This window comes from Triticum aestivum, chromosome 1A, assembly GCF_018294505.1.
Source record: "Triticum aestivum cultivar Chinese Spring chromosome 1A, IWGSC CS RefSeq v2.1, whole genome shotgun sequence".
Taxonomy (NCBI): domain Eukaryota; kingdom Viridiplantae; phylum Streptophyta; class Magnoliopsida; order Poales; family Poaceae; genus Triticum; species Triticum aestivum.
In genome coordinates, this window is record NC_057794.1 from 244,146,920 (window position 1) to 244,291,098 (window position 144,179).

Consider the following 144,179-nt stretch of genomic DNA (forward strand, 5'->3'; position numbering starts at 1 on the left):
CGAAGAGCTTGTATCATCAGGGCATCTAAGGTGTGGTAGCACATGATATTCTTACATACAGGAGAATATGATGTCCTCCTTCATCTTAGATGCTTCAGTGATACGAGCTTCGAGGTCGTTGGATATGGGATCCAAGGGCATCTGAGTAGTTTTTGTACAAATTGTGTGCAATTCTCAAACTCATCAAGGTTTCCTGTAAAAATATTAAGACATCATGTGAGCTGCTATATCTCAGATCTACAAGCTCCAAGCAACTCGCATCGGCATATAGCATCTAAGGTATGGGGGCACATGATATTCTCCCGGGGAGGAGGGGTGGGGGGTGCACAACCAATCAGTGGTTGGGAGGGTGGGGACAAATATAATCTAAATAACCCTAAACAGAGCTTCACAATTTTATCTAAGGTCGAGGGGATGACCCCCAACGATCATAGCTCCGCCTAATTAAACACAACATTTGCATGTACTGTAGTACTAGACTTAATATTCATGTTTCAGTTTCATGTTTGTTTTAAATATTATATTGAGGACCATGCATGTCTTACATTTTACTCCCTTCGTTCCTAAATATTAGTCTTTTTAGAGATTTCAAGTGGAGTAGCACATACGGATGTATATAGACATATTTTAGAGTGTAGATTCACTCATTTTGCTCCGTATATAGTCGCTTGTCGAAATCTCTAAAAGACTAATATTTAGGAACAGAAGGAGTATTTTTGAATTCGTGTCATACGTGCATGGTTTGGAAAAATAGATGCAGTATACTTATTGGATTGTTGTTGTGTTCGTGTGTGGGTGTCTCTGTGTGTGTGTATGTGTGTGGTCATATGCTTGATACATACAAAGATTTATCACCTCCATATTGTTCATCTTTTAAATTTTAATTTGCATTGAAAAACTTACCAGGGATACCATGAAATGTGAAATCCACGTTGAGATCACTATATCACAAACTCACTCTAATTCAACAACTCATCATAAATCAATTACCACGTAGAGATTAGTATTTGCAAGGAAAATATGGGCATTGTAATACACATAGATTTGTTCGGCAATTTAAAAGGTTCCTTTCGTATTCTCGAATGGTAGGACCCAACGGTGTACCAGCCAGACCTTGGCTTGTGTTGATCCTAAAAAAACTGTGCTCGTGTCCTTCTAGTGGCGTGCGTGGTACGCACATTAGGCAACCCCAACCAGTCGAGCCTCCGCGTTTTGAGTCGAAATATCTGGCGGCCAGAATTCCAGCCCTAGGAAATTCCCCTCATGTCCCCGGTCCATAATGACTACCGATGAACAAGGGAGGGATGCTTTAGTAACTAGACAACATTACCTACCGTGCCGAGCACGATTCAATTCCCTCGGTCGCCGCTTGCCAAGGTCACCCGTCAACTCCATTTCCTAGTACTACTACTACTACACGAGGATGAGCACATAATTGAGCCCGTTTGTTCGTGCCTAGTACTTGAGTTAATATATCAGGCAATGCACTGGTATGGAGGGATTATCCTTTTGCTCTGCATATATAACTTATCTGAAGTCTAACTAAGCAAAATGTTTGACCAAATCCTTTCTTAAGAAATACAACAGGACAACTGTATGGCTTGAAAATTATTGCATGATGGAGGTTATGATATTGTTTTGAATCCTGGATCTTAAATTTCAGAAAATCCAAAAGTGACCATAAATTCTTGAAATTGTGCATGGTCACGTGATATGGCACCAATATTACTTCGTAATTGTTTTCTTCAATTTGAGACAAGCTGCTTTTGACAAGTTGCACAAATGAAGAGCCAAGGTATTTTGGAACAAAGACCTGTCACGTTAAGGCGAACGCTTTCACTATTGAAACCGTGGGCGTTTACATGCCGCCACGAGTCCCGCTTGTCATCGGCAGGTGCCGTCCGAGCAAGCGTGTGAGTCGACGGGAGGCGTGTGAGCAGAACGTTGCGCCGGCTGACTGGGAGGCATGCGAGCAGACCACTGTGCAGGCTCACCGGGAGGTGAGCCCTTTGACCAGGCTCCGCCGCCCACCTTCGTCCCAACTGCTCCCACTTTTAATGTCGCCGGCGCCGTAGTTTAAAATAAACCCCGCACTACCCGGTATCGCTACAATCTTCTCTCTTCCTATCCGATTCTCCTGTCGCCTACCTCCAACCAGCCTGACCTAAACGTACGCCATGCCGCATCATGATGGTCTGCCCTTAGTCTTCGAGTTTCCTGAGGAAGATGACCAGACGGAGTCTCAAGAACATAAGGCGCTTTGGGACGAGCTTGAACTGGCCTTGCCGGAAGACGCCGCGCCTGTCCCCGCTCCCATTCCGGCTCCCGTCGCCCCGACTGCGCCAGCGCCCATCCTCGTGGCATTGATGGGATGGGAGCCGCACATTGTTGCCGAGCTTGATGCCACGGGGTTCCACGAGGTCCCTGCCGACTTTCACGCGCCCGTGCACCTGCCAGCGCATGCGCCTGCGTGTGCACTGACGTGCACACCCGTGCCAGTGCCCGTGCACCTGCCAGCGCATGCGCGTGCACTGACGTGCGCACCCGTGCCGGTGCCCGTGCACATGAATGTCTCCATCGCGCCGTTGACAGCGCCTGTCCCCGCGCGGGTGCCAGTGCCCCCCTCAGCGGCATGGATGCCCGCCGTCGACCGCTTCCTTGCACCAACACCAGTCGCCTCCTCCCGTCAGTTGACTCGCTCCGAAGTCCAGAATATTTTGGCCTTCCTTGCAGCTAGGTCAACGTCCAGGAGTACGCCAACAACGGCACAAGGTGCCACCGTCGCCGTCGGTCAGTGGCCCGACGACACGCAAAGCACGGCAGAGGAGCCCCTTCCCACCGCAAGACGCCCCCGCCGCCGCCGCGTAATCTAAATTTGCCATGAAAAACGTTGAGATTGCCATGCTTAAAATCCGAACATTTATCATTTCTATTTATTTTAGATCGATCACCGTATAATTTAAAGTCGGAGTCAGACTGAACGAAATCTATGGTTTGATCGATTGAATGTTCTGCTAGAGCCGTATCAAATTAAATATAAAACGTCATCAAGCCACATGTATTCCTTGTCATCCAATGACCTAGACTGCTTCAATGTCGAGTGCTCAACACGTTTAGCGTGCAGTTAATTTCATGCCAAAAATAATGCTAATCACATAATAACACGCAAATAATATCCTACTTAATATCTGCATGCACTTAATATACTTCCAAATTAACATGCATTGCACGTACACACTGACTAGTTCTGCTAGCACGTGAAACTGGTGTCGTAACTTGTGAACGTGTCCAGATATGGTCAACGGCAACATCGCCCGCGAGTTCTTCGTGTTTGCCCGTGTGTCTAAATGCAGAAGGGGAGGAGAGAGAGAGAGCACACATGGAACCCACCAGTAAGTGAAGGCGAATAGTACTAAAAATAATATTACGTGTTATCAATTAAATAGGTTGTGGTAATATAAAAACATTATGTTAACAAAGGGAGGTACAACAAACATTGGTGTTCTACGTATGTCGCCTATTGACGTGCGGCTTGAAGGCCCTGGTCGCATGTTCGATCCTCGTCCTTCATTTTTTAATTTGTATATGGGTCCAAAAAAAATTCATGACATGTGGGCCCCTCGGTGTGTAGCTTGTAGCACTTTAATTTGTGGGTCTAAATTTGTTCCATTCCAAGTGGACTATCGGTGTGTAGTTTTGTATCTTATTTATAATAATTAAATTGAACAATAGAATTTTTTTCAATAATACCATGGTGCGACATTGAAGGCGAGAAAGGACGTGGGAGAGAGCGATGACCGAGCCAGAGGGAAATCAACTAGGGGAGTTGCGGGGGTTGCAATGGTGTTTCGAGTAGTTATGGGCCAAATGCTATGAAAATATAATCTAAACCGACCGGGATAAATGCCTACACAGATTAATCCAAGATTGTAGTGCCCCTCGCAATGTAAATAGCTCCGGTTTTGCGAGGTATGGAGAGGTAGCTTCAATGTGTGGAAGATACGGCGTGAGAAAGCGAGGTCAATCGAGAGACATATAGATAGAGAGACAAAGTGAGTGTGGTCCGACATTCATGGAACAAATATATATGCTTTGGAGAGATATTGTTCGATTGAGCATTTGGCAAGGGTGAGGGCTGTAGGATAGAGCTTGAGAGATGATCCAGTCATAGACGTGTAGATATATTTTGTGCATGGGAGCAAGCAAGGGCAATCGATCACATAGGGTCGTTGTGCGATCGAAAGAGTGAGACGGGTTGGAGAGAGTGACCTAGATAGACAATGTGCGTGCGAGAGTATACAATGTGAATAAGTCGAATTGGGCTCAAACATGGTGATATATCATTTTTGTCTGAGAAAGAGCGAGGTCAATCGAGACATACAAAGAGAGAGAGAGAGAGAGCGAGGGGGGAGAGAGGGAGAGAGAGAGAGAGAGCGTGGCCCGCCATGAGGTCGAAAGAGTGGGGCGGCTTCGATGGACTGACCTAGATAGACAATCTACGTGAGAGAGAGTATATAGTGTGTCGATCGAGGCCCGAACAGGGAGATATATCATTTTGTGTCTGAAAGAAAATGAGGTTAAACGAGACTCAGAAAAAGAGAGCGAGATTGAGCGAGTGTGGCCCGCCGTGCGGAAGAAAGAGTGAGACAGTCTCGAGGGAGTGACCTAGATAGACAACGTGCGTGCGTGTGCACGAGAGGTTGGGGGGCTAGATAGGCAATGCATGTATTTAGCGCGAGAGGGTGAGAGGGAGAGGGGGAGAGAGAGAGTTCGGCATGGGGTGCAATGGCGGGTGTGTGAGGTAAATACATTTCATAACAGTGTGGAAAAGGGGGGTTGTGTAGTTGAGATAGTTAGAGATCAAAACATGGAGAGAAAGAATGGATGTGTGTTGGAAACCGATAGCTTCCTAAGATGGTTAGGAGAGAAAGATTGACCGATACAGGAAGTATGTAGCGTGTGTGCGCGGGGGCGGGGCTAAAAAACATTTGAATGTAGGTAGTACGAGACTTAATATCGATGTTTCAATTCGGTGTACATTGTACGATTTGAACTGAGGACCATGCATATGGGTAATTATTTCGAATTCGTGCCATACTAGGTTTCGAAAAGTTGACATTGACTCGATTTGTTGTGCTATTTTGTAGGTCATATGTTTGGATCCATCCAAAAGTTTTCTCACTACCGTGGTTTTCATCATATACATATGAATTTGTATTAAAAAAGTAGCGTGGATACAGTGAAATGCGAAATCCACATTAGAATTGGAGATCGCTATGTTACACACACTCTAATTCAAATAACTAATTATGTGACACACACTCTAATCCACGTTAGCGTGGATACCATTTCAATTTTTTTCGAATAACTCATTAATTAATTTATATTATCTTGTTTCAAATGACTAATTATTGCAAGGAAAACACGGGCATGGTAATACATATAGATTCGTTTGCAAATGAAAGAAGATTCGTTTGCATTCTCAAATGTAGGCGCACCAGGCAGACCAGGGTCGTGTCGTGGTGGCCGCGTGTGTCGGACGAATGCTTAGCACCCAGCCACCCACCCCCCTCCCTCCATCCCCCTCCCCCCCAAAAGGATGACGACAAAATAAGTTCGCGCTTCCATGTTTTGGATTGAAATATCTGGCGGCCCCAATTCCAGCCCTGCAAAATCTCCCTTCTTCACCATCCCCTTCCGTGCCCAGATTGCTCAAATCCCTAATTTGCCGCCAACCCAAGCAAAGTTCGAATCACCCGTCGTCTCGTCTCTTTCCCCACCTATGTGCCGGACGACGATGACGAAGACGACGGTCGCCCTTCACCACTACACCGGAGCTACCTCGTCTACGCCCTCATCCACCGCACCTGGTGGTCCACTGACAACGTCGGCCGCCACAACCGACGTGCCTCACAGACACTGACTTCCACCGCATCAGGTGTGCTTCACCGACGCCGTCTCCCAGCTCACCGGGGCTACTTCACCGAGCACATCGTCGCGCCTGCGCCCCCCGAGGCCGCTGGGGCTTCACCAACGGTCTCGTCCACCGCATCGTAGCGCTCCGCTGCCACTCAAGATCTGCATCCGTGCACGGCCAGCCAACGCCAGTGCATCACCCTCAATGGATCTGAAGTGACCCGCACTCTTGCTAGGCGAGCATGCCCAAACGCCGGCCTGAACTAGGTATCCACACATCACTCCCTTGTGCACTGTTTCGATGATGTTTGGATATCCTTTCACTGCTCTCTTAGCTTACATGCCTATCCAACTCTGACTTTAACTCTTATTTCTTCTGGAGATATCATCTGAAACAAGCAAATCCATTTTTTAGCGAAGCATGACGGCGCTATAGGATCTTGTACACATCCTGCTCGCCCGTATAACCTTGTAAGTATCTGTCCTCCGATACAATAGCAAGGTCGATTCCTCTTATTTGATCAGCCATTCGCCATGTCAAAAATGCAGAGGGGGATGCAAGGAGCACAAGGCCTGCACATCCAAGCAAGTGGTAACATGGACTTGTACATGGAACATCCCAAGCGCAAGCAGAGCTGCAGTGAGCCTGTACAACGAGCTAGCGTAAGTCCCTGCATTTCATTTAATTCGTACTGGCATTCGTGTATGATTTGTGTGCAGTGGCGGATCCACGAATTCAAGTTACCAGGGGCGAACATTTAACTTAAAAAATACGAAGGCACTTGCACTCCGGAAATCAACATAACTTGAGAAATGTGAAGCTACATGCACTTTGAAAACCAGCTAATGATCCAAAGTAGTTCAGATTATAAACACTAAATGATGCAAGCACCAAAAAACACAAAATGCAACATGGTGTACAAGGACTACAAACATGGTCTGTACCTGCTTGAATTATTCGTTCTCTGGCTGAAAATATCGAAGTGTAATTGCACCTATAACCAGTGCGCAAACTGCATATCAATATATCTATCCTGCACAAGTATGCCAATAGTTTCAAACAACAGATTAGAAAAGTATTTATGCTACGTTGTCATGATACGGGGACTTTCTGGTAGATGGCCTCGACGTTTCCTCAAGCCATGAAAATGCACTATAATTTGCTTGTCATCAATGCCTGCAAATCTCTATGTCTCTCTCAACATAGCAGATCATCATTAGACACTAAATCCTTCAATGGGAGCTTGCAAAATGCTTGCATTAGATGCCTCATTAGACACTATATGTTCATCACCAGGAGCATGTAAAATGTTTGCATCAAATCCTTCATTAGCAGTCTGTTCATTAGACACTTCAGGCTCAAGAACAACATGAGCTTGGATGTTTGCACCGGAAACTTGATTAGATTCATCAGATTCAGTCAGTTCAGTATTGATTGGGGGAGTTATAAAATAAGTAGAAATTGGTTTCATTTTCTCATAGATTCCCTACATACAAGCAGTTTTACAACACCGTCAGGTTTAACTATTGGCCAGAAATTGAAGAGTTGAATTAGATATAATCAGGGATGTGATGTACCTGCTCGTTGCGCATGCTACTCTTGCAAGCTGCGACTGTCCGTTTGCGCAAGCTCGATGCCATGCCCGTGCTGCCGCCGCTGCCTCCCACGCAGGCTACACCCAGGGTTGGATCTTCATCTTCTTGTCCTTCCGTTCGCTTGAAGCCCGGCGACCGCCCTCCAACGAGGGCGCGAGGAAGTGCTGTGTCGGTCTGTCCAGCGGCGGCTAGGTTAGGAGCGAACCAGACTGGAGGCTGGAGCGGATGAATTGGGATTTTTCCTGCTGTCGATCGATATGGGAGGCGCTCGTTTGGGCCGCGAGCCTGCTATAGGGCCTGCCTTGCACTTATGTTATTGGCCTATCCAAATTGAAACATTTTTCTTCATTTTTTACATTGCCTGCTCGTGCGTTGGGACGAACAAAACTAGCCTGGGCCAACCTGGACGACTCAAACTAGGTGCACACTTTCGAGCCACCCGAGGCGGCCGCCCATACCAGCCCCTATGGTGGTGTCGCCCCTTTTTGCGTGTATGATAGGGGTAGTGAAAAATATTCCAGTGGCGCTTTTGATTTACCCACAGAATGGTTGAATTGCTTGTTTCTATGAACTGAGTTCGCCAATAATGTGAAGGATGCCAGTCTTTTCATCCTATTGTAGATTGCTTAGATCTCGATATGCCAAAAGTAATCGCATGAAATATACAGTAAAAGCCAGTGTGATGTGTGTGGCTACAACTAGTCTGACTACACGTCCTCATATAACATATCAAGGACGCACCATCTTACCAGATTAACCATTCGACTTACCAATGCAGTGTGGGAAGAAAGAAGTATTGGGACTGCGTATCCAAGCAATTGATGCCATGGACTCCTTCGTACAACCTTGTAAGCGAAAAAGAAGTTGCAGTGTGCCTGTACAAAGAACTAGCGTAAGTTCAGTTACCTGCTTCTCGGAATTTTAGTTAGCCACTTATTGCAAAATTGTTCAATTACGTTGCTTGGCTTAATTTAGTTTGCTACTGATTACATAATGCCACAGCCTGTTAATCCTATTATAGACTGCGCCTATCTATGTGTTTGATACTTACTGTTAAGAATTACCTGTTTGCCTGAACTTAAATAGCTACTTGTTTGTTTAACTGCTTTGCTGCTGCAACAACGGGTTACAATGATGTTAATAACTACTTTTCAGCATCGAATTGAAACTCTTTAATTCCTTGTTTGTTTAACTGGTTTGCTGTTATAACTCCCAGTTGAGATGTTTTGCTAACTTCAACTTTTCTGAATCCAATCGGAACTTTAATGGCAAAACAGGTTAGCCCAAGATCAAAGAGCGAGGTCCCCATGGACGTTGTATCATCCCACAGCAGTGGCACCGGCCCAATCGTGCATTATGAATTGCCAACTGCTGATGCTCTAGAGGCTAAACTAGTGGTAGAAAGAGATTCTGCTTCTGCACTTAGATATGAAGTTGACATGTTGAGGAAGCAAACAGCACAATCAGTAGCAGTACTCAAGACAACCATTAAATATTTGGTGGATTTCAAAACGAAGCAAGCTGAGACTGACCACATTGTTAAGGTCCTGAAGGAAAAAAGGAAATTAAATTCCCACTTGGTAAATCATAGGTGAAATGTTCTTTCCATCGTTGAATAACCTTTGTGTTGTTTGTTCATGTAATCAATCAAACCATTTGTTTTAGAGATCATGTAATAATTGTTTTTTGTTTTTGTTTTTTGGTTTGTAATTTTATTTGAGCACAAGTCTGTATTAATTGATAAGACTCGGAGACATTTCATTTTGATTGCTGTGCCAGACCTACAAATATGCCAATCGGGCTGAATGTGCATTCAGCAATAATAGTAGTATAGATGGACCATAAGTGGCACGCATCGGAAAGGGCCAAGATGCTGTAGTAGCTTGGCTAAAAAAAGGATGCTGTTGTAGCAAAGAAAAGTACAGCGGCCTGGCTTATGTATGTTAGTTGATATTATTGATCCATATACTCTATAAGTGTTTATATGTCTGTTAGTTCTGTACATTCTTGGTTGATTGACTCGGTATTTGAATCTTGATACATCGCTTGTGTACATATCTAAATGGGAGTACACATTATGCTGCGTGTGACATTTGAGTTGGACATGAAGTGTTCCAAATATTCGAATTCACCTTAAACTGGATTCTAGCTTCTGAATTTGAGTATCGGCATTTGTAAACCATATTCATATATGACAGTGGAATACATCTTTGTCGTCCTTTTGAAGATATATAAAAACACATTGATTGATTTATAAAGATTAGTATAGGAATAAAAAATGGATTCGAATTTAGTTGCCAGGGTAAACATGGATGTTTATTGTCCCAAAATTCTAAAGAAGCGGCAAAATGTCCACTCCACCGTCGGCAGCCCGAAGCCAAGTGTTTGGGAGATGGAAATTACTGTCTACCCATTACACGGACAATCCATTGGCCCGATTTCCACTGCTCTAAATAGGGGTAGGATAGTAACTTCAATTAGATGTGACACGACCGTCTCTGAGCTCATTCCGACACGGTGGGCGCCAAACATGGTCGGCAAAACACATTTGATTCAAGCTTGTCCGAAAGACCTCTGTTTCTCCCTCCATTTCCCCATTCATACACGGTGAGCGGCAAAACAAACTCGACTCGGCCGAAATCGATGTAGGTAAATATTTTCAATAGGGGCAGGTTTGTAACTTCACACAAATGTGACACGACCGCCCTACCTGTCAGCCCCGTTCGTACACCGTGGGCGCCAACCATGGGCGCCAACCACCCTCTCCTCGCCCGGAATCGCTTTGGGCAAATATTGGCGAGATGCGAGATTATTGTCGTATCCCCAACCAACAAGACGTCCAAATTTTAAATGGGGGCTAAGTTCGTAACTTCCCCATATTTCAGACATGAGCGTCCCAAAAACATTGTTCCCCATACCTCTCCCTCCATTTTCCCATTCATACACCGTCCACGCTAGAACACCATCCCCACACCAGCCTCCGTCCGCCACCCCATCCGTCGCCACCGTCCTCCACCACATCCATAGCTGCCGTCCTCCACCACATCCATCACCACCGTCCTCCACCATGCTGGAGCGCCTACCAAGACCACGTCGTCCACTGCTAGAGATGGACGTTTCCCATCCACGGCGATGGACCAAGAGCCTTTCATCATGTCCTCTCGCTTCATCGGCGCCATCGTCCTCTTTGTCGGGTCCGCTCACACGACCTTCTCTTCCACCACAACGGGACTTATCCCCCAATGCCCCCGTCTACCGTCGCATATCTGCTTCAACGCCACCGATAGCCATCGCACCCCCGATGCCTACACGGTGCCGCAAGAGAGGTGGTACTACATATCTCCTCAACTTTTTGATCTCAACCAGAAAATAGATCTTAACTTGGTTACTCTACTTTCTTTTCAGCTCTTAGAATTTAGTTCTCAGTTCGAAGCAAACAATGGCTACTAAATACGATCAGAATACGTGCTTCGTGTCATAATAGCACTGCTCGACCCATCAAGCTAAACAAGCTTAGTTGTTCAAATATGAATCTGATATTATTAAAACAGATTCGTTTAACTGGTCAGCTAAATGTTCCTAAATTAGTTTCGAAAATGCATGTTCACCGCTCGGGTGTGTATCTCTACAGGGTGCCTACGGTGGGCCGGCCCACCCTGGGATTTTGGGTCGTCCCAGCCCCCGATTGCCCTCTGTTCTGCTGCGCGCTTCCGAACTCTACTTGCCCCCAGCCGCCTGCCTCACCGGCAACTTGCCGTCCCCGGACGACATGACTCTAGGAGGAGACGCCGGACTAACAGGAGGTCAGGAGCCGCTCGCCCAACAACATCACCGCTGCCCGGGCGCGCCGCCGTGCCTACCTTCCGAGTCCGTTTAGGGCTCAGGTGTGCAGCACCCACTAAGCCAACCCGATTTATCCTGAGATAACTCCTCAACACTCAGCAGCCACTCCTCATCACCCATTTTTAATTTACTCATTAATAATTAGGCAGGACTGTCATTAGGGTTTGTTGTGTGCTTAGTGCTATCTACACTTAATGGTTCAGGTGTATTTCGGTAATATTTAGTACCTGTAAAGTTCACATGGTTTTCAAAATTCCGACCATAGGAACAGACACTAGTCATTTTGGATTGTTAGTCGTAGTGACATTGACCCAGATTACTACTGCAAGCCAGGTTTGTTGACAATTTTACTTGTCTTTCTTACTCATTCGATATAATATCCAATTATTCACGTCGATTAGTTGCAAACAATAAGTGCTATACAAACTTCTTGATTCAGATTTTGGACAGTCTCTTACTGCAGTTACAATTATGCATACTTGTCCTAGTAAGCTCACAAGTAAATGATTGATTCACTACATCTATGCTTGCCTTGTCATATTTGTTGTCAATATTCTTTTAGGGTGGACCACCCTATTTCTAAATACTTCAACCGTAGACATGAGTGAATAGTATTTCTCTATGTGATCTCTTCCATCATGTGTGGGCAACAAACACTACATTGTATAGAAAGAAAGTGTCATTTCCAACTTTTACATAGGCTTCGATCTTTTACATGGAATACAATCTGCCTACTTGCTTTGTGTCGCACTACCAACACTCCACCCTTGAAGCTAAACATTATGCCACTCATAATTCGTTTGTTTATTTGTTCAAATACGAATTTCATATGATTCTAATATTCCTACTTCAGTTTTGAAATGTGTGTCTACCTGTTATAGACACATAAGGGGTTTGTATTTCGGACGTGACGACCTCCTCCTCCTCGGGGGGCTCGCCGGCGGCCTTCGCCGTCAATCCCGAGCCGCATGACATGGCGGGGGAGTCCCCGCTAGGGCGCCGCACCCGCAGCAGCGCCCTGACCATCCCCGAGGAAGGCAGCGGCGGTCGCATGCGCCTCGTCCGGCCGAAAACCGAGTCGTAGCCTCCCCTACTCCCGGTAAAGCTGGATCACCTCACGATGGCCACCGACGACGAGACGGCCATGAGGTTGGCGAGGGAGGACTACGTCCGCGAGCTGGTGGCTCGCCAACGCCGCTCCCTTGAGGAACTCAAGGCACGCCACCGCCGCCCCTTCCGTGAGGTGGACGGCGTCCTCTACCTCGACAGCGATGAGGAGGAGGCCGGGCTATCCTGCATCGGCGACCCTGGACAGGGCTGCAGTAGGGACGGCGGCGGGTGGCAGGGCGAGGACGAGGACGACGACGACGACGACGGTGGAGACTACACTGACTTCTACAAGCGCCTAGGCATGTAGAAGTCGGACGGCGGCAAGGCGCGACGAGGACGGTGTAGCTAGGCCGTGTTTGTTTTTTATTTCTTTTTTGTACAAATTTGAATGAATCTCGCCGAGTTTGGATGAAGTTCGACGAGTTTGTGCCAACAAACGCCGAATTCGTTTTGCCCTAGGGCCAACCTGGGGGCGACGACTGGGAACGCAGTCGCCCCCATGCCGAAAATCTCGCCGGCTCGCCCCCAGGACGCGTTTTTTCGGCGTCCTAGGGGCCGAATAGCTGGAGATGCTCTTACCAGGCCGAAACATATCTCGGGCCTTAGTTGGCCCACTGATATTATGGGCCTTTAAAAGGGCCGAAAGCTTAGTATAGACATCAACGGGCCGAATTATGCGACAGGCCTTTAACAGGCCCAAAGTCACGTTGGGATTAACTGTTGCCACATTTATCATGGGCCGTTAGTGGGACCAATGTCCTGTTGAACCATATATCGCCCATTGACAACACGGGCCGTTCCCAGGCCAAAAGTTACACCGGGCTGAAATGGGCCCATGTCTACATCGGTCCACTAACAGGCTGAAAGTCACTGGGCTGTAATTGGGCCCAAATATTTGGCGAACAATTAACGGGCCAGATCTGGATTCGGGCCGTAAATGGGCCCAAATATTCGGCGAATAATAAACGGGCCAGATCTGGCTTCGGGCCGTAAATGGGCCTTTATTAAGCAGGCCGTTATTGGGCTGGCCCACTAGTACCTAAGTAAGTACTACGAGCCTTTGACTGGGCTGGCCTTTTAACCTATATGGGCCTCTGTTGGGCCATGCCACGTGTCGACGTATCATAGGCGCTTTGGGTCCAATGAGTGGATGACATCTGTCCCAACGGTGAGCCGACACGTGTTTCCTCCAGCCAATGATGATTTTACACGTGGAAAATCCCCATTGGTCGGGGCTGTTAACGGGTTATTGGATCCAAAACCGGACCCGATAACTTAACGGCGTTCCGTTACGGTGGATGCCATGTGTCGGTTGTAACGCCCTCGATGCGGCTATATTTCCCACGTGTCGAAGCACGACTTAGAGGCATAACCGCACTGAAAGCAATGTCGCAAGTGAGGTAATCTTCACACAACCCATGTAATACATAAGGGAAAGAGATACATAGTTGGCTTACAATCATCACTTCACACAATTACATGAATAAAGCATTACATCATCCAAATACAAACAAGGTCCGACTACAGAACCAAAATAAAAGAAGACTACCCCAAATGCTACACAGATCCCCGATCGACCCCAACTGGGCTCCACTACTGACCAACTAGCACGAAACAACACAAAGGACAAGATCTTCATCGAGCTCCTCCTTGAGCTTGGTTGCGTCACCTACACAGTTTCATCGACACCTACAAACTGGTTTTGGAAGTATCTGTGAGTCACGGGGACTCAGCAATCTCACACCCTCGCGATCAAGACTATTTAAGCTTATAGGAAGGGTAAAGGTATGATGTGGAGCTGCAACAAGCGACTAGCATATATGGTGGCTAACCTATTCGCAAAAGAGAGCGAGAAGAGAAGGCAAAAGTATGGTCGAACAACTATGATCAAGAAGTGATCCTAGAACAACCTACGTCAAGCATAACTCCAATGCCGTGTTCACTTCCCGGACTCCGCCGAGAAGAGACCATCACGGTTACACACGCGGTTGATGCGTTTTAATTAAGGTCAACTTCAGGTTTTCTACAACCGGACATTAACAAATTCCCATCTGCCCATAACTGCGGGCACGGCTTTCGAAAGTTCAAATCCCTGCAGGGGTGTCCCAACTTAGCCCATCACAAGCTCTCACGGTCAACGAAGGATATTCCTTCTAGCGGGAAGACATTTCGACAATGGTAAAACAAGACCAGCAACACCGCCCGAATGTGCCAACAAATCCCGATACGAGCTGCACATATCTCCTTCTCAGGGCACACTCAGATGAGCGCTCCATACAACTAAAACCAAACCTCGAGTTTCCCCAAGGGGGCGCTGCACAGGGCTCTAGTTTGGACCAACACTCAGAGGAGCACTGGCCCGGGGGTTAAAATAATGATGACCCTCGGGAGCGCGACTCCTAAGGGAAAAGAAAAGGCTAGGTGGCTAATGGTAAAACCAATGTTGGGCATTGCTGGAGGAGTTTTATTCAAGGCGAACTGTCAAGGGGTTCCCATTATAACCCAACCGCGTAAGGAACGCAAAATCGGGGAACATAACACCGATATGACGGAAACTAGGGCGGCAAGAGTGGAACAAAACACCAGGCATAAGGCCGAGCCTTCCACCCTTTACCAAGTATATAGATGCATTAATTAAATAAGAGATATTGTGATATCCCAACAAGTAAACATGTCCCAACAAGGAACAACATCTCCTTGTTCCAACAAGGAACAAACTTCAATCTTCACCTGCAACTAACAACGCTATAAGAGGGGGCTGAGCAAAGCAGTAACATAGCCAAACAACGGTTTGCTAGGACAAGGTGGGTTAGAGGCTTGGTTTAACAATATGGGAGGAATGATAAGCAAGTGGAAGGTATCGCAGCATAGGCATAGCAAAAGAGCGAGCAACTAGCAAGCAAAGATAGAAGTGATTTCGAGGGTATGGTCATCTTGCCTGAAATCCCGCAAGGAAGAAGAACGAGTCCATGAAGAAGACAAACAGACGTAGTTGAACGGTTCCTCACAAACGCGACGTTATCGGAACCAACCCGAAGAAGCAAACACCGGAAAGAAGCACACAACATAGTAAACAATCCAACACATGAACATGGTATGATATGTGGGATGCGGTATGCGATGCATATGCATGATTTGCAAAGGAATGATTGAACCTGGCCTCAACTTGGAAATCCAAGAGTGCCAATGGAAATAGGAGATGATTTCGGTTGAAATCAATATAAAGATCGCCGAGATCGGATGCACGGTTTGGAAATGGCAAGCAAAACAAATATGGCACCGGTCTGCGATAATCAGCAAGTAGCCATCTAAATGCATCAAGATAAATATGCTAAAGCACTCAAACATGACAACAAAATACATGGAAGGGATCCATTCAAGATGCTTGACAAAAGATGAACACTGAGCTACAGATAATTCATCCACTAACAGGTTCAAACAAGCATGGCAAAAGGGCAAACGATAACAGATTTCAGACTTAGTGAAATTAACACAAGTCTGGAATTTAACATCAGGAAGCACACTTTAGAGCTTGAAAACTACATGCTACAGGAACATAACATGGCAAAGAAAGGCATGGCATGAAGCTACTCAAAGAACTTAACAAAAGTCCCTTAGTGACCTTGAGCCCAAAGGGATCAAAGAATACAATTGCAAGCATGTGAACATGGCAAAAACATAAACAGACTCAACACTTAGTGAAAAACTGGAACATGCAAAATAGTTAACGAGTAGGCATGTTTACGAGCTCGATGCACTCACTACAAAGCATGGCATGACAAACTAAGCATACACCCATCAAGAAGACATGGCATAGAAGTTAGACATGGCAAGAACAACATCATAGCATGCACGGATCAATAGCAACATCCTCGGCACAATCGCTAACAAGTCAACAATCTGCCAGGATTCATGATATATCAAAAGTAGAGCTCGATTGGATTGGCTCAAGCTAGGGTGCTCCATAAATGCAAAAAAAGACACGGATGGATAGAGCACCACAATGTTAACAAAACATCCTTACTGATCATCCTCAAAAGAGGCACGGATCACTAGGAAACAACAAGAACATATGGCATAACGACAAAAATAGAGTAACGACTTGGTGGAATTCTAAGTCCCTAAAATCAGCATAACTGAATACGCTACTTTGCAAGCTTGTGCTAGTCACCACAAATATCACAAAAATACATGGCAAGCATCTCTGTAAAGATGGCATGGCATATAACAAAACACATGTAGAGTTCAGGGTCATAGCATGCACACAATAATCATGGCAAAAATGACAAAATGCCATTTGCAGAAACAGATCTAACAAAATACTCACATAGCCCTCTTCCAACAACATTTCGGGCATCAAGATGAGCTCAAATGAAAATGGTGCAATGAGATGAAGTGATGTACTCGTCGAGGCGAACATTTTGATATGCTACACGCTCAAAACGGAGCCATGGATGATGAGTTATAACATGATGAAGATAGCAAAATAATTAGCACGATCTGGGACTTAGTGAAAAAAGAACATGGGCGCGGGATAGCTACAGGACGCACTGAGCGGAGGATAGGGGAGTCTCGCTCACCCTAAGTCGTGGGCCAGATCTAGAGAGGAAGCAGGCGGGCCGGGTGGATCTAGGCTGGATCTGGCCTGCGCGGCCCACGCAGAGGGTCAACGAGACCATCGTCTCCCTCGATCCCGATCGGATCGGGGAGGCAGGGGCGGCGACGACGGTTCCCGCCGGCGAGGCGAGGCGGCGAAGGAGGGTGCCGGGCGGGGATGGCATGGCGCGAGGTGGCGCACTCCGGTGAGCTTCGGACGGCAGCCTCGTCATCGCAGCGGAAGGTCCGGCGAGCAAAACCGGCGGAGGGCGGGCGTCGAGGCTGCGGTGTGGCACCGGAGACGAGGGGCGCGCGGTCGGCGTCGGGATCGAGCGACGTGGGCCGCGGGGAGGGCCGGAGCTCCTTGGGCGGTGGCGGAGCGAGGTCGGCGGCGAGCGCGGTGGCCGGCGCCGGTGCACGGTGGCAGAGACGAGGCGCGCTGCAGGCGGCGGGGGCTCGGGCCGCAGCGGGCGAGCGGCGGCGGCGCGCGGGCCTGCGCGGGCCCGCGATGGGCTCCGCGGGCCGCGGCGAAGTGGGGCGGTGTGGGCGCTGAGGTGGCGGGCGCCGATTGGCTGCGGTGGCGGGGAAGGGTGACGTGTCGCGACAGGATTGGTGGAGGTGAGGTGGAAGGGGTGGTGGACACGTCCGGCAGCGGGAAGAAATGTCCGGCGGCGATGAGGGAGTTGGATCTAGGGTTTGTATGCGCGAGAATTTCGGAGGGAGACACATATTTATAGGTAGAGGGAGCTAGGAGAGTCCAAATGAGGTGCGGTTTTCGGCCACGCGATCGTGATCGAACGACCGAGATGCTGGAGATGTCTTAGGTGGGTTTTGGGCCACTTTGGAGGGGTGTTAGGCTGCAACACACATGAGGCCTTTTCGGTCCCTCGGTTAACCGTTAGAGTATCAAACGAAGTCCAAATGGCAAGAAACTTGACAGGTGGTCTACCGGTAGTAAACCAAGGCCGCATGACAAGTCTCGGTCCAATCCGAAAACATTTCGAAAAGAGGTAGAAAGGGACACCGGATGACATAGGAGCGCCGGATTGCAAAACGGACAACGGGGAAAATGCTCGGATGCATGAGACAAACATGTATGCAAATGAAATGCACATGATGACATGATATGCAATGCATGACACGCGAGCAATGACACGGCAACAACATTGAATAACTGGAGGACACCTGGCACATCGGTCACGGGGCGTTACATCGGTCACCCTTGATGAAAGCACTTCTATGACGCCTGATTTATCGTCATGGAAGTGGACACTTTCATGATGATAATTTTGGTAATGTCATGGAACACTTCTACGACAGCACAGGTATGACTATCTTGATTATGTCATAAATTTGTCATGGATGTACATGCATGACAAAAAACGTGTCCTACTGTGACAAACACATATCATCACGAAAGTGTATTTTTTTGTAGTGTTGTTACCTCCCCTGCTACTGCCCGATCCACAAAGGTTGCAGATCTGCAACGGTAGATTGATGAGGCGGATGATGACATCATGCTTATCAATAGGCGGCTTGATGAGGCGCAAGATATGTTTTTGGGGTAGTCAGTATATGTATGTATGATAACATGAGCACGAAGCTAGAATTGTGTACTAAGACACGCATAACTGCAGATGGTGCTGCTGCGGTGGACGCCCTTCGGGCTGAACTTGTCCTCGCAAAGGAGAAAGCCCGGATGAGTAATTCGGCTACCAGTAAGGCAGCTGATGAGTTAAAAACCGAACAGGATGCTCGGCGCCAGTGTGAGGAGAGAATTTCTATCATGACGCGCGAGCTAGAGGAAACCACTGTCCGGTGCGAATTCCTCGAGAGGGATAACAAAGCCAAAGCGGCCGATCTCGACAAGGCCTTACAAGAGGCGAAAGAAGCACGATCTGAGTCTAGAGCGGCTCGGGAAGAGATCTGACAAGCTGGGGAGATAGCGGCTGGTAATCCTTTATTATTACAAATGAAGTTCGGCAATCTGAAGTATTCCCTACTTAATCAAACGTGGAGCTCTCCAGACGCATTCTTGGACCTGCCGAAGAGCGCCTCTGATGCGGCGCAATTTTACCAAGCGCGGGAACGGTGTGCGATGGAGAAGCTTTTTTGGTCACAATTCAGCGCGCCAAAGTGTCCGATGTTGCTGAACGAACAGATGGCCCAGTGGGCCGAGCTCCACAGGATATCCGGTTCTGCTATGAAGGACATCATAGTCCGGCTGTGGCCTACTGAGCCAATTCCGGATAGTTATTTCAGTTTGGTGCAGCGACTTGTTGATGCGGTGACGCGTATCGATGCCGTCAAGCGTTCAACGTGCATTGAAGGTGCACGAATGGCCTTTGCCCGCATGAAGACATACTGGGCGAAGATGAAGGCCACCGACGTTGCAGCAAAGAGTCCCCCCAAGGGCAAGGACCATCACACACCAGAGCATTATTTCAAGGACGTCTTAGAGGGTGCCCGCTTGATAGAGGGTCAGTGCTCGAAGCACATAATATTCGAATAAAATGTGCAGAAATTGTAAAAGACAATATTACGATAATATTATTATAGTTGCTGAAAAGCTTTGGCTCCTCCTGTGCGGCCGGTTTTGTATAATCTGAAAGTTTTCCAGTCGTCGGCTTCAGCCCCCTCGTAGAAAATACGGGGGTGTTCCGAAAAGCACATGATCACTCTTAACCGAACGTCTTGTCCATGAAGGAGGTGTCAATGCGGCGAACTAGGCAATCGGACTATAGGGCGTTAACACTTTCACTTTGCCATAGGAGTTTTATGGTGGGTCTACGATATAAACCCTGGTATGTACACGGTTATCCCAATATGGTGTGTTACATGTATGACTTGAAGAAAGGTCCTTCGTGTAATACGAAGGGAATCACGAAAGATTCCGATAAGTCATCGAGTGGTTGACCAGCTCTCGCCGTATCATGACAGTTAGTTTCCGGCTTTCTCTACTGAGGTGTTTGACCAGATGAACCGGAAAAACAATCGCAGTTGTTCTCCCTTTACTACCTTATCCCATAGAGCAGAATGTAAGGTAGCAAGCACAGGAACCGGGCAACCTAACTATTGACCCAAGACATGATTCGGAGCTGATGCATATAAGGCCAAACTCGCGACGCCGAAGTATGCTATAAAGCTGTTCGGACTTGTTGGAAATTTATTTTGTTCCCATATCAAGCCCCTGGCTAGTTTTGTTGGGGTGTGTGAAATAACACAAGGAGCAAAATTCAGTTCTTTAGAGAAAAGTGAATACCGGATATGGGATATGTTCACTAGAACTTGAGTGATATGCCAATTTTTTTTTTGTATATAATCACATCGTGACCCTGGCTATTTGACATGCCAGGGGTCGACGGCTAACGAAGAAGGCAATTTACAGGCTCGCAAAATAGAGAGTGTGGTCTATAAAAAGTTGTTTCAGACCTCCTTTCGCACATCTGCGCCACCTTTCCTCGGTGAAGAGGCTCCTTAACAGGAGTAGCCTTTGGGTGATTGTATAAACCCGAACTCCGATAGAGTTAGTGAGCTGACCAACCTTTGAGTCACCTGTGGTAAAGGATAATGAAAAAGGAAAGAGTAGTTAGAAAATAAAAAGAAGGAGGTTATGGGAGTACTTGTATTTTGAGTGCATAGTTATGTATGCGTGGTACAGACTTCGCGGGTGTATGAGGCGGGCGGCGAAAGCTGAACTGCTAGTCTAGCTCCAGAATTGGTCGGTCCTACTGAATGGAGACCGGTGGCTTAATGGCCGACAAGGTATGCAGTTTAATAAGACTGCTTTGTACTCCGACTGAAGGAAACGTAATATGATCGTCATTCCGGGGGAAGTGCTTATCATGCTCCCCTGTAGAGGTGTGTGTCACGTATACCATGTTCGCTGATTTTACTTCGGGGGGAAATTGCTTCTGACCCCCGGTATTTGGTTGGTGAGTCTCTTCGTCATCGCTATCATTGGGCGTCCTCCTCCCCTTGTGTTCGACATTGACCTTGCCGGCTGGCTTGAAGACCCAACAGCTTCTGTTGGTGTGATTAGCTAGTTTATCGGGGTTGCCATGAATCTGGCAGGGCCGATCCAACATCTTGTCTAAATTGGATGGTCCATCTCAGTTTGCCTTGGATGGCTTTTTCCGTTGACTGGGTTTGGGGCCGCTGAATCCAGCGTTTACCGTTGTGTCATGTGTTCTTTCCTTATCATTACGACGTTTGTGTTTGCTCCATCGTGGTTTGCCATTGCTGTCTCAGACTTCGGAAGTGCCTGGATCGCTTCCGCGCAAAAGTGGATCATTAGAGCGGTAAGGGCTGACATGGATTTTGGTTTTTCTTGATCGATGTGGCGGGCGAGCCAATCATCCCGGACGCTGTGTTTGAAGGCCGCTAGGGCTTCCGCGTCTGGACAGTCGACGATTTGATTCTGTTTAACTAAGAACCTAGTCCAGAGCCTCCTGGCCGACTCTCCGTGCTGCTGGACAATGTGACTTAAGTCATCGGCATCTGGTGGCGGGACATATGTACCTTGGAAGTTGTCGCGAAAGGCGCCTTCCAAATTGTCCCAACTGCCAATAGAGTTTTCAAGCAGACTGTTTAGCCAGTACCGAGCTGGCCCTTTGAGGTTTGGTGGGAGGTATTTGATGGCATGAAGGTCATCTCCACGGGCCATGTGGATATGGAGAAGGAAATCCTCGATCCATACTGCGGGATCAGTTGTTCCATCATATGATTCGATATTCACGGGTTTAAACCCTTCTGGGAATTCATGCTCCATTACTTTGTTTATGAAGCAAAGAGGGTGTGCGGCAACTCTATGTTGGGCCACATTGTGACGTAGCTCTAATGGAGTCCGTCTGCGGTTTTTGGCCCGAGCGTGACTAGGCTTGTCACGTCCGAATAGATAGTCGTCGTCACGTGTCGGGGCACGTCCTCGTGATCCGTAGCTCGACCTGGTATGTCTGGCTCTGTTGTCCAGGTCCTGCCGGAGGTCATATGTGTGACCATGAGTTGTGTTATCTCTGCCTTTACGGTGAGGTGGGGCGGGCTGATGTTCGGCTTGAGTTACCCCTTTGTCCTGACCGCGTGGTGGTTGGTTAGCCGCATTATGCGATGATGGTATGGGCTTCGGCGCCTCGTCATCAAACCAAGGTAGCAATTTGCACTTCGGGTAAATTTTGGCTGGGCGCTTGAGGTCGTATTCTTCGACTGCTAGGACATCAGTCCATCTATCGTTGAGCAGATCTTGGTCAGCTTGAAGCTGCTGCTGCTTCTTTTTCAGGCTCCTTGCAGTAGCTATTAACTGGCGCTTGAAGCGCTCCTGTTCGAGAGGTTCCCCAGGCACGATAAAATCCTCGGTGTCGAGGCTTGCCTCATCCTCGGAGAGCGGAAGATAATTACTATCCTCTGAGTCTTCGTGCATGGCTTGTTTACCAGGGCTAACTTTCCCATCTTCCTGTTCAACCTGTTCAGAAGTTGGCTGAATGGGGTCTTCATTGTCTTTGGCACCGTCTGGAGTGTTGTCTTCTCCTGTGCCGGTGTTACTATCTTTGCTGCGGCATGACTTAGAGCGGCGCCGCTAATGCTAGCGCTTTGGTTGTATCTTGGGAGGTTTATCCTCAATTGGATCTTCCTTGTCATCGCCGCTATTCTCTTTTGGTGCATCCACCATGTATACGTCATACGAGGAAGTGGCCGTCCAGCGTCCGGTAAACGGCGGGTTGTGGGCCTCTTCTTCTCCAGCATCGTCGTCCATACCGTCCATGTCATCGGAGCCGTAATCGAGCGTGTCGGCTAAGTCTTTGACAGTGGCTATGAAGTGGGCGGTGGGTGGGAAATGAAGTTCTCCATCATCAGCCTCCAGTTCGAACCAGATATAATTCGGTTGTGAGCCCCCCGCTAACGATAGTGCTCTAAACGAGTTTAACACGTCGCCCAAAGGCGAGTGCCGGAAGATGTCCGGGGAGCTGAATTCGACGATCGATGACCGATCAAGCTTGATGTATGTGGATGCACAAGGTTCGGGACCTATGGCCGGAGAACGAGTCCATGGTTCCGGTGACACAGATGACACTTGAAGTTAGGTCTGTGTGCGGCTCCAACGCCGCCGAGTCTGTGGCTTCCGTGGTGGGGTTGAGCTTCCTGTCTTCGGATGGCGTGATCTGCTCCGGATCTAGGGCCAGAGCAGCTACAGGTACTTTCTCCTGCATATGGACCGATGACAGATTTACGTCATGTTCATCGTGGTGGCAGGGAGCGGCTGCCATGGTCTCGAATTCGTCAAAGATCAAGTCTCCACGGATATCCGCGACGTAGTTCAAGCTTCCAAATCTGACCTGATGTCCAGGGGCGTAGCTTTCGATCTGTTCCAGATGGCCAAGCAAGTTGGCCCGCAGTGTGAAGCCGTCGAACACGAAGATCTGTTGGGGGAGGAAGACTTCCCCTTGGACAACGTCGTTGTAGATGATTGAAGGATCCATCAAACCTTTTGACGACGTCACAATTGAACTCTCAATGAAAGCACCAATGTCGGTGTCAAAACGGGCGAATCTTGTGTAGGGGGTCCCGAACTGTGCGTCTAAGGTCGATGGTAACAGGGGACACAATGTTTACCCAGGTTCGGGCCCTCTCTACGGAGCTAATACCCTACTTCCTGCTTGATTGCTCTTGATGAATATGAGTATTACAAGAGTTGATCTACCACGAGATCGTAATGACTAAACCCTAAAAGTCTAGCCTGTCTGACTATGATTATGAGGATATCTGTCTACATACCGAGCCCTCCGGTTTATATAGACACCGGAGGGATCTAGGGTTACATAAGGTCGGTTACAGAGGAAGGAATCTTCATATTTGGTTGCCAAGCTTGCCTTCCATGCCAAGGAGAGCCCATCCGGACACGGGTAGAGTCTTCGGTCTTTGTATCTTCACAGCCCATCAGTCCGGCCCATGTCTAATTGGCCGGACGCCCGAGGACCCCTTAGTCCAGGACTCCCTCAACTATGTCAATAGGTTAGTACCACAAAACGATATAAAATTGTTATAAAATGATTGTAAAACATCCAAGAATGATAATATAACAATATGGAACAATAAGAAGTTATAGATACATTGGAGACGTATCACCCACTTAGTGACATAATCAACAACAACCAAGATATGTTTATACCCATTAGAGGATGGAAAAGGTCCCATATAATCAAATCCCCAAACATCAAGTGGTTCAATAACAAGTGAATAATTCATAGGCATTTCCTAACGTCTACCAATATTACCAATTCTTTGACATTCATCACAAGATAGGACAAATTTATGGGCATCCTTAAAAAGAGTAGGCCAATAGAAACCAGATTGTAATACCTTGTGTGCAGTTCTATCACTAGTACAGCGAGGTCCTATACAAACGGTTTTTAACCCCTTTCCACGATGGCATTTGGAACCGTCACCTAGTGAGTGACTGCGATAGGAAGGTCCTTCCCACACGACCCAGAAACCATCGAGGATATTCCCTCCTGGCACACACGCTCGACAAAATGAGGTCGCGTGCGACCGACAAGCGATCAAATATGGTTATACGTATAGTAGTGCTAAAAAATACAATTATACAGGCGAAATCATTTCCGGTCATAAGTACACCCCACACAGTCAGTCCCCGCTAAATGTTTCTATTAATATATACATCCCACGCAGTCGCTCCAAGGAAAATGTTTCCATTCGCGGGTACATCACACACGATTTTCCCCGTTAAATCATTTGTGATAATGTTGCCATTGCACACGATATTAACAATTTTATCGATTGTGTTATTGAATGCATCACACACGGTGTGTAGAAGAAACTGTGTGGCAAAGGCTGTCCATCACTGATAACCCACTAGTATAGGGGATCGTTTGTAGCCTTCTTCAATAAATAAGAGTGTCGAACCCAACGAGGAGCTAAAGGCAGAACAAATATTCCCTCAAGTTCTATCGACCACCGATACAACTCTACGGACACTTGACGTTTGCTTTATCAGAAACAAGTATGAAACTATTTTGTAGGTGTGATGCTAGAACAACTTTGCAAGAATAAAACTAGAAGTACTTTGCAAGATAATAAAAGTTAGGTGTTTAGTAAAAGGGTTTGTGTCAACAAGAAAGTTATTTGTCCCTAGGCGATCGATAACAAGTACCGGTAATCATTCGTGTAATTATATATGAGGTAGAGGCATGAGCTAACATACTTTCTCTAGTTGGATCACATGCACTTATGATTGGACCCCTAGCAAGCATTCGCAACTACTAAAGATCATTAAGGTCATGAAACCCAACTAGAGCATTAAGTATCAATTCCTCTTTACTCCCATACATCATACCCTACTTACTCGAGTTTAAGCTTCTGTTACTCTCGCAACCCACCATAAGCGAACCATGAACATAATGCAACACCCTACAGTGGGGGGCCCTCACGCTTGCATGAGAATGGAGGGCACCGTAGGACAGCACCATAAATAAAATATACAATCATACCAACCAAGATCACTATTAACCCACAAGACAAAACAGATCTACTCAAACATCATAGGATAACCATAGATTGTTGGGAAATAAAATATGGAGTTGAGCACCATGTTTAAGTAGAGATTGCAGCGGGGAGAAGAGGTGTTACACCTCTGCATAGTGGGGGAGAAATTTGGTGTTGACGGTAGCAAGATTGTTGATGTAGATAGTCGTCACGATCCTTGCCCCGACGGCAATACAGCGCCACCGGGGAGAGGGGGAGAGATCCCCCTCCTTCTTCTTCTTCCTTGGCCTCCCCCCTAGATGGGAGGAGAGTTCCCCTCTGGTCCATGGCCTCCATGGCGGCAGACGGGCGGGAGCCCCTCCGAGATTGGATCTCCCTCTCTATTCTCTTCTGTTTCGCGCTCCCCATATCTGGCCGAAAACTGATTCTTATATTCTGGGAGATCCGTAACTCCGATTGCGCTGAGATTTTAACAGGATTTTTCCCGGATATAAGCTTCCTTGCGCCTAAAGTAGAGCTCCAACCAACGTTCAAGGAGGGCACAACCCACCACCATGCGCCAGGGGCATGGGGCGCACCCTGTTGTCTTGTGGGCTGTGTGGGCCTCCGTTTGCGGTGATCCCAACTCCCAAAAATCACATATATTCCAAAATATTTCTCCATAAAATTTTATTACATTTGGACTTCGTTTGATATGGATTTTCTGTGAAGCAAAAAACATGCAAAAAACAGGAACTGGCACAGGGCACTGGATCAATAGGTTAGCCTAATAAATCATATAAAAAGTTGCCAAAAATATGTGAAAGTTGTATAATATTGGCATGAAACAATCAAAAATTATAGATACGACAGAGTCGTATCAACATCCCCAAGCTTAATTCCTGCTCGTCCTCGAGTAGGTAAATGATAAAAAAAATTGATGTGGAATGCTACCTAGCATAAACTTGATCATATATCTAATCATGGCATGAATATTAAGACATAAGTGATTCAAAGCAATAGTCTATAATTTGACATAAAGACATCAATACTCAGGCATCCCAACAAACAATCATGTCTTTCAAAATATCAACGCTAAAGAAAGCTATCCCTACAAAATCATATAGTCTTGCCATGCTCTGTCTTCTTAACACAAAGTAGTTATCATGCACAACCCCGATGACAAGCCGAGCAATTAGTTCATACTTTTTAACATGCTTCAGCTTTTTCAACCCTCACACAATAGATGAGCGCAAGCCATGGATATAGCACTACAGGTGGAATAGATTATGATGATAGGGGTAAATATAGAGAAGACAAAAAGTAAGAAAGTCTCACATCGACGTGGCTAACCAATGGGCTTTGGATATGCCTATCAATCGATATCATTGCGAGGAGTAGGGATTGCCATGCAACGAATGCGCTAAGAGCTATAAGTGTATGAAAGCTCAATATGAATACTAAGTGGGTGTGCATATAATCCTATAATGAAAAATTCCCACTAGTATATGAAAGTGACAACATAGGAGACTCTCCATATGAAAAGCATGGTGCTACTTTGAAGCACAAGTGTGGTAAAGGATACTAACAATGCCCCTTCTCTCTTTGTTTATTTTTTCTTTTTCTTTTTTCTTTTTCTTTCTTTTTCTTCTCTCATTGTCCGGAGTCTCATCCCGACTTGTGGGGGAATCATAGTCTCCATCATCCTTTCCTCACTGGGGCACTTCTCTAAAAATGAATAATGATGATCATCACACTTCTCTTTACTTATAATTCAAAAGAAATAAAAATTACAACTCGATACCTATGACAAAGTATGACTCTATGTGAATGCCTCTGGCATGTACCAGGATGTGCAATGATCTAGCATAACATGTATGAAAAATGATGAACGGTGGCTGAGCCACAACTACTATGTTAGCTATATGATCATGCAAATCAATTTCACAATGAATGCACAAGTCATCAAGCGGAAGCGGTGGAAGTTGCATGGAAATATATCTCGGAATGGCCATGGAAAAGCCATATTAGGTAGGTATGCTGGCTGTTTTGAGGAAGATATAATAAGGCTTATGTGTGATAGAGCGTATCATATCACGGTGTTTAGATGCACCTGCAAAGTTTGCGCCACGTCTCGATGTGAGAAAGGGCAATGCACGGTACCGTAGAGGCTAGCAAATTGCGGAAAGGTAAGAGTGCATATAATCCATGGACTCACATTAGTCATAAAGAACTCATATACTTATTGCAAAAGTTTATTAGCCCTCGAACCAAAGTACTACTACGCATGCCCCTAGGGGGATAGATTGGTAGGAAAAGACCATCGCTCGTCCCCGACCGCCACTCATAAGGAAGACAATCAATAATAAATCATGCTCCAACTTCATAGCATAACAAGAGACTATACGTGCATCCTTCGGTAATCCCAAACCTTAACACCAATATTTTTACTAACCATAACCGTTTACTAGTACCTCCCACATATTCCATATATCGCAAAACTATTGCAAGGAATCAAACATATCATATTCAGTGATCCATAACTTTTATGTAGGATTTTATGACTAACCATGCAATTGACCAATTCTTGTTGACTCTCTAAATAGATATAAGTGAAGCCTGAGAGTTTAATTCTTTCTACAAAATACCATGCTCTAAAAAATATAAGTGAAGCACAAGAGCATTCTACAAATAATGGTTTTCTATGTGAAGAGAAACAGGCAATCCAAACTTCAAATGATAATAGTGAATCACATGAAGCATTCTATAAAGCCATACTCAAAAGATATAAGTGAAGTGCAATGAGCATTCTATAAATCAACCGTTGACTATCTCATACCAGCATGGTGCATAAAAGAAAAATGAAAACTAAATGCAAAAGACGCTCCAAGGTTTGCACATATCACGTGAACGAAACGAATCTGAAAACATACTGATACTTGTTGAAGAAAGATGGGATGCCTTCTGGGGCATCCCCAAGCTTAGACGGTTGAGTCTCCTTCAATATTTACTTGGGGTGCCTTGGGCATCCCCAAGCTTGAGCTCTTGCCTCTCCTCCTCCTCAGATCGAGACCTCCTCGATCTTCGAACACTTCATCCACAGAAAACTTAACTAAACTTTTAGTGGCGGGGTTAGTGAATATGGCAATGAAATCCCATCATGTAATGATGTAACATTATTGTATAATTATAAACAAACATTACCCAGTGTATGTTATCACAATCAGGGCCGTTCCTAGGATTTTAGAGGCCCGGGGAGAAATTCAACCTCGTGGCCCCTTAGAGGGTTGCCTTCGTGATTGATTTCGTAGGTCTTTCCCGCTTCCCGTAATACCAATTTTCAATCTTGGCTTCAACACCCAATGAAAGTATTTCACTCACTAGGATGCGGAAATGGAAGTGCTATCAAATCCATTGTATTTAGTGACAAATAGATTTCTTTCCTAGACTAGTGCTTGCATCTTAGTGTTCCATAGCACATTGCAAAGAACGGTTGTGATCCAATCAATTATCTTGACAGAATTCTTAATATTTATCACATTGATTTCAATGACAAAGCCTCTAAAATCTACGGTAACCATGCCCAATCAATCAATTATCAGTGCCCTATGAAATAATGAGAGAGGAATCTTGATTATCATTTATAATTTGTATTAATTATCGTAGGAAAAGCAAAATCACTAGGGTACAGTACCTTATCTAGAATCAACTTGTCGAATCGTTGATGGGGCATCTCTGGCTAAAATTGTAGCTATTGCAAGGCTCTTGCTCGCTGTCTGTCCCTCTTCCGTCGTAGTTCAACTTGTTCTGGTGGTCGCAAGGCGAAGACGAGAAATCCATCCGTCGTCCGGTGGTGGCGGCTGAGATCATGGTTTCTCCTCGCGTGATCCCGATCCTCCGTGCGTGCGTAACTGGCGCGCCTCTCCAAAAGGCTGATTCAATACATAATCGACGACCATGCATAATTGTAGCCAGCCTCACATAGTACCAAACTTGGGCTAGCATGGCAGTGCGTTTTTTCAGTCCATATAGACGCACACAGCAACATGCATATATCTCTATAACACATACGTCCTTGATGGGGGCCCCTCCGTTCCTGGGGCCCGGGGCAGCCGCCCCCCTGCCCCCCCATCAGGACCGGGCCTGATCACAATTTTGTGGCCCCAAGTCAAGGAGGCTTCAACAAGAATTCAAACATACGCAAATAATGAAGCTATAACAACAATCTATGAAAACAGGACAGTCTATAAAGATTCGAACATCCACCATACTTCTGTAACTCAAAAAATTATAAAATATTATGAAAAAAATAAAAAATTTGTATAGAAAGACAGTACAAAAAGTTTTAGAACCGTTTGATGTTTCATTAAAAATGTAAATTCGAGCACTACAGCCAAAGTTTCTGTTTTGCACCGCACAAACCAACAAGCAATTTAATCATCCTAAAGGCAAACATTGGCACATTATTTTTATAATACAATGGAATTGTACAAGGGGATAAATATTTTTGTGAGCATACTCCTGAAAAATTCTACATTGTTTCCATGAGCATGAACACAAGTGTTCAAGGTCGACCCTCACTTCTCCTGTAGCGACCAGACCTCAAACAGTCTGATCTCTGTGCTCAGGTGTCATCCCTGGATCAGTAATGCTGACACCACATAGTACTCGGAGGATCTATAACAGAGTAGCAATCACACACTTATTACATCGAGTGTCTCAATGGAGAACTTATTACAATAAATATGGCTTAAGGCCATCTAATAACTATAACAGCGGAAGGCTTGGAAGATAAGTGAGTCCATCAACTCCAACGGCATCACTGAGTATAGAACCATGACCTAAAAACTCCTTAATCGTCGTCTGAAAAGTCTGCAACATTAAAGTTGCAGCTCGAAAACGGGTCAGCACATGGAATATGCTGGCAAAGTAACACATAGAGAGTAATGGAATGAAACAGCTATACTATATGCATATTTGGCTGGTGGAAAGCTCTATGGTTATAGTTTTGCGTAAAGCCAATTTTTCCCTACTGCAAAGGAATAAATTTTATTTAACGATCATGGTAGTTGTTAAACATTGAGAATGGGTGACAGCATCCTCAATCCCAATTAAGCATCATCATTAAACAAAACCCAACAAAATTAAATTTTAGAGTAACATGTTGAGATTCACATGATAATCCAAGTACTAGATACTCAAAACGTCCATAATCGGGGACACGGCTAACCATGATTAGTTTATACACTCTGCAGAGGTTTGCGCACTTTTTCCCACAAGACTCGACCGCCTCCGTTTGGTTTCTCGCACTACATGGTGTTTGAGAAGATGGATGACCGAGACATAGTCTTTCAGAAGCGCTAGCACCTTACGATGGATAGACCGTTACACCTACTTTCCCCTACATCTGCTAGTCTACCCTGTAAGAGTTCGCATGACTTAACCAACTATTCTAGAGCCCATAATAGCTTGTGGCTGCACACGGAAGTTTCTAGTATGAAAATCTCATGATCCCTTTGGGCCTGGGTGGCGGTCCATAAAGAAAAACAGGCAATCCTGGAATACCCAGGTACCTCAATCCACCCAGATGCGTGTTTAAGTTGCCACCTTAGATAAACCCTTAATTAACAAACTCACATCTGTCATGGATATCACTCACCCAATCCACGTCTACTAGCATAGCATGGCATAATAGGCAAACATAGAAGTAACTCCCAAAGGTTTGATAATACAACAGGTAATAGGTACTACCTCAACTACTTCCCATCCCATAATTTAATTAGATCCTAATCATGCAATGTTTCAGGATTGATCTAACGCAATAAAACTGGGTAGTAAAGAGGTATGATCAAAGTGTTACTTGCCTTGCTGATGATCCGCGAAACCTAGAGATTCGAAGTAACAGGCGGCGCACTCCGGGTATTCTATCGCAGACAAACAAACAAGCATACAATAAGTATTCATCTAATGCATGGGTAAAACTCAAATAAGAGATCTAACCAGAAGGTTCAACTTAAGAACTCGGGTTTGCAAAAAGAATCAAATCAAATGAAGCAACGAAAGTCAAACGGCAAAAGAAAACAGGCTTTGTTTACTATTCTGGATATTGGGCAATTTTTACAGTGGCAAAAACTTGTTTAAGTTGGTTAAACGGATAGAGGGTTTGGAGACGAAACTCCAGGCGCTTGAATCGCCTGATTCCGATAAACGAGCGAAAAGTTATACTAAAACGAAAATCGGATCAGGAATCGCGATCCGAAAAATCGCGGATTTAATCTGAGAAAAAGAAAAACAACGAACATTCGCGAGAACGAACGAACGGATGAACGCTCGCTAAATAAATAACCGAAAAAACCAATCTATTTAAAAAACCGAAACTAAAAAAATAAAACCGCGACCTTTTTTTTTACCTCGGGAGGCGGGTCGGCGGCGGCTCAGGCGGTGGCGGCGGGCGCGCGGATCGAGGCGTGGCTAGGATTAGGGTTGGCGGCGGATCTGGTGGGCTAGGGCGGCTCAGGCGGTGGCTATTTAAAGGCTGCCCCCGGGCGGAGTCCCGCTCGGGTACGGCCCAAAATCGGTTCGCGTTTTTTTTATTCCGCGCAGAAAAATCAATAAAAGAAATACTAAACGGACTCCAAAAATCCCGAAATAAATTTTCCCGGGCTTCTAAAATCAAGCCGCACAAGGTTAACATTTATTTGGGGCCTAAATGCAATTTTTAAAAATGCGCATTTTTCCTAAATTCAAATAAAATACCGAAAAACTCCGAAATAAAATCTTATTTGATTTTATTATTAAATCCTCAATATTTCTTTATTTTGGGAAAGTCATTTTATTCCCTCTCTCATATTTTTGTATAGAAATAATTGATGATAAATAATTAAAATCAAATGATCCTATTCGCAAAATTTGAGAAAACTCAAATATGAAAATAACGAAATCCCCAACTCTCTCCGTGGGTCCTTGAGTTGCGTGGAATTTCTAGGATCAAAACCAAAACCAAATAAATTATGATATGCAATGATGGTCTAATGTATAACATTCCAAATTGAAAATTTGGGATGTTACAAACCTACCCCCTTAAGATGAATCTCGCCCTCGAGATTCGGGTTGGCTAGAAAATAGGTGAGGGTGGTCCTTGAGCAAATCTTCCTCTCGCTCCCAGGTGGCTTCATCCTCCGTGTGGAGGCTCCATTTAACCTTGCAAAACTTGATAACTTTGCTGCGGGTGACTCGACTAGCATACTCTAGAATCTTAACTGGTTTCTCCTCATAGGTCAAATCCTTGTCCAACCAAATTGCTTCCAATGGCACTCTGTCTCTCAAGGGTATGTCAGCCATCTCCACATGGCACTTCTTCAACTGAGAAACGTGGAACACATCATGAACTCCTGACAATCCTTCAGGCAATTCCAACTTGTAGGCCACTTCTCCCATACGTTCCAATACTCGGTATGGTCCTACAAATCATGGTGCTAACTTTCCTTTAACACCAAAGCACTTTGTTCCTCGAAGTGGGGATACTCGAAGATAAGCTCTATCTCCAACTTCGTAAACTCTCTCCTTGCGTTTAGAATCTGCATAACTCTTCTGTCTGGACTGGGCTATCTTGAGCCTATCGCGAATCAATTTCACCTTCTGTTCAAACTCCTTAATCAAGTCAGGTCCAAACAACTGGTGGTCTCCAACTTCATCCCACGACAACGGTGTCCTGCACCTCCTTTCGTACAAGGCTTCGAAAGGGGCCATCTTTAAACTGGATTGATAGCTGTTGTTGTAAGAGAACCCTACATACGGAAAATTCTCGTCCCAACTAGATCCATAATCTAGTGCACAAGCTCTCAGCATGTCCTCCAAAATCTGATTAACTCTCTTGGTCTGTCCATCTGTCTGTGGATGAAAAGCTGTGCTGAACTCTAGCCTGGTACCCAATGTTTCGTGCAACTGATTCCAGAACTTTGAGGTAAACTGGGTTCCTCTATCTGATACTATACTCCTCGGAACTCCATGTAAGCATACAATCCTAATCATGTATATCTTTGCCAACTTAGCACTGGTGCAAGTGGTCTTTACCGGAATGAAATGAGCTACTTTCGTCAACCGATCAACTACAACCCAAATCGAGTCATAGCCTGAACGAGTCTTGGGTAATCCTGTGATAAAATCCATGCCTAACTTATCCCACTTCCATTCGGGTATCGGCAATGGCTGTAGCAATACTAATGGCTTCTGATGCTCTGCCTTTACTCTCTGACATACATCACAAACTCCTACATACTCCGCAATATCTCTCTTCATTCCCGTCCACCAGAAAATATCCTTCAAATCCAAATACATCGTGGTATTTCCTGGGTGAATCGAATACGGTGAATCGTGTGCCTCTTGCAGAATCAACTTCCTGATCTCCGGGTCATTGGGCACATAAACACGGTCTTCAAACCATAGGGTGTCATGCTCATCCTCACGAAATCCTTTAGCCTTTCCTTCGCTCATTTTCTCCTTTATAGAGGCAATCTCCTTGTTAGTCTTCTGAGCTTCTCTGATTCTATCCATCAAAGTTGACTGAATCTCCAATGCTGCTACATAGCCTCTCGGAACTATTTCCAAACATAGTTCACGAAGATTTTCTGCTAACTCCCTTGGTATTTCTCCCGTCATTACTGTATTGACGTGGCTCTTACGGCTCAATGCGTCAGCTACTACATTAGCCTTTCCGGGATGGTAATGCAATCTCATGTCACAATCCTTGATGAGCTCCAACCATCTCCTTTGTCTGAGGTTTAACTCCTTCTGCGTGAAAATGTACTTCAAACTCTTGTGATCCGTGTACACCTCACAATGATTTCCAATGAGGAAATGTCTCCAAGTCTTCAGTGCATGCACTATGGCTGCTAACTCCAAATCATGCATAGCATAATTAAACTCGTGAGGTTTCAGTTGTATTGAGGCATATGAAACAACTCTCCCTTCCTGCATAAGTACTGTTCCAAGTCCTCGACGTGAAGCGTCACAGTACACCTCATAATCCTTGGTCTGGTCTGGCAAAATCAACACTGGTGAAGTAACCAAGCGTTTCTTCAACTCCTGGAAACTAGCCTCACACTCCTCAGTCCAGTTAAACTTGGTATCCTTCTTTAATAACTCCGTCATAGGCTTTGCAATCTTGGAGAAATTCTCAATGAATCTCCGGTAGTATCCTGCGAGTCCAAGAAAACTCCGGATCTCTCCAACCGTTGTTGGGGCTTCCCAATTTGTCACGGTATCAACCTTAGTGGGATCTACTGCTATACCTTCTCCGGATATAACGTGTCCGAGGAATCCTACTTCCTTCAACCAAAACTCACATTTGATGAACCAAATAAATGGTGGGCTGGGGCGGCGGCTATTTAAAGGCTGCCCTCGGGCGGAGTCCCGCTCGGGTACGGCCCAAAGTCGGTTCGCGTTTTTTTATTCCGGCAGAAAAACAAATAAAAGAAATACTAAACGGACTTCAAAAATCCCGAAATAAATTTTCCCGGGCTTCTAAAATCAAGCCGCACAAGGTGAACATTTATTTGGGGCCTAAATGCAATTTCGAAAAACGCGCATTTTTCCTAAATTCAAATAAAATACCGAAAAACTGCGAAATAAAATCTTATTTGATTTTAGTATTAAATCCTCAATATTTCTTTATTTTGGGAAAGTCATTTTATTCCCTCTCTCATATTTTTGTAATAGAAATAATTGATGATAAAATAATTAAAATCAAATGATCCTATTCGCAAAATTTGAGAAAACTCAAATATGAAAATAACGAAATCCCCAACTCTCTCCGTGGGTCCTTGAGTTGCATGGAATTTCTAGGATCAAAACCGAAAGCAAATAAATTATGATATGCAATGATGGTCTAATGTATAGTATTCCAAATTGAAAATTTGGGATGTTACATCTCCAATGCATAACTTCCAATCGCTTCTCTTTTGTGAAAAGGTTTTTAAGTTCCCCTCTATATGTTTTTGTTTTTAAACTTTATAAAAGCACTCAACAGAAAGAAATGACTCTCTAAAACTTCCGGATTGTCTCCCTGGCAGCGCATTCTTTAAAGCCATTAAGCTAGGCATAAAGTGCTCATGTAATGGATCCACCCGGATCCCAAGGTATATCAAAGCCAATTTTAACTAACAATGATTTGGCATTTAGTAGTGAGCATAAAGCAACATATATCATGCAATGAAAAAGTATAACTCTCTTCCTATGCACCGGCATGTCATAAAAGAACAACTCATGCACATCAAGTAAAGGCCAATACATATCATAAGCAGTTTCTTTCAATTTTGTCATGTTAGAAACATAGAGAGGTGGAGATGTAGTTCCTCTCTCACAATAATTGTGTCGGCGTTCTAGGTACGGGGGTTCCCAGACTTTCCTGCCTGCGGCCCACAACGTGGCTCCACCAACGGCCTTGTACGGCCCATCTTCACTAGCAAACACTCAAGACCCTCGCGAGGGGCCAAACCTCGTGAGGGGGATGATGCAAGACCTCCTCAGGGGTGGCCTCACCAGGATGGCTCGCGAGGGGCGGAGAGATCAAGGCAAGGGATACCTCACGAGATTTGTGTGACGCAAGCCATGACGACTGGAGCGAGGCGGGTGCCAGCGCACACGGTGTCCTCGTTTCCTCTTTGGTGCTAAAGAGGCAAGCGCGTGCGAGGAGTCCCGAGGCATCAGGCAAAGGTTTCCATATCGGTGCAACAAGACCAAGACCAGCAAGGCAGCATGATGGAGGTCACCGTGGAACCCAAGATGGCGTCATCACCGGAGCCTTTGGCAGGCGAAGACTACTTTTATCAGGATAGCTTGTACTAGTCGCCCCCCTTCAAACTGGCCGTTGTGGGATCCCTTCCCGCCTAATATTTGGGAATAGGACCGGGGCCTCTATATATAGGACCAGCCACCACCTTAGAAAAGGGATGGGGATCCGAGATAGCATCACTCACCAAGCACAGGAACACCTCTCCTTAGGAGGTTGTTCTTCCCTTGTAACTGATCATCCTCAGCCAAAGAGGCAATCCACCACAGCACACTAGAGTAGAGTATTACACCACAACGGTGGTCCAAACCAGTATAAACTCTTGTGTCTTGTGTTCTTTGGGTTCGTCGAGCTAGGTCGTGAGATCATACGGAGTGCGAGCTAGAGAGGGGGGAGATCTTAGTGCGCACCCCAGTTTTTGAACCTCAAGTGTTTTGCCGGAACCGGAAATCCGACATTTGGCGCACCAGGTAGGGGTGCGTCAGAGCTTCTTTTCCCCCGGATGATCCACCGACGCTCTGTGGTTCCAATGTCAGGTGAGCCAAGGACCAACGCTGATTGTTGGGTGGCTTGGCCAGCCCAGGTGGCACCGTCCGCCCAAGAAGACCTCGACCCTGCGCCCCAGGCGGCACGCGCACCGCCAAACGCTGCAGGGCGCGGGCGGCGCGGTCAAACGCCGTCCACCCTCACTCCACGACAAGTGCAGGCGGTCGCAAGGACCTCAAGCCACGATGTGGCCACGGCGCCGCATACCCGACGGGAACAAGCAAACATGAGGGCCACACTCATGGTGGCTCGGGAGCTGCTGCGATGCCGGCTAATGGAGAGCAGTCGGGATGCATTGCTGGAGCGCGTCGCCAAGCTACTAGGCGTCGTGGCCTCGGGAGCACCGCCCTTCTGCTCCCTGCTTACGCCTCAGGCCACAGCCGGATCGCATGGTGGGCCTCTCCGCGCCCGCGCACCCCCAGGTGCGCTAGGAGGTTTCATCGACACCGGCGAGTCCAGAAGCACCGGACACCCACTTGCACCCGCGCCACCTCCAATGGGCGCGGACACGAGCGTAGCCACCCACGGCCTCAGCAGAGTGCCGCCCTACCATCCTTAGGGCGGCGCAACGTGGAGCGTGGGGCACTTCGGCGAGGTCTTCGGGGTGGCGGCCTCAGAGGCCTACGTGTCGCGCATGATAGACCAGGAGTATGCGCTGGGAGATGACCCTGGCTCATTCCTCGAGCCGGGCTGGGAGGAGGAGGCGCTAGAAGCTAAGGCCTTCCAGGAGCCCCCTGAGCGCACCGTGAGCCTCACCAACCATGTCGGTGAGGACAGCTACATGGTACCACTAATCTCAGGAGCAAGCTTATGCTAACCATGGGTCGCAGGAGGATCAAGTCACAATGGCGGGCGGTGGCCCCAGCTCAACGGCCTCCCTCCCACTAGGAGGAGCGCACTGGGGGCTGCTGGGGAAGGGTCGGGAGCCAGGTCCCTCCCCGCATCGCACGGAGCAAGGCGCCCCCCGGAGGTATGCCCTCTGTCGGGGACGTTCTGGTGAGCCTTCCTCCGGCAGAGGACCCGTGGTCTCTGAGGGCGCCGCTGGCGTCCCCATTGCCCCTTGGCTTCGTCCTGGTTTCCGGTCGCACCAACGGTGGTCGAGGGCGGCGCAAGGCGGGGCCCTCGTCTGGAGATATGAAGTAAGGCTCACGCCTGTGAAGATCTCTGCTCGTGACACTCTTACGTAATAATGAGTGGGGTTGTACACCCCGGGAGTCTCAGGAGTGCCGCCCTCGGGCCTCGAGGGCTCCCTCCCACGTGCAAGTGGAAGCACTTAGCTCCGCGCTGGTGAGAAGACATGTAACACCCTCGATGCGACTATAGCTCCCACGTGTCGAGGCACGACTTAGAGACATAATCGCATTGAAGGCATATGTCGCAAGTTAGGCAATCTTCACAAACATCCCATGTAATGTAATAATAAAAGGGGAGATAACATAGTTGGCTTACACTCGCCACGTCAATCAAGTACATAAATAACATTACATCATGCATACACTCATGGCCCGACTACGGCGCCAAAATAAAAGAGAACCCAATATGCAACACGGTCCCAATCACCCCCAACTGGGCACCACTACTGATCATCGGGAAAGGAAACGTAGTATCGTTGAGAGTCTTCGTCGAACTACCACTTGAGCTCATACGCGTCTCCTGGAGCGGAATCATCAGGCCCTGCATCTGGTGTAATAGTAATCTGTGAGCCACGGGGACTCAGCAATCTCGCACCCTCGCAATCAAGACTATTTGAGCTTATAGGTAAGGCAAGATAAAATATGAGTGGAGCTGCAGCAAGCGACTAGCAAGTATGGTGGCTAACTTATTCGCAAAGGAGAGCGAGAAGAGGAGGCAAAGCATGAGCGGGAAGCTAGAGAAGAACCTGCGCAAACATTACTCCAACACCGTGTCCACTTCCCGGACTCCGCCGAGAAGAGGCCATCACGGTAACACACTCGGTTGATTCATTTTAATTAAATTAAGGTTCAAGTTGTCTACAACCGGACATTAAAAAATTCCCATCTGCCCATAACCGCGGGCACGGCTTTCGAAAGTTCAATCCCTGCAGGGGAGTCCCAACTTAGCCCATGACAAGCTCTCACGGTCAAAGAAGGAATAGACCTCCTCCCAAGACGTTCCGATCAGACTCGGTATCGCGGTAACTCAAGACACTTCGACAGGTTAAAACAAGACCAGCAACACCTCCCGAATGTGCCGACAAATCCCGATAGGAGCTGCACATATCTCTTTCTCAGGGCACACTCAGATGAGCGCTCCATACAACTAAAACCAAACCTCGAGTTTCCCCGAGGGGGCGCTGCACAGGACTCTAGTTTGGACCAACACTCAGAGGAGCACTGGCCCGGGGGGGTTAAAATAAGATGACCCGCGGGCTCCGGAAACCCGAGGGAAAAGAGGCTAGGTGGTAAATGGTAAGACCAAGGTTGGGCATTGCTGGAAAAGCTTTAATCAAGGCGAACTATCAAGGGGTTCCCATTATAACCCAACCCCGTAAGGAACGCAAAATCCGGGAACATAACACCGATATGACGGAAACTAGGGCGGCAAGAGTGGAACAAAACACTAGCCGAGAGGCCGAGCCTTCCACCCTTTACCAAGTATATAGATGCATTAAGATAGTAAGACAATATAATGATATCCCAACAAGTAAATAAAAGATGTTCCAACAAGGAACGGCCTCCGATCTTCACCTGCAACTAGCAACGCTATAAGAGGGGCTGAGCAAAGCGGTAACATGGCCAATCAATGGTTTGCTAGGTCAGAGGTGGGTTAGAGGTTTGACATGGCAATTGGGAGGCTGACAAGCAAAAGGTAGGCATCGTAGCATTGGCATAGCAAAGAGCGAGCAAACTAGCATAGCAAAGATAGTAGTGATTTCGAGGGTATGATCATCTTGCCTGCACAGTTGTCAGAGTTGACTGGATCCTCAAGAGCAAACTCAACGGGCTCCTCGTTAGCGAACTCGTCCCCCGGCTCTACCCAAACAAGATAAACAAGCAACAAGGACACAATCAACCACGTGCAAACTCAAACAACACGATGCAAAGATGATATGCTACGCGGGATGCGATGCGGGATGCAAAAATGCAAGATATGACAGGAAAATGCATGAACCTGGCCTCAACATAGAATTCCAAGGGTGCCACTGGAAAGATGAGATAAAATCGCTTGAAAACGATATAAAGAACGCCGGAATCGGAGTTACGGTTTGGAAATGGCAGGCGATTCGATAATGACACCGGTCTGCGAATTACAGCGAGTAGGCATCTAAATGCAATGAGATGAACATGCTACAACACCCAAACATGACAACAAAAAACATGGCAGGGATGCACACAAGATGCTTAACAAAAGTCTAGCACTGAGCTACGGCCAATTCATCCATTAACAGGTTCAAACAAGCATGGCAAAAACGTAAATGGTAAAACAGATCTCATAATTAGTGAAATTAACACTTGTTTGGAATTTCAGATCATATAGCCCTCTTCGGAGCAACAAAATAACATGCTACAGGACCTGAACATGACAAAGAAAGACATGGCATGGAGCTACTCAACAAGCTTAACAAAAGTCCCTTAGTGACCTTGAGCCAAAAGGGATCACAAAATACCATTGCAAGCACGCGAACATAGCAAAAACAAAATCAGTTTTCAGACTTAGTGAAAACTAGGACATGCTGAAACATAACTCACGAAGGCATGTTTACGAGCTCGATGCACTCACTACGGTGCAAGTCATGGCAAGGCAAGCATACATCCCTTAAGAAGGCACAAAATACAAGCTAGACATGGCAAGAACAAAGGCATAGCATGCACGGATCCACTACAATAACATCGGCAAAATCGCAAACAAGTTGACGATCTGCCCAGATTCACAATAAAGCAAAAGTAGAGCTCGATTGACTCAAGCTAGGGTGCTCCATAATTGCAAACAAAGACATGGATGGATAGAGCACTATAAGGTTAACAAAACTCCCTTACTGATCATCCTCAAAAGAGGCACGGATCACTAGGAAACAACATGAACATATGGCATCATGAACTAAACAATCCCAGACTTAGTGAAAACTACCAAGTCCAGAAAACAGATTTACCGGGTGCCTCACTTTGCAAGCTTGCACAAATCACCACACACATCACGAAAATGCATGAGTTGCACCTCTAGAAAGATAACAAAATGCTTAACAAAACATATGAAGGACTCATAGGCATATCATGCACACAATAATCATGGCAAAAATGACAAAAGTCTAAGATGAACTAGCAGATCTGTCAATTAACTCACGAAGCCTCATTCTAACAGCATTTCGGGCATCAAGATGCACTCAAATTAAAATGATGCAATGGAATGAAATGATATACTCATCGAGACGAACATTTTGATATACTATATGCCCAAATTGGAGCTACGGATGCAGAGATGTCACAGGTCAAAGTATGCATAAAAATTAGGGTTCGGGGGACAAAAGTCAACCGGGGGATCCTCAGATCCAGATCTGGACGGCGCGGAAATCAAGGTCGCCGGATTTCCTGTTCGCCGGAGTTCTTGCCGGAGTAGAGGAGGAGGCCGGCCGGCGACGAGGAAGGAGGCGGGGCTGGTGCGAGGCGGCGGCGGGCGGCGATGCGGGCCGCGGGGGCCGGCCTCGGGCTCCCGGGCGGCGGCGGCAGGGACAGGCGAGCGCCACGTGGCGGGCGGCGGTAGGCGGCGGCGGATCCGGACACGTCCGGCTCGGCGCGGACGTTGTCCGGCGGCGGCGGAGATCTCTCTTTTTTTTAGGGTTTCGGGGAAGGAGACAATCCGAAAAACGGGGGGGGGGGCCTTTAAATAGGCATAGAGGGAGCTAGGAGAGTCCAAATGAGGTGCGGTTTTCGGCCACGCGATCGTGATCGAACGATCTAGATGATGCAGAAGAGTTTGGTGGGTTTTGGGCCAAATTGAAGGGGTGTTGGGCTGCAACACACATGAGGCCTTTCGGTCCCTCGGTTAACCATTGGAGTATCAAACGAAGTCCAAATGGTACGAAACTTGACAGGCGGTCTACCGGTAGTAAACCAAGGCCGCTTGGCAAGTCTCGGTCCAATCCGGAAATGTTTAATCCCCACACACGAAAGAAAGCTAGAAAAGGCCACCGGAGGAGAATGAAGCGCCGGAATACAAAACGGACAACGGGGAAAATGCTCGAATGCATGAGATGAACACGTATGCAAATGCAGTGCACATGATGACATGATATGAGATGCATGACAACGACAACAACACATGGAGACAAAACCCGAACCTGAGGAAAATAAATACAACTTAACGCTGGAAACGGCAAGAGTTGGAGTACAAATTGGGAAAGTTACATCCGGGGTGTTACAACACTCCACCACTACGAAAGGATCTCGTCCTGCGATCTAGAACTGAAAGAACGCCAGGTACTCAGAACGGAGGTGATCCTCGCGTTCCCAGGTAGCTTCACGGTTGGAGTGGTGTGACCACTTGACTTTGAGAAATTTTATTGACTTGTTGCGAGTCTTGCGTTCAGTCTCTTCAAGAATAGCAACTGGGTGCTCACGATAAGAGAGATCTTCTTGGAGCTCAATGTCCTCAAAGTTGACGGTGCGGTCAGGAGTCTTGAAGCACTTTCGAAGCTGAGAGACATGGAACACGTCATGAACATTTGCAAAGTTTGAAGGAAGCTCGAGTTGATAGGCGAGGTCGCCTCTCTTGCTGACAATCTTGAAAGGTCCCACGTATCTAGGGGCAAGCTTCCCTTTGATACTGAAGCGACGAGTACCTTTCATAGGAGAGACACGGAGGTAAACATGATCTCCGATCTCGAAAGCCAAATCACGGTGCTTACTATCATAGTAGCTCTTCTGGCGAGGATTGGGCTGCTTTGAGGTTATCACGAATGACTTTGCACATCTCTTCTGTTTCTGTGATTAAGTCATTACCCAAAAGCTGACGTTCACCGGTTTCAGACCAATTGAGACGGGTACGGCACTTCCTGCCATACAGAATTTCAAAAGGGGCCTTGCCCGAACTTGCTTGAAAATCGTTGTTGTAGGAGAATTCAGCATAAGGAAGACAATCCTCCCACTTCATGCCGAAGGAGATCACACAAGCCCTGAGCATATCTTCAAGAATCTGGTTGACACGCTCGACTTGACCGCTTGTTTGAGGATGGAAAGCTGTGCTGAAGCGGATGTTGGTGCCCATGGCCTTCTGGAAAGAATCCCAAAACTTCGAGGTAAAGATGCTGCCACGGTCTGAAGAGATCACTTGAGGAATACCGTGCAGAGAGACAATGCGAGAGGTATAGAGTTCCGCCAATTGAGCTGCAGTGATCGACTCTTTGATAGGCAGAAAGTGAGCCACTTTGGTGAGTTTATCGATGACAACAAATATAGCATCATTGCCACGCTTGGACTTTGGAAACCCAGTCATGAAGTCCATCTCAATGTGGTCAAACTTCCATTCTGCAAGAGGTTGGAGGAGACCAGCTAGCCTGTGGTGTTCTGCCTTCACTCTTCTGCAGACATCACATTCATTCACGAATTGAGCGATCTCGCGCTTCATTCGAGTCCACCAATAAGCTTGCTTAAGGTCCTGATACATCTTCGTGCTCCCAGGGTGGATGGAGAGGAGAGAATTGTGAGCCTCGTTCATGATCACTTTACGGAGGTCACCTTTGGGCACAACAATACGATCCTCGAAGAAGAGAGTGTCCTTGTCATCAAGGCGGTAGCACTTGTACTTGGACTGACTCTTGGCAATCCCAATCTTCACCTTTTTCACCATAGCATCAAGAAGCTGGGCTTGGCGAATCTGGTCTTCCAAGGTAGGATAGACTTGAAGGTTGGCGAGGAAACCTTGAGGAACAACTTGCAGGTTAAGTTTGCGGAAAGCTTCACAAAGCTCGGGTTGATAAGGCTTGAGAATCAGACTATTGCAGTAAGCCTTTCTGCTCAAAGCGTCAGCAATCACATTGGCCTTGCCTGGAGTATACTCGATACTCGGATTATACTCTTGAATCATTTCGACCCATCGAGTTTGCCTGAGGTTGAGATTAGGCTGAGTGAAGATGTACTTGAGACTCTTGTGATCAGTGAAAATGTCCACTTTTCTTCCCAATAGAAGATGTCTCCAAGTCAAAAGAGCATGCACAACTGCCGCCAACTCGAGATCATGAGTGGGGTAGTTCTTCTCATTAGGCTTCAACTGGCGAGATGTATAAGCAACAACTTTCTTCTCTTGCATCAATACTGCGCCAAGACCTTGGAGAGAGGCATCACAAAAGACCTCGTACGGCTTGGATTCATCAGGTGGAGTCAGAACTAGAGCAGTGATCAATTTCTCTTTCAAAGTGTTGAAAGCAATATCACACTCCGGAGACCAAACGTACTTGACGTGCTTCTAAAGAAGATTTGAGAGAGGCTTCGCGATCTTAGAAAAGTTTTCAACGAATCTTCGGCAATAGCTTGCGAGACCGAGAAAACTGCGGAGTTGCTTCACGTTCTGAGGAGGTTCCCAATTCACAATTGCAGACACCTTCTCAGGATTCACGGCAATGCCCTTGGCAGAGATGATATGACCAAGATAAAGAACCTCATCAAGCCAAAATTCACACTTGGAGAACTTGGCGTAGAACTGATGTTCCCTGAGCTTATCAAGCACCAAACGCAAGTGCTTGGCATGATCTTCCTTGTTCTTGGAGAAAACCAGAATGTCGTCGAGATAGACCAAAACGAAGTCATTGGTGTAGGCGTTGAAGATGAAGTTCATCATGCGAGAGAACATCGGAGGAGCGTTGGCGAGGCCAAAAGACATGACAGTGTATTCATATGAACCAAAGCTTGTTCTGAATGCTGTCTTGGGAATATCTTCTTCACGAATGCGAATCTGGTGATAACCCATACGGAGATCAAGCTTGGAGAATACTTGGGCACCTTTGAGTTGTTCGAACAACTCATTGATGTTGGGAAGTGGGTATTTGTTCTTGATGGTCTTCTTGTTCACTGGACGGTAATCAACACAAAGTCGGTCCGTTCCATCCTTCTTCTTCACAAAAAGAATACCACAACCCCATGGAGAAGAACTAGGCCAGATGAGACCCATTTTCTCTTGCATATCGAGTTGCTTCTTCAGCTCCTTCAACTCTTCAGGTCCGAGCTTGTAAGGACGTTTGCACACAGGTTCCGTGCCAGGCTCAAGATCAATAACGAATTCAACTGGCCGGTGCGGAGGCATTCCTGGGAGCTCTTCTGGAAAGACGTCTTGATATTCGCAAACGAATGGAATTTGAGAGATGGCATCCAATTCACCCGTCTCATTGAGAGAAAACAGACGGATAGTATTATCCCGAGCGGCAAAGACAATAACATCCTCAGACGAATGAGTCAATTCAATCTGCCTGGCAGCACAATCAAGATGTGCCTTGTGCTTAGAAAGCCAATCCATTCCGAGAATAAGATCAATATCCGAGTTACCAAGAACAATTGGGGAAGAAAGGAACTTGTAGTCACCCAATGTGATAGTAACCTCAGGGACGCAGGTGTTAGCTGTCATCTGCTTGCCCGGTGACACAATTTGCAAGGAAATTTGCAGATACTAATAATCACACTCATACTTTGATGCAAAAGGTTTGGAAATGAAGCAATGCGATGCACCCGTGTCAAAAAGAACTTTTGCAGGAATATCATTAATAGGAAGGTTACCCATGATGACATCTGACGAGTCCTCTGCCTGAGCTGCATTCACCATATTGACCTTGGCGAACTTGGGGTTATGCTTGACCACAGCTGTACTTGCCAATCTGACAGGAGGAGGAGGAGGAAGACGCCTCTGGTTGAAACACTTGTTGGCATAGTGACCCTTCTGTTGGCACTTGTTGCACGTGACCTCTGAAAGCGGACGGTGATACGAAGCACTCGATCTTGGAGCTTGAGACGAAGTCTTGTTCTGAAAGCCAGGGTTGGGTGGGTGGGAAGAACCACTGCCACCTTTGCTCTTCTGCTGATACGGCTGACGGAACGGAGGAGGAGGAAGCCAAAACTTCTGTTGCTTGGCCACTTGAGTAGAGGAAGAAGGAGTAACATCTCTGACTCGCTTCTTGGAAGCATCACACCTCAACTGAGCAGCCTCTTGCTTCAGTGCCATGTTGTAGAACTCATCGTATCTCAAGGGCTCGAAGAGCACAAGAGCTAGCTGAATTTCTTCTCTAAGACCACCCCTGAACTGATATATCATGCTCTTCTCATCAGGGACGTCCTGCTTGGCAAAGCGGGCGAGCTTCTGAAACAACTTGTTGTAGTCATAGACAGACAAAGAGCCTTGCTTCAGATTGCGGAATTCCTCACGCTTGCTTTCAACCACGCTCTGCGGAATATGATGAGCTCGGAAATCTCGACGGAAATCGTCCCAAGTGATAACACGTCCACCTCTGGAGTCCTTGTACCGCTGGAACCATTCTGCAGCTTGATCTTTGAGGTGGAAGGAAGCGAACTTGACAAATTCCTCAGGCCTGACGTTACTGCACTCGAAATGCTTACACAGATCCACGAGCCAATCGTCAGCATCGGTTGCCTCAACACAATTGCTGAAAGTCTTTGGCCCGTTAGCAAGGAACTGGTTGAGTGTAGCAAAGTGACTCTGATTGCTGCCTTGATTCCCATGACTGCCTTGATTGAGCTCTTGAAGAATTTGCATGATCAGCTGTGTGTTTGCATTGGTTGCGGCCATCACAGCTTGACATGCCTCCGGAGGAGGTGGAGGTGGTGGCGGATCAGGATTCGGAGTCGTGCGCGTTGGAGGAGCCATCCTGAAGAGGTTGACCACCATTAGCACATTGACAGATAAATATTGAAGCTGAATCCAATGGAATGAAAATTGCAACTTATAGTCTTCACATCCAAACAAAATGAACGAATGCAATCCTCTTGAAATGGTCACATATCCATAAATTGCGAAGCCACGTAGAATTAAGGTAGAGAAATAAATCAACAAGGTACGGATCAAGAACGAATAATCGGTAAGAAATCCCAATCTCAAACCAATATCCGTGGAAGAAAAACTAGAGCTACTAGAATTCCCACCTATGAAACTCCTGAACCTTTCTGGTTATGCAATCAGGTGTTGGGGATACAGGGGAAGCATAATATCTCACCCAAACTAGCAAATCCTACATCCAGCTGTATCCATCCTTCAACACATAACCAAGAAACCTTCGGAAACCATCTACCTCAACCTTCGAAAAGCATCTGTTATACAAGTTATGGCGATACTCCCGAACTCCCGCCCCAGTACTGGGTGGCGTCGAGGTTATCTCACCAACGAACTGCATAAAATTATGATGACAACACCTCAGAGCTCAACTCCCTGGGACACTTCCACTAAACCCCTGACAGGAGGCACCAAGTCAATGTTCTCATCATAAAACCATCAGAACGATTCCAAGATACCCGCGTGATCCTAAAATTTTTTAGTGAAATTTGAGAAGAGAAGAGTCAAAACTCTACGTCAGGATGCCTTACCAAAGCGATGAGGAGACTGGGAAGTAAAAAGAATTCCTAAACTCTCCGATATATAATTCCTAAAGACTCAAAACATTTTTCTAGACACAACTTGGCCGCTAAAAACGATCAAGCAATGGGGCTCCTAAGGTCGGGGAAGGCTCTGATTACCAACTTGTAACACCCTCGATGCGACTATAGCTCCCACGTGTCGAGGGACGACTTAGAGACATAATCGCATTGAAGGCATATGTCGCAAGTTAGGCAATCTTCACAAACATCCCATGTAATGTAATAATAAAAGGGGAGATAACATAGTTGGCTTACACTCGCCACGTCAATCAAGTACATAAATAACATTACATCATGCATACACTCATGACCCGACTACGGCGCCAAAATAAAAGAGAACCCAACATGCGACACGGTCCCAATCACCCCCAACTGGGCACCACTACTGATCATCGGGAAAGGAAATGTAGTATCGTTGAGAGTCTTCGTCGAACTCCCACTTGAGCTCATACGCGTCTCCTGGAGCGGAATCATCAGGCCCTGCATCTGGTGTAATAGTAATCTGTGAGCCACGGGGACTCAGCAATCTCGCACCCTCGTGATCAAGACTATTTGAGCTTATAGGTAAGGCAAGATAAAATATGAGTGGAGCTACAGCAAGCGACTAGCAAGTATGGTGGCTAACTTATTCGCAAAGGAGAGCGAGAAGAGGAGGCAAAGCACGAGCGGGAAGCTAGAGAAGAACCTGCGCAAACATTACTCCAACACCGTGTCCACTTCCCGGACTCCGCCGAGAAGAGGCCATCACGGTAACACACTCGGTTGATTCATTTTAATTAAATTAAGGTTCAAGTTAGACATTAACAAATTCCCATCTGCCCATAACCGCGGGCATGGCTTTCGAAAGTTCAATCCCTGCAGGGGAGTCCCAACTTAGCCCATGACAAGCTCTCACGGTCAACGAAGGAATAGACCTCCTCCCAAGATGTTCCGATCAGACTCGGTATCTCGGTAACTCACGACACTTCGACAGGTTAAAACAAGACCAGCAACACCTCCCGAATGTGCCGACAAATCCCGATAGGAGCTGCACATATCTCTTTGTCAGGGCACACTCAGATGAGCGCTCCATACAACTAAAACCAAACCTCGAGTTTCCCCGAGGGGGCGCTGCACAGGACTCTAGTTTGGACCAACACTCAGAGGAGCACTGGCCCGGGGGGGTTAAAATAAGATGACCCGCGGGCTCCGGAAACCCGAGGGAAAAGAGGCTAGGTGGTAAATGGTAAGACCAAGGTTGGGCATTGCTGGAAAAGCTTTAATCAAGGCGAACTATCAAGGGGTTCCCATTATAACCCAACCGCGTAAGGAACGCAAAATCCGGGAACATAACACCGATATGACGGAAACTAGGGCGGCAAGAGTGGAACAAAACACTACGCGAGAGGCCGAGCCTTCCACCCTTTACCAAGTATATAGATGCATTAAGATAGTAAGACAATATAATGATATCCCAACAAGTAAATAAAAGATGTTCCAACAAGGAACGGCCTCCGATCTTCACCTGCAACTAGCAACGCTATAAGAGGGGCTGAGCAAAGCGGTAACATGGCCAATCAATGGTTTGCTTGGTCAAAGGTGGGTTAGAGGTTTGACATGGCAATTGGGAGGCTGACAAGCAAAAGGTAGGCATCGTAGCATTGGCATAGCAAAGAGCGAGCAAACTAGCATAGCAAAGATAGTAGTGATTTCGAGGGTATGATCATCTTGCCTGCACAGTTGTCAGAGTTGACTGGATCCTCAAGAGCAAACTCAACGGGCTCCTCATTAGCGAACTCGTCTCCCGGCTCTACCCAAACAAGACAAACAAGCAACAAGGACACAATCAACCACGTGCAAACTCAAACAACACGATGCAAAGATGATATGCTATGCGGGATGCGATGCGGGATGCAAAAATTTAAGATATGACAGGAAAATGCATGAACCTGGCTTCAACTTAGAATTCCAAGGGTGCCACTGGAAAGATGAGATGAAATCGCTTGAAAACGATATAAAGAACGCCGGAATCGGAGTTACGGTTTGGAAATGGCAGGCGATTCAATAATGACACCGGTCTGCGATTTACAGCAAGTAGGCATCTAAATGCAATGAGATGAACATGCTACAACACCCAAACATGACAACAAAAAACATGGCAGGGATGCACACAAGATGCTTAACAAAAGTCTAGCACTGAGCTACGGCCAATTCATCCATTAACAGGTTCAAACAAGCATGGCAAAAACGTAAATGGTAAAACAGATCTCAGACTTAGTGAAATTAACACTTGTCTGGAATTTCAGATCATATAGCCCTCTTCGGAGCAACAAAACAACATGCTACAGGACCTGAACATGACAAAGAAAGACATGGCATGGAGCTACTCAACAAGCTTAACAAAAGTCCCTTAGTGACCTTGAGCCAAAAGGGATCACCAAATACCATTGCAAGCACGCAAACATAGCAAAAACAAAATCAGTTTTCAGACTTAGTGAAAACTGGGACATGCTGAAACATAACTCACGAAGGCATGTTTACGAGCTCGATGCACTCACTACGGTGCAAGTCATGGCAAGGCAAGCATACATCACTTAAGAAAGCACAAAATACAAGCTAGACATGGCAAGAACAAAGGCATAGCATGCACGGATCCACTACAATAACATCGGCAAAATCGCAAACAAGTTGACGATCTGCCCAGATTCACAACGAAGCAAAAGTAGAGCTCGATTGACTCAAGCTATGGTGCTCCATAATTGCAAACAAAGACAGGGATGGATAGAGCACTATAAGGTTAACAAACAAAACTCCCTTACTGATCATCCTCAAAAGAGGCACGGATCACTAGGAAACAACATGAACATATGGCATCATGAACTAAACAATCCCAGACTTGGTGAAAACTACTAAGTCCCAGAAAACAGATTTACCGGGTGCCTCACTTTGCAAGCTTGCACAAATCACCACACACATCACAAAAATGCATGGGTTGCACCTCTAGAAAGATAACAAAATGCTTAACAAAACATATGAAGGACTCATAGGCATATCATGCACACAATAATCATGGCAAAAATGACAAAAGTCTAAGATGAACTAGCAGATCTATCAATTAACTCACGAAGCCTCATTCTAACAGCATTTCGGGCATCAAAATGCACTCAAATGAAAATGATGCAATGGAATGAAATGATGTACTCATCGAGGCGAACAATTTGATATACTATATGCCCAAATCGGAGCTACGGATGCGGAGATATCACATGTCAAAGTATGCATAAAATTAAGGTTCGGGGGACAAAAGTCAACCGGGGGATCCTCAGATCCAGATCTGGATGGCACGGAAATCGAGGTCGCCGGATTTCCTGTTCACCGGAGTTCTTGCCGGAGTAGAGGAGGAGGCCGGCCGGCGACGAGGAAGGAGGCGGGGCTGGTGCGAGGCGGCGGCGGGCGGCGATGCGGGCCGCGGGGGCCGGCCTCAGGCTCCCGGGCCGCGGCGGCGGCGGGGACAGGCGAGCGCCACGTGGCGGGCGGCGGTAGGCGGCGGCGGATCCGGACACGTCCGGCTCGGCGCGGACGTTGTCCGGCGGCGGCGGAGATCTCTCTTTTTTTTAGGGTTTCGGGGAAGGAGACGGTCCGAAAAACGGGGGGGGGGGGGCTTTAAATAGGCATAGAGGGAGCTAGGAGAGTCCAAATGAGGTGCGCTTTTCGGCCACGTGATCGTGATCGAACGATCTAGATGATGGAGCAGAGTTTGGTGGGTTTTGGGCCAAATTGAAGGGGTGTTGGGCTGCAACACACACGAAGCCTTTCGGTCCCTCGGTTAACAGTTGGAGTATCAAACGAAGTTCAAATGGTACGAAACTTGACAGGCGGTCTACCGGTAGTAAACCAAGGCCGCTTGGCAAGTCTCGGTCCAATCCGGAAATGTTTAATCCCCACACACGAAAGAAAGCTAGAAAAGGCCATCGGAGGAGAATGAAGCGCCGGAATGCAAAACGGACAACGGGGAAAATGCTTGAATGCATGAGATGAACACGTATGCAAATGCAGTGTACATGATGACATGATATGAGATGCATGACAACGACAACAACACACGGAGACAAAACCCGAACCCGAGGAAAATAAATACAACTTAACGCCAGAAACGGCAAGAGTTGGAGTACAAATTGGGAAAGTTACATCCGGGGTGTTACAAGACAAGAAGACTTGACTAGGTGCCGGACGTGGCCTTTTCTCTTAACCTCTTTTCCGTAGCCCTGTTTCTAGCTTTGTATTTAAGTTGAAGTTGAATTTTCATTGGTATGTGTGGGGGGTGTATTTTCTCGAGTCATGCGATTTCTTGCAATCTGGTTCCTTGCCCTGATTCGGAGTTTGCACCAGTTGCCTCCCCCCTCACGAGCTCCTCGCAAGCGGGGGCTGGGCGCGACACACGCAAGTTGCATGCACGACCTTCCATGGCTGGCGCTTTCTCCTCGTGAGGCCCTCTCGGGAGGATCGGGAGGCCCCTCAGAAGCTCATGACCTCATGAGCCGGTCGGGAACCAGACCTGACTAAGGTAAACTGCAGCAGTAAGCTCGCGGCGGGCTCGTGGGCTCATAAAAACACATCTTTAGCTTGGCCTAAGGAATAGAGGCAGTAATCTGTTTACATGAGGCCCCCCCCCTCCCAAAATGCTGATACAACTTTCGGGGCCATGCCCAAGTTTTTACTTACAGGGTCAGCAACAAGGAAGCACGGGCTCAATCGGACATATCACTCACCGCGTCCTCCGGGTCGCCCTAAGACGCGTCACTGGCGTCATCGTCACCATCGCTGGCGTCACCGTCCATGTCGCCGGCATCACCATCACCATTGTCGGCATTGCCTGCACCATCATCGACCACGTCGCCTTCATCCGCAGCGACCACCATCCCGTCATCATCGAAGGTGAAGGCCCTGACTAGAGCATCCACATTGCCCTCTACCCAGCATGCCAGGTCGCCCCGGATGGCCTCGGGCACATGGGCAATGACGGTGTCAAATTCGAAGTTAGGGTAGGTGTTCTGGAGGTGGCTGAAGACACGAGAGAACGCACGCTTGAGCAGGCTGCGGCTCCTCTCCTCAACAAACACGCGAGCCCTCTCGGATCGATTCTCCAGGTGTGTCACCACATCGGTGAAGAAAATGTGGTGACTGGCATAGTCGCTCGAGTGGGGATGAGGTGCATCTTCGTCGCAGATGGCGCCCAGCGCTGCGTTGGCTCTGGCCCTGAGGCTTTGGAGCATGGGAGCGTGCTCACGCTCCAGCGTCCGCCGCCGGAGCGCTTCCTCCCTGCTCTACTGCGCGGAGGACTCGGTGCTAGCGACCTGCTGCGGAAGGGAAAGCAGCTCGGCACGAGCGGAAGCCACCTCAGTTTGCACTAAGGTCAGGGTGGCTGCGGCGGCTTTCTTGTGATGTTCTGCCTCATCCAACCCTGACCTGAGGGCATTAGTCCTACCCACAGCTTCGGATTCTACAAGCTTCAACTTCAAGTCGTGCCTACCCACAAGATCCGCGCGAGCCTCGGCCACTCGGCGGTCGGCCTCCTCCTAAGCCCTAGCCTCGCGCGCACCCACATCATCCTCCGCTTGGGCAACTTGGTGCTCCCTCGTCTCCAACCGCTCAAGCTCAAGCCTGCGTTCCGTGGCTTGCAGCGCCAGCGCTTCCTCGCGCTTCAGGACCTCTTCCTCCTCGGAAGGCATCCCCTTCATCAACGCTAGGGCGGCCTTGCGCGCATCCACTTGCTGCTCGAAGAAGACACTCCATGCTTGGAGCTCCCACGCGCGTTTCTTTGCGATCTCGCGGCGACGATCAGCTTCCTGTGCTTCTTCCAAGGCTCGGGCAAGCCTCACGCGAGGTCGCAAGAGACACCTTGGCCTTCGCGTTATCAAGCTCACATTGGTGGTGCCCGAGGTTGATGGCCACATTCAGTTTATGCTACTCCTCCCTCAGCCGAAGACCTTCACCCTCGAGGTGCGCGTCTACATCTGCGAGCTCTCCGCCAAGCCGGCTCATCGCGCCCATCGCCTCCCGAAAGAGCTCATGGCGAATGACACTCCATTTGTGCGCAAACTCGAGCGCGCGGCCGGTTCCGTCCTACACAGTGGGGGCCGCCAACGGGATCCGAAGCGGCTCGCTCCCTTTCCGTAGGGGGCTGGCGGCTGGCACCCCTCCGGTCGCTGACTGGGATTCGGTAGGAGCCCGGTTTGGTTGAGGCTCGCTACTCAAAGAAGGAACCAAGACCGACGCCATCCAACCGCCATCTACAACCAGAGGAGGAGCCCTTGGCACGCTCGTCTAACCACCGACGAGGCCACGAAGAAGAGATGGCAGGAGCGTGGGCTCGAGGCGCCAAGCTAGCGTCTCTACCTCTCCAGCTGACCTCGCGCCAGGGGCAGCATGCTGACCTGGGACGCTCAAGGCTAGCAGGAGATTCAAGGCAGGAGGAGGTTGCTTCCCAAAGGGCTTCGCGGCCTTAGCAGATGGGATCCTGAAGAGCCACCGTCAGGAAGGGAAGCAGCACTCGAGGAATTACAAAGATAAGGTACTTACTCATCTATGGCGATGTACTTCCTCTGTTTCAATGGTCGGAAGGCACCACTGCTGCAGCTTGGGGACCCCTTCCTTTTGTGGAGCGCATCGAAGTCTATGCAGAGCCGGCCGAAGCGCTGGACGTGGCGACTAGCGCAGGGCGCGGCTGGTGAGGCCCCCGAGGAGGCGACCTTGGGAGCGCCAACCTGGGGAGAGCCATCGAGTCCCACCTCGCGACGGCCTCCAGAGGTCTCGGGAGCTTCGACCGCAGGAGCATCGGATTGCGTCGCCCCCTCAACTACCACATCGGAGCAAGAATTATGGGCTCCCAAAGATGACGCCTCAGGAACCGTCGGTGGCTTCAACACCTCGGCACCCGCACTTCCGGCCTCCAGTGGTGCTTGCCCCCCAGCGTCCACTCTTGGGGCAAGTTCGGCACCGGCGACAAGAAGGGGAACCACATAGACGGGATTCTCGTGGGCCCCTCAAGGCCGACCGGACGCAGCCCCCATTCATCAAAGGGGGCATCTACCCCGTGAACTCCACCCTGTTTGAGCAACAGTACAAGAGACAGCCCTCCAGTGGCATATCGGCAGGCGAGGGCTCGCCCGCCAGGACCTCAAGCACTGTCCTTTGTGCCTCAGGCGGAAGCTCTGACTCCTGAAGCGTCATGCAATCCTGGCCGGCAGATAGGGCCCACATTGGCTGGGAATGGCGCTGGAGTGGGGTGACACGGCGTCGGAGGAACTCCTCCATCACCATGGGCGCGGTCAAGCCAAGATGCTTCAACCTCTTCAGCCGGAGCCAGACAAAGACGTGGCAGGAGCTCGTAAGCTTCTCGTGAACCCAGCCGGAGCTCGGGACGGTGGGTGCAGACGGAGGCGAGAGCAAAGGGCTGAGCACTCTGACATCCACATACACCCACCGTGTCCAGAACCCGCTCGCAGACGGTGGGAGTTCAAAGTCAATCCCCAAACCAGCCATCGCCGCCACGGCCTAAAAGCTCAGGAACCCCGAGCATTGTCGGGGGTTGGTCAGGTGCAGCGAGAAGAAATGGCGCAGAAAGGCGATGGAGGCGGCGATGCCCACCATGGCCTCGCAAAAAAAGGCGAAGATGGCAAGAAGAGCGACCGATTGGGGATCTAAGTGCATCAGATGAATATGGTAATGGGAAAGCACGGCGTTGAAAAGGACGGAGAAGGGGGGACCAGCCCAGCCCATAGGGCATCGACGAAGAACTAGACCTCAGTGGCTGCTCTATCGGCAGAAGCTCGGGACGCCGGCCAGGCCGCCGTCCCTCCCCATTCGTTGAAGCTGGAGGCGAACGCAAGGCGTACCTTGTCCATGGCTTCCTCGTTGAGCACCCGCGATCGGCCGGCGGCGGGCTTGACAGCCAAAGGCGGGTTGGCCGAGGATAGGGGCTTCTGCCGGTTTGGCGCCATGGCAATGGGGAGGACTGAGCTCATATTGGATTGGGAGAGGAAGATGAGGTTCGAGGAAGCGAATGAGTCGGGGGGTGCGTTGCCATCAAGGATGAAATAACTGTGCGGGAGGCCGTGGCCTCCTAGCCAGGCGGATATCAAGGTTGCGTGGGGGAAGCGGGGCCACCCACGTCCAATCGATCGCCACGTGTCAAGCAAGGCCGCATGCTGTTGGGGCCCATGATGCTCCACACTTGCCCTTTGGCTTCACCTTGAAGCCAAGCCCGAGCGCGCCTTGGGCCCGGGGGCTACTGTCGGTGTTCTGGGAACGGGATCCCCAGACTTGCCTGCCTGCGGCCCACAGCGTGGCTCCACCAGCGGCCCTGTATGGCCCATCTTCACCAGCAAACACTCAAGACCCTCGTGAGGGGCCAAGCCTCTCGAGGGGGACGACGCAAGACCTCCTCAGGGGCGCGCAGTGTCCTCGTTTCCTCTTTGGTACTAAAGAGGCAAGCACAGGCGAGGAGTCCCGAGGCATCAGGCAAAGGTTTCCATATTGGTGCAACGAGACCAAGACCAGCAGGGTAGCAGGACGGAGGTCACCGTGGAGCCCAAGTCGGCGTCATCACCAGAGCCTTTGGCAGGCGAAGACTACTTTTGTCAGGATAGCTTGTACTAGCTGCCCCCTTCAAACTAGCCGTTGTGGGATCCCTTCCCGCCTAATATTTGGGAAGAGGACCCGGGCCTCTATATGTAGTACCAGCCACCACCTTAGAAAAGGGAAGGGGATCCGAGATAGCATCACTCACCAAGCACAAGAACACCTCTCCTCAGGAGGCTGTTCTTCCCTTGTAACTGATCATCCTCAGCCCAAGAGGCAATCCACCACACCACACTGGAGTAGGGTATTACACCACAACGGTGGCCTGAACTAGTATAAACTCTTGTGTCTCGTGTTCTTTGGGTTCGTCGAGCTAGGCCATGAGATCATACGGAGTGCGAGCTAGAGAGGGGGAGAGATCTTAGTGCGCACCCCAGTGTTCAAACCTCAAGGGTTTTTCTGGAACACGAAATCCGACAAATTGCAAGTAGGAGCAACAAAATTATCATGTGCAACGGTAAAAGGCAACCCATCAATGTAATCCTTAATGAGTGCAAATTTCTATGATATAGTGTAGTTGGGAGAATTCAAAAAGATAATAGGATTATCATGTGTGGGTGCAATAGCAATGTCGGTGTCAAAACCGGCGGATCTCGGGTAGGGGGTCCCGAACTGTGCGTCTAAGGCGGATAGTAACAAAAGGCAGGGGACACAATGTTTTACCCAGGTTCGGGCCCTCTTGATGGAGGTAAAACCCTACATCCTACTTGATTAATATTGATGATATGGGTAGTACAAGAGTAGATCTACCACGAGATCGGAGAGGCTAAACCCTAGGAGCTAGCCTATGGTATGATTGTATGTTGTCCTACGGACTAAAACCCTCCGGTTTATATAGACACCGGAGAGGTTAGGGTTACACAAGGTCGGTTACAAAGGAAGAGATATACATATCTGTATTGCCTAGCTTGCCTTCCACGCCAAGTAGAGTCCCATCCGGACACGAGACGAAGTCTTCAATCTTGTATCTTCATAGTCCAACAGTCCAGCCAAAGGATATAATCCGGATGTCCGGAGACCCCCTAATCCAGGACTCCCACAGTAGCCCCTGAACCAGGCTTTCAATGACGATGAGTCCGGCGCAGTATTGTCTTCAGCATTGCAAGGCAGGTTCTTCCTCCGAATACACCAGGAAGAATTTGAATATAAGGATAGTGTCCGACCCTGCAAAATAAGTCCCACATACCACAGTAGAGAGAATAATATTTCTACAAATCCAATTTGCTGACTTGTTTTGGCAACACGACATTACGTCATGGCCCTGTGATTATTCGAACCGTTTCCTTTAACTAGCCCCGCACATAACACGAGGCAGTTTTTTGACACGTCTTGTCAAAGCAGAGATCGTGTCCCCTTATCACGGGATTCTCATCAATATGGGTGTGGGTAACCCAACCGTGCCGTCGATTATGGCGCTTGGGTGAGAAGCGAGTTTTACCAGGCTAGTGGGGACGCATAGTTTCGTCCGCCCATATAAAGGGATAAGGATTTACCTTTTCATCGACGCCTTCTTCCTCCTTTGCTCATCCACCTTCGCACACTCGAGCTCCAGCGCCCAAGTTCGCATTTCCCACCTCGACCTTCTCCAACCATGTCCGGAGCAGGAGGCAGGTGGATGGTCTCCTCCGTCACAAAGGGACACGTCAAGAAGCTGAGGAGAGCCGGATACTTGCCCAACAACATCGCGCACCGGCTCCTAGAGGAGGGGCAACTCATCCCCACCCCCAGGCCCCATGAGAGGGTAGTGTTCCTCACCCATTTCCTTCGTGGACTGGGATTTCCTCTCCACCTATTTATCCGGGGGCTCATGTTCTACTACGGCCTGGATTTCCACGATCTGGCCCCGAACTTCATCCTCAACATCTCGGTGTTTATCGTCATGTGCGAGGCTTTCCTCCGCATCAAGCCCCACTTCGGCTTATGGCTGAAGACTTTCAATGTCAAGCCGAAGGTAGTGAGTAGCCTCCAGGCGGAGTGCGGAGGCGCCATGGTGGGCAAGATGCCCAACGTCACATGGCTCGAGGGCTCCTTCATGGATACCATAAAGGGGTGGCAATCAGGGTGGTTCTACATCACGGAGCCGCGTGACCCTACATGGGCAGCGGCCCCCGAGTTCCGATCTGGCTTCCCCACATGGCTTACCTCCTGGCAAGAGAAGGGCATGTCTTGGGGTAGTTCGGGAGAGCTGACCGGACTCCAAACATGTATTCAAAACATGGTGAACAAGAAGCTCAAACTTGTTAACGTAGTCCAGGTCATGCTCCACCGCCGGATCCTCCCGTGCCAGCAACGGGCCTTCAACTTGTGGGAGTTCGACCCGGCGCAGCACCGAACTCTGAGCAGGCTCTTCAACACAACTCACGAAGATGCCTGGAGGGTGCTGTTCAAGAGTGCCGAGGTCCCCCTCCCATTACTGAGGATCGCGGATTCAACGTGAAGCGCCAAGCTAGTGTGGTAAGCTGCTTTACCGCTTATAGGATACTTATTTTTCATAGATTGACTCCATGCGGGATCTAAACTCCCGTACCTTTGACAGGACTGGCAGGAGACGGCCGGACAGATCGATTGTCCGGCTCCTTTGCCCAAAGGCCCAGCAGACGCTCTTCTGACGAAGATGCTGACTCCGGCTCCTTATACGGTGCCGGAGAATACCAAGAAGGCCAAGGGAACCCGAAAGAGTTCCCGACACCAGGCGTCATCAGACTCACCGTCTGAGGACTCTACGGCGCAAACCTCCCCCGAAGACGAGGAGGCAAAAGAAGATGCTCCCCCTCCAGACGGGGGAGACAAGAAAAGGAAGGCTGCCCCAACTGGGGAGGCCGAAGGGTCCAAGAAGGGGAGGACTCTCCTTCCGGACAGCTCTACCACCGCCGCTGACGGCGAAGACGAGTGGCTGCCCAGGGCCAAGCCCCTGGGGAAGTCGTAAGTATTCGGATACCAGAGTAACTCATAGTATTCCTTTGTCGCACTACTTCACCTAACGCCGAAATATGATTATGCAGGCCGCCCCGAGCCTGTATTGATGTATCATCAGACGGCTCCCTGGGCTCGTCGGATATGGATAGCGATCCAGTCCCGACCGCCACCTCCCCTCATCCTACGAACGACGTCGAGGTGCTATCTCACGAGGCACTGGGTCGAGGGGAGACAGTCCCGGAGGCGCCTCAAGGCAGCCTCTCGGACTCTGGGAGCCGAGGGGACAAGGCCCCTAAGAGCTCCGGGTTCGGCCCTCAGCTGAACACTGCGCCGGAACCTCCAGTGGTCCCGGACTCGGGCAGGCGACCCCCTTCCAAGAGCGGCGAGACGCCTGTACCGGTGACCTCTGTCCATCCAGAGGCGCCGGACAATCTGCTGGAAGCGCTTAACAGTGCTTCCATCGACGAGGAGCACCGTACTATCATGAGTGCGGTGATCTGAAAGGTTCAGTCCGCCAAGAGCGGATTGACTGAAGCCTGTGCCAGCCTTCTAATAGGCTTTTAGGTAAGTGTTTAAAATATAGGAAAATATTACCGCATAGACAGTAGCCCTTGATGCTCCGTTCGGTGTTCAGAAAGAAAATCCGAACAGAGGATCAAACAATATCGCAGGAGTCCAATATGAGTATGTCAATATGCATATGCAGGCTTCGCTACTGGCGTCCGCCGCACTGACTGCGCAGGTCGCCGTACTGAAGCAGGACCTTAAAGGGTCCCAGGACGAGCTCAGCCTTGCCAAGAGGCAGCTCAAGGAGAACCAAGGTAAGTAGTACCTAGTCTGTGGATATGTATAAAAAGAGTGCGATTGCAAAATGACAGGATCATCGTGAATTTTCCAGGGGCCATGACCGAAGTGGCGACCCTAAAGCAAGCGCTGTCCGAGGCCGAGGATAAAGCGGCCATGGAGCGCACCGAGAAAGAAAAGCAAGAGGCTCGGGTGGGCGAGGTGCAGCAAGAGCTCCAGGCTCTTGTGACGAAGCACGAGGCGTTGGAGCTTGACTCAAAGACGCGAGAGTCTGAGCTTGCCGCGGCCCTTGAGAGCGCAAAAAGTGCCAAGGCCGAAGCCCAAAAGGCCTTCCAGGAGATCGGCACAATGAAGAAGATAGCGGCGGGTAAGGCATTCTATATGCAGAGCAAGCTTGTATAAGTGAATTACCGATTACTTACCCGAATTCAAAGCTCTCCAGGAGCATTCGCAGATTTGCCCCGCAGCGTGTCGGATGCCGCACAGTTTTACCAGGCCGAGGAGGGAAGCTCAATGGAGAAGCTGTTCTGGTCTCAGTATACTGGGACCGAACACCCGATGCCTCTGAGCGACCAGCTAAAGCAGCTGGTCGAGCTGCACAAGGCGGCCGAACAGGCCATGAAGGGCCTTATAGTCCGGCTGTGGCCTGGCGACGCCCTTCCGAACAGCTACTTCGGCCTGGTGAGGCGGCTTGTGGATGCCTGCCCACGGCTAGAGGTCTTCAAGCGGTCCGTCTGCATCGAAGGTGCACGCCGGGATTTCGCCCATGTGAAGGTGCAGTGGGCCAACCTAGACGCCGTGAAGCTAATCAAGGAAGGGCCGCCGCAGGGCAAGGAGCATCGCACCCCCGAAATTTATTATGAGGGTGTCCTGAAGGGTGCCCGTCTTGTAGCGGACGAATGTTCAAAGGATGTAATATTTGAGTAAACTTGCTCGTGTGATCCTGTATGATGAAAACTTGTTTCATATGCGCTATGCAACGCTTGTGTGAATTTAAAATATTACCTTCTGTTTGGCTGTTTATCCAATCTGAGAGATGGCTAGTCCTCGGCTTCTGCCCCCATGCCACGAGTGCTGGGGTGTTCGGGATAAACCTGAGCACTCTTGTTCCCATGTTTGGGTCCTTCAAGGGAGGTGCTCAGCACAACGAACAAGGCAACCGGACTAATAATGCTTTATCACTCTCACTTAGCCATAGAATTCTATAATTTTAAATTTCAGCGAAGCCCCTGGTATTCGGAAGGCCGAATTCGGGGCGCGATACACGCCTTTAAGCCGGACAGGGCCGGCCCCTCGCTCTAAGCGGCATAAGTCTTTAGGGACTCAAAAACCTCGCCGAATAGCGACCAGTCTCTCCCCTTATCATGACAGTCAGTTTTAGCTTTCTCTACTGAGGTGCTTAGCCTAGCAGAACCGGGCACAATCGCAGTAGTTCTCCTAGCGCTACCTTAGCCGATAGAGCGGAACATAAGGTACAAAACATAGGAGCCGGGCAAACCCAACATTTGACCAAAGACATGATTCAGAGCTGATGCATATAATGATATATGTTCGGGGTGCCACACTTGTGAAAGTGTTTGGACTTTTCACACCATATTGTGGGGTATGTAAGCCCCTGGTGTATTGGCCGTACCAAAGTGTACGGTTGCAAGGCGTCATTAATGAACACATATATGTATAACAAGAATGCAATAATAGTCGTAATGTTATGCATTGTTTATTCAAAAAGGTGTGTTAAAGCAGAATGATACAGATGGTGCGATAAGCAAAGAGTAGGACTATGTCCCTTCCAAGGGCAAGCTGAGGAACAGTATTAAATCAAATATTTTGCTTGTTATTGTAATCCACCTGGGAATTCCGTGGTGTGACGTAGCTTTCTGCCTCCTTGGTTACTGCATCATGTGTTCGACAATAGTGCTGCCGGACAGGGTTTCTAGAGATTAAGGTCCTGAAAAAAAGAAAAATAACCAAATGAGAAGCCCCTAGTGCGGTTTAAGCCGCGTCTTGGGGCGTGCCGCAGTTGTGCCCCCCTCCCCACCTGTGCCCATGGTATTTTTAATGCGTAATTATGTACGCGTGGCACGAGTTTCGCCGTTCGGCTGGGACTGGGGTGGGGGCCGCATTGCTACGCGAGCTCAGATCATGCCAGGCGGTCTAGTTGCCGATTGCTCCGAGCGCGCTTGAAGGTGTCCGGGTCTTGAAACGCCGAACTGGTGGATTGCCTTGAGAGGCTGCTTTGCGCTTCTGCTGCGAGGGCCGCGGTGTGCTCCTCCGTTCGGAGAGAGCGCTCTGTGTTTCCATTGACTGTAATAACCCCGCGAGGTCCTGGCATCTTGAGCTTGAGGTATGCATAATGCGGTACCGCATTGAATCTCGCAAATGCGGTTCACCCGAGCAGTGCATGATAACCACTGCGGAACGGGACTATATCGAAGATTAACTCTTCGCTTCGGAAGTTATCCGGGGATCCGAAGACCACTTCCAGTGTAATTGAGCCTGTGCAATGGGCCTCTCCCCCTGGAATGATGCCCTTAAAGGTCGTTTTTGTGGGTTTGATCCTTGAGGGGTCTATACCCATTTTGCGCACTGTGTCCTGATAAAGCAGGTTCAGGCTGCTGCCGCCATCCATAAGGACTCGAGTGAGGTGAAATCCGTCAATGATTGGGTCCAGAACCAGTGCGGCGAATCCGCCATGACGGATACTAGTGGGATGGTCCCTGCGATCGAAAGTGATCGGATAGGAGGACCATGGATTGAACTTTGGGGCGACTGGCTCCAACGCATATACGTCCCTGAGCGCATGCTTCCGCTCCCTCTTGGGGATGTGGGTTGCGTATATCATGTTCACCGTCCGCACTTGTGGGGGAAACCTCTTCTGTCCTCCGGTGTGTGGCTGCCGGGGCTCCTCCTCGTCATCGCTATGTGGCCCGTTGTCCTTGTTTTCGGCAATTAACTTGCCGGCCTGCTTGAACACCCAACAATCCCTGTTGGTGTGATTGGCTGGCTTGTCTGGGGTGCCGTGTATTTGACACGAGCGATCGAGTATACGGTCCAAGCTGGACGGACCCGACGTACTTTGTTTGAATGACTTTTTCCACTGACCGGGTTTAGAGCCTTTGAATCCGGCATTGACTGCCATATCCTCGGTATTATCGCTGTTAATGCGGCGCTTATGTTTGTTGCGACGTGACCTGCTATTGCCGTCCTTGGTATCCGAAGTACCATGGTTCTTTGATATGTTATTACTACGAGCCAGCCAGCTATCTTCTCCCGCACAAAAGCGGGTCATGAGTGTCATGAGGGCTGCCATAGATTTCGGCTTTTCCTGACCAAGGTGACGGGCTAGCCATTTGTCGCGGATGTTGTGTTTGAAAGCCGCTAGGGCCTCTGCATCCAGACAATCGACAATTTGATTTTTCTTTGTTAGGAACCAAGTCCAGAATTGCCTGGCCGATTCTTCTGGCTGCTGAATTATGTGGCTCAAGTCATCGGCATCTGGTGGCCGCACATAAGTGCCCTGAAAGTTGTCGAGGAATGCGGCTTCCAGATCTTCCCAACATCTAATGGACTCTGCTGGCAAGCTGTTAAGCCAATGCCGCACTGGTCCCTTGAGCTTTAGAGGGAGGTATTTGATGGCGTGTAAGTCATCACCGCGGGCCATGTGGATGTGGAGGAGGAAATCCTCGATCCATACCGCGGGATCTGTTGTGCCGTCATATGATTCAATATTTACAGGTTTGAAACCTTCTGGGATTTGATGATCCATTACTTCGTCTGTGAAGCATAAGGGGTGTGTTGCGCCTCTCTATTGGGCTATATCGCGGCGTAGCTTGAATGGGTCTTGCCCGCTGTGTTTGGCCCGGTCGGATTTACTTTTACTGTATCTGACGTGACGTTTATCGTCTCGCATAGTGGCGCGCCCTCGTGATCCGTAGATTGATCTTGCATGCTTTGCTTTGTCCTCCAATATCTCTCGCAGGTCTAGCGTATCTCCCCATGCCTTTTTATTTGAATGGCGTCAGGGTGCAGGCTAAGTTTTTGGCTGGAATGCCTCCCTATCACGGCCACGAGGTGGCCGATCATCCGCGTCATACGCTTCTTCCTTTAGTCGGGGTTGCAACCTGCAGTTTGGGAAACTCTTGGAGGGGCGCTCGAGTTTATATTCCTCGGCCGCGAGGACTTCAGTCCATCTGTCAGCTAGCAAATCTTGATCAACTTGAAGCTGCTGCTGCTTTTTCTTAAGGCTATTTGCCGTGGCTATAAGCCGGCATTTGAAGCACTCTTGTTCAATAGGATCCTCTGGCACGGCGAATTCATCGTCGTCGATGCTTGCCTCGTCTTCGGAGGGGGGCATGTAATTATCATCCTCCGCCTCTCCATCTGCTTCTCTCTCAGGAGGGCTGGCTCCTCCATCCTCCTGCTCTAAATCTTGCTGGAGGGGATTGTTGTTGTCTTCGGCACTATCCGGAGTGTTATTATCTCCTGTGCCGGTATCACCACTTTTGCTTTGGCGGGACTTAGAGCGGCGCCGCTGACGTCGGCGCTTGGGTTGCTTCTTGGAGGGGTCATCCTCCGTCATCTCGCCGCCATTGCCTTCTTTGGGTGTATCCACCATGTATATATCGTATGATGAGGTGGCTGTCCAGTGCCCTGTGAGAAGTGGTTCCTCTTTGTCTCCCGCATCGTCGTCCATACCGTCGATGTCTTCGAAGTCGAAGTCAAGCATGTCGGTAGTCATCGATAGTGGCTACTAAGTGGGTGGTGGGTGGGCCACGAGTTTCTTCGTTGTCCGCATCCCAGTCCTACCGGACATAGTTCGGCCAGGGTCCTCCTGACAAGGAGAGAGACCTTAATGAGTTCAGTATGTCGCCAAAGGGCGAGTGCTGAAAAATATCCGCGGAGGTAAAATCCATGATCCGCGCCCAATCAGATTCGATAGGAATGGGCGCAGGCGGCTCGGAGTCCGTGGCGGGAGAAGGATCCGGCAGTTTAACAACACGGCTCTCGTGCAAGGTAAGGTCGATGTTTGGCTCGATTTCCGCTAAGGGTAAGGCCTCCGTTGCGGGGTCCATCCACCCATCCATGAACGACGCAACTGGCTCCGAATTGAGGGTCGGAGCGGCTGCATGTGCGATCTCCTGAACACTGTCCGATGGTAGAGCTAAATCATACTCATCGTGACCGCGTGACGCACAAGGCAGAGGCTCGAATACGTCGAAGATCAAGTATCCATGGATATCGGCCGTGTAGTTTAAGCTTCCAAACCTGACCTGGTGGCCAGAGGCGTAACTTTCAATCTGCTCCAGATGGCCAAGCGAATTGGCCCGCAGTGCAAAGCCGCCGAACACGAAGACCTGTCCGGGGAGAAAAGTCTCACCCTGGACTGCATCGTTATCGATGATAGTAGGAGCCATCAAGCCTAACGGCGACGACACAGAGGAACTCTCAATGAAAGCACCAATGTCGGTGTCAAAACCGGCAGATCTCGGGTAGGGGGTCCCGAACTGTGCGTCTAAGGCGGATGGTAACAGGAGGCAGGGGACACAGTATTTTACCCAGGTTCAGGCCCTCTTGATGGAGGTAAACCCCTAAGTCCTGCTTGATTAATATTGATGATATGGGTAGTACAAGAGTAGATCTACCACGAGATCGGAGAGGCTAAACCCTAGGATCTAGCCTATGGTATGATTGTATGTTGTCCTACGGACTAAAACCCTCCGGTTTATATAGACACCGGAGAGGTTAGGGTTACACAAGGTCGGCTACAAAGGAAGAGATATACATATCCGTATTGCCTAGCTTGCCTTCCACGCCAAGTAGAGTCCCATCCAGACACGAGACGAAGTCTTCAATCTTGTATCTTCATAGTCCAACGGTCCGGCCAAAGGATATAATCCGGATGTCCGGAGACCCCCTAATCCAGGACTCCCACAAGCAACAATTTCATTCTTAACATAAGGAACTATAACAAGTTCATCTCCATAAGCATAATTCATATTGGCATCATCAAGTTCATCAAAAAGGGATATTTCAAACGAATCAACGGGATCATAGCAATTATCATGGAATTCATCCTTCGGTAAGAATGAATGGACATTAAACAATGCATGAGTTGAAGGGTTACTCTCATTAGAAGGTGGGCACGGGTGATCAATCCGCTCTTCCTCTTTTTGTTCTTCGCTCTCCTCCTCATCTTTTTCATCCAATGGGCTCAAAGTTTCATCAATTCCTTCTTCCATAGACACCTGCAAAATATTAGTCTCTTCTTGGACAATGGAGACTTTCTCAATAAACACATCAATATCGTAATTAAGTCTATAATTATCATAGCAATATTTAAGAATAGCAAAATTTTCAGGTCTATAAACTGAATCATCAAAATCTTCAAACTTTTCAAACAAACATTCAATTTCATAAGCATCCTTAAAAGCAACAAATTCTTCTATTCGTTCCACATCATAATAATCATATATACAATTAGCATAAGAAGCCAAGGTTTCATTATCATTAAGTTTTCATGAAAAGGGAAGGTGTGGAGCGTTCATCCTAGAGCAACAAGTATAATCATAGCTCAAGTATAGCTCCCGAGCATACCAATGCAACATATGAATTTGATCCCATAACAATTTCCCTATATGAGTCAAGCGATAATCCCTAAAGTATTCACGTTGATCCAACATTACTCCCAATATATACTTGAATGGGGTTTTCTCAGGATTATCAAAGTATTGCATAATATCTTTAACATAACAAGCATAGAGGGTTTTAGGAGGTTCCCCATCTCCATGAGTATCAAGTACCACTAATTTTTATGGTGTTTCGTGTTCCATATCTATAACTAAAGATAGAGAACAACTTAGAACAGGAAATAAAAACTACTTAGTGATAAAGCAAACAAGCACACATGAGAATATTCACCCCACGCTATTGCTCCCCGGCAACAGCGCCAAAAAAAGGTCTTGATAACCCACAAGTATAGGTGATCGTTTGTATCCTTCTTCTATAAATAAGAGTGTCGAACCCAACGAGGAGCTAAAGGCAGAACAAATATTCCCTCAAGTTCTATCGACCATCGATACAACTCTACGCACACTTGATGTTTGCTTTATCGGAAACAAGTATGAAACTATTTTGTAGGTGTGATGCTATAACTAATTGCAAGAATAAAACTAGAAGTACTTTGCAAGATAATAAAATTTAGGTGTTTAGTAAAAGGGTTTGTGTCAACAAGAAAGTTATTTGTCCCTAGGCAATCGATAACAAGTACCGGTAATCATTTTTTTAATTTTATATGAGGGAGAGGCATGAGCTAACATACTTTCTATACTTGGATCATATGCACTTATGATTGGACCCCTAGCAAGGATAGAAAACTACTAAAGATCATTAAGGTCGTGAAACCCAACCATAGCATTAAGTATCTAGTCATCTTTACTCTCATACATCATACCCCACTTACTTGGGTTTAAGCTTCTGTCACTCTCGCAACCCACCATAAGCGAACCATGAACATATTGCAACACCCTACAGCAGGGGCCCCTCTCGTTTGTGCGAGAACGGAGGGCACCGTACGAGAGCACCATAAATAAAATATGCAATCATACCAACCAAGATCATGATTAACCCACAAGACAAAACGGATCTACTCAAACATCATAGGATAACCAAAGATCATTGGGAAATAATATATGGAGTTGAGCACCATGTTTAAGTAGAGATTACATCAGGGAGAAGAGATGTTACACTATTACATAGAGGGGGAGAAAGTTGGTGTTGACGGTAGAAAGATTGTTGATGTAGATCGCCGTCACGATCCTTGCACCGGCGGCACTCCAGCACCACCGGGAGGGAGGGGAGAGAGCCCCCCTCCTTCTTCTTCTTCCTTGGCCTCCCCCTAGATGGGAGGAGAGGTCCCCCTCTGGTCAATGGCCTCCATGGCGGCGGAGGGGCGGGAGCCCCTCCGAGATTGGATCTCCCTCTCTATTATCTTCTATTTCACGCTCCCAAATCTGGCTGAAAACCGTTTCTTATATTCCGGGAGATCCGTAACTCCGATTGCACTGAGATTTTAACATGATTTTTTCGGATATAAGCTACCATGCGCCCAAAGTAGGGCTCCAACTGATGTTCGAGGAGGGCGCAACCACCACCATGCGCCAGGCCTTGGGGCGCGCCCTGGTGTCTTGTGGGCTGTGTGGGCCTCCATTTGCGGTGATTCCAACTCCCAAAAATCACATATATTCCAAAATAATTCTCCATAAAATTTAATTGCATTTGGCCTTCGTTTGATATGGATTTTCTGCGAGGCAAAAACATGCATAAAACAGGAACTGGCACTGGGCACTGGATCAATAGGTTAGTCCAATAAATCATATAAAAAGTTTCGAAAAATATGTGAAAGTTGTATAATATTGGCATGAAATAATGAAAAATTATAGATACGACGGAGTTGTATCAATCACACACAGTTTTTATGTGGTAAACGTTTGCGCAAGGTGGCCTAATGCAAACAGTTTTCAAGAGGATGTCGTGTGTGATTGGTCATGGATCCAACACGGTTAATTCCTAGAAACTATGTGCGTTGCCTGAGGTCATCGTCCACGGTGTTTTCCCAATAACCATTTGCAATAGAAAAAACCCAATTAGCAGGCTAATCGCCCTATTATTACTAATCCATTTATTAATCTAATTGACATTCATATTAAGCACATAATATATTTCATTTCCATATTAAGGAAGTAGGAATTCATGATTGAAATACATCGGAGTACAACATCATATAGCTTGAGCACTCAGCTACCCCATTAAACAATTGCACCAGCACCAAGTTTCACATGCATCATCTAAAACGTTTCGAAATTAGCATCATAGGTGGTACATAGACAGATGCATCTCATCTGGGAAACTGCTGAAGTGGAAGGCGAATATTGAGCCTTCATTGATGTTGAAGGTCTTTGCAACTTTAGGCCAGTGCCTCTGGATGATTGACTGTCCATCCTTCGTCCTCTTCAGGAACACTTTAATATTGAACCGTGAGTGTTGTATGAAAACCTTCCTCACCTCCTGACCATAGAGGTGGTTTGAGATGTAATCATCAGTGAAGTGCTTTGGAAAGGCCTGAAAACAAGGATGTGCATAAATATCTTCTGTATATTGGAAATGGGGCAAAGGAATAAAAAAAGGCAAGGTATAATAGTTAGTACCATCTTGTAGTGAATAGGTGTCTTCTTCATTTTGCAGACAAAGATCTTGTTGTCTAATTTATTTATCCTAACAATCTGTCCGACTTTCTTGACTTGACTGATATTCATGGATAACTCATTTCCCCATATGCAAAAAGGGTAGAACAGTGGGTCAAAACCTCTAACAGCAGGACCTACATGTGCAAGACCAAATTGTTAAAAACCTAAATATTAGAATGGTTCCTGCAATTGCACAATAATGTGCTATTAGATATTGGACCATGCACGTGCTAACCTCGTTGGTAAACCTCAGTGCTTCCCATTGTTTCCCTGCAACACATATAAGGTAGTTAGTCATCGGGTTAAGTGAGGGTTCGCATGCTATCAGTAAAATATGTTGATGAAAAATAATCACATTGTAGATTCATCAGATTAATTCATGCAACACAGAAAACCCATTTATCCAAACCAAGCATGATTAAGAACTAGGAAATATAGCTCTTGTATATGTTTTTCATGTATTAAGTGCAGCCAAGTTCGATTTATTCCTCACATGCACAACAATACAAAATTCTACCCATGACAATTGTATATCGCATTGCAGAATTGAAACAAGAAGTTAACTAAACACCACAACAAATGAACCAAATATTAACTCAGCACCACATTGCACAATATAACATACTCCTAATAGAAGATCAGACAGTTAACCAAACCAAGCATGCTTAACAACTTGGAAATATAGCAATTGTATTTGTTTCTCATGTATTTAGTATAGCCAAATTCAATTTATTCCTCACATGGTATACAATAACAGAATGCACACACAACAATTGAACATCGCATTGCAGAATTGAACCAAGCAGTTAACTAAACATCACAACAAATGAACCAAACGTTAACAGAGCACCACATTGCACAATATAATATACTCCTAATAGAAGATCGCACAGTTAACCAAACCAAGCATGCTCAACAACTTGGAAATATAGCAATCGTATTTGTTTCTCATGTATTTAGTATAGCCCAATTCGATTTACTTCTCACACGGTATACAATAAAGAATGCACCCACAACTATTGAACATCGCATTGCATAATTGAACAAAACAGTTAACTAAACACCACAACAAATGAACCAAAGGTTAATTGAGCACCACATTGCACAATGTATAACATACTAGAAGATTAGACAGTTAACCAAACCAAGCATGCTTGACAACTTGGAAATATAGCAATTGTATTCGTTTCTCATGTATTTTGTAAAGATAAATTCGATTTATTTCTCACATGGAAGACAATACAAAATTAGAGTCTGAAGAATTGAACATCACATTTGCAGAATTGAACCAAAAAGTTAACTGAAGATGATAACTAATTAACCAAACAATTATTCAGTGAGCACCACACTGCACAACATATAGAACATATACACTAGAGCAACAGATTGCATGGTAAAATTAGATAGCACAATTCACTAGAATTTGTTAAGGAAAGGCAGGAGCAGCACATGCAACGGGTAAACCTAGCATGCTTAACCGGCTTAGCTAGCAAATGGCAAGGTACTCCCCCAAGATCTGGGGGTCGGCACGAATGGCAGCCACCACGACCTCATCCAAGCGTGCAACCACGATTTGCTTCTCCGTTGGCAAATGCTCCTTGAGCTCCTGGCTATACTGCGTGCACCATGGCTTAGGGCGGCGCTTATTTGGTGGAAGGGTCGGTGGTTTGGGTGGAAGGTGTCACATCCGGCGGTCGGGGCTTGTGGAATGTGGAAGGAGGAGGAGGATGGGGGTCAGGTGTGGATTACCTGCCTAGATAGATGAGGTCGAGCAGCGTGAAGGAAGGTCGCCAGCGAGGAGGCGACGCTACAAGAAAGGAGTGAAGGTTTCAACTTGGAAAGGAAGGCGGAAATAGGGGAAATGTGGCTTTTTGTAAGGGGGGCGGGGATGTAGATATTTCCACGGAAGCCAAAAATTTGGAATCTATTCAGCGAAAAAACTGTTGCGCAAAGTGTTAGTAGACACAGTCCCTTATTCAGAACTATGTACGATATGTGAACATCACAAATGATTCAGATAGCTTAACCCATGTGTGATGAGCTTGAAAGTTAAAAAATTTGGTTCGAATTTCCCTGGTTACAGTGGTCATCCACGTCATGGCATAATTTGGGTACACAAAGGAGACTACGACACACCCACACTTCTTAATCGAGCAAGTTCAGCAATTAAAGAGAGCTAGATGACCTAATAATTACTCTAACGAATTAAAGATCGACGCTCTTAATTAAACAAAACAAAGAGTACTACTATGACTGGTGCTCGCCGATCTCCGCCGACTCCTCCATGTCCAGCTCACGCCTGATGGTCTCCTGGGGAAGGGGCTCCATTGCATCCATCGCACCAAACTCAGCAAGCATCTCACCATCCGCATCCGCCATCTATTTGGAAAAGGACGCCACAAGCTAGGCATGGGCAGCCGCGATCTGGGCTTGGACAGGTCCGTTGTGGCAAGGTATGCGGCGGAGGGACGGACGGCTGCTCGAACACTCTTGGTGATTGCCAACTCTTCGGGTGTGGGTTCCCGACCGTTGTCGGAGAAGCTTCATTTGATTTGTGCGGTGACCGCCACGAGCTGAGCGGGGGCGGCCGCGACATGGTCGTGGGCGGTCTCCATTAGGGCTAAGGCCGCCACTGCGAAACAGACAGCTGCTATGCCGTTCTCGCCAGTTGCTATCCCCGAGGCAGATATTGCTGCCACCACCTGAGAAGCAACAGCGGCCGTTTGGGCTGGCTTGGCCGCCCGGTCGCAGATTGCGGCTGCGCTCATGCACATTGTTAGCACGCGCATGGCGGCTGCGACCGCGCTCTTGCCGGAGTGAGCTGCCAAAGTTGCCCTCATGACGCGTGTCCACGTCCCCATCTTTCACCAGCGACGATTGAACAGTGAAATGATATTTGGGGAGCAAGCTAGTGTGCTTGACATGCCGGCTGTGGACTGTAGTCAACACACCTTCTCGCGTAAGCCTTGGGCGTACTATACACCGACGGTGCTCCAAGATATTTTGTACTGCATCTCACATGGTTGGTGATTATAAACTTAGTGGGATCTACTTGATTTTTCATCTTGATTTGAATTACATAATGTGGTCACAGTGGCAATGGAGGGTGTTTGAATTTCTAGAACTTTTATCTGCAGTGAACATGCAACTATATGTGTGTTGTAAAAATTGGAATTATTCAGAGTTTGTTTGGACATTTTATACATTAAATTGGTGTTCTAGCCATTTCAGGTGCACAATTCAAAATTAAACTACATGCACATGCTTCGGTGCACCAACATGGGTTGTAAAATCATATATGTGTCCATGGGTTTATGCTTATGTCCCATGCAAGAAATGGGGATGAATTTCGAACACCACGGCACCGTAGCTCTCCGGCAAACGTTGAGGTACTTGCTTTTGTAACTCTAGTAAATACAAAACCCATCTGAAATTCATGAACCTTGGCATGCTATCATGGAATGGCATCAACAAGCCAAGGTAAAAAATATTGTCCCATTTGGGGAAGGTTATGGTATAAGCTTCTTACGAACCAGAGCTTCTCACAAGAATCCTCATCGTTCCATTAGGGAAATGTGTCACCTTTGTGGACAAAACGATATTCTTTGCCTCTTCTTCCTTTCAATTTTTTTCCTGGTGTCAACATAGAACAATAGGAGTGTCATGTTAAATTTTGGATTTTTTCGGGGATCATTTGGAAATTCTTATACATTAACTGAGTTTTCTAGGCATTTATGTGCATAATTCAAAATTGAACTACATACACATGCTCCAGTCCATAAAAAAGGGTTGCAAAATCAACTCTTTGTCCTTGGTTGCAAGCTTAGGTCACATGGAAGAAACGAGAATGAATGTCAAACACCTTGACGCTGTCGCTCGGCCGCTAACATTGAGATACATGATTTTAAAATTCTAGTAAATCGAAAACTCATCTGAAATTCCTGAAACTTGACATGATATCATGGAGCGGCATCGACATGCCGTGGTAAAAATATTGTCCCATTTGGGGTAGGTTTGGGTATAAGCTTCTCGCAAACCAGAGCTTCTCTCACAACAAGCCCGATGGTTTCGGTAGGGAATGTGCCACATTGGGGGACGAATCAATATCTGTTTCCTCTTCTTACGTTCAAAATTTTTCTCGTGTCAACGAAGAACAATAGGAATGTTGTGTCAATTTTTGGGATTTTTTGGGGTTCACTTGGACATTTTTATACATTAACTGAGTTTTCTATGCATTCATGCGCATAATTCAAATTTGAACTACATGCACATGCTCCAGTGCATATAAATGGGTTCAAAATTGGAATGTGGGTCCTTGTTTACATGCTTAAGTCCCATGCAAGAAATGAGAATGAATGTCTAACACCTTGCCACCGTCGCTCGGCCGCTAACATTGGGATACATTGTTTTTAAATTCTAGTAAATCGAAAGCGCGTATGAAATTTATGAAACTTGACATGCTAGCATGGAACGGCATCAACATGCAGTGGTAAAAATATTGTCCCATTTGGGGCAGGTTGGGGTATATAAGCTTCTCACAAACCAGAGCTTCTCACAACAAGCCTCATGGTTACGGTAGGGAACGTTTCACCTTTCTAGACGAAACGATATTCGTTGCCTCTTCTTGATTTCAATTTTTCTTCTTGTGTCAACATAGAAAAACATGAGTTTTGTGTTAATTTTAGGAATTTTTCAGGGTTCGTATGAACATTTTCATACAATAACTGAGTTTTTTATGAATTTATGTGCATAATTCAAATTTAAACTACAGGCACATGCTCCAATGCATGTAAATTGTTTGAAAAATCAGATATGTGTCCTTGGCTGCATGCTTAGGTCCCATGCAAGAAATGGGAATGAATGTCAAACACCTTGCCACCATCGCTCGGCCGCAAACATTGAGATAGATGGTTTTTAAATTCTAGTAAATCCAAAACTCGTATGAAGTTCATGAAACTTGACATGCTATCATGGAGCAGCATCAACATGTTGTGGTAAAAAAATTGCCCCATTTGGGGCAGGTTTGGGTATAAGGTTCTCGCAAACCAGAGCTTCTCACAACAAGCCTGATTGTTTCGGGAGGGAACGTGCCACCCTTGGGAATGAAACGATATCCGTTGCCTCTTATTGCTTTCAAAAAATTTCTATTGTCAACAGAGAACGACAAGAGTGTTGTGTCAATTTTTGGGATTTTTCGGGGTTCGCTTGGACATTTTTATACATTAACTGGGTTTCTAGGCATTTTGTGTGCATAATTCAAATTTGAACTACATGCACATGCTCCAGTGCACAAAAAGGGGTTGACATATGAAATGTGTGTCCTTGGGTGGATGCTTAGGTCCCATGCAAGAAACGGGAATAAATTTTAAACACAAGGGCACTGCTGATTGCCAGCCAAATGTTGAGATACTTTGTTTTTAAATTCTAGTAAATCCAAAGCTCATATGAAATTCATGAAACTTGGCATGCTATCATGGAATGGCACCCGACATGTTGTGGTATTTTTCATGTCCATTGAGAGAAGGCGCAATTGAATAACAGCCAACAAAGGCATTTTGAAAAAATAGCTGCCACTTTAACATCTCAAACATTTGTATAATTCAAATCATGTGCGTTCTGTTAACCATTCACGTGACACCACGTTTCTTGGTTTTCATGGCTATAGGAGGTGCCGTGCGGACATCTGCTTGATTGAATGGGAGGCGTGCGAGCGTAGTTCGGTGCGCAGGTTGACCGAGAGGCATGCAAGTTGTCCTCCTATGCACAGGCTCATCGGGAAGCGTGCGAGTTGTACGCTGCGTGGGCTCACTTGGACGCGAGCCCTTTGACTTCCATGGCCGCCCACCTTGCTCGCATCATCTCCATTAATGGCGCCTGAGTCGTTGTTTAATACGGGCGGCCTCACTATTCGCCTCGCATTCCCCTCCCTCCCGCACACCTCCACCAACGTCATGGCACAGAAGGATCATCTGCCACTAGTCTTCAAGTTTAGTGAAGTCGACTCTGAGCCTGAGGAAATAGAAAATAAGGAGGAATGGGGCCTCGGGGACATGGCCCTGAACGAGTTTGCCGCAGTAGTTGCTACCCCCGCTCCTGTCCCAGCTCCCATCCCCGCGCCCGTGCAAGCAACCATCCCCATAGCATTGATAGGCTGGTCGCCGAGCACTATCGCAGAGCTGGAAGGCACGGGCGTCAGCGAGGTCTCGCGCGAGCTCATGTACATTCCAGCGCCAATGCCGGTGCCCGTGCTCGTGCGTGCCCCTCCACCCACCACAGCACCAGTCCCCGTGCGTTTGGCTGCATCCGTGTCACACCCTAGCTAGTTCATGCATTAGAGTGTTGCATCATGTTTAATTTCCCAGAAAATTGAAATGGGGATGACAGAACCCCCAGCACCCCCCTGGAACAACTAGGGTTTACTAAATCTTTTCCAATGAACCTGAAATGCCCTTCTAAAAAGTCCACCCTTTTTGTTTTGGGTTAAAACCTTTGACAAAAATGGTGCACATTTTTCTAGGACATCATAAGGTCATTGGATTAACTCATTACTAATTGCATTTGGGCAATTTAAATCCTATAAATATTTTTAAATGCCCAAACAATCCTGAAAGTAATTTTAGGCTGTTGAGAATATTTTCAAATGTGCCTCTGATTATTTTCAGGGTTTTGCTAAATGAAATAGTATTTTTACTATTTCAAAACACAAAACAGAATAAATAAAAAAACAGAAAAAGAGAGAGAAAGGGACTAACCTGGCTAAACCCCCAGCCGGCCCACCTGGCGGCTCAGCACTGTGCTGGCCCATGGCCAGTTAGCTGCTTCCTCTTGCCAGGCAGGCAGGCAGAGAGGTGAGCGCCGGCGCCCTGAGCTCGCCACGGCGCCACCTGCTTGCCGCCCGCCCCCTAGATGCCTGGACGACCTCCACGTCGTCGCCCCGACCCCGCAGACCCCTCCATTCACCCCCAACGCCTCTCCCTCGCCCTCTCCCACCATGGCCGACGCCCCTGCCGCCGCACCGTTGCCACAGCCGCGCTCTCCATCATCCTCGCGCCGCGCCGTCGTGTCCACGAGCTCCGCCATCGTCGACTACGTCGAGCAAGCCGAGCCCCGAGCGCTCGCCAGCTCTGGAATCGCCCCGACCTCGTCTTCCCCAACTCCGGCCACCGGAGATCCCCTTCGCCGTCCCCACCGCATCAGCTTGCCCCGACCCCGCCGACTGCCTCGACGTGACCCCCGTGAGCTCAGCCATCTCCCCATCCCCTCCATTTATCTCTTCGTGCACCATAGCGACTACACCATGCTCACCCGCATGCGCCACCGCCCGCGCTAGTCGTCGGTGATGCTCCGGTGACCATTTGTTCCCCAGGCATGCGCCAACCGCGCTCCCCGCATCGTGTAGAACCCCCATAGCACCTCCCCACGCTCATTTGTGCACCACAGCCCCATCCCCACCTGCACCCGAGCTTCGGCCGCCGCCAAGCTCGTCGACAGCGCCACTCCGGCCACTCCCCGGCCGCGCCACCACCACGGTTGAATGCGGACGAGCGTCCGCATCCCATAGCTGTGCTCCGCGCGCCTAACGGCGCCTTGTAGGTGAATCCCGCGCTGCTCCGCCGCGTCTGGCCTCGCCGGCGGCTAAACGCTGGCGAGTTTGACCCTGCTTGACCTCGTGTGGGCTCAGGTTGACCTCCCCTAAGTCACTGACATGTGGGCCACGCCCCTGTCTAATTAGAATTAGTTTATTTAACACTAATTATTTTAGTTAATAGGTTGACTCACTGACATGTGGGCCCAGGGCCTAACTAACCTAGTTTAGTGCTAACGAAACACTAACTAACTCTGTTAGTTAGTTGTTACACTGGCAGATGGGGCCCACCGGTCAGGTTTGACCTAGGCTGGCGCCTTTGACCCGCTGATGTCACACTGACACCAGGCTGACGCAGTAAATCCTTTTCTGGATTTATTCTTATATAGGAAATTCCAGAAAATAACCAAAACATCTAAAATTCATAACTTTTAACCTATAACTCCAAATGCAAAGATTTATATATGAAATTTGATCAGAAAAATTCAATCTTTCCATCTATAATGGTTTCATGCATGAAAAAACACTTTAACCTTGCTGTATAGGTGAAACAAGATAATACACCTATTATGCTTAAGAACATAAGCTCCCATTTGAATCTTTGATTCAAATGGACCCAATTCAACTTGTTTCACATTGCATTAGGCAGGACACCTCATATTGCCATGTCATAGCATGCATCATATTGTTGTATATTGCCATGTGATGATTGTATTACGTGGTGTCTTTCGTGGTAGGTTCTGCCTCCGAGGATATCTCCGAGTATCCAACTGAAGGGCAGTACCCTACTACTACTCCATCAGGCAAGCAGCCCCATTGATCATATCGATACAATCCCATGTTCTTGCTTCTGCTCTCATTTACTGCATTAAGACAACAACGTTTCAAACTGTTGTGTGCTACGGTAGTTGAACCCTTATCCTCTGCATGACCTGTCATTGCCACAGTAACTAGATGAAACCCACTAGCATGTGTAGGAGTTGATTGAGCCATGTATGTGTTTCCTACCTTGCTATGCCTGCTATGCTTAGAGTTGTGTCAGGTCTGGTTCATCTAGGTGATGGGCTAGACTGAAATGATTACGTCACTAATGTGAGGGATGTGTTGAACATGATTTCGTAAAGGTATCGATGAGAGGCCATGTAGGAATACATGGTGGGTTGTTTCATTGAGGTCATCCCTAAGAGCTGAGATCTGTATGTGTGATTTAAGAATCAGTTACTACCATACATTGGGCCCGAAACCAATGGACCCTCTCGGCTTCTTAATCACCCTAGTACTCTGTCCAGGAGCTGCAACTAGTTTCTGGTGTTTGTAGGTTATGTGTTGGCGGCCGTGCGTAGCGCTGACCCTAGGGGTGGACTATGATGCGGTAGATACACCGTGGCACAGTGTACCGAGTCACCCGTTTGGTGTCTCGGGAACCCTGTTCACATTGTTCGGGGCCGTATGTGGAAACCTCGGCCGGACTCCCTGCGGATGGAACCAGGATATGATATAAACCTCGACTAGAGACTTGAGTGTATAGGTAGGCCATGGCCGACACCCTCGTTGGGCTTCCGCTTGAAGGTTGCTGAGTACATGTCGTGTAAACGACGGTAAGTGGTGAGAGCGTGTATGAAGAAGTACACCCCTGTAGGGTTAACATCATCTATTTGAATAGCCGCGTCCGCGGTAAAGGACTACTTGGTTGCCTATACAGTTCATAGACAAGTTAATGGATACTACTAGAAGACTCAAGATAAGTGTGAGTACCGAGGATGGCCCTCTCGTAGGATGACGAGGGAGGATCCCCGGTGGAGTATTGTGTTGGTGATTAGTGGACTCGTGTGCGAAAACTACTTTACTAGTGGTGTCTCGTAGGATAGCTTAGCCAAGAGTCAAAGTTGGCTTGCTGCATTAACTCCACCACCTTCTTGAGAATGAGCATGTATAGTAGAATCTATTGTAAGACTTGTTGAGTACCTTTGAACTCATGTTGCTTTAATTACTGTTTACAGATGACAACACTGCCCCCTCCGATGGGTTTTATGTAGACCTCGACGTCGATGAGTAACTTGCCACCCAGGTGGTGATTCTGGCCATGGAGGGCCCTATGTAGATAGACGGGCTTCGACAAGCCTTCTTTCTTTCTAGTGTCTATACTCAGACTATTTGCTTCCGCATGTGCTTGTATGCTTGTATGCTTGTATGACTTGAGTGTCAGGTCGTGTGACCCCTACATGTATGAACATGTTATGTATGGCTCTCCGAAGCCTTTAAATAAAGTACTTGAGTTGTAGAGTTTTGTTGTGATGCCATGTTGTATTTGCACATATCGAGCATATTGTGTGTATGGTTGAAATGCTTGGTATGTGTGGGATCCGACAATCTAGTTGTTTATCCTTGGCAGCCTCTCTTATGGGGAAATGTAGTCTAGTGCTCCTTGAGCCATAGTAGTCCGCTACAGCCCGGTTCACCGGAGTCCTGCTAGCCCAGCACTACTGCTCAGGACACTAGACTGGCCGGCATGTGTTTCACTTCATTCCTATGTCTGTTCCTTCGGGGAAATGTCACGCGGTGACATCCGGAGTCCTGCCTAGCCTGCTACAGCCCGGGTTCCCCGGAGTCCTGTTAGCCCAGTGCTATAGCCCGGATTCACTCGCTGATGATCGACATGCTCGATGTGATTCATGTATGCCTGTCCGCATAGGTTAGTGTCGCTTTGGGTTCACAACTAGCCATGTCGGCCCGGCTTCTCTGTCATATGGATGCTAGCGACACTATCATATATGTGAGCCAAATGGCGCAAACGGTCCCAGGCCATGGTAAGGCGACACCCGTGGGGATACCGTGCGTGAGGCCGCAAAGTGATATGAGGTGTTACCGGCTAGATAGATGTGACTTGGAATCAGGGTCCTGACAGCGTTGGCAGCAGAGCCGGACTGCATGTAGGTTCGTTGAGCCAAACTGGTCGATGTCGAGTCTAGAAATGCTCTAGTTATATGTAGGGGAATTGATTATGGGAGGGAACGTAAGGCTCTTTTACTCCTTTGCCTTATGCCCTCTGATCTGAGTCATTCTCTTCTCATTTCTACATGGGTTAAGGACTAGGCTCTCTTCTTCTATCAGGTTCACGTGTTACTAATCCGTAGTAGCTTATAGGATTGTTGTTACAAGCCTCAGTACAGTTTCTACTACTTTTAGTATGTTGTCAGTTGAACCAGAACCTTGATATGATGTTGTTGAGTGGTATTGTAAACTATTGTGGATGTCTCAAATCTTTTTCTAAGCATTTACAACCGTTATGCTGTCCGATTTCTCCTAGGAAATTCTAATGCCTTTGCATTATTCTGTGCTTTCAGATGGCCAACTGTTCCTAGAACCAAGTGGTTTGTCTGACCCGGTGCCTCGATGTACCCGGTCACACGGCCATGTTGGTTCGAGTGATGGTCGAGTCAGGCTATCGATGGTATCCGGAATATACCATCGAGGAGCAGTTCCGAGACTTCAACCAGAGCCAGTACCTTTGTACCGTCAGGATATATCCCTCTTATCCTGGAGCCACTGAGCCCCTTCACTGTTCCTATGGACTTGGGGTCACTATTGAGATTTATGTGCAGGATGCAGCTTACTCAATGATGACTATCATTCGAGCCAGGACTGCCTTGCTTCAGAACACCGATTTCCGCTACATGCCAGCATCACTTCCTGGAGCACAGGGGTACTATCAGGCTTTGTACTATGACTCTACACATGAGGAGTCACTACTCCGCACCACTGCCGAGATGCTCGAGGATAAGGATCGCGAAAATCGGGCCTTGCGTATGGAGATTTTCCACTCTCGTGCTGATCACTGGGCCAGTTTGACTCGGTTTGCACCTGCGGTGCAGGCAGGATACATGGACCTGAGGGACATGTACCCTGTGCGGTCTGGGTTGCCAGATTGTATGGAGTGGCGTGATGTAGGAGGCATCACCCCTCCTCGTGGTCCCCGTCTGCATCGTCTGTGGGACCAAGGCCACATCCGAGTCCCTATGCTCCGCAGGCTCCGTAGGACCGTCTGTTCCCAGATGATCATGTTCCGCTTCCAGGCTTTGGTGGTGACTTTTATGAGGATTACTACAGAGCCGTCTGAGCTAGTAGTAGTTTCACTAGTACTGTATTAGTTGTATTCTCCACAGTCCTGCGTGACCGTGGGATACGACTTAGTGTGTATCATGCTCCGGAGGTGTAGAAAATAATGTATAGGAGCTTGGAATGCCTCCGATGAGATGTAATGTCTTTCACCGTAGTTGTACTCTATCCTGGGCTTGTACTGAACTATGTACGGTGTGTATGACCAATGGTATATATATGGTAGTTTCTATATTACCATGCCGTGCAATGAACATCTCAGCATTCCATGTTATCCATTACATTCTACACTTCCTTGCCAAGTTTGTGCCATCCTTGTCTAAATTGTTGTCTTGTTTTTCCTACGATGGTCAACACCCGTAGCAACCCTGCTGCCCCGGAGCGGGGAGAAGCCAGTGCAGCTAGGGGTGAAAATCCGCCTCACCCGCCTTCTCTGGCCGAAGTTATGCTGGAAGTAGAAAGAAACAAGCGTGAGACCAACCGCTTGCTGGAGCGGATTGAGCAGAACACTGCACGCCAACAGCGAAATGACTTGGTGTCAATCCATGAATTTATCAAGTTGTACCCACCAAAGTTTAATCATTCCGTCAAGCCCCTCGACGCGGATGACTGGCTTCGCAGCATCACCCACAAGCTATGTTCCGCCAATGTAGCCGAAGCTGATAAGGTTACCTATGCTGCCTATCACCTCAAAGGCCATGCTAGCCTTTGGTGGGAAAACTTTGAGGCTATGCGCCCGGTCGGCCAAATCACTACTTGGGCTGAATTCAGTGAGGCTTTCCGTGAGCATCACATCCCGGAAGGTCTCATAGATCGTAAGAGGGAAGAGTTCTGCAATTTGACCCAAGGCAGACTGACTGCAGATGCATATAGTCGTGAGTTTGGGAATCTGGCACGATATGCTCCTGAAGAGGTATCCATCGACGCTAAGAAGCAGGCAAGGTTCCACAAGGGACTTAGCCCCGAGCTTCGCCACGATCTTCGTTTGCACGAGTGCACCTCCTTCCAGAAGTTGGTCAATAAAGCCATCAGTGCTGAGACAGGCCAGTCTGACTATGACGCTTCACGCAAGCACTCTCGTGATTTTGATTCTTCATCCGGCACTGGATCTCAGAAGCGCCGGGGGTGGATTCCAAGCACAGCGCTGCCACCCAGGTTCATTCCGAGGTCATCCTTTGAGGCGCCTCGCCCCAACCAGCAGTTTGCACCGCCTAAACTCTATGGTGGCCCCGCTGCTAATGCTGCTCCATGCCCCAATGTTGTGACATGTTTCAAGTGTGGAGAGCCGGGTCACTACAGTCGGGAGTGTCCCTAGAACAACATCCCCAATCAGTCTAGAAAGTCCGTTGGCTGTGGTAAGCCAGCGGGAAAGACCTGCTACGCCAAGCCAGCCACCACTGCACGTGGCCATGTCAATTATGTCTCAACTGAGGAGGCTCATGATGGTCCTAACGTCGTCCTTGGTACGCTCCTTGTTAATTGCCATCCGGCATCTGTTCTTTTCGATACTGGAGCATCTCATTCATTCATATCTGAGAGTTATGCTCGATTGCATAACACGACATTCTGTGACATGCCCACTTCCATGGTAATTCAAACTCCGGGTTCCAAATGGCAAACTTCTAGAGTAAGCCATGGGAATGAAATTCTTGTCAATAGACTTGTCTTCCTTGCATCCTTAATAGCTCTCAAGTCCTCGGACATAAACATCATCTTGGGTATGGACTGGATGTCAGCTCATTATGCTAAGATTGATTGTGCCACTAGAACCGTTCAACTTACTCACCCATCGGGCAAGACAGTCAATGTCTTAACTCGAGTGGCCAAGTGCCAGCTTTACTCCCTAAATGCCAACCCCCTTCCAGACATCTTCTCGGTAGTCCGAGACTTCCCGGATGTCTTTCCAAAAGAACTGCCAGGTGTTCCACCTGACAGGGATGTCGAGTTTGTGATAGACCTTGTTCCAGGAACCGTCCCAATTTCTAGAAGACCCTATAAGATGGCACCCTTAGAACTAGCCGACCTTAAGAACCAACTCGACGAGTCCTTGAAAAAGGGTTTCATCCGTCCTAGTTCCTCTCCTTGGGCTTGCCCCATCCTCTTCATCAAGAAGAAGGATGGAATGGATCGGATGGTTGTAGATTACCGACCTGTCAACTTGGTCACTATTAAGAACAAGTATCCGCTCCCCAGGATCAATGATTTGTATGACCAGCTCGCTGGTTCCTTAGTCTTTTCCAAGATGGATTTGAGGTTGGGCTATCATCAAATAAAAATAAAAAACGGGGACATTCCCAAAACGGCCTTTGTTACTCGCTATGGCCAATACGAGTACACCGTCATGTCCTTCGGCTTAACCAATTCCCTAGCCACCTTCTCTCGGTTAATGAACTCGGTCTTCATGGAGTATTTGGATAAATTCGTCGTGGTATACCTCGATGATATACTCATCTACTCCAAGAATGAGGAGGAACATGCCGAACATCTAAGGCTGGTATTGACGAAACTTCGAGAGCATCGCCTTTATGCCATGTTCTCCAAGTGTGAATTTTGGTTGCCAAAAGTGACCTATCTAGGCCATGTAATCTCTGGTAAGGGTATTGCTGTCAATCCCGAGCGAGTTCAAGCCGTCCTTGATTGGACTCCACCTGAAACTGTCAAGCAAGTTCGGAGCTTCCTTGGCTTAGCGAGCTATTGTCACCGCTTCGTCGAGAATTTCTCCAAGGTTGCTAAACCTCTAACTGAACTCCTCAAGAAAGATAAAAAGTTCGAGTGGACCCCATAGTGCGAGTTCAGCTTTCAGGAACTGATAAGACGCCTGACAACTGCTCCCGTACTGGTACCACCAGATTTCTCCAAGGACTTTATTATCTATTGCGACGCCTCGCGACAAGGACTAGGTTGCATACTCATTCAAGATCGTCAGGTAATTGCCTATGCTTCACGACAATTACACCCCCATGAGGAAAACTATCCCACACATGATCTAGAGCTTGCAGCGGTAGTCCATGCACTTAAAACTTGGCGACATTACCTTCTCGGTAATCGTTGCGAGATCTTCACTGATCACCAAAGTCTGAAATATATCTTCACCCAACTGGATTTGAATCTCAGGCAAAGACGTTGGGTCGAGTTGATCTCGGATTACGACTTAGGAATAACTTAGACCCCGGGCAAGGCCAATGTCATGGCTGATGCGCTAAGTCGAAAATCTTATTGTAACAACCTCATGTTACAACAAAGTCAACCACTTCTCCACGAGGAATTTCGTATGCTTAATCTTCACATTGTTCCTCAAAGATTCCTATCCACCCTGCTGGCAAAACCTACCCTTACGGATCAGATCATCAAGGCACAGAAGGTAGATCCGGGAATCTCCCGTATTAAGAGAAACATTAAGAAAGGAGTCACGAATTGTTTCTCCGTTGATGATCAAGGTGTCGTATACTTTGGAAACCGTTTAGTGGTTCCCAAAGCACGAAACCTAAGGCGGCTGATCCTTAAGGAAGCTCATGAATCCCCTCTCGCCATTCATCCCGGTAGTACTAAAATGTATCAAGACCTACGCCAGAGGTTTTGGTGGACTAGGATGAAGAGAGAAATTGCTCAATACATTGCTAGTTGCAACGTCTGTCGTCGTGTTAAAGCAGAGCATCAACGGCCTGCTGGCACCCTTCAACCTTTGGCTATTCCTGAGTGGAAATGGGATAAAATCAGTATGGATTTCATTACTGGGTTTCCCAGGACAGAGAGGGAATAATGCCATCTTCGTCGTGATCGATCGTCTCTCCAAGGCGGCCCACTTTCTACCTGTTCGTGAGAGTATCACCGCTAGCCAGCCAGCTGACTTATACATCTCCCGAATAGTGTCTCTTCATGGTGTCCCATTGGAAATTAACTCAGACCGTGGGAGTCTCTTCACCTCTTGATTTTGGGAAAGTTTCCAAAATGCTATGGGAACTCGTCTCTCTTTTAGCATCGCGTTTCACCCCCAATCAAGTGGTCAAGTAGAGCGAGTCAATCAAATCCTGGAGGATATGCTCCGAGCTTCGGTCATCTCATTCAGAATGGATTGGGAGAAATGCCTTCCATTCGCGGAGTTCGCTTATAACAATAGTTATCAAGCTAGCTTGGGCAAAGCTCCTTTCGAAGTTCTCTATGGATGAAAATGTCGAACACCTCTTAACTGGTCAGAAACCGGGGAAAGACAACTCTTTGGCCCGGATATGATTCAGGAAGCAGAAGAACAGGTTCGCGTTATTCGTGAGAAATTGAAAACAGCCCAATCTCGTCAAAAGAGCCAATATGACCGTAAACATAAGCTCATGACTTATGAAGTCGGCGAGAAGGCTTACCTTCGGGTCACTCCGTTAAAGGTAACCCATCGTTTCAGTATCAAAGGCAAATTGGCTCCTCATTACATTGGACCCTTTCCCATTCTTGCCAAACGAGGAGAAGTTGCCTACCAATTGGAACTACCTCCGCATCTTTCTAGAGTTCATGATGTCTTCCATGTTTCTCAACTCACGTGTTGCTTCGCGGATCCTATCCGTGGAGTGGACCACGAAACGCTTGATCTACAAGATAATCTTTCATATCGGGAATATCCTGTTCGTATCCTTGATCAAGCCGAGCATACCACTCGACGCCATAACGTCAAGTTTCTCAAGGTTCAATGGTCACACCACTCTGAAAAAGAAGCCACTTGGGAAAGGGAGGATCGTCTTCGACTCGAGTACCCCACCTTCTTCCCAACAGATCCTAAATCTCGAGACGAGATTCTTTTAAGTGGGGGTCAGTTGTTACACCCTAGCTAGTTCATGCATTAGAGTGTTGCATCATGTTTAATTTCCTAGAAAATTGAAATGGGGATGACAGAACCCCCAGCACCCCCTGGAACAACTAGGGTTTACTAAAAACTTTTCCAATGAACCTAAAATGCCCTTCTAAAAAGCCCACCCTTTTTGTTTTGGGTAAAAACCTTTGACAAAAATGGTGCACATTTTTCTAGGACATCATAAGGTCATTGGATTAACTCATTACTAATTGCATTTGGGCAATTTAAATCCTATAAATATTTTTAAATGCCCAAATAATCCTGAAAGTAATTTTAGGCTGTTGAGAATATTTTCAAATGTGCCTCTGATTATTTTCAGGGTTTTTCTCAATGAAATAGTATTTTTACTATTTCAAAACACAAAACAGAATAAATAAAAAAACAGAAAAAGAGAGAGAAAGGGACTAACCTGGCTAAACCCCCAGCCGGCCCACCTGGCGGCCCAGCACTGTGTTGGCCCATGGCCAGTCAACTGCTTCCTCTCGCCAGGCAGGCAGGCAGAGAGGTGACTCCGGCGCGCCTGAGCTCGCCACGGCGCCACCTGCTTGCCGTCTGCGCCCCTGGATGCCTGGACGACCTCCACGTCGTCGCCCCGACCCCGCAGACCCCTCCATTCACCCCCAACGCCTCTCCCTCGCCCTCTCCCACCATGGCCGACGCCCCTGCCACCGCACCGTCGCCGTAGCCGCGCCCTCCGCCATCCTCGCGCCGCGCCGTTGTGTCCACGAGCTCCGCTGTCGTCGACTACGTCGAGCAGGCTGAGCCCCGAGCGCTCGCCCGCTCTGGAATCGCCCCGACCTCATCTTCCCCAACTCCGGCCACCGGAGATCCCCTTCGCCGTCCCCGCCGCATCAGCTCGCCCCCGACCCCGCCGACTGCCTCGACGTGACCCCCGTGAGCTCAGCCATCTCCCCATCCCCTCCGTTTACCTCCTCGTGCACCGTAGCGACTACACCATGCTCACCCGCACGCGCCACCGCCCGCGCTCGTCGCTAGCGATGCTCCGGTGACCATTTGGTCCCGGGCATGCGCCCAACGCGCTCCCCGCATCGCGTAGAACCCCTGTAGCACCTCGCCGTGCTCATTTGCGCACCACAGCCCCATCCCCACCTGCACCCGAGCTTCAGCCGCCGCCAAGCTCGTCGTCGGCGCCACTCCGGCAACTCCCCGGTTGCGCCACCACCACGGTTGGATGTGGACGAGCGTCCGCGTCCCGAAGCTGTGCTCCGCGCGCCAAACGGCGCCTTGTAGGTGAATCCCGCGCTGCTCCGCCGTGTCTGGCCTCGCCGGTGGCTAAACGCCGGCGAGTTTGACCCTGTTTGACCTCGTGTGGGCCCATGTTGACCTCCCCTGGGTCACTGACGTGTGGGCCATGCCCCTGTCTAATTAGAATTAGTTTAGTTAACACTAATTTTTTTAGTTAATAGGTTGACTCACTAACATGTGGGCCCAGGGCCTAACTAACCTAGTTTAGTGCTAACGAAACACTAGCTAACTCTGTTAGTTAGTTGTTACACTGGCAGATGGGGCCCACTGGTCAAGTTTGACCTGGGCTGGCGCCTTTGACCCGCTGACGTCACATTGACGCCAGGCTGACGCAGTAAATCCTTTTCTGGATTTATTCTTATATAGGAAATTCCAGAAAATAACCAAAACTTCTAAAATTCATAACTTTTAACCTATAACTCCAAATGCAAAGATTTATATATGAAATTTGATCAGAAAATTCAATCTTTCCATATGTAATGGTTTCATGCATGACAAAACACTTTAACCTTGCTGTATAGGTGAAACAAGATAATACACTTATAATGCTTAAGAACATAATCTCCCATTTGAATCTTTGATTCAAATGGACCCAATTCAACTTGTTTCACATTGCATTAGGCAGGACACCTCATATTGCCATGTCATAGCATGCATCATATTGTTGCATATTGCCATGTGATGATTGTATTTTGTGGTGTCTTTCGTGGTCGGTTCTGCCTCCGAGGATATCTCCGAGTATCCAACTGAAGGGCAGTACCCTACTACTACTCCATCAGGCAAGCAGCCCCATTGATTATATCGATACAATCCCATGTTCTCGCTTCTGCTCTCATTTACTGCATTAAGACAACAACGTTTCAAACTGTTGTGTGCTGCGGTAGTTGAACCCTTATCCTCTGCATGACCTGTCATTGCCACAGTAACTAGATGAAACCCACTAGCATGTGTAGGAGTTGATTGAGCCATGTATGTGTTTCCTACCTTGCTATGCCTGCTATGCTTAGAGTTCTGTCAGGTTTGGTTCATCTGGGTGATGGGCTAGAGTGAAATGATTATGTCAGTAATGTGAGGGATGTGTTGAACATGATTTGGTAAAGGTATCGATGAGAGGCCATGTAGGAGTACATGGTGGGTTGTTTCATTGAGGCCGTACCTAAGAACTGAGATCTGTATGTATGATTTAAGAATCAGTTACTACTATACATTGGGCCCGAAACCAATGGACCCTCTCGGCTTCTTAATCACCCTAGTACTCTGTCCAGGAGTTGCAACTAATTTTTGGTGTTTGTAGGTTATGTGTTGGCGGCCGTGCGTACCGCTGACCCTAGGGGTGGGCTATGATGCGGTAGATACACCGTGGCACGGTGTACCGAGTCACTCATTTGGTGTCTCAGGAACCCTGTTCACATCGTTCGGGGCCGTATGTGGAAACCTCAGCCAGACTCCCTACGGATGGAACCTGGATAGCCGATAAACCTAGACTAGAGACTTGAGTGTATAGGTAGGCCGTGGCCGACATCCTCGTTGCGCTTCCGCTTGAAGGTTGCCGAGTACAGGTCGTGTAAACGACGGTAAGTGGTGAGAGCGTGTATGAAGAAGTACACCCCTGTAGGGTTAACATCATCTATTCGAATAGCCGCGTCTGCGGTAAAGGACTACTTGGTTGCCTATACAGTTCATAGGTAAGTTAATGGATACTACTAAAAGACTCAAGATAAGTGTGAGTACCGAGGATGGCCCTCTCGTAGGGTGACAAGGGAGGATCCTCGGTGGAGTATTGTGTTGGTGATTAGTGGACTCATGTGCGAAAACTATTTTACTAGTGGTGTCTCGTAGGATAGCTTAGCCAAGAGTCAAAGCTGGCTTGCTGCATTAACTCCACCACCTTCTTGAGAATGAGCATGTATAGTAGGATCTGTTGTAAGACTTGTTGAGTACCTTTGTAGTCATGTTGCCTTAATTACTGTTTTCAGACGACAACACCGCTCCCTCCGATGGGTTTTATGTAGACCTCGACGTCGATGAGTAACTTGCCACCCAGGTGGTGATTCTGGCCATGGAGGGCCCTATGTAGATAGACAGGCTTCGACAAGCCTTCTTTCTTTCTAGTGTATGTACTCGGACTATTTGCTTCCGGATGTTCCTGTATGCTTGTATGCTTGTATGACTTGAGTGTTGGGTCATGTGACCCCTACCTATATGAACATGTTATGTATGGCTCTTCGGAGCCTTTAAATAAAGTACTTGAGTTGTAGAGTTTTGTTGTGATGCCATGTTGTATTTGCACATATCGAGCATATTGTGTGTATGATTGAAATGCTTGGTATGTGTGGGATCCGACAATCTAGTTGTTTATCCTTGGCAGCCTCTCTTATGGGGAAATGTAGTCTAGTGCTCCTTGAGCCATAGTAGTCCGCGACAGCTCGGTTCACCAGAGTCCTACTAGCCCAGCACTACTGCTCAGGACACTTGACTGGACGGCATGTGTTTCACTTCGTTCCTATGTCTGTCCCTTCGGGGAAATGTCACGCGGTGACATCTGGAGTCCTGCCTAGCCTGCTACAGCCCGGGTTCCCCGGAGTCCTGTTAGCCCATTGCTACAGCCCGGATTCACTCGCTGATGACCAACATGCTCGATGTGATTCAGGTATGCCTGTCCCCATAGGTTAGTGCCGCTTTGGGTTCACGACTAGCCATGTCGGCCCAGGTTCTCTGTCATATGGATGCTAGCGACACTATCATATACGTGAGCCAAAAGGCGCAAACGGTCCCGGGCCATCGTAAGGCGACACCCGTGGGGATACCATGCGTTAGACCGGAAAGTGATATTAGGTGTTACCGGCTAGATCGATGTCACTTGGAATCGGGGTCCTGGCAATCCGCCACGCCCGTACCTGTGTGCGCGCCCCCTCAACGGAATGGGACGCCGCGGTCAACCACTACCTCTCAGCACTGCCAGTTGCCGTCCTCCCGCTCCCCGCCCGTCGATCACGCGACGACATGATGTTTGATTTCCAAGTGAAGAACATTTTGGTCTGCCTTGAAGACTTCAACAATGGCGTCCCGGAGGACGACAACGACAATGACGACGCGTCACGCCACCTTCGCCGCCGTAGGAAATAGTTTTTTGGGGTTTAATATTGTATCTTGATCATATGAATATAAATTCGCATTGTGACTGAATGAAATATATGGTTTAAACGAACTTGCGTTTTTCTCTCTTGATGTATAGACTTATCAAACGATTTTATTTTGAAAAAAACGTCAATGGTTTTAAAATATAAAACACTCATCGCAAACATTTTAGTTAGAACACCCGTATGCAAACTGAGAACTTCCCCAGGAAGCCAAGGGAAAATGTGCCGAGCAGGATTTGTGCAGCTTTTGATCGCAAATGTTTTAGATAGAACACCCATATGCAAAGTGAGATCTATGGTCTTCCCCCTTAAGTCAAGAAAAAATTTGTAGCGCGGGATTTGTGCATCTCTTCAACGCAAACAGTTGTTTTGGATGAGCCGTGTGCAACCACGTACAAACAATTTGGTAAGATTTGCGTCTATGATATTGGGTATATTGCCATTTGTCAAACTAGAAAGATTGACATTTGTTGTTCTAGTAACATTTCCATTTGCCAACCTTGTAACACTGCGATTTGTCAAAATATGCTGCTAAAAATCACTAGCACTATCTAATTTTTGCAACCCAAATTCAGTAATTAAGCATGGATTTCATTCATAGATTAAGCAGTCATTCTTAATTTATACAAATAGTTTAACTCAGCAGCTGAACCGACCAAACTTTTCCCCAATTGTTGCCAACCACGTACTGAAATAACTAGTTCAACTATATATACTAGCTAATTTTAAGTATGTTGTATAGTTCCACCACATATATAGTTAGATGAACTGAACAAAATAGCCCCTAAATACTATTACTACGGAGGGGCTTTGTACTGCTACTTCCGGCAGCCTCTCCTCTGCCGAGCATGATTAGTAAGAGGCAGAAGAGGAGGAGCCTACTGACAAGCTGGAAACTGCAATACGGTGCCTATCGCTACTGCACCTTCAGCGACGCTCACCTCGAATGCCCTCTGCCGCTCCAGACGACCCCTCTTGAAGCGGTGGTTCTCCTCGTAGAACTCCTGATTCCTCGCCCCTGAGGTGGCGTGTGCCACAGCCATGGCGATGGTAAGGCTCTTTGCGTTCTCGACGAGGCGCTCCTCCTCCTCTCGCAAGAACTCGGTGTAGCGCGCAAGGTCGCTGACGCATGTACGAGCCTCCACCTCTGCCTCCCGCCTTCGGGCGGTGGTGGCGGAACGGGTGATCAACCCGGCGGTCAATGGTGGGCTGACGGCCACGACGGTCAATGATAGGGTGGCGGCCATGACCACCACCTCCCGCCTTCGCACCGCGGTGGCGGAGCGAGTGACGACCACAGTGGTCGGCAGTGGGGTGGCGGCCATGACGGCCACCTCCTGCCTTTGGGCCGCGGTGGTAGAGCAGGCGATGTCCCTAGCTTTCAACGGTGGTGTGGCGACAACGGTGGTCGGCAACAGCTGTCGACTGGCAGCAGCGGTGGAGCATGTGGTGGGTGTTCCACGCACACCCAACAGGGATGCCACGTGCACTACACTACACCGGGGACTACGCCACCGCCGCGTTGTAGCCTCCCAGCTGGAGCTGTCCTCTGATGATGACAGAGTGGCTGAGTGACGACGACAGATCGGTGCCATCGGAAATTGTGGGAGAAGCAGACAAGATAAGCTCAGGGAGGGAGGGGAAAATGCGATGGAGGACTAGCCGGCCATAAGGGTTTATATAGCAGGCCGGTAAGCATTGGGATTTTTAGGGATTTCACCGAGTCAAGCAGGAAGCTTGCACGGGAACCTGCGAGGTTGCATGGGAACAGTCTAACTAACGATTCATTTGCGCCACTTCAGGCCACCGTTTGGCCAAAAGAACGCCCCCGCGCGCTACGCAAGCTTGCGCTATAAGCCATCTGTGGCAGCGGGGTGACAAGACGTGCGAGAGGAGGGTGAAAGGCCACGTACACATACGACTAATAAAAAACATTTGTGATTTAATTACCTACTATACCCCCATCCTGGTTTATAAGTAGTATTTAACTAATAAAATATGAATGCATGTCACCGAAGATTATATAGTTGGATTCGTATTTGAACATAGTTTCCAATCATATAATTTTTATAACACACATTATCATTTTGTTGGTTAAATTTAAGGGAAAAGTATGGCACAGTATATAAAGGGGACTAATAGACCATGTCTGCGTTCTGGGAACCAGAGTACCCAGACTTGCCTGCCTACAGCCCATGGCGTGGCCCCATCTGTGGCCCGGTACGGACCATCTTTATCAACTTCAAGACTTGACCCTCACAAGAGGCCAAGCCTCGTGAGGTGGACGACGCCAAGACCTCTAGAGGGAGTGGCCTTGTCAGGCTGGCTCCTGAGGAGCATAGATTCCTATGCAAGCACCCACCTCCTGAGGCTCGGGTGATGCAAGCCATGACGACGAAGGCCAGGCAGGCGCCAGTAAGCGCAGTACAACAGGTTTCCTCTTTTGTGCTTGATATGTCTCCGTCGTATCTACTTTTCCAAACACTTTTGCCCTTGTTTTGGACTCTAACTTGCATAATTTGAATGGAACTAACCCGGACTGACGCTATTTTCAGCAGAATTGCCATGGTGTTATTTATGTGCAGAAACAAAAGTTCTCGGAATGACCTGAAACTCCACGGAGCATATTTTTGGAAATAATAAAAAATACTGGAAAAAGATCAAGGCCAGGGGGCCACACCCTAGCCACGAGGGTGGGGGCGCGCCCCCCCTGGAGCTCCTCCAACCTCAACTCCAACTCTATATTCGTGTTTGGAGAGAAAAAATCAGAGAGAAAGATTCATCGCGTTTTATGATACAAAGCCGCCGCCAAGCCCTAAACTCTCTCGGGAGGGCTGATCTAGAGTCCGTTCGGGCCTCCGGAGAGGGGAATCCGTCACCATCGTCATCATCAACCATCCTTCATCACCAATTTCATGATGCTCACCGCCGTGCATGAGTAATTCCATCATAGGCTTGCTGGACGGTGATGGGTTGGATGAGATTTATCATGTAATCGAGTTAGTTTTGTTAGGGTTTGATCCCTAGTATCCACTATGTTCTGAGATTGATGTTGCTATGACTTTGCTATGCTTAATGCTTGTCACTAGGGCCCGAGTGTCATGATTTCAGATCTGAACCTATTATGTTTTCATGAATATATGTGAGTTCTTGATCCTATCTTGCAAGTCTATGGTCACCTACTATGTGTTATGATCCGGCAACCCCGAAGTGACAATAATCGTGACCACTTCCGGTGGTGACCGTAGTTTGAGGAGTTCATGTATTCACTATGTGTTAATGCTTTGGTCCGGTACTCTATTAAAAGGGGGCCTTAATATCTTTTAGTTTCCGCTAGGACCCCACTGCCACGGGAGGGTAGGATAAAAGATGTCATGCAAGTTCTTTTCCATAAGCACGTATGACTATATTCGGAATACATGCCTACATTACATTGATGAATTGGAGCTAGTTCTGTGTCACCCTAGGTTATGACTATTACATGATGAACCACATCCGACATAATTCTCTATCACCGATCCATTGCCTACGAGCTTTCCATATATTGTTCTTCGCTTATTTACTTTTCCGTTGCTATTGTTACAATCACTACAAAATACCAAAAACATTACTTTTGCTACAGTTACTTTTTCTATCGTTACCACTACTATCATATTACTTTGCTACTAAATACCTTGCTGCAGATATTAAGTTTCCAGGTGTAGTTGAATTGACAACTCAGCTGCTAATACTTGAGAACATTCTTTGGCTCCCCTTGTGTCGAATCAATAAATTTGGGTTGAATACTCTACCCTCAAAAACTATTGCGATCCCCTATACTTGTGGGTTATCAAGACTATTTTCTGGCGCCGTTGCTGGGGAGCATAGCTCTATTCTTTGAATCACTTGGGATTTATATCTGCTTATCATTATGAAAAACTTGAGAGATCCAAAAACAAAGATTTATCCCTGAACTACGAGGGGAGGTAAGGAACTGCCATCTAGCTCTGCACTTGATTCACCTTCTATTTTGAGTAAGCTTGCGACAACTAAACCTGCTTCTGCTATTGATTCCGATATGTGACATATTATTGATAATGCCACTTCTGCTATGCATGATACTTATGATGAAACTACTTCTATGCCTGATACTACTGTGCCACTTGGTGAATTTCTTGATGAACAACTTGCTAGGGCTAGAGAGAATGAAATTATTGAAACTGATAATAATGATGAAAGTGATTATGAAGGCTCTCCTAATAAATATGAATTACATGTTGTGCCTGAGGGCTATGTTACGGATGAAGAAACTAAAAGAGTCTTTCTTGCTTGCAATGATAGAAGTGATCTTAATAAATTATTAGCTAAGCTTAAACAAAAAACTCTGAATGCTAGAATGAAATATGATCCTGCTTATGCTACTTCACCTATCTTTGTTACTGATAAGGATTATGAATTCTCTATTGATCCTGATATAATGAATCTGATCCTTTTTATGGCAATGAATGTGAAACTGTTGTGGCACATCTTACTAAATTAAATGATATAGCTACCCTGTTCACTAATGATGAGAGAACTCATTACTTTTATACCCTTAAAATATTCCAGTTCTCATTAAAGGGTGATGCTAAGATATGGTTTAATTCTCTTGATCCTGGTTGTGTGTGTAGTCCCCAGGATATGATTTATTACTTCTCTGCTAAATATTTCCCTGCTCATAAGAAACAAGCTGACTTAAGGGATATATATATATATATATATATATATAATTTGTGCAAATTGAAGAAGAGAGTCTCCCACAAGCTTGGGGGAGGCTTCTCCAATTACTTAATGCTTTGCCTGATCATCCTCTTAAGAAAAATTAAATACTTGATTATCTTTTATAATGGACTAATCGATGCTTCCAGAGATTACCTGGATAGTTGTGTTGGTTCTGTTTTCAGGGAAAGAACATCGGATGAAGCTGAAACCCTATTGAATAATATGTTGACAAATGAAAATAATTGGACACTTCCTGAGCCAACTCCTGAACCTATTCCTAAACTAACTCCGAAGAAAAGGGGTATTCTATTTCTCAGTCCTGAAGATATGCAAGGCAAAGAAATCCATGAAAGAAAAGGGTATTAAAGCTGAAGATGTTAATAATTTACCTCCTATTGAAGAAATACATGGTCTTAATTTACCGCCTACTGAAGAAACACATGGTCTTGATAACCCGACACAGGTGGTAAAGGTCAATTCTCTCTATAGATATGATAAAGCTGAAATCCCATTTACTAAGTTTGCTAGCCCATGCTTAGATGAGTTTGATAAATTTATGGTTAAGCAAGAAGACTTCAATGCTTATTTTGGTAGAGAATTAAAACGCAGTGCTGATATGCTTGAACACTTGGGTGATTATATGGATAATGTCAAAGGTGAACTTAGACTTATTAGTAAACATGCTTCTATGGTTACCACTCAAGTAGAACAAGTACTTAAAGCTCAAAATGATTTTCTCAATGAATTGAATAGTAAGAATAATGACTATGCTGTTAGAGTGGCTACTAGAACTAGTAAAATGACTCAGGAACCTTTGTATCCTGAAGGCCACCCTAAGAGAATTGAGCAAGATTCTCAAAGAAATAATATAGATGCACCTAGTCCTTCTAAAAGGAAGAAAAAGAAAAATGATAGGACTTTGCATGCTTCTAGTGAACCTATTGCTGAAACACCTGAGAATCCAAAATGATATTTCTATTTCTAATGCTGCAACACAATCTGGTAATGAACCTGAAACTAGTGATAATGTTAATGATAATGTTCATGTTAATGCTCAACCTAGCAATGATAATGATATAGAAATTGAACCTGCTGTTGATCTTGATAACCCACAATCAAAGAATCAATGTTATGATAAGAAAGACTTTGTTGCTAGGAAACATGGTAAAGAGAGAGAACCATGGGTTCAAAAACCCATGCCTTTTCCTCCCAAACCGTCCAAGAAAAAGTATGATGAGGATCTTGAGTGCTTTGCTGAAATGATTAGACCTATCTTTTTACGTATGCGATTAACTGATATGCTCAAAATGAATCCTTATGCTAAGTATATGAAAGATATTGTTAGTAATAAAACAAAGATACCGGAAGATGAAATTTCCACCATGCTTGCTAATTATACTTTTAAAGGTGGAATACCTAAGAAACTAGGAGATCCCGAAGTACCAACTATACCATTCTCCATTAAAAGAAACTATGTTAAAACTGCTTTATGTGATCTTGGAGCCGGTGTAACTGTTATGCCTCTCTCTTTATATCGTAGACTTGATTTGAATAAGTTGACACCTACTGAAATATCTTTGCAAATGGCTGATAAATCAACTACTATACCTGTCAGTATTTGTCAGGATGTGCCTGTTGTGGTTGCAAACGTTACTATTTTAATGGACTTTGTTATTCTTGATATTCCCAAGGATGACAGTATGTCTATTATTCTTGGAAGACCTTTTTTGAATACTGCAGGGGCTGTTATTGATTGCACCAAAGGCAATGTCACTTTTCATGTTAATGGTAATGAGCATACGGTACACTTTCTGAGGAAACAACCTCAAGTCCACAGTATCAATTCTATTGGAAAATTTCCATCAATTATTTTTGGAGGTTTTTAATTTCCTGTTCCTACTGTCAAGAAGAAATATGATATTCTTATTGTTGGGGATGTGCATATCCCCGTTGAGGTAACCTAGTGTTATTCAAAAATTCTCCGGTTTCATGTTATTTGGAATGACTTTGTTAACAAGACCTGATCAACCTTGTTAATGGATTCCTTTTAATGATCATGAGATGGATGAATTTAGAAAACACAACTCTCTGTACCCTCTTTTTTACTTTCTGTTAGTTATATTAAATAAAGAAAAAAATAGCATTTTCTGTCTGTTATCTGAATTATCCGTGCAATATAAAAATACCCCGAAAATAGAAGTTCTCCAAATGCCCTGAAATTTAAATATGATTTTTTTCTGGAATATTTAAGAATATTTGGCACTGAGAGAACAGCAGGGGGCATCCACCTGGCCATGAGGGTGGAGGGCGCGCCCTACCACCCTGGGCACGCCCCCCTGCCTCATGGGCCCACAGTGGCCCTCCTCCACTTATTCCTGCACCTACACACTCCTTCCTCCCACAAACACCATTATCCAGCTCAAGCACGAGCTCTAGCTCATTTTTCTGCGATTTTCGATCTCCTTGCTCAAAGCACCTCTCACAAAACTGCTTTGGGGGATTGTTCCTTGGTATGTGACTCCTCCATTGATCCAATTAGCTTTTGTTCTTGTGCTTTATTCATTGCAAATTTGTGCTGCCTAGGTGACCATGTTCTTGAGCTTGCATGTCAAATTTATGTGGTTCCAGGTAGTTTTGAGGCATGATATAGGCTCTTGGAACTTGTAGGAGTAGTTGCTATCAATTTTGTTGAGTTTGGTTTACTTTTATTTGAAGTTACTAAAAATTTCAGAATTATTCAGAAAATTATGAAGAGATTTTTGAGGGGCTCATCGAGCTGAAGCTTGAAGGAAAAGCAAAATGAAGAAGCAAAGAGGCCCAAATATAATCTGCCTCGCATCGCGGAGGCCTCATCGCCTTCCTCCACGACCAGCGCGAACAACAAGTACCTTGTGCCGTTGGAGGATATTCACGCCTACCGGAACCCTACATCAGCCACAGAGCCAGAGTCGGAACCACAAGTTGATCCTCCACGACAGTCTAATTACCAGTGGGATCCGGAGATGATTGCCAACCAGTGGCAATCAGAGTCTTCTTCTTCTCAGTACGACCCCAACTATTACTTTGGATATCCGCCAGGCCATCCGTGGCATTAGACCAACTTAAGCCAAAAGCCTAAGCTTGGGGGAGTACGTATTTCTCACCGACATTACATTCATGTTCACACACTCATTGCTAGATGTCGGTGCTCATACTTTTTCATTGTATCATCCATGCTAGTTTATTTTCTCTTTTCATGCTTTCTTCTTGTGTGTTTAATAAACCTTAAGAAAAACCAAAAAAATTAGTTGTAACTTTTAGCTAGTTTTAATTTCCATGCTTGTAGTAGTAATTAAAAAGAAACCCCAAAAGATTTCTTGTTCTTTTTTTTTGCTTGTTGGGAGCTTTCCCGTGTATATATTTTATTTCTTTTCTTTTCTTTGGGGGTCGATAGGAGAAGATCATGATTAAATTGTTGAAGTGGCTCTTATATGCATTATTGTTGATTTGACAAAAGAGCCCATATTGCCTTGTCTTCTCCTTTTTATTGAATGCTTGCAGATTCTAGCTTAGTCCAATGCACATGCACTATTATTATTATCCACATCGTTCGGTCGTGCAAGTGAAAGGCAGTTATGACGATATATGATGAACTGGTTGAGATGGGAGAAGCTGGTATGAACTTGACCTCTCTTGTTTTTGTAAATATGATTAGTTCATTGTTCCTGATTCAGCCTATTATGAATAAACATGGTTGTCATGACAATTAGAGATCATAGTTTCTTATGCCATGCTTAATTAGCTAGGAGCTTATAATGGTTTACCTTGAGTGCCAACATGCTATTAAAATGGTTGTGATGTGGTATGATAGGCTGGTATCCTCCTCTGAATGATTTAAGTGACTTGACTTGCCACATGTTCACGCATGTAGTTGAAACAAAATCAACATAGCCTTCACGATATTTATGTTCATGGTGGATTATATCCTACTCATGCTTGCATTCGGTGTTGATTAATTTTAATGCATATTCATGACTGTTGTGCTCTCTAGCTGGTCGCTTCCCTGTCTTTTTCTAGCCTTCACCTGTACTAAGCAGGAATACTGCTTGTCCATCGAATCCCATAAACCCCAAAGTTATTCCATATGAGTCCACTATACCTACATATATGCGGTATCTACCTGCCGTTCCAAGTAAATTTGTATGTGCCAAACTCTAAACCTTCAAATAAATATCCTGTTTTGTATGCTCAAATTGCTCATGTATCAACTAGGGCTGTCCGTATCTTCCATGTTAGGCGGGTTATTCTCAAGAGGAGTGGACTTCGCTCCTCACTCATGAAAAAATGGCTTGTCACCGGGATGCCCAGTCCCATGCTTTATGCAAATCAAATCAAAATAATTGCAAACAAAACTCCCCCTGGGACTCTTATTAGTTGGAGGCACTCGTTGTTTCGAGCAAGCCATGGATTGATGCTTGTTGGTGGAGGGGGAGCATAAACTTTACCATTCTGTTTGGGAACCGCCTATAATGTGTGTAGCATGGAAGATATTGCCATCTCTTGGTTGTTATGTTGACAATGAAAGTATACCGCTCAAAATATTATTCATCTCTATTTCAAAACCGAGCTCTGGCACCTCTAAAAATCCCTGCTTCCCTCTGTGAAGGGCCTATCTATTTACTTTTATGCTGAGTCATCCTCCTCTTATTAAAAATCACCCGCTATAGAGAACCTCTGTCATTTGCATTCATTACTGATTAGTTTACATCGAGTATGACTTGACTGGATCTCTTTTACCATGAATTACAATGTCTAGTCAGTCCTTGATCTTTAAAGGTGCTCTGCATTTATGTTTTGTGGTCTCAGAAAGGGCTAGCGAGATACCATCTTGTTATATCATATTATGATTGTTTTGAGAAAGTGTTTTCATCCGAGATTTATTATTATTGCTCGCTAGTTGATTATGCCATTGATATGAGTAAGCATGAGACCTAAGCATTATTGTGAATATGGTTAGTTTATAATCTTTGCTGAAAAGTTGAATGCTAAATTTACATATTTACAACAACAAGAGCAAACTGAGTTTGTAAAAGTTTTTCTTTATCACTTTAAGTTTGTCAACTGAATTGCTTGAGGACAAGCAAAGGTTTAAGCTTGGGGGACTTGATATGTCTCCGTCGTATCTACTTTTCCAAACACTTTTGCCCTTGTTTTGGACGCTAACTTGCATAATTTGAATGGAACTAACCCGGACTGACGATGTTTTCAGCAGAATTGCCATGGTGTTATTTATGTGCAGAAACAAAAGTTCTCGGAATGACCTGAAACTCCATAGAGCATATTTTGGTAAATAATAAAAAATACTGGCAAAAGATCAAGGCCAGGGGCCCACAACCTAGCCACGAGGGTGGGGGCGCGCCTGCCCCCTAGGCGCGCCCCTACCTCGTGGGCCCCCTGGAGCTCCTCCGACCTCAACTCCAACTCTATATATTCGTGTTTGAAGAGAAAAAAATCAGAGAGAAAGATTCATTGCGTTTTACGATACGGAGCCACCGCCAAGCCCCAAACTCTCTCGGGAGGGCTGATCTGGAGTCCGTTCAGTGCTCCGGAGAGGGGAATCCGTCGCCATCGTCATCATCAACCATCCTCCATCACCAATTTCATGATGCTCACCGTCATGCGTGAGTAATTCCATCGTAGGCTTGCTGGACGGTGATGGGTTGGATGAGATTTATTATGTAATCGAGTTAGTTTTGTTAGGGTTTGATCCCTAGTATCCACTATGTTCTGAGATTGATGTTGCTATGACTTTGCTATGCTTAATGCTTGTCACTAGAGCCCAAGTGCCATGATTTCAGATCTGAACCTATTATGTTTTCATGAATATATGTGAGTTCTTGATCCTATCTTGCAAGTCTATAGTCACCTACTATGTGTTATGATCCGGCAACCCCGAAGTGACAATAATCGGGACCACTTCCGGTGATGAGCGTAGTTTGAGGAGTTCATGTATTCACTATGTGTTAATGCTTTGGTCCGGTACTCTATTAAAAGGAGGCCTTAATATCCCTTAGTTTCCGCTAGGACCCCGCTGCCACGGGAGGGTAGGACAAAAGATGTCATGCAAGTTCTTTTCCATAAGCACGTATGACAATATTCGGAATACATGCCTACATTACATTGTTGAATTGGAGCTAGTTCTGTGTCACCCTAGGTTATGACTGTTACATGATGAACCACATCTGGCATAATTCTCTATCACCGATCCATTGCCTACGAGCTTTCCATATATTGTTCTTCGCTTATTTACTTTTCTGTTGCTATTGTTACAATCACTACAAAATGCCAAAAACATTACTTTTGCTACCGTTACTTTTGATATCGTTACCACTACTATCATATTATTTTGCTACTAAATACCTTGCTGCAGATATTAAGTTTCCAGGTGTGGTTGAATTGACAACTCAGCTGCTAATACTTGAGAATATTCTTTGGCTCCCCTTGTGTTGAATCAATAAATTTGGGTTGAATATTCTACCCTCGAAAACTATTGCGATCCCCTATACTTGTGAGTTATCAGTGCTAAGGAGGAAAGCGCAGGCGTGGGGTCCCGAGGAATCACCCAAGGGTTTCCATTCCCGTACTAGAAGACCAAGACCCCACGAGGGTCCGCCTGCTTTGGCCGTACCCTGGGGGAATACATCTTGAGTTGGTCAAGCGGTGTTGTGGGCTAGGTCGCCACCGCGAGATCCCTTGGACCCTCCAAGGAAGGGCATGCAGACATAGTAGGGGCGAGCGCGTGCCCCTGGCAGCGTTCGTGGCGTAGGCAGGGTGCAGATGGGTGTTGTGCCTTCGCCGGCGGCATCGAGCAGCTCGGCGACCCGTCCAGGCAACGCGTCGTGGCCGCCTTCTGCCAGCCTACATCCTCGCGGGGTACGACCGAAGCAGGTGGCACCTTGCGAGGTCTTGTTCTTGTAGCACGAGAATGGACACCCTTGGGTGATTCCTTGGGACCCCACGCCTGCGCTTGCCTCCTTAGCACCAAAGAGGAAACCTGTTGTACTACGCTTGCTGGCGCCCGCCTGGCCTCCGTCGTTATTGCTTACGTCACCCGAGCCTCAGGAGGTGGGTGCTTGCATAGGAATCTCCGCTCCTTAGGAGCCAGGCTGATGAGGCCACTCCCTCTAGAGGTCTTGGCGTCGTCCGCCTCGTGAGGCATGGCCCCTCGCGAGGGTCAAGTCTTGAAGTTGATGAAGATGGGCCGTACCGGGCAGCCGATGTCACCACGCCGTAGTCCGCACACAGGCTTGTCTAGGTACCCTGGTTCTCAGAACGCTGACAGTAGCCCCCGGGCCCAAGACGCGCTCGGACTTGGCTTCAGAGCAAAGCCAAAGGGCAAGGGCGTAGCGCTGTGGGCCCTAATCGCCCACGGACCAAGTCGACGCGTGGAGCTTGATGGGACGTGGGCGCCTCCACTTCCCCACGCAGCCTCGGCAACTATCAGACTTGACGACTTCCTGTTGCAAATGTGGCCGAGCCATCATTGCCCGCCATGCTCGTCCTCTTCTTCCCCCTTTCCTGTGAGATTGTACCTCGTTCTCCAGATCTCGCGCCAGCACCAATCCACTTTCGCCGCCATGGATCCAAGGTTGAAGAAGAAAGGGAAGGCTCGCGTGCTCGTCGAGTCCCCATCGGGGTTGGAACCTGTGCTCGGCCGATCAACGATGATCAACCAGGAGGGACTGGACAAGGTCCGGCCAGCCCTCGCGGCCTATTGTAAAGAGTGGAAGGCGATGTCAGTCTGGCCTGCCTCCCGGGCCTTGGTCGACATGGAGGCCACCGAGATCCCCATTCACCTTCGCGCTCTCCTGGCCGGCTTGGTCCCCCCTTTCTCTGATTTCTTCAATGCCGTGCTCTTGCATTATCAGATCCAAGTGCTGCATATGGACCTCGGGTCCATCGTCCTCCTCGCCACCTTTGGCTTTCTGTGCGAGGCTATTGTCACTGTTGCTCCATCTGTGGTCCTATTCCGCCATTTCTTCTCGCTCCATCTGGTCGATGGCAGACAACGCTCGGAATGCAAGGTGATCCAAGCTATGGTGGCAATAGCTGGCTCAGGCACCAACTTAACGCACCGCCTGGATGTAAAGGGATTCCGGAAGCAGTGGGTGTACGTGGACGCCACCATGCACAGCCCCCTGCTCCTCCTCCCGCGAGCACCGGCGGAACCGAGCTCCGGCTGGGGACATGTGAAGCTCATCGACCGGCAGCTCGCCCGGGTCTGGTCCAGGCTGGCCAAGCTGAAGGAGTCAGGGGTGACGGTGTCGATGGTGGTGAGGGAGTTCATCAGGCGGTGCATCACCCCGCTCCAGCACCACTCTCGCCCAATGTGGGCCTTCACTAGCCCCAATGAGCCCATGAGGCTCCAGGTGCCCTCGCTTCCTTCCAAGATGCTGCATGCGGTGCTCCAGCTCCTGACGGGTGACCCAGTGCCTGCCGCGCTCCCGATAGAGGTGTGCCTCTTTTACAACTGCTCGAACGGGGAGGCCTTCGCAAAGTAGATGCCCCACTTCGATGAGTGGAGGTTACACCCAGAGGATCTCAAGGGGCCTCGTGAGAACCCCGTCTTGGTGGCTCCCATGCTTGTCGATCCTGTGGCACGATGATAACCCACAAGTATAGGGGATCGCAACAGTTTTTGAGGGTAGAGTATTCAACCCAAATTTATAGATTCGACACAAGGGGATCCAAAGAATATTTGCAAGTATTAGCAGCTAAGTTGTCAATTCAACCACACCTGGAGATTAATTATCTACACCAAAGTGATCAGTAGCAATGTAATATGATAGTTTTGATAATAGTAGCAACAGCAATAGTAACGTAACAGTGATAGCAGTAGTTTTGTAGCAAGTGCAATAGTAATCATAGAGTAGTAACTTAGCAAGAACAATATCAGATAAATTCATAGGCATTGGATCGGTAATTTGTTAGATGATATTCATCATTTGACAGTCATAACCTAGTGCGATACGGCACTAGCTCTAGTTCATAAATATAATGTAGGCATGTATTCCGTAAATAGGCTTACGTGCTTATGTAAAGAACTTGCATGACATCTTTTGTCCTACCCTCCCGTGGCAGCGGGGTACAATTTTCAACTAAGGGATATTAAGGCCTCCTTTTAATAGAGAACCGGGACAAAGCATTAACACATGGTGAATACATGAACTCCTCAAACTACGACCATCACCGGGAGTGGTCCCGCCTATTGTCACTATGGGGTTAACAGATCATAACACGTAGTAGGTGACTATAACAAGATCCGGTCTAGACCATGGATATAATGGTGATAACATAAACGGTTCAGATCTGAAATCATGGCACCCGGGCCCAAAGTGATAAGCATTAAACATGGCAAAGTCATAGCAACATCAATCTCAGAACATAGTGGATACTAGGGATCAAGCCCTAACAAAACTAACTAGATTACATGATGAATCTCATCCAACTCCTCACCGACCAGCGAGCCTATGAAGGAATTACTCACTCCCCATGGGGAGCATCATGGAATTGGCGATAGAGTAGGGTTGGTGATGACGAAGATCAAAGATCCCCCTCTCTGGAGCCCCGAATGGACTCCATATCTGACCTCCCGATGAAGAACAAGAGGTGACGGCGGCTTCATCTCGTGGAATGCGATAATTCTTTCTCCCTGATTTTTTTTCTAGAAAAATAGGACTTTATAGCGTCGGTTTCACGGTCTGTGGGGACACCAGGTGGGGACGACCCACCTGGGCGTGCCTGGGGGGGGGGCAGGCGCGCCCTGGTGGGTTGTGCCCACCCAGCCCCCCCCCCCTCCGGTGGTTCTCAGCTCCAGAAATTCTCTTTTATTATATAAAAAATCCTCACAAAGTTTTGTTCCATTCCGAGAACTTTTATTTCTGCACAAAAACAACACCATGGTAGTTTTGCTGAAAACAACATCAGTCTGGGGTTAGTTTCATTCAAACCATGCAAATTAGAGTCCAAAACAAGAGGAAAAGCGTTAGGAAAAGTAGATACGCTGGAGACGTATCAAGTCCCCCAAGCTTAAATCTTAGCTTGTTCTCAAGCAATTCAGTTGATAAACCGAAAGTGAAAAAGTAAAACTTTTACGAACTCTATTGCTCTTGTTTCCTAAATGAGCTTAAACAGCACCCAGGTTTTCGGCCAATATTATAAATAACCATGTCGGCAATATCTCTTAAAAATTATATTAACTCATATCAATGACATAATCAGCTAGCGAGTAATAATAAGATATCTCAAACAGCAACACGTTGTCAAAACAACCAAGATATAATATGACAATAGTGGTGTGTCACTAGCCCTTTATGAGACCGCAAAACATAAATGTAGAGCACCTCCAAAGTTCAAGCAGCGACTAAACATTGTAATTCAGGGTAGAAAAGATCCAGTCATGATGCAACCCACATTAGCTACACACAATGCATCAGCATGACATCAATGCTCTCAGGTTCTGGCACTTATTTTAGAGGGTGATGACACAACATAAAGTAAATAGATAGTCCCTTCACAGAGGGAAGCAGTGATTTGCAACGGTCCCAGAGCTCAAAATTTTAAAACAGAGGTAAATGATATTTTGAGAAATGCACCCTTCTTGTTTACTTCATGACCATCAGTTATCAATATGTTCCATGCTAAGCACGCTAGTGGTGGTTCCCAAGCAATAAAAGTAAAGGTTTACTCCCCCTCCACCAACAGTCACACTCCACGGCTTGTCCGAAACAACGGGTGCCGTCCATACCCATAATAGTCCCGGGGGAGTTTTGTTTAATTATTTGCATTTTTTTAGTTCGGGATTGGGAATCCCTATTGCCCCCCTTTTCTCGTGCGATGGTGAGTGGATAAACACTCATCCTGAGAATAACCTACTTAGCATGGAAGATACTGACTACCTCCTGTCGTTCCATGAACGATCCAGGCACATAGAAAGGATATTTATTTGAAGTTTTTTAGAGATGGCACATGCAAATTTACATGGACGACAGGGTAATACCGCATATAGGTAGGTATGATGGACTCATCTGGAATAACTTGGTTTCAAGGTTTTTGATGTACAAGCAGAATTCTCACTTAGTACAGGTGAAGGCTAGCAAATAGGTTGAGAAGCAGCCAACTAGAGAGCAACAACGGTCATGAACATGCATTATGCATAAGTAACATTGGACATTAGCATGAGTAGGATATGAACACCATGAACATAAATATAATAGATGCTATGTTGGTTTTGCTTCAACTACATGCATGAACATGTGCCATGTCAAGCCACTCGAACATTCAGAGGAGGATACCATATCATCATAATACATCACAATCATTTTAACGCAATGTTGATATCCAAGATAAAGCATTATCCTCTCCTAGCTACCTATGCATGACATGACAAACTATAATCTCTAATTGTCATTGCAAACATGTTTAATCATAATGGGCTGAATCATGGATACTAGGTTAAACATATTTACAAAAACAGAACAAGTCGAGTTCCTACCCGTTTCTCTCCGCCACGGCCAGTTCATCAAATATCATCATTATTGCCTTTCACTTGCACGACCGAATGATGTGAAAGTAATAATAGTGCAAGAGTGCCATGGACTAACACTATGCAGGATGCTGCTAACGTGATACTACGATCAGAGACCCTTTCACGAAACTGTGTGCAATGCATTAGTCGGAAACGAGGGTGTAAAAAACCCGTCAAAAAAGGTGCAAAACATTTGCGATGGTGGAGCCATCAAACACGGTTCAGATTTCAGTTGTGTGTGCGATGCAGGGCACACAGTTAATCCATTCGAACTGTTTGCGATGAGGCAGAACAAGAGAAACAGGCAGCCATATCAATGTGTGTGCGATATATGGCATACAGTTCACTCCGAAGAACTGTTTGCTATTAGGGAGTCCAACAGAAATGGTAAGCCAGATCAAAGTGTGTGTGATATATGACATACGGTTCACTTGGACGAACTGTTTCGTTTAGGGAACACGACAGAAATGGTTCAACATAACAAGATGTGTGTGATACGTGGCAAACAGCCGACTCGGATGAATGGAGCGCGCCGCGGCATCCTCAATGGCGAGCAAAACGCTCAGACGGACACGACAAGAGCGCACCGCGGCCACCTCAACGGCGAGCAACCACATGATCAACCTTCTTCCATCAACAAATTTTGACCTTGTTTCTCGTCACATTGCATATTACAACGCAATAAGTAATTGCAAATCTGTTCACACCTATCAAACTAATACGTGTTCACGTTTAGCACCGGGCTATAAACACTACCCACTCGAAAATTACTTCATAGTTCCTCTCCTCATCACCCGCAAAACTGGTCTCCCCTATCAACTCGTTTCGCCATGACCAGTAGGAGGAGTTTAGGGTGGACATATAACTAGGCAGCAATGACCAAGGCCGTGGAAGCACTAGAGAGGTCCCGCTGCGAAGCCGCAGCCACAGCAGATATGTCCCGGCGCGCCGGGAAGCCCTCGAACGAGCTCTCATGGGCATGCGAGGGCTCTCACAAGTGCATTCGCAGTGTCGGCCATCGCGACGAGCTGGTGTTCCTGAAGTCCTTCGCCGGTGACGATGACATTCTCGCTGGCGTCACTAAGCAGCAGGAGCTGGTCGACGGCTTGATGAAGCCGCTCAAGATCAGTGATGCCTCGGTTGACAAGGCGACCGGCCTTCTCGAGAAACTCATGGGTGACAATGCGAAGATCCGCAAGGCGCTCGCCGAGAAAGAGGAGGAGGCTGCTGGCTAGAAGATGCTGCATGAGTAGAGTAGTGCCTCGGGGATGATGCTGACAGCGGTCATCGAGGAACTGATGGGTGACTTGAGGAAGCTCTGGATCAAGAAAGAGGAGGAGGTGGAGGAATCCGTGGCTGGTTTCAAGAAAAATCATGAGGAATTGAAGAAGGAGCTGGAGGATATCGTGGCCCGGTGATCCATCAACGAGTAGAGACAGTAGTGACCCAGATCGTTGTCTGCAATTTCCTTCTTCTCTTGCCCACGTGTCTTCCGGGCTTTGCTGCATGTGGCATTTAAATTATCCGAAATATGTAAGACATTTATTATCTGTGCCATTGTAAATTTGTCCTTGTATTATCCATTGCCATTTTATTTGCGGTCGCATTATCCGTTTCCCTATGTGGCAATTTAAATTAGGGCGGAATACGAGTTGAAAACACGAACAAAGCAAATGCTTCCATGGCATCACAAGCAAACACCCTTCGCCCAGGTGCTTTAATTAACCCATTAATGGAGAAGTTGTGAGCGAGGCGGGCGGCGGCTGGTGCATGGAGGTCAAAGAGCTCGCTTCCTGGTGAGCATGGGCAACCTTGCTGCTCGCACGTGTCCCGTCGAGCCTGCGAGGTGGACAGGATGCACGCGTCCCGTCGAGCCTGCGTGGCGGACTGCTCGCACACGTCCCATCGAGCCTGCATGGCAGACTTCTCGCGCTTGTCCTGTCTAATCAAACAACTGCACGCCCGCCACCAAGTATGGTTAAATTTCGACATGGTTAATATAATACAACCTTTTGCGATATTAACATGACAGCTTTTTGTTTCAAAAAGGACTTCATTAGCTACTAATGTGTGCGCCTCTTCTCAAACTGGACGATTTTTTACCACGGCATATATGTGCCATGTCATGAAACCATGCCAAGTTTCATGTTTTTGGGTGAGTTTTTGATTTACTGGGATTTAAAAACCGAGATTCTCAATGCTGCAGGACGATGAGAAGCTTGTAATTCATTCCCATTCCTTAAATCATACCTAAACAAGCACCCAATGACACATGTAAGATTTCCCACCCATTTTGCTTCACTAGAGCATGTGCTTCTAGTTCAAATTTGAATTATGGACTACATTAAATGCATAGAAAACTTAATTAGTAATATATACAATGGCCAAATGAACCCTGAATAGTTTCAAATTTCAGCATGACACTCCTGTTATTCTATGTTACTTGTAGAAAACAAAGTTCAAGGTAAGAAGAGGCAGCGATTATCATTTCACCCACAAGAGGGGCATGTTTCCGTACCAGAACCACGAGGGTTGCGACAGGCTCTGGTTTGTAAGAGGCTTGTAATATAGCTTCACCCAAATTGGGCAATTATATGTACCATGTAGCACTACTGCAGGATGCTCCTAACGCGACACTACGATCAGAGACCCTTTGACGAAACTGTGTATGATGCAATAATCCCAAACGGTGGTGTAAAAAACCGTCAAAAAAGGTGCAAAACGTTTGGGATGGAGGGTGCATAAAACACAGTTCAGATTTTAGTTGCGTGTGCGATGAAGGGAACACAATTAACCCGTTTGAACTGTTTGCGATGGGGCAGAACAACAGAAACGGGCAGCCATATCAATGTCTGTGCAATATACGGCATACAGTTCGCTCCGATGAACCGTTTGCTATTAGGAGTGCAACATAAACGGTTAGCCAGATCAAGGTGTGTGTGTGATATAGGGCATACGGTTCACTCGGACGAACTGTTTTCGATTAGCGAACGCAACAGAAATGGTTCAACTTATCAAGATGTGTGTGATACATGGCAAGCAGCCAACTCAGATGAACTGTTTACGATGAGAATTTACAACACAGACGGTTAATACAGTTAGTTCATGTGCGATTTTGTGTGTACAAAAAAATTTGAAAAATGCAAACTAGTTGCTTGAGGTGGCTAGGAGTATCGCACACGATGCATCTGCGAGTACTCGTGTGGGATGAGTATTAAGTTACACATGCATTTCCTTATGTTAACACTTGTGTGATAAATAACACGTGGCACCGGATACGGTATTCGGGTTGTGTGTGTGCTCCACTTAGTCTTCCCGCACTTTAGCGAATGCTTCCCGCGCTCCACATGGGTGATTTGTAAAATCCACGCCTATTCCCTCATCGGTTTCCGCCACCAGCTAACAGCTTGCTGCATATAACCCAGGCGGCAACACACCGCCGCGACACTCTGTGAAGATCTAGTCCTCACCCATCTACCATTAGTTATTCCAAGCATGCCAGGCAATGACCAAAGCTTCGACGTCGATGCCTAACTGTGTTACATCTTCGGCGAGGAGAACAAGTCAGAGCAGGTCGGGGAGCAAGAGCTTCATCGGCCGGTGCAGGCACCATGGCCCATCGGTAGCGATATCGGCGTCACAGTCCTTGGGAGCAAAATCAACATATTGCAGAGGAGGTGCGATGAGCAGTTTGCCATCCACCATGCAAAAGATTCAGAGCTACTCGGCGGCATGATCGACGACCCACCCGAAGAACCGCCGTCACCAGTGCTCATCGAGAGCTTGATGCCCTTCAAGGAATGGGCAGAGCACCTCCATGATTCAGTCAAGACAAAGGCAGCATGTGGCTTCATCATTGCCCGCGACGGCCGTGTCAACCTCGATCCCGATGATGTGGTGGCCAGGGTCCAGCACATCCTTGGCAGAGTTGATGTCCCCGACGAAGTAGAACATCGCCAACGTGATATCTTGAGGATGTAGGTGATCGACGGAATTTGCTACCAGGCCAGAGACATGGAAATGGAGCGGTTCCGTGGAGTTGTCATGCATGCGATTGCACGCTGTCAAGCTCTTCTGGAAGAGGCCCATCAGCCCCAAGAGCCTCCCAGCGCCAACAGCTCCATAGGCGGAGGCGGGTCGGGACACTCGGAGTGAACGGCCACAAGGGTGCTATGCTGATCATGGAGTCCGAGAAGACCATCATCGGAAGGCCGCCAGCTCAGCCTTTTAGCTTACATTTTATTATAATTGTATGCATATGTAGGTCGTGAGTGTTCTGGGCCTTGCCGCATTTGGTATTTTAAATTATCCTGAATATGTAAGACAATTATTAAGAATTATTAACCGTTGCCATTGTAACATTGCCTCAACGGCGAGAAGAGCACGCGTAGGGACGCGGAGCGGAGCGCGCCGCGGCCGCCTCAACGGCGAGCAACAACGTGGTCAACCTTCTACCATCAATAAATTTTGACCTTGTTTCTCATCACATTGCATATTACAATGCAATAAGTAATTGCAAATCTGTTCACACCTATCAAACTAATATGTGTTCACACTTAGCACCGGGCTATAAAAACTACCCACTCGAAAATTACTTCACAGTTCCTCTCCACATCACCCACAAAACTGATTTTTTCTGTCAAGTCGTGCCGCCATGGCCGCTAGGAGGAGTTTAGGGTGGACATGTAACCAGGAAGCAAAGACCAAGGCCGCGGAAGCACTAGAGAGGTCCCACCGTGAAGCCGCAGCCGCAACAGAGATGTCCCGGCGTGTCGCGGAGCCCTCGAACCAGCTCTCACGAGCACACGAGTGCTCTCGTAAGCGCATTCGCGACATCGGCCATCGTGACGAGCCGACATTCCTGAAGTCCTTCACCGGCGACGATGACATTCTCGCTGGCGTCACTACGTAGCAGGAGTTGGTCGACGGTTTGACGAAGCTGCTCAAGATTAGTGATGCCTCATTTGACAAGGCGACTGGCCTCGTCGAGCAACTCATGGGTGACAATGCGAAGCTCCTCAAGTTGGTCGCCGAGAAGGAGGAGGAGGCTGCCGGCTGGAAGATGCTGCATGAGCAGAGCAGTGCCTTGGAGATGACGCTGAAAGCGGTCGTCGATGAACTGATGGGTGGCCTGGGGAAGCTCCGGATCGAGCGCGAGCAGGAGGTGGAGGAATCCGTGGCTGGTTTCAAAGAAAGTCGTGAGGAATTGAAGAAGGAGCTTGAGGATTTCGCCACCCGGTGATCCATCGACGAGTAGAGACAATAGTGACCCAGATCGTTGTCTGCAATTTCCTTCTTCTTTTGCCCCCATGTCTTCCGGGCTTTGGTGCATGTGGCATTTTAAATTATCCGGAATATGTAAGACAATTATTATCTGCGCCATTGTAAATTTGTCATCATATTATCCGTTGACATTTTATTTGTGGTCGTATTATCTGTTGCCCTATGTGGGAATTTAAATTAGGGTGGAATACGAGTTGAAAACACGAACACAGCAAATGCTGCCATGGGATCACAAGCAAACACCCTCCGTCCAGGTGCTTTAATTAACAAATTAATGGAGAAGTTGTGAGCGAGGCGGGCGGCGACTGGTGCATAGAGGTCAAATAGCTCGCTTCCCAGTGAGCATCGGTGGCCTGGCTGCTCGCACGTGTCCTGTCAAGCCTGTGAGGTGGACAGGATGCATGCATCTCGTCGAGCCTGCGCAGCAGACTGCTCGCACGCGTCCCGTCGAGCCAGCACGGCGGACTTCTCGCGCTCGTCCGTCTAATCAAACAGATCCACGCGTTCCATTGAGTATGGTTAAATTTCGACACAGTTAATATAGTACAACTGTTTGTGATATTAATGTGTTAGTTGTTTGTTTCAAAAAGGACTTCGTTGGCTACTAATGTGTGCACCTCTTCTCAAACTGGATGATTTTTTTACCAGGGCATATATGTGACATCTCATGAAACCATGCCAAGTTTCATGTGTTTTGGGTGACTTTTTGATTTACTAGGATTTAAAAACCGGGATTCTCAATGTTTCAGGACGACGACAAGCTTGTAATTCATTCCCATTCCTTAAACGAGACCTAAACATGCACCCAATGACACATGTGAGATTTCCCACCCATTTTGCTTCACTGGAGCATCTGGTTGTAGTTCAAATTTGAATTATGGACTACATTAAATGCATAGAAAACTTAGTAATTAGTAATATCTTTACAATGGCCAACTAAACCCTGAATAGTTTCAAATTTCAGCCCGACACTCCTGTTATTTTAAGTTGCCTGTAGAAAACAAAGTTCAAGGCGAGAAGAGGCAGATATTATTGTTTTGCCCACAAGAGGGGCATGTTTCCCTACCGGAACCACGAGGGTTGCGACAGGCTCAGGTTTGTAAAAGGCTTGTAATATAGCTTCGCCGAAATTGGACAATTATATGTACCATGTAGTGACACCATGCCAAGTTTCATGATTTCCTGGTGAGTTTCGGATTTACAGAGATTTAAAAACCAAGATTCACAATGTTTGTGGCCAAGCCAGGACGGTAAGATGGTTGAATTCGTTCCCATTCTTTCCATGGGACCTAAACATGCACCCCAAGGAAACATGTACGTTTTTTCAAGCCATTTTGCTGCAGTAGAGCATGTATTTGTAGTTTGGATTTGAATTATGGACATTAAATGCCTAGAAAACTCAATTAATGAATAAAAAGGTCAAACAAACCCTGAATAATTTCAAAGATCAGCGCGAATTTCCAGTTGTTCCGTGTCACATGTAGAAGAAAATATGAGGCTAGAAGAGGGAGTGATTATCGTTTGGACCACAAGGGGACACGTTTCCCTATCGAAACCATGAGGGTTCTTGCGACAGGCTCCGGTTCGTAAGAAGTTTGTAATAAAGCTTGGCCACACGCTTCTTAGAATGGAGTTGACATATTTTTGCTGGATGGAGCGGACTGGCCACTAGAATCTGCTTATTATCAGTGGGAGTTGGGTTTCTCTGTGCTGGAGCAGTATTTATGAAAACTGGAGTTGGTTTATTATCTCCTGGCGTTTGGATCTTTTGTAAATACCTGGTTTGTAAGTGAGTGAGTCTTGGATTAGGGGGTATCCGGACAGACGGACTATATCCTTTGGCCGGACTGTTGGACTATGAAGATACAAGATTGAAGACTTCGTCCCGTGTCCGGATGGGACTCTCCTTGGCGTGGAAGGCAAGCTTGGCAGTCCGGATACGTAGATCTCCTTCCTTCTAACCGACTCTGTGTAACCCTATCCCCCTCCGGTGTTTATATAAACCGGAGGGTTTAGTCCGTAGGACCAACAACAACAATCATACCATAGGCTAGCTTCTAGGGTTTAGCCTCTTCGATCTCGTGGTAGATCAACTCTTGTAATACTCATATCATCAAGATTAATCAAGAAGGAGTAGGGTTTTACCTCCATCGAGAGGGCCCGAACCTGGGTAAAAACATCGTGTCCCCCGTGTCCTGTTACCATCCGCCTAGACACACAGTTCGGGACCCCCTACCCGAGATTCGCCAGTTTTGACACCGACATTGGTGCTTTCATTGAGAGTTCCTCTGTGTCGTCATCGTCAGGCTTGATGGCTCCTTCGATCATCGATAGCAATGTAGTCCAGGGTGAGACTTTTCTCCCCGGACAGATCTTCGTATTCGGCGGCTTCGCACTGCGGGCCAACTCGCTTGGCCATCTGGAGCAGATCGAGAGTTACGCCCCTGGCCACCAGGTCAGGTTTGGAAGCTTAAACCACACGGCCGACATCCGCGGAGACTTGATCTTCGACGGATTCGAGCCCCTTCCAAGTGCGCCGCACGGTCACGATGAGCATGATTTAGCTCTACCATCGGACAGTGTTCAGGAGACCGCACCGGCAACCGCTCCGACCCTCAATTCGGAGCCAATTGCGCCATCCATGGACGGGTGGATAGACCCCACCACGGAGGCCGCATTCTCAGCGGCGATCGAGCCGAGTATCGACCTTACCTTTGACGAGAGCCGTGATGCCAAACTGCCGGATTCTTCCCCGGCAACGGACTCCGAACCGCCTGCGCCCGTGCCTATCGAATCCGACTGGGCGCCGATCATGGATTTCACATCCGTGGATATATTTCATCACTCGCCCTTTGGCGACATACTGAACTCATTAAGGTCTCTCTCCTTGTTAGGAGAGTCCTGGCTGAACTATGTTCGGCAAGATTGGGATGCGGATGACGAAGAAATTCGCCGCCCACCCACCACCCACTTAGTAGCCACTGTCGACAATTTGACCTACATGGTCGACTTCGACTCCGAAGACATCAATGGTATAGACGATGATGCAGGAGACGAACAATAACCACTGCCCACAGGGCACTGGACATCCACCTCATCATATGATATATATATATATATATATGGTGGACACACCCAAAGAAGGCAATGGCGATGGGACAGTGGAGGATGACCCCTCCAAGAAGCAACCCAAGCACCGACATCAGCGACGCCGCTCTAAGTCTCGCCAAGGCAAAAGCGGTGATACCGGCACAGGAGATAATAGCACTCCGGACAGTGCCGATGATGACGGCAATCCCCTCCAGCAAGATTTAAAGCAAGAGGATGGAGAAGCCAGCCGTCTCGAGAGAGTGGCAGATGGAGAGGCGGAGGATGATAATTACATGCCTCCCTCCGAAGACGAGGCAAGCCTCAACGATGACGAATTTGTCGTGCCTAAGGATCCCGTCAAGCAAGAGCGCTTCAAGCGCTGGCTTATAGCCACGACAAATAGCCTTAAGAAAAAGCAACAGCAGCTTCGAGCTGATTAAGATTTTCTAGCTGACAGATGGACTGAAGTCCTTGCGGCCGAGGAATATGAACTCGAACGCCCCTCCAAGAGTTACCCAAAGCGCAGGTTGCTACCCCGACTGGAGGAGGAAGCATTAAAACCTACATCTCCAGCGTATGACGTGGCTGATCGGCCACCTCGTGGCCACGACAGAGAGGCATTTCAGCCAAAAGCTCAGCCCACTCCCTGACGCCACTCAAATAAAAATGTCAAGGCACGGGGAAACACGCTAGACCTGCAAGACGTATTGGAGGACAAAGCAAAACACGCAAGATCGATCTACAGATCACGAGGGCACGCCACTATGTGAGACGATAACCATCATGCCAGATACAGTAAAAGTAAATCAGGCCGGGCCGAACACAGCGGACAAGACTCATTTGAGCTGCGTCGCGATATAGCCTAGCATAGAGGCGCCGCACACCCCCTATGCTTCACAGACGAAGTAATGGATCACCAAATCCCAGAGGGTTTCAAACCCGTAAATATCGGATCATACGACGGTACAACAGATCCTGCGGTATGGATCGAGGACTTCCTCCTGCACATCCACATGGCCCGCGGTGACGATCTACACGCCATCAAATACCTCCCACTCAAACTCAAAGGACCAGCTCGGCATTGGCTCAATAGCCTGTGAGCAGAATCCATTGGCTGTTGGGAAGATCTGGAAGCCGCATTCCTCGACAACTTCCAGGGCACTTATGTGCGACCACCACATGCCGATGACTTGAGCCACATAATTCAGCAGCCAGAGGAATCGGCCAGGCAATTCTGGACAAAGTTCCTGACAAAGAAACATCAAACCGTCGACTGTCTGGATGCAGAGGCCCTAGCAACTTTTAAGCACAACATCCGCGATGAGTGGCTCGCCCGGCACCATGGCCAGGAAAAGCCGAAATCTATGGCAGCCCTCACGACACTCATGACCCGCTTTTGCGCGGGAGAGGACAGCTGGCTGGCTCGAAGCAATAACATATCAAAGAACCATGGTACTTCAGATACCAAGGATAGCAATGGCAGGTCACGTCGCAACAAACACAAGCATCGCATCAATAGTGACAATACCGAGGATACGGCAGTCAATGCCGGATTCAGAGGCTCTAAACCCGGTCAGCGGAAAAAGCCATTCAAAAGAAGCACTCCGGGCCCGTCCAGTTTGGACCGTATACTCGATCGCTCGTGTCAAATCCACGACACACCGACAAGCCAACCAACCACACCAACAGGGAATGTTTGGTGTTCAAGCAGGCCGGCAAGTTAAATGCCGAAAACAAAGATAAGGGGTTACATAGCGATGACGAGGAGGAGCCCCGGCCGCCGAACACCGGAGGACAGAAGAGGTTCCCCCCACAAGTGCGGACGGTGAACATGATATACGCAACCCACATCCCAAGAGGGAGCGGAAGCATGCGCTAAGGGACGTATATGCGTTGGAGCCAGTCGCCCCAAAGTTCAACCCATGGTCCTCCTGTCCGATCACCTTCGATCGCAGGGACCACCCCACTAGTATCCATCATCGCGGATTCGCCGCACTGGTCATAGAGCCAATCATCGATGGATTTCACCTCACTCGAGTCCTTATGGATGGCGGCAGCAGCCTGAACCTGCTTTATCAGGACACAGTGCGCAAAATGGGTATAGACCCCTCAAGGATCAAACCCACAAAAACGACCTTCAAAGGTGTCATACCAGGTGTAGAGGCCCATTGCACAGGCTCAGTCACACTGGAAGTGGTCATCGGATCCCCGGATAACTTCCAAAGCAAGGAGTTAATCTTTGATTTAGTCCCGTTCCATAGTGGCTATCATGCACTGCTCGGGCGAACCGCATTTGCGAGATTCAATGCGGTATCGCATTATGCATACCTCAAGCTCAAGATGCTAGGACCTCGGGGTGTCATCACAGTCAATGGAAACACAGAGCACTCTCTCCGCATGGAGGAGCACACTGTGGCCCTCGCAGCAGAAGCACAAAGCAGCCTCTTCAGGCAATCCACCAGTTCGGTGATTAAACACCCGGACACCGTCAAGCACGCCCAGAGTAATCTGCAACAAGACCGCCTGGCACGTTCCGAGCTCGCATAGCAATGCGGCCCCCACCCCAGTCCCAGCCAAACGGCGAAATCCGTGCCACGCGCACATAATTACGCATTGAAAATACCACGGGCATAGGTGGGGGGGCACGACTACGGCACGCCCCAAAACGTGGCTCAACCGCACTAGGGGCTTCCCGCTTTGTTATTTTTTCTCTCTTTCAGGACTTTACTCTCTGGAAACCCCGTCCGGCAGTATGATTGCCAGACATAAGATACAACAACCAAGGAGGCAGAAAGCTACATCGCACCATGGAACTCCCAGGTGGTCTCTAATAACGAGTGAAATACCTGCTTTAAATACCATTCCTCAGCTTGCCCTTGGAGGGGACATGTCAAATAGTCCTACTTTTTGCTTATTGCACTACTTGTATCATTCTGCTTCGACACACCTTTTTGAATAAACAATGCATAGCACTAGACTATTACCGCATTCTCTATTCTTATATATATATATATGTTCATTCAAGACATTCAGCACTCGTACACTCTGGTACGGCCAATACACCAGGGGCTTAAGCGTACCCCATAATACGGCGTGAGAAGTCCAAACACTTTCGACAGTGCGGCACCCCGAACATATAGCATTATATGCATCAGCTCCGAATCATGTCTTGGGTCAATAGTTGGGTTTGCCCGGCTCCCATGTTTTGGTACCTTACGTTCCGCTATATCGGCTAAGGTAGCACTGGGAGAACTTCTGCGATTGTGCCCCGGTTCATCTGGGTAAGCACCTCAGTAGAGAAAGCTAAAACTGACTGTCATGATAAGGCGAGAGTTGGTCGCTGTTCGAGAGGTCTCGAGTCCCTAAAGACTTATGCCTCTTAGGGCGAGGAGTCGGCTTTGTCCGGCTTAGGCATGTATAGCGCCCCGAATTCATCCTTCTGAATACTAGGGGCTTCGCCAAAATTTAAAATTGTAGACTTCTATGGCTATGTGAGATTGATAAAGTATTATAGTCTGATTGCCTTGTTCGTTGTGCTGAGCACCTCCCTCGAAGGACCCAAAAATGGGAAAAAGAGTGCTCAGACTTATCCTGAACACCCCAGCACTCGTGGCATGGGGGTAGAAGCCGACGACTGGCCATCTCTCAGATTTGATAAACAGTCGCACAGAAGGTAATATTTTAAATTCAAACAAGCGTTGCATAGCGCACATGAACAAGTTTTCATAATACAGAATCACACAAGCAAGTTCATTCAAAAATTACGTCCTTCGCACACTCGTCCGCCACAAGATGGGCACCCTTCAGGACACCCTCATAATACATTTCAGGGTGGCGATGCTCCTTGCCCTGCGGCGGCCCCTCCTTCACCAGCTTCTCGGCGTCCATCTTGGCCTAGTGCACATTCGCACGGGCAAAAGCCTGGCGTGCACCTTCGATGCAGACGGACCGCTTTATGACTTCCAGCCGTGGGCAGGCATCCACAAGCTGCCTCACCAGGCCAAAGTAGCTGTTGGGAAGGGAGTCACCATGCCACATCCAGACTATAAGGCCCCTCATGGCCTGTTCGTCCGCCTTTTGCAGCTCGACCAGTTGCTTCAGCTGGTCACTCACAGGCATCGGGTGTTCGGTCCCAGTATAATGAGACGAGAACAACTTCTCTGTCGAGCTTCCCTCCTCGGCCTGGTATTACTTTGCGGCATCCGACACGCTGCGGGGCAAATCTGTGAATGCTCCTGGAGAGCTCCGGACTCGTGTAAGTAACAAGTAATTTACTTTCACATGCTTGTTTTGCATAATGAATGCCTTACCCATCACTATCTTCCTCATCGCCTCAATTTCCTGGAGGGCCTTTTGGGCTTCAGCCTTGGCATGCTTTGTGCTCTCGAGGGCCGCGGCAAGCTCGGACTCTCGCGTCTTTGAGTCAAGCTCCAAAGTCGCGTGCTTCTTCACGAGAGCCTGGAGCTCTTGCTGCACCTCACCCACCCGTTCCTCTTGTTTCTCCCGCTCGGTGCGCTCCTCGTCCGCTTTGTTTTCGGCCTCGGACAGCGCTCGCTTCAGGGTCGCCACTTCAGTTGTGGCCCCTGGCACATCCATGATGATCCTATCATTTTGCAACCACATCTTATATATATGTAGACAAGGTATTACTTACCTTTGTTCTCCTCGAGCTGCCTCTTGGCAAGGCCGAGTTCTATCTCGGACCGCTCGAGGTTCTGCTTCAGTGCGGCGACCTCCGCAGTCAGTGCTGCAGAGGTCAGCAGCGAAGCCTGCATACGCATATAGACATACTTGTATTAGACTCCTGCAGATATCATTTGATCCTCTATTTGGCTTTTCTTTGTGAACACCAAACAGAGCATCAGGGGCTACTGTCTATGTGGTAATATTTTCTTATATTTTAAATACTTACCTCAAAGCCTGTTAGAAGGCTGGCACAGCTTCAGTCAGTCCGCTCTTGGCGGACTGAACCTTCTTGATCACCGCACTCATAATAGTGCGGTGCTCTTTGTCGATGGAAGCGCCGCGAAGCGCTCCCAGCAGGTTGTCTGGTGCCTCTGGATAGATAGAGGTCATCGGCACGGGCGGCTTGCCCCTCTTGGCAGGGGGCCGCCCGCCGGAGTCCGGAACCACTGGAGGTTCCGGCACGGTGTTCGGCTGAGGGCCGAACTTGGAGCCCTTGGGAGTCTTGCTACCTTTGCACCTGGAGTCCGAAGGTCACCTTGAGGCGCCTCCAGGACTACCTCCCCTCGGTTCGGTGCCCCTTGAGACAATACCTCGACATTGTCCGTAGGGCGAGGAGAGGAGGCGGTTGGAAGTGACTCGCTATTCATATCCGACGAGTCCAAGGAACCATCCGACGAGGATACGTCGATGCAGGCTCGGGGCGGACTGCATGATCATATTCGACGTTAGGAGAAGAAGTGCAATAAAAGTATGCTATGAGTTAGTCTGGTATCCGAATACTTACGACTTTTCCAGGGGCTTGGCCCAGAGTAACCACTCATCTTCACCGTCGGCGGCAGTGGTGGAACAGTCCGGAAGGAGAGTCCTTCCCTTCTTGGACCCTCCGGCCTCCCCGGTTGGGGCGACCTTCCTTTTCCTGTCTCCCCCGGCTGGAGGGGGAGAACCATCATATTCTTCCTCCTTGTTTTCACGGGAGGAGTGCGTCTCCGAGTTATCAGACGAGGAGTCCGATACCACCTGGCACCGGGAACTCTTTCGGGTTCCCGTGGCCTTCTTCTTGATCTTCTTCTCCGGCACCTCATAAGGAGCCAGAGTCCGCATCTCCGTCAGGAGAGCGTCTGCAGGGTCTTCAGGCAGAGGGGCTGGACAGTCAATATGCTCCGATGTCTCCACCCAGTCCTGTCAAAGGCATGGGAGCTCAGACCCCGCACATGGTTAAACTATGGAAAATAAATACCCTACAAGGTGTACAGAACTTACCGGATTCGCAGGGGACGTCGCGCTTAGCCCGCGGTCCTCGGTAAGGGGAGGGGGGACCTCGGCGCCCTTGAATAGCACCTTCCAGATGTCCTTATGTGTCGTGTCGAAGAGCTCGCGTAGAGTCTGGTGTTGGACCGGGTCCAACTCCCATAAGTTGAAAGCCCGTCATTGACACGGGAGGATCCGGCGGAAGAGCATGACCTGGACTATGTTGAGAAGCTTGAGTTTCTTGCCTATCATGTTCCGGATACACTTCTGGAGTCCGTCCAGCTCCACCGATGAGCCCCAGGACAGGCCCTTCTCCTTCCAGGAAGTGAGCCGCGTGGGGATTCCGGATCGAAACTCGGGGGCCGCCACCCAGTTGGTGTTGCGCGGCTCGGTGATGTAGAACCACCCCGATTGCCACCCCTTTATGGTCTCCACGTAGGAGCCCTTGAGCCATGTAACTTTGGGCATTTTGCCCACCATGGCTCCGCCGCATTCCGCTTGTTGGCCGCCTACTACCTTCGGTTTGACATTGAAGGTCTTCAGCCACAGGCCGAAGTGGGGCCGGACGCAGAGGAAAGCCTCACACATGACGATGAACGCCAAGATGTTGAGGATGAAATTCGGAGCTAGATCATGGAAGTCCAGCCCATAATAGAACATAAGGCCGCAGACGAATGGATGGAGGGGAAACCCCAGTCCGCAGACGAAGTGGGTGAGGAAAACCACCCTTTCGTAAGGTTCCGGGGTAGGGATGATCTGCCCGTGGCTGGCAGCCGGTGTGCAATATCCGCGGCTAAGTATCCGGCCCTGCGCAACTTTTTGATGTCTCCCTCCGTAACGGAGGAGACCATCCACTTGCCTCCCGCTCCGGACATGTTTGGAGAGGGTTGAGGAGAAGGATGTGGACTTGGGCGCTGGAACTCAAGTGCACGAGAATGGATGAGCAAGGGGAAGAAGGCGTGGGTAGAAAAAGGTGAACCCTTATCCCTTTATAAGGGCGGACGAAACTATGCGCCCCCACCAGCCTAGTATAACTCGCTTATCCCCCAAGCGTCGTAATTGATGGCGTGGTTGGGTTACCCATGTCCGTATTGATGGGAATCCCGTAATAAGGGGATACGATCTCTACTTCGACAAGACGTGCCAAGGAAAACGCCCCGCGAAACACGCTGAGGGTTGGTTGTGAAAAACGATTCGAATGGTGACCTGGCTGTGGTGTGATGTCACACTGCGGAATGCATCGGCAGATTAGATTTGTGAAAATATTATTCTCTCTATGGTTGTATGTGGAACTTGTTTTGCAGAGACGGACACGATCCTCGTGTTCAAAATCTTCTATGAAGTATTCAAAGGAGGAACCCGCCTTGCAATGCCGAAGAAAATCTGCGCGCCGGACTCATCGTCATTGAAGCCTAGTTCAGGGGCTACTGAGGGAGTCCTGGATTAGGGGGTATCCCGACAGCCGGACTATATCCTTTGGCCGGACTGTTGGACTATGAAGATATGAGATTGAAGACTTCCCCCCGTGTCTGGATGGGACTCTCCTTGGCGTGGAAGGGAAGCTTGGCAGTACAGATATGTAGATCTCCTTCCTTGTAACCGACTCTGTGTAACCCTAGCCCCCTTCGATGTCTATATAAACCGGAGGGTTTAGTCCGTAGGACCAACAACAACAATCATACCATAGGCTAGCTTCTAGGGTTTAGCCTCTTCGATCTCGTGGTAGATCAACTCTTGTAATACTCATATCATCAAGATCAATCAAGCGAACCTGGGTAAAAACATCGTGTCCCCCGTCTCCTATTACCATCCGCCTAGACGCATAGTTCGGGACCCCCTACCCGAGATCCGCCGGTTTTGACACCGACAGTAACCCTTCAGATTCTAACATAGCCGTCTTCCCCTTGCATTCCTTATATAGAAGAATGGTGCTTCAATTATAATACATGCTACAACAAAGATGGAATAGGTACTAAAGAATAGAAAGGCATGACATATTGACATGTATTCCCTCCATCCGGAAATAAATGGATGGGTCTAGGTGTATTTCAGTTCTAGATACATCCAGTTTTATCCATTTCTGCGACATGTAATCCGGACGGAGGGAGTATGATGTAAGAGCTAGGGATACGACAGGACAACAGTGTAAAAAACACGACATGAATGTAAAACTGTATGCTAGCGGAATACATTACAAAAAAACACTAAGGCAACATATGCGTGTATGATTGGGAAACTAAGATGGCATTGCAAGAGACCACTAGAAAAACACTTCAATGTAGAAAAAAGAACATGGTATGGTAGACAGATGAAGTACATACTGATGAATAACAATGCATAAGATATTGAGAAGCATGATGTCCAAACTAAGCAGATGGCATTGTGATAGAGTAGAATGATAGTACGTGAATTTGAAAACATGTTATCATTAATGGAATAGTTACTGAAAAATAGGAAAGCATGCCATATGTACATGCATGATCAGCACACGAAGCACAAGGCATTGCAACAGAGTAGATGCACTCCAGGACATTATATGCATGATGTTCCCATATCAAGGGACAAGTTAGAGCAAGGACCTTAGGGTGAATAGGATTCATCATCTTTCTGCAAGTCTTGTCAAGAACTTCCTTTACATGTTCCATCATATTGGGTATCATTGACGTCAAGTTTGTTGGCCGTTACATTGCTCCACGAGGTTCTTGTGGATAAATCAGTGTGTGCAATTATATCTAACATGCATGGAAGACAACCACTAGTTAGATTTATGTAATGAGTGCCTGTAGGAGACAACATAAATAGTAGGAGTGGCGTTAACTAGCAGCGACATGTCTCAAAAACTAATGGGAGAACACAGATGAAAGCTACAGAATATGTATCATTTGTACTCGAGATTAACTAGATGGCACACAAAAGTATTAAGGAACAACATAGGTTATACTAGAAGTGGTATAATACTATAATCACCAGCCTATGGGATAGCATTGGCTGATGGATGATAACTATGGAACAACGTTACCTAAAGAACAAGTCTCTTAGCTGAACTATGGAATAGCGTTAACTCCTGAACAAGACCCGTAAGAGATCAGCATGAATATACAGTGAAATGTGATAATCTATTTTCAATGCTTAGATGAATAACAAAGCCATAAATGTTGCACACAAGTAAGATGAGGGTACAACCTGTCTGGCCGCCATCCATAGGAGTGAGAATCATGTGATGACTTGGCGATGGCCCTGCAGTTGTTGTGGTTGTCCATGTCGGGCACGCGCATTCGATGCAGGGAACTATTGAGTGGGGACTATACCTCCCTTCTGGTGCATGCTCCCCTTGTTGGAGCAGCTGCGGTGAGTCAGAAGATGTGTGGCTGAAGATGCAGAAAACACATAATGTTAAGAACAACGCATCTCTCTGATATGAAGAAATACCCTAAGAGATCAACAACAAGGTACGAGAGTGGTCACACGTCTGTTGACTAAAGACTAAATTGGGTTCACACGATTTCATTTTATTTTGGTACTGTCACGTCTACGCCGGATGGCTTGATGGCCATCTTGTGCCTCCCTGCTGACACTGTTCGGAATCTTCCCCGAAGAGCCAGTGACCACCGGCAGAGCAGCCTGCCTCCGCCGTCCGTGGCCCCGACCAAAACCCCGCTCTCCGCCCCACCACACTGCCGTGGTTGCGCCGCCCCGGACCAATCCACAAAGACTCGCCGCCATCCAGATCTGGCGGCGGCAGTACCTTCAACCCATGCAACTCTAAGATAGCCATCTAAGCGCTGCTTATGTGGTGAACTTGCGGCCCCGCACCCTTACGTTAGACACCAGCCAACCGGCAGCCTAGGAGCTCCGTCGGCTCGAGGGGTGCTGCTTCCCATTGGGAATCGATTGGCCCAAATAAAAATTCAGACAACCGACGCCTAAATAAAGTGATTTGAGATGAGGGTGCGACCTATCTGGCGGCCCGGTGAAGTAGGCATCTCCAGCTGCCTAGTCGGTGAGGCCGGCGCGGCTGCGGTGGCTATCGGCGGTAGGGAAGTAGAGATGTCGCGATGGTCGACAGCTACGGGAAAGCAGCACCGCTGCTCTATACGGGTCCAAAGTTGGAGCCGCTCCGGCACCGTGAACAACGGCGAGGGTGAATCGGCTCCGGTACAGTTCACGCGGCCGTCATCGAGGCAGCTCCGGCAGCACGGAGTAAGAGGCACATGACCCAGTGCATGACGGCAAATGGACAGTGTCTCTGGGATTATCGAGGAGGGCGGCTGTGAATTTGTTGCGGTGGGGGCGCCTTGGAGGAGGGGCTGAGGTTTCGTAGCTCGGGAGAAGGGAGCTTCCAGGGAGATGGTGATTTGGTGCCCACAAGGTATGAATGGGGAATTGGGAGTGGGAACCATGTCTTACGGGACGCATTTGTCTGAAATGTGTGTGTGTGGGGGGGAGCGGTTATAGTTCTACCCCCGCCTTTAGGCTTCTCGGCTTGGGTCTGTGTACTAAGGGTCGGGGATAGTAGAGTAACTTTGCTTCTCCCAAATAGTGGGCGCGAGCGATTTCGGGCGAGTGTCGGTGCCCAAACTGGAGGATCTCGGGTAGGGGGTCCCGAACTATGCATCTAAGGTCGATGGTAACAGGAGACAGGGGACACGATGTTTACCCAAGTTCGGGCCCTCTTGATGGAGGTAATACCCTACGTCCTGCTTGATTGATATTGATGAGTATGAGGATTACAAGAGTTCATCTACCATGAGATCGTTGTGGCTAAAACCCTAGAAGTCTAGCCTGTATGATTATGATTGCCTCTACGGACTAAACCCTCTGGTTTATATAGACACCGGAGGGGACTAGGGTTGTACAAAGTCGGTTACAGAGAAAGGAATATTCATATCCGAACGCCTGGCTTGCCATCCACGCCAAGGAGAGTCCCATCCGGACACGGGAGAGAGTCTTCTGTCTTGTATCTTCACGGCCCATCAGTCCGGCCCATGTCCAACAGGTCGGACACTCGAGGACCCCTTAATCCAGGACTCCCTCAGCAAGGAGGGCGTGTTTTGAAATATACTGGGCGCGAGCGATTTTGGGCGAGGAGGGCGTGTTTAGAAATATAGTGGGCACGAGCGATTTCAGGCGAGGAGGGCGTGTTTTAAAATATAGTGGGCGCGAGCGATTTCGGGCGAGCGGGGCGTGTTTTGAAATAGTGGGCGCGAGCTATTTCGGGCGAGGAGAGGGTGTTTTGCCGACCATGGTTTATGAATTATTCGGCACATGTCATTTCGGCCGAGGAGAAGCCGCGCTTGGATGAAGTTACGAACCTACCCTCGATGTACAACGGGCCAATTGATGCGTGTCCCACATAGGCCGGTAATTTCGCGTCTCCCATTTATTTGCTCGTGCAAATTCCACCGAGTAGAGGGTGTTTAACAGTTCGTTCAAATTTTGGGAGAACGAGCATCCACGTCTACCTTACCAAGTCGATTCGAATCAAATTTTGAATTATTAGCTTGCCACTTCTTTTTTAGATGGAGAGATGATGCTTGGGAGTAATGTGTTTTTACATGCTCGTTGCTAGCGGTTTACTATATGACAAATAGTTGACCCACTCAAAACGGGAATTAAACCCAAAATGAAATATCTCAATTCAATGAAATAGCTCGTTCACCAGGTCAAAATAGTGAACTAAATCCAAAATTAAACACCTCAATCGAGTAGCATGTTGTACAGTATTATAGTACTCCATGAACATGTTGAGAGTCAAATTAATGAACTTGTTTGATATACGCATATCTCCGTTCATGTGTGGATTGTTCACAACATGTTCTCCAATTTAAATATTTGAATGCAAGTTTATATCGAAACATGGTTTATATTAGTCTTTGATGCATAAAACGCGACCTCCCCCTCTCCCGGACTCATGCTCTCCCTCTCACTCTCTCTCTCTCTCTCTCTCTCTCTCTCTCTCTCTCTCTCTCTCTCTTGCCGACAATCTTCAATTCTGTCGCACGCGTCCAACACACAAACCATGTTGGTCCCTCTCCCTCTCTCTCTCCGTCTCTCTCTCTTTGTGTGTGTGTGGGGGGGGGGTCTTTCTAGTACGCATGCATATATACTCCATCTATAGGTCTCTCTCGCACACTATGTATGATTCTCTAGTCCAAGCTAAATATCTTGGGTGCACTCATCGTACGCACCCAAATTCCTTGGCTCATTGCCCGTAACTCTCTCACGCACCACTCTGTCGTCTCGGAGCTCTTACCTCTCTCTCTCAAACTCTCCATCTACCTCGGTCACACATACACATGCATATCTCACTCGCACTCAATAGACCCGTCTAAAACTTTATCTCTCTCCCTCGTCCTCTCTCCATCTCACACGCATACACACACAATCTCATGCCTATCCAATTATGATGGTCTCTCACTCAAATGTAGGCATAGCAGTCCCCCCTATATGTATATGGCTAGCTAATGTTAGTCTCCATCACAAACATGTGCATGGTCTATCTCAATTTCTCTCGGGTCATCTTTCTATCTCGCACACACCTCCCTCGATCTCCCGCCCATATAAGTCCCCTCAGATCTCGAGGGGATCTCTCTATCACAAACATACCCTCTCTCCCTCCCCATGCATCCATGTTCTCCATGTGTCCCTCTCAACCTTTGTCCCTTGTTGGCCAGACCTGTATTGGACATGTGCTATAGGGGTGTCTCTCTCCGTTGTAAACAATCACGCACTAGCTATCTTCATGTATCTCCTCACCTCGCTTTTCTATCTCGGAGATGCATGCGTGGTATGTTTGCCTAAGAAACGAAAGAACACACACTCTCTCTAATTTATCATTTGTTGTCCTTTTCTCTTTCACACACATACTCTTTTTGCACACTCACTCATTCTCCTTCACACGCACTTGATCTCTCTCGACTTAGGCACTCTCTTCGGTCCATAGCATATAGATTTATTGAAAAGTCAAACATCACAAAGTTTGACCATGTACGTGGAGAAAAACATTACATCTAGAACGGCAAACATATACCATTAGATTCATCATGAGATGTAGTTTGATATGATGTATCTTTGGTACTGTAGATATAAATAACATTTGTGTAAACCTGATCAATGTTTCCGAAGTTCGACTTCTAAAAAAATTACATGCACTGCATTATTGAGCGGATGGAATATCTCTTTCCCCCTCTCAGCTATGTAACGCAACACTCAACCTTATTGGGGCTCCTCTATCTCTCTCAAACTTTATATCTCCCTGGTTCACACATACACATGTCTCACTCGCGCTGCATATAGACCCATCCAACACTCTCCACCCTTGTTCTCTCTCTATGTGACACGCACCCCCCTAAGTACCATAATCCCTCACTCCATCATAGGTGCACGCACTCCCCCCTAAGTATGATTATCTCTCACTAGCCATCAAGAACACACGTATTGTCTCCTTCCATCCATACGTCTATCTCGATATCTCTCGGGGTATCTTCTATTGTGCACACACCTTGTCACTCGATCTCCCACCCATGTAGTCCCATCACGATCTCCAGGGGATCTCTCTATCACAAACATACACTCTCTCCTGCCCATGTATGCATTTTCTTCGTACGTCTCTCTCGACCTCTCTCCCTTGCTTGTCAGACCCCTGTTAGCCACGTGCTAGGGGTCTTTCTCTCTCGGTTGCAAACAACCACACACTATCTCCTCACCTTGCTTCCGTTGTCGAAGATGCATGTGTGATATGTTTGCATAAGACGCACACGCCTTTTCTCTACTTTTATCATGTGTTGTCCATGTCTCTTTCACACACGCACACACACTTTTTTCACTCACTCTTTCTATTTCACACACACACACTCTCTCTCTCTCTCTAGTTAGGGACTCTCTCACGTCCATAAGCATATGGATGTTTTGAAAATTCAAACCTTAGAAAGTTTGACCATGTATATGTGGAGAAAAACATTTACATCTGGAACGATCATTAGATTCATCACAACATGTACTTACTTCATACTATCATTTATCTTTGTATTGTAGATATAAGTAATTTCTTTATAAACTTGGTCAAAGTTTCAAAAGTTTGAATTTTAAAAAATGTTGGCACTACATTATCGAACGGAGGGAGTAGATCTTTCTCTCTCTGCTATCTCTCATGGGCCTCCCCTCTCACGAACTCTCTATACCGACGGATTATACGCTCACCGTGTCAACGTATAGCTCTGTATATAGTTTAGTTGACCGGTCAACCAGTGCACATGCTGCCTTGTCAGCTCGTGTTCTCTATCTTCGTGTGCTGGCCCATGTGGCACTGGGTGGAAATAAGTAAACTAGAGGCCCATCTGACATGCGGTGAAGTAAGCAAGTTGAAACCACTCGGGATAGCACCCCGCACGCTAGTAAATTGAGGCCGCATTGAGCACACACTTCTTCCGCGTGAAGGACGCACTCGCGCACAATTCACCACTGCGCGGCGGCATGCACAGAAGGACGCACTCGCGCACACCCAGCAGGCCAGCACACAACAAAGACCAGCACACGTGTACACCAGCGTCGCTGCCGGTTGAGATGGACGGCGAGGCAGCCAACAAGCGGAGGCGGCTCGAGCCAAAACCCCATCCGGCGAGCCTGGACTTGATTAGCAGCCTCCTCGACGACATGCTGCTCATCATCATCGGCCTCCTCCCCACCAAATTTGCCGTGCGGACCGCCCTGCTCTCCCGGCGGCAGCGCCCCCTCTGGCTCCGCGTCCCCCTCAACCTCACCGTTGACAGCTCCCTCTGCGATGGGGATTGCAAACGCATGGCCACGGTCTCCAAGATCCTTTCATAGCACCTTGGGCTAGCCAGACGCCTTGACATCCGCATGTTCAGTACCAACTGCAAGGTCCAAGCTAAGTTCGACGAGTGGTTCTTATCCCCCACCCTAGATCAGCTCGAGGAGCTCAGCTTTGAAGCTGGACGATGTTGCTCTCTGTCGCCGTCCGCGCTCCGCCTCACGTCAACGCTGCGCCGCGCCAGCTTCAGCTCCTGCTATCTTCCCCAGATTAATGTCGCGCCCGCCCTTCTTCTCCCTCAACTGAAGCAGCTCGACCTCTTCGACGTTGGCATCTTGAAGCAGGCTATGGAGCACCTGCTCCGCAGCTGTACTACGCTCGAGTACCTTCGTCATGAGCAGATCCATGGGTTCATTAGCCTCCACATCGAATCGACAGATCTTCGATGGATTTTCGTGTCTTGCTAGCCTCGCAACAAGACATTAATTGGTAAGTGATCACTCCAGCTGTTCCACATTATGATCATCGAGAATGCGCCTTTCCTTGAGAGATTGCTTGTATCTGATCTAGAAGGTCCAACAAAAATCAGGGTCATTGACGCACCGCAATTGACAGCGTTGGTGTACTCGTCTACCAAATTCTCTGAACTCTTTATTGGATTCGTAATCGCTCAGGTACAGCACTCATCTTCTTCTCCATCTTCTTGAAATTCACATTTTTAAATCTCTTCTTGATGTATTTACGTCCGTCTTCCAGAAAATGATTCCCACAAGCTTGACCCAGTCTATGCGCATAGTGAACATCTTGGCAATAAAATATGTCGACCCCAATTTGGATAAAGTTGTTGGATTCCTTACATGCTTTCCGTTCATGGAGAAGCTACTCATCGAGGTGAAAGTTCTTTCCTATTAGTAAACGGTAATCACAATGTAGCTCATTTTTTCATAATTTTCCCAAATTACGCTGACAAGTGTAGTGTTAAAAATTGCATCTACGCACTGCACCGAAAGAAATGTTTTTAGTATTTTTTCTCACGTGATCATCTGCATCATTTTGTTGTTGTACTACTATAGTAGCCTAGGCTAGTCATAGTGGAAAGTAACTTAGACTAGTAACTCTATGGTTACCCTAAGAGCAAGTACTACCTCCGTCCTGGTTTACTCTTCCTATTTTGTAATATCAAAATTTGACCATAGATTTAACTAAAAAAATGTTAATGCATGTCACTAAAATTATATCATTGGATTTGTATTTGAACATAATTTCAAATGGTATAATTTTTGGTGACATGCATTGGCATTTTCTTAGGTAAATCTATGGTCAAAATTTTACACTAAATACGAGGTAGTACAAAAGTGGGCTATAACAGCCCTCCACTATGTAGGACAAAACACATGCCAAATTCACTTGTGATGCATTTGGCATCGATGCCCCTCCATTGCTCACCTGGTGCCCCAATCTGGATCACCTACTTTGCTCTGGTGCCAAATTAAGTCACGCAATGAAAAAACACTTGCATGGGAGAGAGAGAGAGAGGACTGAGGCAATAAAAAAACACTTGTTTGGGAGAGTGAGAGGCTGGTGTAGTTGGTTTGATTGATTTGTTTATAATGTGGGTCTGTGTGCATAGCGGTGCCAACTCTCTTACATCGCGAGTGCGGTGCCAAAATATTTTGATTTGACATCGATGCGTATTATGTGGCATACTTTTGAGAAATATGGCATCGGCCACATAGTGGAAGGCAACAAATGCCCAAGCTCTTCACGCGCTCCTAGGTAAATGAGAGGAAAGAGAAAGAGAGAGAGAGTGAAAAAATATCACTAGCTAGCCAACCCTATCGTATGAGAGAATGATATTGGTACCTCTTGATGACACGGCAATCTTATACAGCCAGCTGCTCTAATATGTTCTCTTCTTTTGCAGATAAAAAAAGACCCGAAAGTGAAAAATGTGCTGCACTATAACAATCTCATCAAATGCCTCGATCTCCATCTTACATAAATTGATTTCATCGACTACCGAGGCAGCACATCTGAGATTAATTGTCCAGGTTCTTTGTTCTGGTGGCAAGTGTGCTCAAAGTAATGAGTTTTGGCGTTCTCTAGCGCAACAATGAATGGCGTGTTGATCACCGCAAGCGTCTATGCCTAAATGACAAAGTCTCTGCAGAAGCTGAATTTGTTTTTGAAACATCAAGTGGCCAGAGACTCGAAAATTTATTTTCCCATTGGTGACTCATCAGGGCGGTGGATTTTAGTTTGTAAGATAATGCTGCATCCCCCTAAACTAACGAAAGTTCTTACGTAAACTTCCTAGTAATTCCCTCTTCATAGGTGCAGCATTACTCCTAACATTTGTAATATCATCCTATTCCTGCGTTTTCAAAATCTGCGAATCTAAGAGGTCCTGAGTTGGTGATGATGTTTTTCCTGCCATCTTTCACCAATAGCCGTCGGATCTAGATCTGACGCATACAAACCAAACTTCTCCAGTTTTGCAAAAACATGCCCGCACTTGTTCCCTATTTACAAACAACTCCTTGTCTCTCACAATCAGCCTTATCACATGGAAAAATCTGGCGCGATGGCCGCTGCCGGCGCCGTCCACCCCCAATCTTGGTGTTCCGTGCAATGCACAAGAATCTACGCACGGGAAATTATGTCGAACACGGCTAGTTGTAAGAAGGCTGGCTCTACAGCCATGATGATAGTGACTGCAGATGGTGAGGCTGACTATGGTATGTCGAACATGGCGCCTATACTCAGGTGTCATCTCCAGCATAGGGTCTTGTCACTTCACTGTGAGGAGAAGCATGTAATAATTTGACCAACGGGTAGTATAGTGCTACTAGTACATTGGTAGTACTACTACTAGTACTAGCACCACCATCTGGATTTAGTAGTACTACCACGTCCATCTGGATTTAGTATTTGACTAACAATATCTAGTAATGCATGTCACAAAAAATGTACTACTCTATAAATAAATACATCGTGTATTAATTTATTCCTATCGATGAGGGAACTTAATGTCTTTTGCTAATTAATAGGATTACATGCAATGAACTAACCACTGCATGTCATGTTTGGTAGTCTCAAGTCATCGAAAGCATGCACGGCCCACATCTCTCATTGGTTGATATGTCACGAAATATGAAATGAGGAGGGAGTTAATGTACCGTGCCTAAGTGTTTTGGGATTACACAACATTTTTTGTTACATGCATTAACATTTTATTAGTTAAATCAAAGGTCAAAACTTGGTGCAAAATGCAAAGGGGGCCAATAAACCAGTAAACATCAAAGTTCTCTCGTTTGGCCCCAACTAGAGGTCCGGTGAGATGACTATACTGCACCGGCATGGAGGGGGACGCAGCTTCATTGACTTACTACACCTGCCTTTGGTTGTATGACACGTGGGCCCAACAGGTGGCTGGCCTCCCTGTCATATAGCCAAAGGAAGGTGAAGTAGAGGGCCGAGGAGTAGATGGCCAATGCGCACGTGAATTCAACGTGGTCTGCACTTCTCACATAAAGGCGGCCTACAAGTCCAATCTATGAAATCCTACGCACCTACGCACGCTAACCAAGGGCAAGAGTGATCACGCCAACCGCAAGAGGAGTTGACTAGAAGCTAGACCCATGGAGGCGATGAGCGCGAGCATTAGCCGGCTGTGCCAGATGGTCCATGACGCCTGCCTGCGGCCCGGCACCTTGGAATGTCTCCAGGTCATACTTGAGGCCGCCATGGTGAGAGGCCGCTTGGAGGACAGCATCGTCTCCTTGTTCGACAAGGTCCTCGTCAACTTCCTCGAAAAGTTCACCGTCGTCAAGAAGCTCACGTACGACCTTGACATACGCCTCCAGCCCACGCGCCCAGGCTCTGCGATGCCCGCCACCCTCAACAGCCTCTATGGTGACAACCTCTTCGACTCACTGGTGGCCCTGCAACTGCCCACCGTCGCGCCGGAGAATGTCCACCTCGAGGACGCACTCGCCGCGTAGCGCCTGGCGCAGCAAGACACCGTCGACATAATCACCCACGTCTGCGTGAAAATCGTCCATAAGGACTACTATGTGCCAGAGGAGGACGATAGGTCACTGGCCTTCTTGACCCGCAGGGCAACCTTGGACGGCACTGTTCAGAAGCATGTTGAGCTCGCCCCCAACGCCGCTGCTCCTCACACATTAATTGGTGACCCAGCGCACTAGGGCGTGATGATGTCATTGATGGATTCATATGTATCTTTATCTTTCCGTCAAATCCATGTAATAGTATATGGTACTACTAGTAATTATCTTACCTTTCGCATCAACTTCATAATTTTTTACGTACTCCATGCATGAACCGCGCCAGAACCTAACTTCTCATTACTCTAGGGAAAATCGTTATTTCTATCTATCGGTCGCGCCATGGAGCAGAACCAAATTTTACAAGTTACAAGTTCAAAAGGAAAAGCTTGCCATTTTCGCATCGCACCCCGCTGCCCAGACGGTTGGTCCGGCACGCCGCTCAAGGGGGAATGTGTGATGTGTTGCATTTTCACTTACAAGTGGGACTGCAGTTGAGGAAACCGACTATCGGTAAACCCCCACTCTGCCCAGGGCGCGATGGCTGAGAAAACAGGAGGGAGAAGAGATGGTTGTAGCATGGACTCCAAGAAAATTGGTGTCGGATGGGACTCGTGTTGGTGGCGTGTGCCGTATTGCTAGACGTGAATGCTAGTTATGGCCCATGCCACCCCACAATATTGAGCCTATATCGAGGTTCTGGTTACGTACAACAAATTTCCTGGAGTCCATGCTCAGCCCTCATCTATCTCTCTTCTCAGCCAGCCAGCAGACGCGCGGAGCCCATCGTCTATTTGCTCACATGTTGTTCCACATGTCAGTGAAAACGCAAGAGGACCCACTGAACCTGCACATCTTTCACCTCGATGTGTTGGTGATGAAAAACAAATCCAATAAAGATCTTCGGTGGCCACTTTTGGAGTTACTCAATAGTAGTAAGATTCTATTTATAGTTTAACCCAAGATGCACATCAAGTGGCTTCAACGAGCACTCCATTTTCTTGCATGACACGACCTGGATGCTGGATGTCCCATGCGTCGGCAAAAGGAGGCAGACCAGAGGAGTAGGAAACACGGCAAGCCCTATGCGTACATCATACTACATACAAGCCCACCTCATGCAGTCATGCTATCACCATATTTCTCGGCCTCCGTGCGACACCTAACTATTGGTTGGCTCTATGTGATGTGGCAACTTCATACTACTACGGATGGTGGCTATACTACTACGGCACTAACACTCCAAGAAGTGAGTCGAAAACCATTTATAAATTGAGTTTATGACATGCATATGCAAATGTACCATTCATTACATACAACAAATCATCAACACACAACGGCAACGAAGATACATGTTGGAGTATAGATTAGTTCCAACAGAACATCCTATTAAATACTAAAGTTTTCATCACACAAAAAATAACAAGCAATGAAATGAACTTCAGCTCAACCACTCGTCGGCGTTGGAAACACTTGCTTTGAACCAGAAGAGTTTGTCTCGGTAGGGCCAGCTACTCTCAATCTCGAGACCAACCCAGGACTGATCATCCAGGCTGAAGCGGCCTATTTCATGACCCATATTGTGATAGCCATGGTAGGGAAGCATAGCAATGTCTGAGGTATAGATACAATTGCTTCTCATAAAATGGTAGTAATGTTGTGTCAACAGCACCAGGATCGCCTTTCACCATGATTGGATAGTTTTGTCCAAGGAAGAGCGAGTTTCCTCCAAGAGTATCAATACTAAACCAGGGAGAAGATGTTGGCGCTAGCACAGTAGTATCCATCCCGAATACCCTGCAACGGATGTTGGACTAGGTTCGGAGAGTGCAACCATGGGAGACAACACCTGCTTCCTTAGTCACATCAGCGATGCCCTGTATACAGACAAGAAGAGGTGATCCATCAGAATAACTCGCCAGCCGCCACTGAGTATATGGGTCCTCATGCTTGTGATCATCATCATCGTCATCTCCCCCTTGGTTATAAAAATTTTCAAGTATAGGTGGTGGAATGTTCACGGGACCTTGGAAACACAAGAAGGTTAATTAGTAAAGGGAAACTAGCTAACCCACATGCATGTGGATGAAACAATTATAATTACGATGGAAGCAAAACGTACCGAAAGCATAAGGATTCCATACAAAAACAGTGCCACGAGTGGTGGCAGCAAACAGAAGACCCTCGTATTGAATTGCATCATAGTACTCATCCTTGTATAGAAACTGATTTTTGAGCAATATCCATCCAGTCGAACTATGAAGGAAGGAAACAAGCTTGTTGAAGATAGTAACAACTACATATTCTATTAATTCCCAAGAGCGGTCGGGAACTTGAAAATTGCTATCTTCTATAGACGACAGTCACCATGACCGTAGTTGAAAGTATGGTCATAACCGGTGTGCTCAACCTCTGGGCAGTCTGAGATTTTTGGAAGTGGAACCTGGTGACAAGTGTACACATTCACAAGTTCCCACTTGCAGTTGGACCCAATATAAACAACCCAATCTCCATTTGTGCTTCCCAAGCCTTACCCTCAAGCGATGGCATCTTAACATCACACATATCATTATCAAGCGGCACCATGTTGCACAAGGCGAGGCCTCCGTTGTCCGCACACTAGTGAGCAAGGTCACGGTGAAGAAGATAGGGGAGATCAAACCGCTCCTGGATCCTTGGGTTCGTTGTAATGTTGTTATTAGTTGAGTCGAGAATGGTCTTGAACAAACCTGCCATGCTAGCCGAGGTGATGACGTCGCACCGATCAATGAGTTCCTCCACCACGTCATCATTCAGATCAGGGCAAGAATAACGGGGTCCTTTCCGGTCTATTCCCTCCATGGAGAAGACGATCGAACAATGGCAGAAGGAAGGGTGAAGGCAAAAGGAGGAGGGAGGAAGAGCGTGCGACAGCAGTTCCAAATCGAGAGGGAAAGGCGAAGAGTCGGTGGACGGTTACCAAGGTGCACGAAGAGGCGCCCCGACCTACATAGACATCCGTTCAGAAATTGTACAAAAGGACTAGCTGTCGTCTCACTAACATGTGGGAACTGGACCACATGTCAATGAAGAGGCTAGTGGGGAGCGGACGGTTGCCACAGAGGTCACACACTGACGACAAGGCCGTCATGTCAAACCTAGCGCCCGCGCGGGATGGCTTCTGTCCCCCACACGAGCGAAGCCACTTGGCACCCCCACACGGTTGGTCTGCCACGGCGCTAGGCCAACTCCAGCGTGTGCGGCTCGGACGCGCGCTCGCTCAGACCCCTTTCCCTCGACGCCCCGGAGCTACCCAACCACGACTACATGTTTTGCACACCCGGCGGTCGGATTTGGAGCGGATCCAGTCGGGCTTGAGCTTGCCCGATTGTGGGAGGTCGCGTTGCGCAATGGAATGGCCGGGCACCGGGCCGGAAGGCCCCGGCAAGGCCGCATGTAGGTACTAACTCCTCTTCTAGCTGCTCGGATCTACATCGTCGGCGGTCCGCTGATAGATACATGAATGGGGGTCGGCCGGGCTCGGTGCTGGCCCAAAAGCTAGTCGGCGAATCGTTGCCACTCATTACGTGCGACGACTGCCCAAAGAAGGTCTTGCGCCGCGTGTCTACAATGCCGGAATATCCCGGAAGGGTGTTCATCAAGTGCTCAACCAATGGGGTATGTGCTACTTTAGATTCAATTGTGCTCTCGGATTAGACTTGTTGTGCTAACTTAAAATTTTATTGTGTAGAATGGATGCAAGTTTTGGTATTGGGAAGAAGAGTACATTGATATATTGATAGAGCGCAATTTAGTAGATGTTGTAGCACTTTTAGCTAGCATAGAGGCTAGAGATGAGACTAGTGCACTTGTTGATAGAATAGAGGCTAGACATGAGACTAGATGCGAGGAAGCAACGTCTACTTCTTTACACTCGAAGAAGAAAGAAGCACACAAGATCGAGTCTACGCAGATCAACAATGAATGCATCGAGAAGGCACTAATCCAACTCAGTTATGGAAGTTGGATATCTTCTAAAATGTATTCTTGTCGTTCTTGTTTTCTTTGGTCTTGCTTTTCTAGTCAAATTTTGGTGATGTATTTCCATGTACCAAAAATCAATGATGAATAAAAGATATGTGTTTGCAAAGAAAAATGTACGCGGCCGGGATGCTTCCGCGCATTGTGCGGACGACCACCGCATCCGAGAAATGGCCCGGACACGACCCCATTGCCCTACCCAAACGGACAGAATCCAGGAAAAACGGAGGTCCATTTGGGGTCGTGCGTTGGAGTTGGCCTTACAAGTGGGACCGCAGTTGAGGAAACCGACTATCGGCAAACACCCACCTCGCTCGCCGCGCGATGGCTGAGTTAGAGAAACGACGAGGTTGAAGAGATAGCTGTAGCATGGACTCCAAGAAATATGGTGTCAGATGGAAGTCGTGATGGTGGCGTGTGCCGTACTCCTGGACATGAATGCTTGGTGTGGCCCAAGCCACCCTACTATACAGTACTAGTAGTATCGAGGATTCGAGATGCTAGTTACGTACAGTGAACACATTAACATATGGCCCACCTCACACTGTGGCCAAATTTCCTGGAGTTTGTGCTATGTTAAAAGTTGTTCTTTGTGAGGGTGGGTGGCTGGTCTCAAGTTTAAAACTTGTTGTATTACATACGTAGACGTAGAGATAGTGCAGCGTGTGAAGCTAGTACAAATAGTGTACTATTGTTGATTGGCCTCATCCGATAACCTGTTGCAATGCACGTACAATTATGTATTCAGAAAATATTTTTTTGCCTCATCGCAGCACCCACTCAGAGAAGCGACTCAAAAGCCATTCATAAATTTAGTTTGTTTATGTAACGCCCTCGATGCGGCTATATCTCCCACGTGTCGAAGCACGACTTAGAGACATAACCGCATTGAAAGCAATGTCGCAAGTGAGGTAATCTTCACACAACCCATGTAATACATAAGGAACAAAGATACATAGTTGGCTTACAATCGCCACTTCACACAATTACATGAATAAAGCAATACATCATCCATATACACTCAAGGTCCGACTACGGAACCAAAGGAAGACTACCCCAAATGCTACACAGATCCCCGATCGTCCCGACTAGGCTCCACTACTGATCAACTGGAAATGGAACAACATAACGAACACGATCTTCAACGAGCTCCTCCTTGAGCTTGGTTGCACCACCTGCATGGTTTCATCGGCACCTGCAAACTGGTTTTGGAAGTATCTGTGAGTCACGGGGACTCAGCAATCTCACACCCTCGCGATCAAGACTATTTAAGCTTATAGGAAGGGTAAAAGGTATGAGGTGGAGCTGCAGCAAGAGACTAGCATATATGGTGGCTAAACATACGCAAATGAGAGCGAGAAGAGAAGGCAAAGCACGTTCGAGAAATATATGATCAAGACGTGATCATAGAACAATCTACGTCAAGCATAACTCCAACACCGTGTTCACTTCCCGGACTCCGCCGAGAAGAGACCATCACGGTTACACACGCGGTTGATGTATTTTAATTAAGATCAACTTCAGGTTTTCTACAACCGGACATTAACAAATTCCCATCTGCCCATAACCGCGGGCACGGCTTTCGAAAGTTCAAATCCCTGTAGGGGTGTCCCAACTTAGCCCATCACAAGCTCTCACGGTCAACGAAGGATATTCCTTCTCCCAAGACAATCCGATCAGGCTCGGCATCCTGGTTACAAGACATCCTCGACAATGGTAAAACAAGTCCAGCAAGACCACCCGATGCTCCGACATCCCGCTAGGAGCTGCACATATCTCGTTCTCAGGGAAACACCGGATAAGCAATCCGTACAACTAAAACCAGCCCTCGAGTTTCCCCAAGGTGGCGCTGCAAGGGGCTCTAGTTTGGACCAACACTTAGACAAGCACTGGCCCGGGGGGGTTAAAATAAAGATGACCCTTGGGCTGGTCTAACCCAAGGGAAAAAGAGGCTAGGTGGCGAATGGTAAAACCAAGGTTGGGCCTTGCTGGAGGAGTTTTATTCAAAGCAAACTGTCAAGGGGTTCCCATTATAACCCAACCGTGTAAGGAACGCAAAATCCGGGAACATAACACCGATATGATGGAAACTAGGGTGGCAAGAGTGGAACAAAACACCAGGCATAAGGCCGAGCCTTCCACCCTTTACCAAGTATATAGATGCATTAATTAAATAAGAGATATTCTGATATCCCAACAAAATATCCATGTTCCAACAAGGAACAACTCCAATCTTCACCTGCAACTAACAACGCTATAAGAGGGGCTTAGCAAAGAGGTAACATAGCCAAACAACGGTTTGCTAGGACAAGGTGGGTTAGAGGCTTGGCTTAACAATATGGGAGGCATGATAAGCAAGTGGTACATATCGCAACATAGGCATAGCAAAAGAGTGAGCAACTAGCAAGCAAAGATAGAAGTGATTTCGAGGGTCTGGTCATCTTGCCTGAAATCCCACAAGGAAGAAGAACGAGTCCATGAAGAAGACAAACGGACATAGTCGAACGGGTCCTCACAAATGCGACGTAATTGGAACCAACCCGAAGAAGCAACACCAGAAAGAAGAACAGTACATAGTAAACAACCAACACATGAACATGGCATGATATGCGGGATGCGGTATGCGGTGCATATGTATGATTTGGGAAGAAATGATTGAACCTGGCCTCAACTTGGAAAACCAAGAGTGCCACTGGAAAGAGGAGTTGATTTCGGTTGAAATCGATATAAAGATCACCGGAATCGGATGCACGGTTTGGAAATGACAAGCAAAACAAATATGGCACCGGTCTGCAATTAACAGCAAGTAGCCATCTAAATGCATCAAGATAAATATCCTACAGCACTCAAACATAGCAACAAAAAAAATGGCAGGGATTCACTCATGATGCTTGACAAAAGATGAACAATGAGCTACGGCTAATTCACTCAATAGCAAGTTCAAACAAGCATGGCAAAAATGCAAATGATAACAGGTTTCAGACTTAGTGAAATAACAACAAATCAGGAATTTATCATCAGGAAGCAATCTTACGAGCATGATAACTACATGCTATAGGAACACATCATGGCATAGTAAGGCATGGTCTGAAGCTACTCTAAGCATATAACAAAAGTCCCTTAGTGACCATAAGCCAAAAGGGATCAGAAAATACAATTGCAAGCATGTGAACATAGCAAAAACATAAACAGATTCAGACTTTGTGAAAAACTGGAGCATGCAAAACAGATTAACAAGTAGGCATGTTTACGAGCTCGATGCACTCACTACAAAGCATGTCATGATAATCTAAGCATACACCCAGCAAGTAGACATGGCATAGAAGCTATACATGGCAAGAACAACAACATAGCATGCACGGATCAAGAACAATAATCTCGGCAAATCGCTAAACATGTTAACAATCTGCCAGGAACATTTTATAGAAAAACTAGAGCTCGATTGACTCAAGCTAGGGTGCTACATAATTGAAAACAAAGACATGGATGGATAGAGCACCACAATATTAACAAAACATCCTTACTGATCATCCTCAAAAGAGGCACGGATCACTAGGAAACAACATGAACATATGGCAGAAAAATAATGACAGGGCAAGGACTTGGTGAAACTCTAAGTCCCTGAAATCAGCATCATTGAGTAAGCTACTTTGCATGCTTGTGCTAGTCACCACAAAGATCACAAAAATACATGGCATACACCCCTGTAAAGATGGCATGGCATTCTACAAAACACATGTAGAGCTCAGGATCATATCATGCACACATTAATCATGGCAAAAATGACAAAAGTGCATTTGCTAAAACAGATCTGAAATATTCCTCACATAGCACTCTTCCAACAGCATTTCGGGCATCACGATGAGCTCAAATGGAAATGATGCAATGAGATAAAATGATGTACTCGTCGAGGCGAACATTTTGATATGCTACACGCATGAAACGGAGCTACGGATGCAGAGTTATGATGCGATGAACATGGACACATGAATCTGGAAACTTCAGGGACTGTGAAAATCTCACCCCGGGAAAAGTCAACGGGCGGAGCGGAGCGGGTCAGACGAGGCAGAGCGGATCGGGTCGGGCGAGGCGGGGCGGATCAGGCCGGGCCGAGGCAGAGGAGGACTCGAGCGATGGAGACGGCGGCTCCGGCGAGGTCGTCACCGGTGGGGGGCGGATCCGGCCGGGCTCGGGCTCCCGTGGCCGGATCTAGCGGCGGGCGGTGGCGGAGCTCCTCCGGGGGCGGGGCGAAGGCAGAGCGCGGGCGGCGCGGCAGGGAAGGCGGCCGGCGGGCGGCGCGCGCGGCGAGCTCGCCGGCGGGAGGCGGCGCGGCGAGGCGCTCGGGGAAGGCGGCGCAAGGGCGACTCGGGCGCGCGACGGCAGGGAACGGGCTCCGCGGGCCCCGTGGGCCGGCGGCGGCGGGAGGCGGCGAACGCCACGTGGAGGCTCCGGATTGGCGCGGGGGATGCCGGACATGTCCGTCGGCAGGGGAAGAAATGTCTGGTGCGCGCGGAGGAGGAGGGGTTAGGGTTCATCCACGAAAAATTCGGGGAGGCACACATATATATAGGTAGAGGGAGCTAGGAGAGTCCAAATGAGGTGCGGTTTGCGGCCACGCGATCGTGATCGAACGCTCTAGATGATGGAGGAGGTTTAGCTGGGTTTTGGGCCACTTTGGAGGGGTGTTGGGCTGCAACACACACGAGGCCTTTTTGGTCCCTCAGTTAACCGTTGGAGTATCAAACGAAGTCCAAATGGCACGAAACTTGACAGGCGGTCTACCAGTAGTAAACCAAGGCCGCATGACAAGTCTCGGTCCAATCCGAAAACGTTTAACACCCGCAGACGAAAAGAGGTAGAAAGGGACACCGGATGACATAGGAGCACCGGATTGCAAAACGGACAACGGGGAAAATGCTCGGATGCATGAGACGAACAAGTATGCAAATGAAATGCACATGATGACAAGATATGCAATGCATGACACGCAAGCAATGACAAGGCAACAACAGCGAATAACTGGAGGAAACCTGGCACATCGGTCTCGGGGCGTTACAACACTCCACCACTACGAGAGGATCTCGTCCCGAGATCTAGAATGGCACCGGAGGGAAAACGGAAGAGAAAGAGAAGAGGTACAACTAAGTTGCTTCTTAGACAAACGAGTGAGACCAAGGAACCTTGAAAAGGTTAAGCCATTTCGAGAAAAGAATTCCACAGAGATGAACGAAGTTGAAAACACCCTGTTAGAAAAAAGGAACAAGGAAGAACAACTTCGGGCAGCACTCCGATTGAAAACAAAAGGACATGAATAAGAACTTGATAAGATGAGAAGATACATGATGGAATCACAACATACAGCCTCCGGAACTATTGAATGCATGGAACAAGGGGTAAGAAAGATCTCAGACAGCACTCCGGTTGAGAAGAGATGCCAGGTTTGATAAGGCGAAAAAACTTGAGCAAAAGGGCACAACACTCCGGTTAAATGGATAAGCATGAAAAGAACAAGGTCCTGACAAGAACAAGAAGGAGGGTTGACGAGAGCAACATCACAATGCCTCCGGAAGAAAAGAGAGAATGGAATGGAAAGAACGAAGGAGAGAACAATATCATCTATCTCGAATGAGCTTGAAAAGGCATCCTTAGGAGAAGGGTCGAACGGAGTTGTTGGAAAACCAACAACAAAGAGTAAGCTTGATATGGTCTTATGGAATACATCTCAAATTATGAGGTGAAAACCTGCCACTCACGGGAAAAAGAATTGGATTGGTATGACCAAGGAGACGAGAAACTATTTCACCGGTAGGATAAAAGGAGAACTTGGTCCTTTATAAGCACCATAGATAGCAACAATTCTTAGGGAAGTCTTCAGGTGAAATATAACCCAAGATAACTCCAACGAAGAGGTTGATGGATTTAAAATACCCCATTCTTAACAACCTGTGAACCATAGATAGCACCAATTCTTAGGGAAGTCTTTAGGTGAAATATAACCCAAGATAACTCCAACGAAGAGGTTGAGGGATTTAAAATACCCCATTCTGAACAACCTGTGAATCAGGAAACATGAACTCAAATTATCAAGAATGACATAGTACCACCTCCAATGATATGGAAGAAAGGAATTGCACTCCGGATTGCAAGAAGAAGAATGCTTGAGCTCCTCTGAAAAGAATCTTAATGAACGCTTCGAGGAGTAATTAAATCCTTGATGAACTATCATGTAGAACCTCCATGAAGAACTCCGTTAAACAAAAGAATGATCAAATGGAAGGAAAGAGAAGTTGAAAACATAAAGTGAAACCTTGTAATGATTTAGATGGATCTCTGTGATGATGAGAGCTTGGAACTTCGGGAAAAGAAAAGATAAATCATCTCGAACTGAGAATGTGATATGATGGACCACTCCGGAGAAAGAAATTGAATAAACTCGATGAAACAAGAATAAGAATTACATTATGCTTATCCTTCACCAATTCAAATTGATGGCAAGCAACATATTTGACATATTACTTATTCTCGAAGAAAGGATTTAGATAGATATAGCGCAAACTTAATGGACCACCGGTAGGATTGAAACAATGAATGAATTAAAACGATGAATCACCGGTAAGGATTAGAAAATGAACGAACATACATGACAGAGTTAAGATACATTAGAACGAAGAGATCACGAACTGATAAGAGGATATTTAATCGTCGCACCGGTAAGATTTTGAGA